The 144179-nt window shown below is 42.3% G+C and overlaps 2 protein-coding genes across 3 annotated transcripts; both read right to left on the reverse strand.

The window, feature by feature from the left end:
• Positions 1-4964: 4964 nt before the first annotated feature.
• Positions 4965-16593, reverse strand: LOC139366156 (dual specificity protein kinase CLK4-like). Of its 2 annotated transcripts, XM_071103319.1 has the most exons (12): positions 16423-16593; positions 15663-15820; positions 10724-10982; positions 9942-10041; positions 9467-9533; positions 9129-9245; positions 7909-8075; positions 6759-6853; positions 6454-6583; positions 5990-6072; positions 5666-5836; positions 4965-5526 (listed from the first exon to the last, which is right to left on the reverse strand). In XM_071103319.1, the coding sequence occupies exons 2-12, from the start codon at positions 15818-15820 to the stop codon at positions 5377-5379; spliced, it is 1497 nt and encodes a 498-aa protein (XP_070959420.1). In that variant the 5' UTR covers positions 16423-16593; the 3' UTR covers positions 4965-5376. The 2 variants fall into 2 exon arrangements, with proteins under 2 accessions (XP_070959420.1, XP_070959421.1); XM_071103320.1 differs by lacking the exon at positions 9942-10041 and having other exon boundaries at positions 16423-16542.
• Positions 16594-59814: 43221 nt separating this feature from the next.
• Positions 59815-112480, reverse strand: LOC139366155 (ras-GEF domain-containing family member 1C-like). Its single transcript, XM_071103317.1, has 14 exons — positions 111903-112480; positions 80474-80712; positions 80219-80341; positions 79893-80030; positions 78917-79141; positions 74087-74161; positions 72197-72295; positions 70772-70874; positions 70602-70681; positions 69427-69522; positions 69175-69270; positions 68948-69071; positions 66758-66830; positions 59815-62423 (listed from the first exon to the last, which is right to left on the reverse strand). Exons 2-14 carry the CDS (start codon positions 80699-80701, stop codon positions 62363-62365), a joined length of 1521 nt encoding a protein of 506 aa, XP_070959418.1. The 5' UTR covers positions 80702-80712; positions 111903-112480; the 3' UTR covers positions 59815-62362.
• Between the last annotated feature and the right edge of the window lie 31699 nt (positions 112481-144179).

Raw genomic sequence — 144179 nt, forward strand, 5'->3', positions numbered from 1 at the left:
AAAATCTCACACTTTTGCTATACTAAATTCTGAAATGGACACCGTGTCAGCGCCCTTATCATTTTTAAAATCAAAAGTATGGTTTCATTTCAGAATTTGAACAAAAATGTTCATGATTGGTTTAAACATTTCAGACTGAGCTGAACAAACATTAAATTCATATTTCGTAACCTTTGTATAACAACATTGAAACAGGGTCTTGAAACAGGATTGAGACTAGGGTAACAGGGTTGAAGATGCGGTCTGGACAACGCATTAACGGGGGGAAACTTACCACCCTCCAGGACACCTACAGCACCCGATGTCACAAGAAGGCCGAAAGATCATCAAGGATACCAATCACACGAGCCACTGCCTATTCACACCGTTATACACCAGAAGGCGAGGTTAGTACAGGTGCATCAAAGCTGGGACCCGAGAGACTGAAAAACAGCTTCTATCTTAAGGCCATCAGACTGTTAAACAGCCATCACTAGCACATTAGAGGCTGCTGCCAAAAGGCATAGACTAGAAATCACTGGCCACTTTAAGGAATGGAACACTAGTCACATGAATAATGTTTACATATCTGGCATTACTCATCTCATATGTATATACTGTATTCTGTACTATTCTACTGTATCTTAGTCCGTTCTGCTCTGACATCGCTCCTCCATATGTATATAGTCTTAATTCATTCCTACTTAGATTTGTGTGTATTGAGTATATGTTGTGTAATATGCTAGGTATTACTTGTTAGATATTACTGCACTGTCGCAGCTAGAAGCACAAGCATTTCACTACACTCGCAATAACATCTGCTAATCAAGTGTATGTGACCAATAACATCTGCTAATCAAGTGTATGTGACCAATAACATCTGCTAATCAAGTGTATGTGACCAATAACATCTGCTAATCAAGTGTATGTGACCAATAACATCTGCTAATCAAGTGTATGTGACCAATAACATCTGCTAATCAAGTGTATGTGACCAATAAAAATGGATTTGATTTTGATGGTAACGTCTTCCATTTAAATTGGTTTTTGTTTACTCTCAAAATTCACTTCAAGATTTTCTATAAACATTGTATTTCATAGCTATGACCATGTAGTGGGGACATTAGATATCAATTTGAATCAAACTGAGTTTTATTAACCAAACTTCATAAAATAATAAAAATAAAAATAACAGACATGAATAATATTGAAGAGACCTGGGCCTGCCTGTTAAAACACCACAGGCTGGGTTCCCACTGGGTACACATCGTATTGGATGGCTGAGGCTTTGGGGTATATATTGTGTGTGTGTGTGTGTGTGTGTGTGTGTGTGTGTGTGTGTGTGTGTGTGTGTGTGTGTGTGTGTGTGTTGACATGAAGAAAGTATTATACTGTGCCACCAGTAAATACAGGTAGTAGTGTTAAGCACAGTCTCCGCAGCCAGACAATGTTCTCATGGCTTCTGGAAAGAAATGCTAAACCGGTGTTGCTCATTCCGTCTCAGTCTCCAATATCTCTGCTGCAATAGTCTATGTGCAGAGGGGCTATGGTCAGTCTGTCTTATCTGGTGTCTCTTGCTCTTTCTCCCTTCCTGGTGGACCTAAGTCCTAGGACCATGCCTCAGGACTACCTGGCCTGACGATTCCTGGCTGTCCCGTCCCCAGTCCACCTGGTTGCGCTGCTGCTCCAGTTTCTGCTGTTCTGTCTGTGGCAAAGGAACCCTGACCTGTTCACCGGACGTGCCTCCTTGTCATGCTGCTGCTCCAGTTTCAATTGTTCTGTCTGCGGCTATGGAACCCTGACCTATTCACCTGATGTGCTACCTTGTCGCGTTGCTCCTCCAGTTTCCGCTGTTCTGCCTGCGGCTATGGAACCCTGACCTGTCTCCCAGACCTGCTGTTTAGACCCTTTCTCCCCCTCCCCCTCCCCCTCCCCCTCCCTCTCTACCGCACCTGCTGTCTCAAACTCTAAATGCTCAGCTTTGAAAAGCCATCTGACGTTTACTCATGAGGTGCTCACCCGTTGCACCCTCTACAACCACTGGGTGGCCAGCTCTAGAAAGAGTCACGGTGGTTCCAAACTTCTTCCATTTAAGAACGACGGAGGCCACTGTGTTCTTGGGGACCTTTAATGCTGCAGAAATGTTTTGGTACCCTAGACACAATCCTGTCTCTGAGTTTTACAGACAATTCATTTGTCCTCATGGCTTGGTTTTTGCTCTGACATGCATTGTCAACTGTGGGACCTGATATAGACAGGTGTGTGCCTTTCCAAACCATGTCCAATCCATTTCATTTACCACAGGTGGACTCCAATGAAGTTGTAGAAACATCTCAAGGATGATTAATGGAAAAATGATGCACCTGAGCTCAATTTCAAGTCTCATAGCAAAGGTTGTGAATACTTATAGAAATTAAGGTATTTCTGTTTTTGAAAAAATGTCTAAAAACCTGTTTTTGCTTTGCATTACGGGGTATTGTGTGTAGATTGATGAAGATATTTTGGGGGGTTTAATCCATTTTAGAAAAAAGCTCTAACTTAACAAAATGGGGAAAAGGTCAAGGGTCTGAATAATTTCCAAAGGCACTGTTTATACAGATTTTCAGGGCAATTTACTAGATGTGATGATCTAAGCAGAAATGTATATTGACAAGATCAGAATGCTTTTCCCAGTGACGTCACTCTAATAATCAGGGCCGGTCCTTGCCTTTCTGCCGCCCCTGCAAGAATAGAATAGTCCCAGTAAGCAAAATTACATTCCAGACGTTGAAGTTAGGTTCTGAATGAAAGATGAAAAGGTATATTCCATATGTTTAAAATAGATATGGACGTTGAAAAGGCCTCTTTTTCAGACTTTGAAAATATGTGTTTTCTGGATGTTGAAATCAGGCTCATTTTTAGTTCTGAATTAAAGTTGAAAAGAAGGTAATCTATGCTTGGGCCAAATCCAGGCTGTTCCAGACTGGATAAAATCTAAAAGAAACATAGACTGCACCAAAAAAAGATCCAAAAGGCGTCGGTTCGTGCTTACTGAGGTGTAGCCTACAGTGTTGCCTGACATTTTATGATAAGCCTACCGTTTGTAAAACACCAAAAGTAGACGTCCGTTCTGGACAGGACCAAAAAAAAGACATTGGCTCACGCTTAATGTGGTGTAGCCTACTATGTTGGCCTGCAATATTTTATTTTTTCGCTCTGATCAGCTTGTCAAAAATGTACAGATACAAACTTGAAACCACTGATCATGACAATAGGGTTCAACTCCTGGACAGTGTGATTGTCCATTCCATTTTGTCCATTTCACTTTGAGCTGTCCTGTTTTTAGGATATGTTGCTTGTTAACATGACATTTTTATTTTATTTGATTGAGCACCATTTAAGCTAGGCTATTTGATCGGAGAAACAGTTTAGCTCAGAAAGTACTGCCCTCGTCAATCTGCCTTCATCGACGGCCGCCTAATCCTGCTAATAAACCTATTCATGACGACTACTGTATATATTCTTAACATGGACAACATTGCAGTCAATATATGCATGTGGTTATGAGAATGAAGATAAACAATAATAATGAACTTGAATAATTGGATAACTTCACAAAGTGACAAACTCAACCATGTCAGTCTCACAACCTGGTTTTGTCTCAAAATGCCCACTGATGTCACTTCCAGTTGATGACATCGCATAAAGATAAAGGATAAATCCACAATTTTTATGGGGGGGCGGGGGGGAGATTGGTTGGCGTAACTGGGTTGAGGGTAGACTGAGTTATGCAACTAAATATTGTGTTTTTAATCAATAATCCCACATTTATTTGGAAACATTTATGGGATTATATGCACATTTTATTAGTAATATCCGAAATACAAATTCAGTGAAGGCCATGGAGGTCAAGACACAATGATTGGTGTCAGTGGAAAACAAGATAGTTTCTGATATTAAAGATGACATTTATGTAACGTTTCTTAAACTTCATTGCAGGGGACATTTTAAAACCAGAACCTGGAACTGGAGCAGCGGTTCCCAACCTAAGGATCCTGAGTTTCCTGGGGGGTCCCAATGCCTTATTGATTTGAGGGATTAGGGGTCATTTTGGGGAAAGATTGAGAACCCCTGAACTAAACACAATGCTGTGCACAGGGTTATCTTTGTTGTTGCACATAATCAGTGGGGTCCGGAATTATTGAATCCCTTGATAAAGATGAGCAAAAAATACTGTATCAAATAATATTGTATGCAATTTTTTTTTTTGGGGGGGGGGTTATATTATTTTATACTAATACAATTGCTCAGAGAGAGATCATGTTTAAGATGTAATAAAAAAAATCTTTAAAAGTCAAAATGATTGGATCATGTTTTCAATACTCCTGCACACTCCCCTTGCGAGGATAAAACACATTGGGAGGGATTTTAGAACATTCCTCCATACAGAATTTTTACAGATCCTTGATATGTCGTCTGCGCTTTATGGATTGCCTTCAATTCAACTCACAGGTTTTCCAGCCCGGAGGCTGAGATGGCCACTGCAAAATGTTGATTTTGTGGTCAATTAACCATTTCTTTGTGGATGGTGTGTTGTTGAGATTGTTGCCTTGCTGGAAGATTCACTTGTGGCCAAGGTTCAGCCTCCTCACAGAGGCAACCAGAATTTTAGCAAAAATGTATTGGTTCTTCATAAAGCATAACAGCCCAATAAAGATCCACCACCATATTTTACAACAGGGATGAGATTTTCTGAAAAGGCATTGTTCTTTCAGAGGCAGAACCCACCATTGGTGTGCCTGACCAAAGAGCTCTATTTTCATGTCATCTGACCATAGAGCTCTTTGGCTACGCACACCAATGGTGGGTTTGGCCTTCAAAATTACAAATATGCAGAAAATAACTCATATGCATAAGATTTTAGCAAAAAGCTGAGTTTGGTTTCCTGAAAAAATGGGATGCAATTATTTTGACAGCCATCTTTGAAAATTCTGGATCCCACTAGATACTTTCATATTTCAGTTTTTATTGAGAAATGTACACAGTGATATTCCAAAAGTTACAAATCCAGTCAAATTGAAAAAAGGGACTTGAACAAAAATTGTACAACTCAATAATGCATCAGATTAATAAGTACAAACAGTTGCTACTACAATACTACAAAATAATAAATTAACACTAACTAGCATGACAGCGATGGACTTTGTGACATCGGCTGATGTAAAAAGGGCTTTATAAATACATTTGATTGAAATTTGATTGACTACGGAGCCATGTGGGTAGACTGATACAGTCATTGCTAAACAATCTCTCTCGGAGAGTCAGAAAGTATTGCCACGGCGATCATCAATCATCATGGTTGTTATGGCGATGGCCATTGCCCCAACGGTTGTCACAGTGACAGGTAGGGTTGGAAGGTCAGTTTTTGGTGGCCTTGAGTAGGCAGGTGAAGAAGGGGTGTCTGAGAGCCTGGTCCAGGGAGAGGCGTTTAGTCGGGTCATACTCCAGCATCTTCTGGACCAAGTCAAACAGCTGTTTGTGGTCAGCACTCTGGGCCGTCATGTATTGCTGAGAGAAGAAGACAGAGGAGATGGTTAGATTCATCGATATCAGCCAACACAGGACACACCAACACTGTGATTCAGAAGGCTTTATATAATTTGCAATACAAAATAGGTTCGCCCATATTGCAAGAGGCCCTCCTCACCTTGAGTGGTTTGCAGTGTTTCCTCACATATCTGCCAGAAGAGCTGTGTGCGTCCCAATCCAGCTTGTAACGATGGACGTACCGACGCTTCCTGGTTTTCTGCAGGAGGTGTACAGGTATGGGGCCAAGGACCCTCTCCATCATAGCCAGGTGTTCTTTACTGTCGTGGGTCTGGAGGAGAGAAGAGAGATGGAGATGAGGCTACATTCAGGACACACTGATCTACCCTTGCATAGAAATAAGCCTGAACACCTTAAGATGAATGCATGATTTAGAAGGCATTCTAGTATGACGCTGTTGATGTGATAGCAGATAGTCACCCACCTGGAAGAGAGTTGACCCCAGGTAGTACTCGATGAGGATACAGCCCAGACTCCACACGTCACAGGCATGGTCCCAGCCCAAACCTACACACCGAGAGAGAAAAGCATTACATCACTAACAGAGAAACGAAGGATGCAAGAGCCCCATGTGCCCTGGTTAACAGAAGTGCTATAGGGAATAGGGTGTCATTTGGGACACATCTCAAGTCTGTAAGCACCTGTATCACATACCATCAGTAAGTGCCTGGACTATTAATTGGTTGATAAGAGTAAATAATTATTGTACTTTCACTGTAAATATGTAACCCATTGCACTTTTCATATTCATTTATTGTGTATTATTCTGAGTTTTAACAAACAATGTACTTTGTCCTTCTAAGCAAATTACCAAATGACTTTCCCCCTGGTGGGATAATAAAGTTGATCTAATCATGACTTGGCGTTGTGGCAAAGTTGGTATCTTACCCAGAATGACCTCTGGAGCGCGGTAGTGGCGCGTGGACACTACGGAGGTGTGGTGGTCGTGTTCATACGTGGCGTTGCCAAAATCAACCACCTTCACATCCGGGTTCTTCAACGTTCTCTTGTCACGTCTCTGTAGGGCAGAGATGAGTCATGACAAATATTCATTTGAGTTAGTCAGACAGTACACAAAGTCAAGTCATGTAAGGCTTGACAACCAAATCAGTGAACCAAATCAGTGAACTTCAGTTCATTTAAGGTGAGTCCGTGTATTGTCAAATCGGAGAGCAGGTAGATAAGACTAGTACCATTTTGGCATTGTACTCGATGTCGTACTTCGAGTCCACAAACAGAATGTTCTCCGGCTTCAGGTCAGTGTGTGTCAGCTTGTTCTTATGCAGGACTAAAACAAACACAAACAAAACACAATCAACACAGGCAGGAAAGTAAACAACACTTGTTTCTATTACACCATATGCTTGGATACACTCGTATTAGGGATGTGCATCTTTTCCTTTCAAGACAATTCGATAAGCATCTAGATAAATGCAGCCTTTGTTTTTTGTCCTCTCCTCCTGGTTCTGAAATCACTATAACCCAATAATGAACTTGTCATTTTTGCAGATGAAGTGTTTGAGCTAGTTATCTTATCAATATTTATCATTTACAAATGAGCTATGACAAGCCAATGAATATACAGCACAACTTTGGATTTACACCCCCATCTCAAAATCCAATTTAAAAAAAATATTGTTGAAAAACAAGCAAAACTATTGCTGATGGTGAACCTGAACAATCAAAATAAAATATATTTTAAGTCCCATTCAGCAGGTATAGCCAGATCAGTTGTCTCCGGTAGTTCACTTCTATTCTGGTAAAATATTTTAACAGTTGTCACTTTATCATTTTAATGCTGAAGGTGCAAGACCAGGAATAGGAGCGAAGCTGGCTACAGTGCAGTTTGACTAGGCTACATTTATTGCCTGGGGTTGTTTGGCATGCAAAATGACTTGTAGATCAATGACTGTCAACATAGTCACATGCAGTTTGACACAGAAGGAGAGAACTTATCAGTTTTCACAAAATATTAGGTATTTTCAGAAGGTAGAAAAAATGTAATATGATTGGTTACAGGTGATGCATAACGTTTGAATTGATTTTCTGACTGATGCATGCTACATTTGGATCAGTTTAGGGTCTGCAGACTGACATCCCTAACTCGAATAACAATCTCTGTCGTCACCACTATTTACAATGTCTGCCTCTCAAATGACACCCATATTCCCCCAAAAATGCACTGCATAGAGAAAAATAGGGTGCAATTCGGGACACACAATAATTCAGCAGTGACATTTAGCAGTGGTCTTATCCAGAGTGGATGGTGGTTACTACCACAGAAATCCTATTCACTGACTACTCCAATACGTTCTAAAATGTAATTTTATGGTAACTACTCACATCGTACGGCTCTGATGATCTGGTAGGCCATGATTCTGATGTGTTCTACGGGGAAAGGCTGGAAGTTGTTCTGCTTAAGGAAGTCATAGGTACTGAGCCCCAGCAGCTCAAACGATATACACACGTGGCCATGGTGGTCGAACCAGTCCAGCATCCTCACACACGCACTGAGACAGAAAGAGGGAGGAGTGAGTGGGGAAGGACAGAGACAAAACAGGGACTTGCATTTACATTTTTGTCATTTAGCAGTTTCTATGCCTTCCACTAGATGTCAAGTCTTTAGAAATTGTTTCAGGCTTGTATTCTTATAAATGAGGGAGTAAGACCAGTCTGAATGAGTGGACCCTGACGTGTCACAGAGCTTTTTCATGCGCAATCCCGAGAGAGTGCATATTTCTTGTTTACCTTTTATATTGATGGCGTTATTGTCCGGTTTAAATATTATAGATCATTTAGGCTAAAAACAACCTGCATATAAACATCGTTTGACATGTTTCTATGAACTTTACGGATACAATTAGGATTTTTTGTCTGCCTGTTTTGACTGCGTTTGAGCCTGTGGATTACTGAAGAAAACGCGAACAAAACGGAGGTTTTTGGATATAAAGAGACTATCGAACAAAAGGAACATTTATTGAGTAAATGAATGTCTTCCGAGTGCCACCATATGAAGATCATCAAAGGTAAGGGATGAATTTTATCTCTATTTCTGAGTTTTGTAACGCTTCTGCTTGGCTGGTTACTGTTTGTAATAATTTGTCAACTGGGCTATGTTCTCAAATAATCGTAAGGTATGCTTACGCCGTAAAGCATTTTTAAAAATCTGACACCGTGGTTGGATTCACAAGAAGTTCATCTTTAAACCTATGTAAAATATGTTTTGTTTTCTGAATTTTTATAATGAGGTTTTCTGTATTTGAATTTGGCGCTCTGCAATCTCACTGGATGTTGGCCAGATGGGACGCTAGCGTCCCACATACCCTATAGAGGTTAAGGCAGCTAGATAGGTAAGATAATGTCTGATATTGATGACAAACACCGATATGTGATAATTAAAGTGAGATATTTTAGCGATAAGTAAAGTGTAAGACTGGCAGATAGCCTTTCTACTGCTGTGTAGCCAACTGCTGCATGTGTGACTGCTTCTCATCTTCGTAATGCAGGGCCAACCTGATTTCTGCTAATGTATGTGGCTTGTTCTAACTGTGTGTGAGACTTACTATCTCCGGTCACAGTCCAGAGAGTTCATCTGCTCCAGCACCTCCACCTCAGCCATGGCCGCCTCACGGTAGCGGTCAATGTTTTTAATGATCTTCAGTGCCATGCGAGCACCACTTCTGGAATCACAGACGACACAAACATCCAACAGTTAAGTCTAGAGAAGGGAGAGGCTTTCAAACGAGAAAGTGAATAAAAGATTGAGTTTGTGAGAGCATACTGTACACATTCGAGCGGGTCATTCATCTCGGCTCGAGGGAGGTGCTCAAAAGTTAACGGAGAGAGCAGAAAGAGTAGCACAGTCACCGTGACATCCAGACGTTTCCAGTGAGCGACTTACTTAGAGTGATCGATGCATTCCACGACTTTTCCAAAGGCTCCTTCTCCTAGAGTGGACACAATCTCATCTACAGGGATTAAAGAGTACTAGTTAGAACCAGAGGAGTGACGACTGGCATCCACTACCATGACACCTGATCTGCCACAAAATGGCTGCCGCTAGCACTGATTTGACCTAAGCTGCTTTGTTTGATATGGATTTAGCATTATACTGTCTGCAACTAGAACAGAACAGGGCTCCAAGCCAACAGCACATAAGACACAGTACACACATCACACTAATAATGATGTTATGTAGCAAGGTGTAATACTAATCAACATTTAACAATACAGTGATAAACCCTACCCGCCCAAATACAATACATGCCTACAATAGAATGGGTATTTTGCAACAGTACGCCATATCAAAACCAAACTGTAACAACAAAAGAGATATAGATAGTTGACAGAGAAAAAAAGGGGAATATATTCTATACATCTCGCTCTCAGCATGTCTCCCCTGTGATAGACCAGGTGACCCTCGTCATCATCCACAACACTCCTGGATCTTTTCCTGCTCCTGCGATGATGGCTCCTCTGTTGTCCCATCACGACCATCACCACCATCATCAACCATCAACCACCATCATCATCGACCCAGAGAACATCAGGCCAGGCCACCACAACCGGAGGGAACGTGCCATTCATTCATTCAGCGGGCGGAGAGGGGGGAATCGGACGTGGGGGAAGAGATTCGGATGGATCGGCCCATTCAGAGTGGGTGGGTAGTAGCGAACCAGGCAGCGCCAGCGGACCACAGCGGGAGCAGCACATTCAAATTCAGCCCCACCAGAGAAAGGCATAGGGGGCGTCACCACATAGTGGGTGTTACAGAAGAGAAACACGGCAACAAGAATGTTCATGTGAGAGACTTTCTCAAAGTAAATGGTACAAAAAAAATGATAAGCTATCACAGTGTTGAATATGCTAATATGAATTTGTCTCCTTCAAGTTACAGTTCCTGGTTATCTTCTGACTGTGAATGATAAATATAAAGCTTCCCTTGACTATTCTTATTGAATCCTCGTAAAGGTGTTTGCTCCTAGTCTGTTAAAGTTATGCCTAGATGATCGTCAGTGAATTTTGGTACTAACATAGGATCCATAAGTCTTTTTTTACTGTGGGTGTGGTACATACGGCGAGAGATACACACACAGAATGCTAACACCATTAATAACCATATTGGGAAGGAAAATGAGAGAGTAGGATGTTCTCATACCGAGTAAGAGGAGCGTAGGTGAGAAGGGCTGCGTCTCCGCCCTCGGCGGCTACTGCGTCTGCTGCGGCCGCTCTTGCCGCTCCGACCAGATGACTTGCTGTAGTGGTGCCACTCCTTGTCCCTTTCACGGTCTCCGTCTCTATCCCTGGAGGCGCCCCTGCTGTCCTCGTCGTAGCCCATCTCCAGGCTGGCTACTCTGGCCCCCTTGTCCTTAGACTCTAGCCTCTGCTGATTCAGGCTGTGGGTCTCCAGGTAATGCCTGAAAGGGAGAAACACAGCTTAGCGACCGAGTCCTCCTCCTGCCTACTTAGCCACTGCTTGGTTCCAATGGCTTCACCGACACCCTATCCCAAGGGGCTTTATATGTATTAGTAACAAGCGGATTTACGACTACAGGGTGCTACATCATTATTACAGTGTTCTTGGTGTGAAAGCCTAGAGTCTGGCGTTCAAGCACCTGGTAGATTCATAGTTCTAGGGGTAAACTGACGCAACAAACTAGACAGACAGAACAGATCATGTGACATGTAGGGCGGCAGGTAGCCTAGCGTTATTTACCGGAAGGTAGGTAGTTCGAATCCCCGAGCCGACATGGTGAAAAATGTGTGGTTCTGCCCTTGAGCAAGGCAGTTAACCATCCACAACAACAGCTCTCCGGTTTAGGATTGAGTTAAAAGCGGAAGTCAAGTTTTGGTTGAACCTTGTGTGCAATTGACAAAATAAATGTTATCCTTTCATATCAAACCTTTCACATTTATCTATCATAAATATGAGAAGCCAGCTGAATGTATATGTATATAATTATGCATAAGCAACCCCCCCCCCCCCCCACTCCAATGTGCACACTGGAAAGCACAGGTGTCCACTACGACAGTTGTTGATGTGGCTTAGTGACGAACCCGTGAAGCCCTTTCAGGAGAGGCTTTGAGGAATGTGGTCTGAAGCAGACCTTCAGAGCCATGATGGCACCCTGGTGGGTGTCAGGTCTCTTCCAGGAAAAGGTCTGCGTCGCTGGGGGACTTAATATTAGAGCTGCCTTGCCCTTTCCTCCTGCCCTGGAAACTTCCACCATGAACTTCGCTCACATAGCATACAACTCAGGGACGGACACAGAAACTGGAAAGGTTTAAGCTTCCAGCAATAAAAAAAGACATTGAAAATGTCCAATGACTTCCCATAAGAGTTAAAACTTTGAAAATATAAAGAACAGGGTTCATACACATTTTGACAAATGGAATTCCATGACTAAGGAATATTTCAGGATATTGGCAATGAGGCCCATTATCTACTTCCCCAGAGTCAGAAACCATTTTTTATATATACAGCTGAAGTCAGAAGTTCACATACACCTTAGCCAAATACATCTAAACTCTTTTTTTTCACAATTCCTGACATTTAATCCTATTAAAAATTCCCTGTTTTAGGGCAGTTAGGATCACCACTTTATTTTAAGAAGGTGAAATGTCAGAATTATAGTAGAGAGAATGATTTATTTCAGCTTATATTTCGTTCATCACATTCCCAGTGGGTCAGAAGTTTACATACACTCAATTAATATTTGGTAGCATTGCCTTTAAATTGTTTAACTTGGGTCAAACGTTACAGACAGCCTTCCCACAATAGGTTGGGTGAATTTTGGCCCATTCCTCCTGACAGAGCTGGTGTTACTGAGTCAGGTTTGTAGGCCCCCTTGCTCGCACACGCCTTTTCAGATCCACACACAAATGTTCTATAGGATTGAGGTCAGGACTTTGTGATGGCCACTCCAATACCTTGACTTTGTTGTCCTTAAGCCATTTTGCCACAACTTTGGAAGTATGCTTGGGGTCATAGTCCATTTGGAAGACCCATTTGCGACCAAGCTTAAACTGATGTCTTGAGATGTTGCTTCAATAGATCCACATCATTTTCGTGAAGTGCACCAGTCCCTCCTGCAGCAAAGTACCCCCACAACATGATGCTGCCACCCCCGTGCTTCACGGTTGGGATGGTGTTCTTCGGCTTGCAAGCTTCCCCCTTTTACCTACAAACATAACAATGGTGATCATGGCCAAACAGTTATATTATTGTTTCATCAGACCAGAGAACATTTCTCCAAAATGTACGATCTTTGTCCCCATGTGCAGTCGCAAACCATAGTCTGGCTTTTTTTGGCGGTTGTGGAGCAGTGGCTTCTTCCTTGCTGAGTGGCCTTTCAGGTTATGTCGATATAGGATTCGTTTTTACTGTGGATATAGATACTTTTATACCGGTTTCCTCCAGCATCTTCACAAGGTCCTTTGCTGTTCTTCTGAGATCGATTTTCACGTTTCGCACCAAAGTACGTTCATCTCTAGGAGACAGAACGCGTCTCCTTCCTGAGTGGTATGATTGCTGCGTGGTCCCATGGTGTTCATACTTGCGTACTATTGTTTTTACAGATAAACGTGGTACCTTCAGGTGTTTGGAAATTGAATTGCTCCCAAGGATGAACAAGGACTTGTGGAGGCCTGCAATTTTTTTTCTGAGGTCTTGGCTGATTTCATTTTCCCATGATGTCAAGCAAAGAGGCACTGAGCTTGAAGGCAGGCCTTGAAATACATCCACAGGTACACTTTCAATTGACTCAAATTATGTCAATCAGAAGCTTCTAAAGCCATGACATCATTTTCTGGAATTTTCCAAGCTGTTTAAAGGCACAGTCAACTTTGTGTATGTAAACTTCTGACCCAATGGAATACAGTGAATTATAAGTGAAATAATCTGTCTGTAAACAATTGTTTGAAAATGACTTGTGACATGCACAAAGTAGATGTCCTAACCGACTTGCCAAAACCATAGTTTCTTAACAAGAAATTAATGGAGTGGTTGAAAAATGAGTTTTAATGATTTCAACCTAAGTGTAAATAAACTTCTGACTTCAACTGTACATATACACAGCCGTTCAAAAGTTTGGAGTCACTTGGAAATGTCCTTGTTTTCCATGAAAACATACATGAAATTAGTTGCAAAATGAATAGGAAACATAGTCAAGACATTGACAAGGTTACAAATACTGATTTTTAATTCAAATAATAATTGTCCTTCAAACTTTGCTTTCGTCAAAGAATCCTCTATTTACAGCAATTAAAGTCATGCAGACTTTCGGCATTCTAGTTGTCAATTTGTTGAGGTAATCTGAAGATGAATTTCACCCCATGCTTCCTGAAGCACCTCCCACAAATTGGATTGGCTTGATGGGCACTTCTTATGATCAAGCTGCTCCCACAACAGCTCAATAGGATTGAGATTGGGTGACTGTGCTGAACACTCCATTATAGACAATACCAGCTGAATGCTTCTTCCCTAAATAGTTATCGCATAGTATGGTACTGTGCTTTTGGTCATTGTCCTATTGTAGGAGGAAATTGGCTCCAATTAAGCGCCGTCCACAGGGTATGGCATGGTGTTGCAAAATGGAGTGATGATCTTAAAGAAGGCTATTTTACCCTGTACAAATCTCCCACACTACCACCACCACCAAAGCACCCCCCAGACCATCACGTTGCCTCCACCATGCCTGACAGATGGCGTCAAGCACTCCTCCAGCATTTTTCATTTTTGTGTCTCACGAATGTTCTTCTTTGTGATCCGAACACCTCAAAGATAGATTCAACGGTCTATAACACTTTCTTCCAATGTTCCTCTGTCCGGTGTCTGTGTTCTTTTGTCTATCTTAATCTTTTATTTTTATTGGCCAGTCTGAGATATCACTTTTTCTTTGCAGCTCTGCCTAGAAAGCCAGCATCCCAGAGTCACCTCTTCACTGTTGACATGGATACTGGAGTTTTACGGGTACTATTTAACGAAGCTGCCAGTTGAGGACTTGTTTGAGAAACGGATGCCGCACTAGACACTAATGTATTTGTCCTCTTGCTCAGTTGTGCTCTGGGGCCTCCCACTCCTATTTCTATTCTGGTTAGAACCAGTTTGCGCTGTTCTGTGAAGGGAATAGTACACAGCGTTGTACGAGATCTTCAGTTTCTTGGCAATATCTGGCATGGAACAGCCTTCATTTCTCGGAACAAGAATAGACTGACGCGTTTCAGAAGAAAGGTCTTTAATTCTGGCCATTTAGAGCCTGTAATCGAACCCACAAATGCTGATGCTCCAGATACTAAACTAGTTTAAATAATCTAAAGAACAGCTACTTTGAAGCAAGGCATGCCTCATAATATAAAATAAAACATTAAGGGTTCAAACAATTAAGTATGTTTTCAAAATGCATTACTCCATCCAGCTCACATTGTAAAGTGGTGGGTGACGCGCTGATAGCCTGTTGCCTGCACTTGAATGAATGGGAGGTGCGGGTCAATACATTTTTTGAGAGAATAGATATATTTTTTAAAATTGTACACCAAAACAATTAATACACAATGGCATTTAGAATTGTTGTGCAATGAATGGGCTTATAAAATCATCTATTACTCCAGCATCAAACAGCTGAGGAGCTGCAGGAGAATCCTGCTCAAAATCGGCTCTGTATGCAGTGCCCATGTTATAGTTGTGTTGGATGAACCTATAGACGATAAGTATGATAGTCAAATGTATCAAGGTTACACCGAGAACATTAAAACGACTGATGATAAACAAGCAGTTGTCAATTTTTTAGGTGTAACAGTTGGGATAATGGGTCAATTCCATTAACAACATTTCTCATTCCTGGATTGAGGTACATTTCCTGAGCCATATCACTTGTCTCAATGTAACCTTGATTGCCTTCTGACCCCTGTGCAGGTCAGTTTAAACAAGCGTGATGGGATTTTTTACAATTATTTAACCAGGCAAGTCGGTATGGTTGGTATTTCTAGTAAGTAAAAAGGAGAGATCTAGTTAAGGGTTGCTTGAGGATAGGTGGAGCATCTGATAGTTCTGTTGGCGACTACAGTGAAGTGATGACAGATGGGGTCACAATATTTACCCTTCATTTGATTCGAGGTTAAGTCTTCGAGATTTGTTCTCCCTTTCACTGCTGTGCGAATCATCTTGCCTCTGTCGCTTTCGGCTCTCCACTCTCTCCTCCCAGCTGAACTCATTTAGCCAAACACCAGGGGCACGCATTCGCTTTGACTGCCGCATCTGCCACACAAGTGATGAATTTTCACATTAGATGCATAGCTAGCTAACGTTAAAGCTAACAACATGGCTAGCTGCCAACAAACGTCGAAAATAATTCAAATCTAAATATAGCTAACGTGAAATTAGCTAGCAAGCTAGATATTCGTATACATGTAATATAGTGAATTCAACCATACAATAGGAGACCTATGAAATTACTATTTTGCAAGCATTATCTAGGTAAGTTAGCTAGATAAACATGGTCAATCTATTCTCTTTGTTGCCACTGACTGGCAACGTCTTTGTTCTATATTGCTAATTAGCTAACGTCGTTAGCTTTCTAGCTAACGGTAACTAAAGTTAACTAATAACAAAAATAAGTTAAACGTAAAGTCAGCTGGCTAGACGTCTATAGATAACGTTAGCAACATCTGAGAGACACGCTGTAGCGTCAACACACAACAAAAAAAACGATTGTCAATATTTATTTTCGGGTAATAACGCTTTAGCTAGCTAGCTTCCTGGTTCGTCGACGAAACGTGGAGGCTAGCAAACGGCTTAACATTGAACTGATTATATATGGTTTCCGTTCTTCTATGACACATGAAATAACCTGTCCTCACCTTATCTAACGATTGATGTATCCCAAAATACGAATTAATAGGTAAAAAATGTATTTTTCAGTAGCTACTTCTGTACACTGCACAAACTAACCTCCCTACAAAATGGCGAACTCTGCTGCTGGAACTTTCCATACGTAAGTAAATAATTGACGTCAAATGCTGTACTACGCCCAATGCTGGGAATTTTGGAGATTGTAGTTTTTTAAGAAAACGTTTCCTGTGGGTATTGAGGAAGAGAATGTAGGTTTCCCTTTTTATCTGTGCAGCAGGCCTGAAATCCAAACCATTCCTCACCCTCAGTTGGCCCATTCTGATGAAGGTGTCCCACGCAGAAACGTAAACCTATTTGTTTGTCCCGTAAATAAACTCAGACACCAACATCCATGCAGACACCCAGTGTTCGTATTTCTTTATTTTCCCTTCCTGGATAGTCACCTGTTGAACTGTCCTGGACTAAGTACTGAATGTTTTTGGATTATCAAGTCAGAGAGCATTCTGACGGGCTGTACGGAAACTGCACCGCCCTCAACCGCAAGGCTCTCCACAGGGTGGTGTGGTCTGCACAACGCATCACCGGGGGCAAACTACCTGCCCTCCATGACACCTACAGCACCCAATGTCACAGGAAGGCCAAAAAGATCAACTACAACAACCACTGCCTGTTCACACCGCTATCATCCAGAAGGTGAGGTCAGTACAGGTGCATTAAAGCTGGGACCGAGAGATTGAGAAACAGATTCTATCTCAATGCCATCAGACTGCTAAACAGCTATAACTAACTTAGAGAGGCTGCTGCCTACATTGAGACCCAATCACTGGACACTTTAATAAATGGATCACTAGTCACTTTAAACAATGCCACTTTAAATAATGCCACTTATAATAATGTTTACATATCTTACATTACTCAGATCACATGTACATACTGTATTTCATACCATCTATTGCACCTTGCCTATGCCGCTCGGCCATCGCTCGTCCATATTCTTATATGTACATATTCTCATTCACCCCTTTAGATTTGTGTGTATTTGGTAGTTGTTGGGGAATTTGCTAGATTACTTGTTAGATATTACTGCACTGTCGGAACTAGAAGCACAAGCATTTCACTACACTCGCATCAACATCTGCTAACCATGTGAATGTGACCATTACAATTTGATTTGATTTAATTATTTCCTGTATGCATATCAGAAAACATTTTTATCTAGTCTAGTAGCTACTAAAATGGTCCCATCAAAACATGCCTCCCCTAGCCCTTGATCATGACTCTCAGTTCCATTACATTACAAAATAATCATTGGACGAGGGCCTGCTGAGGGGCACAGAGGTCTAAGGCTCTGCATCGCAGGGCTTGAGGCGTCACTACAGACCCAGGTTTGATCCCAGGCTGTGTCACAGTACCATAGGGCGGCGCACAATTAGCCAAGCGTCTTCCAGGCCGTCATTGAAAATAAGAATTTGTTCTTAACTGACTTGCCTAGTTAAATAAAGGTAAAAAATATAAAAAAAATTGATCTTGCAACCTTTCAGTTACTACTCCAACACTCTAACCACTAGACTTCCTGCCGTTGTGATGTAGAGTATCAGTCAAACGTTTGGACACACCTATTCATTCAAGGGTTTTTCTTAATTTTTTACTATTTTCTACATTGTAAAATGAAATTACACATGGAATCATGTGGCAACCAAAAAAGTGTTTTAGATTCTTCAAAGTAGTCACCCTTTGCCTTGATGACCGCTTTGCACACACTTGGCATTCTCTCAACCAGCTTCACCTGGAATGCTTTTCCAACCGTCTTGAAGTAGTTTCCACATATGCTGAGGACTTGTTAGCTCCTTTTCCTTCACTCTGCGGTACAACTCATCCCAAACCATCTCAATTGGGTTGAGGTCGGGTGATTGTGTAGGCCAGGCCCTGTTTCAGAAAGCAGGTTTAACACACTCTGAGTTTAAACCTGAACTCTGGGTTGACTAACTCTGAGCTGTCAAACTCAGAGTTTTCAGTTTCAGAACATGTGATGACAATTAATTCAAACAACCCTGAGTTAAGTTAACCCAGAGTAAAGCACGCAAGGAGATAAAAAGCCCTCAATGGAACGCAGATAACATGATTCATCATGGCAACAGGAGAAAAAAATGGCTTGAACCTCCTACTTCTCTCCAGTGTAGTTAGAAATATTAATGAATGCGTATGCAGAATATGAGTATATATTTAAGAAAAAAAGCAATAGCAGTGGCAAAAGAACGTGAGCTGGCGTGGCAGAAAATTGCTGACCGAGTCAATGCGTGAGTATTATCTGAAAAGAAAAATCTTGTGTGTTCCACTGTTCCATTTATATAATATGTGTCTGTTTAATATTTATGCAGGTGCAACCCAACAAGCACAAAATGTACTTGGCAGCAACTGAAGACGAAATATGGAAATATACTTCAAACAGGTAAGCTAGAATTTCATTACAAGCAATTGTGATGTTGTTTAGCCTACCCTACCTAATTAAACAGCATTCAGTGGCTACATTCAACATGTCACATGTTTAAGTAGTTAGTGAAATTTTCTAAGCAACGTTTATTTTTTATTTTTCAGCCAGCCAAACACTGCCAGTATTTTAATATTGCCTATTTGAAAGTAACACCTAAATGCCTTTATAAATACAAGTTTATCCAAATTTGTGCTTGCTGGACATGTTCAAATTTGACCTCCATTATAGATAATAGAAAAAAGGCTGAGGGCCGAAAAACAAGTGGGGATGGCCCTCAGTCAAAACAGTGGGTGACCTATCTCTGGAGGAAGCGCATCTGACCCAACCACCCCCCAGGACACAAGGGCCTACATAAGAGGTTAGTTATTCAAATGAATGATATATGTACATTCAACCTTTTGCCAGTGTTACCTCAGTGACGCCCACCCATCCATCTTAGACACAACTTGGCACACTGATTGTCTTGTAGCGGTACAATTCTTTGTAATTGACTGCTGTTACTTTTTCAGATTCTTAGTTGTCCTTCAGACATCATCTATTTTAAAGGTGACTCAGAGTTATGTATATATTTGAAACATTTTGATGTGGCCTGCACACCTTTGTAAAAACAAAATTCAAATTAGGTGGGGGCACTTTTCTGGGTAAAGGTATAATTTAACTGTCTAATCTTAATCTTCTACCAGTTACTGATGGTGTAATCTGTCTGGTGGAGCCTTCTGCTATAACAGACCTCCATGCAGGTGTAAGTACTCTAAATCTTTTTTTTTACAGGAGGATGATGAAGACAGCTTGTCAGCGTTACAGAGAGGGATGATACAGAGAGGAACGATACAGAGAGGGACGATACAGAGAGGGACGATACAGAGAGACCTATTGAGGTTCACACCTTAAAAAATAACATAACATCTAGCATAAATAACATCTAGCAGTTGATGATAGTGTTGTACCATAATAAAACTTTCACCTTTGCTCTAACACAGCAATTCTGGAAATTACAACGAGGAAGAGGGTCCATCCACCTCCACAGCACAACTTACCTCACTCAGTAAGATGTTGTTCAGCATTGGCCCATGAAACTAAGTAGACCTTACACTATGAAATTAAATGTCATTTTTTTTGTTCCTATAGCTCCCTGTGAAACAGCTGTACAAGGTGTACTTAGAGAAACACATTGAAGAATGTCATTTAGACATTGACCACATAAGGCTGCAGATGCAAAAGATAAAAATAGAAATACAAGTGCTAGAACATCAGTTAAAGGTGGGTGAGGTGCCCACAGGTAGAACATCACTTAAAGGTGGGTGAGGTGCCCACAGGTAGAACATCACTTAAAGGTGGGTGAGGTGCCCACAGGTAGAACATCACTTAAAGGTGGGTGAGGTGCCCACAGGTGGATGATTTCACTTGTTTGAACAACATAAACAATATGAACGACTGTACTGATTTGTACTTGCAGGAAATAAAGACTTCATAAAAAGAAAGGCATATTGTCTTTATTTGACACTGGGGAGGTGATAGGTCAATCAGAAATGATGGTAGCATATTGTGTCTGACTGTTCTTCCATCTCGTGCGTCAGCGGGGTGGTCAGGATTGTTATCAGGGTCGTTTACTGGTTGAGTAGGATATTGTTCTCCTCTAATTGTGGCATTGTTGTAGAGAATCACACATGCCACAATAATGCCACATGCCCTTTCTGGGGTGACCCTGAGCCTTCGAATGCACTGGAACCGGGCCTTGAGCATCCCAATGGTCATCTCTACCCTGGCTCGTGTCCTGCAGTGAGCCAAGTTATAACATTGCTGCGGGCCGGGCACAGGATCAGGGTAAGGGGTCAGCAAATAGGGTTGCCAGGGGTACCCTCTGTCACCGAGCAGGTAACCATCAAACTCTATGATAATGAGGATTCAGTTTGCATTTTCAGTTGCAATAGGAGGAAACAAAATATTGATTATAATAGGACATGTTTTCATTTCAATGTACTGTAGAAGGAAAGTGTCTCTGCTCTTGCTGGGTATAATGGGTGTGGGTGAGGGCTATACTGTAGCTGTGGGTTAGAAATAGGGTGAAATCAACCATTATAAACAGAGAAAGACATACGTTGTGGTTATTAACTTAAACTAAAAACTTGTTTAAAAATATTTTTGAGAAGAATTGAAGATGCGAAAAAGTATCTGGAAGATACTTCTGTGATGGAAAACCAGGATTCGGTTATATATATATACAGTGCCTTGCAAAAGTATTCGGCCCCCTTGAACTTTGCAACCTTTTGCCACATTTCAGGCTTCAAACATAAAGATATAAAACTGTATTTTTTGGTGAAGAATCAACAACAAGTGGGACACAATCATGAAGTGGAACGACATTTATTGGATATTTCAAACTTTTTTAACAAATCAAAAACTGAAAAATTGGGCGTGCAAAATTATTCAGCCCCTTTACTTTCAGTGCAGCAAACTCTCTCCAGAAGTTCAGTGAGGATCTCTGAATGATCCAATGTTGACCTAAATGACTAATGATGATAAATACAATCCACCTGTGTGTAATCAAGTCTCCGTATAAATGCACCTGCACTGTGATAGTCTCAGAGGTCCGTTAAAAGCGCAGAGAGCATCATGAAGAACAAGGAACACACCAGGCAGGTCCGAGATACTGTTGTGAAGAAGTTTAAAGCCGGATTTGGATACAAAAAGATTTCCCAAGCTTTAAACATCCCAAGGAGCACTGTGCAAGCGATAATATTGAAATGGAAGGAGTATCAGACCACTGCAAATCTACCAAGACCTGGCCGTCCCTCTAAACTTTCAGCTCATACAAGGAGAAGACTGATCAGAGATGCAGCCAAGAGGCCCATGATCACTCTGGATGAACTGCAGAGATCTACAGCTGAGGTGGGAGACTCTGTCCATAGGACAACAATCAGTCGTATTTTGCACAAATCTGGCCTTTATGGAAGAGTGGCAAGAAGAAAGCCATTTCTTAAAGATATCCATAAAAAGTGTTGTTTAAAGTTTGCCACAAGCCACCTGGGAGACACACCAAACATGTGGAAGAAGGTGCTCTGGTCAGATGAAACCAAAATTGAACTTTTTGGCAACAATGCAAAACGTTATGTTTGGCGTAAAAGCAACACAGCTGAACACACCATCCCCACTGTCAAACATGGTGGTGGCAGCATCATGGTTTGGGCCTGCTTTTCTTCAGCAGGGACAGGGAAGATGGTTAAAATTGATGGGAAGATGGATGGAGCCAAATACAGGACCATTCTGGAAGAAAACCTGATGGAGTCTGCAAAAGACCTGAGACTGGGACGGAGATTTGTCTTCCAACAAGACAATGATCCAAAACATAAAGCAAAATCTACAATGGAATGGTTCAAAAATAAACATATCCAGGTGTTAGAATGGCCAAGTCAAAGTCCAGACCTGAATCCAATCGAGAATCTGTGGAAAGAACTGAAAACTGCTGTTCACAAATGCTCTCCATCCAACCTCACTGAGCTCGAGCTGTTTTGCAAGGAGGAATGGGAAAAAATTTCAGTCTCTCGATGTGCAAAACTGATAGACATACCCCAAGCGACTTACAGCTGTAATCGCAGCAAAAGGTGGCGCTACAAAGTATTAATTTAAGGGGGCTGAATAATTTTGCACGCCCAATTTTTCAGTTTTTGATTTGTTAAAAAAGTTTGAAATATCCAATAAATGTCGTTCCACTTCATGATTGTGTCCCACTTGTTGTTGATTCTTCACAAAAAAATACAGTTTTATATCTTTGTTTGAAGCCTGAAATGTGGCAAAAGGTCGCAAAGTTCAAGGGGGCCGAATACTTTCGCAAGGCACTGTATATATATATATATATATATAAACTCACCAGGGGCAAATCTAGTGCTCAGTGTACACTCACGAAAAATGCGCGAATCATGCACAGATCCAGGCCACTTTGCTTCCACGTTGCTGATGATGTGGGCTGCATCACATATGACCTTCACAGTGCGGAACAGTAATTAGCTGGAGTAGCTGTATTGTGAAGTATTTTCTTTTGGAACGATAAAGGCTACTATTTAGGCCTACCTGCACATTAATGCTGTGGAAAGACCTTTTCACATAATCTCCTTCATTTTCTTTCAGCCAATCACACCTGGAAACATTTTCTTTCAGCCAATCACACCTGGGAACTCAAAAATACTTCAAATTATCTGATTAGTGTGTCAAGTCTCAAAGCTTCATACTAAATCAATGATTGCTTAGACTGATACCTGCCATTCTGTGGAAGTCTTCCTTGATGCGTCTTGTGGGTCTGTGACTTGGGAACACCACACAAAAGTGTTCAGTAAACGTTTCAGTACAAGAGTCACATTTCTGACAGCCTGACAGACATTTGCCTTGGAAATATGCTCATTGTCACCGATGTTATATAGAAAACTCCGAACTGAGAGCATGTCCACAATGTGCCATATGAACGATATGATGGCTGAGAATATTGTTCAGATGAACGATTGTGCAGAAAAACAGAAACGCTCAATCTGATAAAACATCCGAGCGGGGTCTGATCAACCTCTTCCCGACTGAGATTTCTGCTGAGTATTTGTGCTTCAATTTCAACTGGCTCTTCAAGTAAAGGACACGCCATGTCTGACACCCTCCATCAGTCTGCAGGCTTCAGCTAAAGAGGAGAAACTCCGGGTTAGTTGAAGAAAACCTGCCACTGGCCCGTGAATGAAAAACAGAGACAGAATGTTATAGTGTAACAGATGAGGGTTGAAGAGAGATGAAAATATAATGAGTAGCAGAGTGGGGTTGGGCATGAATATACAGTATATTTGCATAAAGAATTAGAAAGTATTATGTTTAAGTGCAAGCTGTTATGATAGTACTCCTGGAACCCAATTTAGAATGCTTTAAGGGGAAGTTCACCCAAAAACACTTCTGGGCTCATTATAACACTTACCTGGTCTTCCATCAGTACACCAGACTGTTTTTTTTATGTCCATTGCCTGAGTATTCAGATGTATGTAGGTAATAAGCTGATTCTTTCCCTGCCTTCTCCATTGAAACCCCATGCAACGTCAAAGGCCATCATAAATACCTCCCAAACAGGTATCCCATGATCGCAATAGTCCTTGTAATGACTTTCTCTGCACAATTTTTCAGCTAACTTATTTCAGTAGGCAAGTTTTTACAAATTGTTTCATATTGAAATTCAGAAAGAATATTAATGCCCGCCGTGAGTCAGTATCTGGGACTTCCGAGGTGGGCATGGTTGAAGGATATAATCAATTTTCTGTTCTCACTCCCTCACAGTATTTGCTGAAAAGGAAATTGGAGACCTGCCTTATTTTCAGAATGGTACTGTTGTGCCATGTCGTTTTGAGCGGAGAGAAAAGAAAAACACGAGCAAGCAGATGTCGAGGAAACGCATGCTCTTCCCAGAACGCAGTGACTGATGTGGCAGTTGCGGAATATGCCTACTGTACCTCTATCAATAGACAGTGAATGTCCTGGCTGTCGAGAATGGGACCAGGAGGTAGAACATCAGTATGACAATGCAGGTAGAACATCAGACTGATGATGCAGTAGAAGATGGCATGTGTGTAACTAAACACTCCAATTTCTTGTCTCTCATCAATCCTGGTGTGCTGGAGACTGCCCAGGGTCAAGTAGAAACGACGTGCCAAACCTGACGGTCCAAATGGGAAGCTCTCTGAAGAGTAAATGTTTTGGCTAATATCACTCACAGGATATTTATATTACTCTAAGATGAAAATAAATAGCCTACCTAATGACATCATTCCAACTGTATTTGAGTATCCTGCCTACACCCCATAATGTAACTGGCTACTGTAGCCCCCTTCAAGTTTGTCTGACAATGATGTCATGCTGGCTACGTAAACAGTGTCTAGAACAAGTTGATGCGCTATAGAAATATAATTTAATGGGATCTGCACTTCACAATCTGGATCTGAGAACGTGTCCTCAGTCAATTGACCTGGTAAAATAACAGATACATTTTAAAAATCTTCAAAAACAATAATTTATATTAACAAACAGTGTAAGAAGTATAAACTCCATAGTGGTAGTAAAGAAAAACATGTTGCTTGCTGCTACAAGTCTAGCTTTTATACCAATAATATCCTAATTAGCCTGTATACCCACACAAGAGGAAGAAAAAGCTACATTGGATTCCAGGAAGTTGAGGAAGCTCATTATGTCTTATATGAATAACTTGTATCTCTTACCCCTTTTTCGTGGTATCCAAGTGGTAGTTACAGTCTTGTCTCATTGCTGCAACTGCTATACGGACTCAGGAGAGGCGAAGGTCCTCCATGCGTCCTCCGAAACACAACCCAACCAAGCCGCACTGCTTCTTGACACAATTCCCAAGTAACCCGGAAGACAGCCTCACCAATGTGTCGGAGGAAACACTGTGCACCTGGCGACCATGCAAGCATGCACTGCGCCTGGCCCGCCACAGGAGTCGCTAGTGAGTGATGGGACAAGGACATCCCTGCCGGCCAAACCCTACCCTAACCCGGAAGATGCTGGGCCGATTGCACACTGCCCCATGGGCCTCCCGGGTGGCAGCCGGCTGTGACAGAGCCTGGACTCGAACCCAGAAACTCTAGTGGCACAGCTAGCACTAAGACCACTGCGCCACTCGGGAGGCCCATTTACGTTCGGACACCCGGACCCGACATCACCTCCAACACTCCCAAAATAACTCACTAATTGTTCCCTTTGTTGAGTCGTCATTCTGTAACGATGTACGCTGAGAGTCGGGAAGCAAGTTCAGGGTGGAATACATTTCATTAATAAATGAACAAAACAAGAACCATGAATAGCGCACCGACATGAAACAGCAACAATGATGACTGGGGAAGAAACCAAAGGGAGTGACATATAAAGGGCAGGTAATCAAGGAGGTGATGGATACTATTTAATGAAGCTGCCAGTTGAGGACTTGTGAGGCGTCCGTTTCTCAAACTAGACACACTAATGTACTTGTACTCTTGCTCAGTTGTGCATTGGGGCCTCCCGCTCCTCTTTCTATTCTGGTTAGAGACAGTTTGCGCTGTTCTGTGAAGGGACAGCGCAGAACAGCGCTGTCCTGTTGTACGAGATCTTCAGTTTCTTGGCAATTTCTTGCATGGAACAGCCTTCATTTCTCAGAACAAGAATAGACTGACGTGTTTCAGAAGAAAGGCCATTTTGAGCCTGTAATCGAACCCACAAATGCTGATGCTCCAGATACTCAACTAGTCTAAAGAAGGCCAGTTTTATTGCTTCTTTAATCAGAACAACAGTTTTCAGCTGTGCTAACACAATTGCAAAATGGTTTTCGAATGATCAAGTAGCCTTTTAAAATTATAAACTTGAAACAGCTAACACAACGTGCCGTTGGAACACAGGAGTGATGGTTGCTGATAATGGGCCACTGTACGCCTAAGATATTCCATAAGAAAAATCTGCAGTTTCCAGCTACAATAGTAATTTATAACATTAACAATGTCTACACTATATTTCTGATCAATTTGATGTTATTTTAATGGACAAAACACTTTTGAACGGTAGTGTATATATACATATTTTTGGGCGAGGGGGGCTTGCCTGTTTTGCATGTTATTTTGGCACATATCAGCTGGCAAACAATGTAAAAATATATATATATAATTTAGTAAAATAATCCGCATACACACATGGTCTCTTTTTTGTTTTCTTGAGTAAGGCAGCTCCAAAATGCAGGTGTTTCAGCCTAGCTCAGTGCTTTCTGTGATGGTGGAGCGAGCCAGCAAAAAAATAGGAGCATTGCGCCGTGATTGGCTCAGTGTTCTGTCACTCGTGGGGACACTACGTCATCGCCAAGTTTACGTCCTTAGTAAGGGTAGACATCCATAATTTCAGCCCTTTGGGTCCTGCCATAGAGTTATATTACAAGTGCTATTCCAAGAAGGCTCAAGGTCATTGGTCACAGATAAAATGAAATCAATTATTTGTGCAGTAGCTTTGATTGGACTGATCATGTCAACATCTTACTTTCAAAGTCTTAGCTAGCAGTCGTCATCATGAATCAAGTCAACAATCTACTGGCAAATCCTTTTTAATCCATATGAAGAGAAATTATGAAGATAAATTATAGATAAAACGTATCGGTGGTCATCGGCCATTAGACAAAGATTACACAAGTTGGAAATTGCAAATTCAACAATGAGTCATTTGGAAGGAATCAGTGGCTAACTGCAAGCATTGCAAAGCAACTAGTATCCTGCTATTCAATGGAGTGGCTGTGTTTTTTGTTGTTGTTGAGTTCCCACCATAAATCCAGAGAATACCAGACTTTGATAACAAAATTTGCCCACAAAGGACTGCTGTGTCACCTTCATGTTACAAGCCAAGGTGAGTCCAAAAATGTATTGTATGCTGCTGCAAAAATAATGTAGTATGCTAGAAATATATGTATACTGTAGCTAAGAAAGTAATACTAAGTGTATGTTGTGTAGTAAGCTGTTAGTAGCCCATGTGCATCACCCTAATTGGTATATTTTCACCTCTTAATTTCACCTAACATTACTGTTCTGATTCGGTGGTGCTGCACATGTAGCCTATAACCTGTTTTGGAGAAATGTCATCATCTAATATTGTAAGAGGTTTCATTGTCTGCTTATATGCCCTCTTTATTCATCCTACGGTTCTGACTTGGTGTACAGGGAAAATACTGTAAGAGCAGCCATGTTCTGCATTCTGTCTCTGTACATTTCAAAAGTGCGTAATATATAAACTCAGCAAAAGAAGAAACGTCGCTTTTTCAGGACCCTGTCTATCAAAGATAATAATCGTAAAAATCCAAATGACTTCACAGATCTTCATTGTAAAGGGTTTAAACACTTTTTCCCATGCTTGTTCAATGAACCATAAACAATTAATGAACATGCACCTGTGAAACGGTCGTTAAGACACTAACAGCTTACAGACGGTAAGGTTACAGTTATGAAAACTTAGGACACTAAAGAGGCCTTTCTACTGACTCTGGAAAACACCAAAAGAAATATGCCTAGGGTCCCTGCTCATCTGCGTGAACGTGCCTTAGGCATGCTGCAAGGAGGCATGAGGACTGCAGATGTGGCTAGGGCAATAAATTGCAATGTCCGTTCTGTGAGATGCCTAAGACAGAGCTACAGGGAGACAGGATGGACAGCTGATTGTCCTCGCAGTGGCAGACCACGTGTAACAACACCTGCACAGGATCGGTACATCTGAACATCACACCTGAGGGACAGGAGAGAAGAAGCAAGACACTATGCTGATGATACGTCTGTATTCATTCCCACTATGTCTATATTGTCACTCCTGCTCCCGCTTCCCCTCCCTGGCGCTCAAAGGTGCCAAGCTCCCCAGCATTATGCACTCCTGCCACCATCATCACACACCTGCCTTCCCCCAATACGTGCATCAGCGGTTATTGGACTCACCTGGACTCAATCACCTCTGTCATTACCTCCCCTATATCTGTCTGGTTCCCTTCTCTGTTCCCTGCTTCAGCATTATTTGTCGTTGTTTAACCATGTGCTGACGCTTGTCCTGTTTTGTTACCCGTCTGTTCCTGAATAAATGTGGACTCCCCGTACCTGCGTCTCATCTCCGGCGTCGGTCCTTACACATACAGTGCCTTGCGAAAGTATTTGGCCCCCTTGAACTTTGCGACCTTTTTCCACATTTCAGGCTTCAAACATAAAGATATAAAACTGTATTTTTTTGTGAAGAATCAACAACAAGTGGGACACAATCATGAAGTGGAACGACATTTATTGGATATTTCAAACTTTTTTAACAAATCAAAAACTGAAAAATTGGGCGTGCAAAATTATTCAGCCCCCTTAAGTTAATACTTTGTAGCGCCACCTTTTGCTGCGATTACAGCTGTAAGTCGCTTAGGGTATGTCTCTATCAGTTTTGCACATCGAGAGACTGAAATTTTTTCCCATTCCTCCTTGCAAAACAGCTCGAGCTCAGTGAGGTTGGATGGAGAACATTTGTGAACAGCAGTTTTCAGTTCTTTCCACAGATTCTCGATTGGATTCAGGTCTGGACTTTGACTTGGCCATTCTAACACCTGGATATGTTTATTTTTGAACCATTCCATTGTAGATTTTGCTTTATGTTTTGGATCATTGTCTTGTTGGAAGACAAATCTCCGTCCTAGTCTCAGGTCTTTTGCAGACTCCATCAGGTTTTCTTCCAGAATGGTCCTGTATTTGGCTCCATCCATCTTCCCATGAATTTTAACCATCTTCCCTGTCCCTGCTGAAGAAAAGCAGGCCCAAACCATGATGTTTTGCATTGTTGCCAAAAAGTTCAATTTTGGTTTCATCTGACCAGAGCACCTTTTTCCACGTTTGGTGTGTCTCCCAGGTGGCTTGTGGCAAACTTTAACCGACACTTTTTATGGATATCTTTAAGAAATGGCTTTCTTCTTGCCACTCTTCCATAAAGGCCAGATTTGTGCAATATACGACTGATTGTTGTCCTATGGACAGAGTCTCCCACCTCAGCTGTAGATCTCTGCAGTTCATCCAGAGTGATCATGGGCCTCTTGGCTGCATCTCTGATCAGTCTTCTCCTTGTATGAGCTGAAAGTTTAGAGGGACGGCCAGGTCTTGGAAGATTTGCAGTGGTCTGATACTCCTTCCATTTCATTATTATCGCTTGCACAGTGCTCCTTGGGATGTTTAAAGCTTGGGAAATCTTTTTGTATCCAAATCCGGCTTTAAACTTCTTCACAACAGTATCTCGGACCTGATTGGTGTGTTCCTTGTTCTTCATGATGCTCTCTGCACTTTTAACGGACCTCTGAGACTATCACAGTGCAGGTGCATTTATACGGAGACTTGATTACACACAGGTGGATTGTATTTATCATCATTAGTCATTTAGGTCAACATTGGATCATTCAGAGATCCTCACTGAACTTCTGGAGAGAGTTTGCTGCACTGAAAGTAAAGGGGCTGAATAATTTTGCACGCCCAATTTTTCAGTTTTTTATTTGTTAAAAAAGTTTGAAATATCCAATAAATGTCGTTCCACTTCATGATTGTGTCCCACTTGTTGTTGATTCCTCACAAAAAAATACAGTTTTATATCTTTATGTTTGAAGCCTGAAATGTGGCAAAAGGTCGCAAAGTTCAAGGGGGCCGAATACTTTCGCAAGGCACTGTATAATAGAAAACAAAGTGAATTATGTTCCGCTTACTTGATTAAGTTAATCGAGCATTCAGACCAGCCTTCCTGTTTGAACTTTAGTAAACTACATTTGAACTTTCTCACAAGACTTCAATGTCAGCTAAGAGCCTATGGGCCTACCATGAAATCAACACATTGAACAAGGATCCATTTTATTAAAAGCCATTTATTTAAGTCAGTTTCTTTTCAATTTGCAATTGATGGGGCCAGAATCCTGTAAACTGGCCAGTAAACAAATACGTACCATTGATCTGCCTGCTTTAGGGTGACACACATTTATACACACTTTACTGAAAACACTGCACTGAAAACAACTACCATGGATGCCTCCTGACCCTACAGGGCTGCACAGTGTGGCATGGAATGGGTAGGTAGGTGTAGGTACCCCATTCATAGATGCTAACTGCTTTAGAGCTTACTGATGATAGTATCTTCTGACTGGAAGAGTTTTGTTAAGAGCACTGACGCTTGCTTCTAAATATGAAAACGCATAGCTGGAGGTACGATTTTGGAAACGTAAGGAAAAGTATGTGTGTATTTTGCATTTGTGAAGTTTTGTTTGTTTAACGTGATATTAAAGTAGAGGGATTTATGTTTCTCGAACCATACCGCAATTGAGAAGGAATTCACATTCAGATGTAGTATTTGGCTGTTTTGGCTTTCAGAGACAATTTGCCTTTAAACGGAACATGTAAGGTCCTTGGATAAGGAGTAACGTTAGGCTCCTTTCATCTATTAGTGGGGCTAGGGTGCAGGTAATTGGGTTGGGAAAGAATAAAAAAATTTTTTTTTAAAAGATTGGTTCTGCAATGAAAATCCAATAAGTTCAATAATGTTGAAAATCTGGATGTGTGAAGACAAACTATTTTATATATTTTTAGAATAGGGAATTATTTAAGAAAAGTGAAAGGGTGCATATACATTTGTCCTGATACTGTAGAACGCTAGCTAATGAGTCTGAGAAAAAGTAAATTGTAGTGACAGAGAGCAACCTTTGGTTAAATCTAGTCCATATATAGTAAAGGTTGCTATCTGCCAATGAGGGGCCATGTACACACAAACAGAAGCAGGAAGAGAGTGTAAGACAGTAATGTGTGAATATTAGGAAGTAGTAATTTTGTTTGGTTTCTTGTTCCTTGACACACACACATATATTTGTGCATAGATACACAGTCACATACCCAGACTCAAACCATCACATGGCTCCTCATCTCTCCGTTTTCATCCTCCTCATCATCATTTTTTCCAGACTATCAGGTAATGGAAACATGTTTCTATGAAGTCTCATGGTTCCTTTCAGTTTGCTTACTTGAAGTCAGAGACATGTAGTTCAGACATTATTTGCATAGGGCTTTAGCATGTATTTCACATGTATTTCACTGAGCAGCTCTATGTTTTAGAATGATGTATAGTCTGTAACATGTTCAGTTGATGTTCATGGTTAATTGTCACTGTCGAAAAAAGTTTATGTACTGAGAAAAACACATTTCTTTATTGAGATAAAATTGAAATAACTTTTGTTTCGTCTCTCAAAGAAAAACATTCTTATTGAATAAATATATTATACATACATATTTATATATACATACATATATATTACATGTTATGGTGTCCTTTTTGTGAGGGACATATATTTAGGCTGTTGTCTACAGATGCTGGTAATTTGTGGTCTGTGTCTGTGCAGACAGGAGGCTCCATCACCATCCCAAGTCTCTATCATCAACATTTCAAAAGTTTGGGACTGTATGTAACAAAAAGATGATTCTGAGATAATTGCCTTTAAAGTTCTGAACACTCAATGGTTTGAATGGTGGCAGCAATTTTTTGCTTCTATTCTTTTGAATTTAACATGATTTGGGTTATTTGGAGTACTGAACATTAAACAGAACAAGGCTATGTCAATAACTCAATTTGGACAAAATTGCAGATAGAACCATATAGTCCCAAATTCTCCATTTCTTAAACTCTGAGAAATTCTGGTTTAAAGTACATGATTTGTATTATTTATTTTCTATAGTAACTGCCCATCCTAGATGTGAAAGAATATTGTTCCATCTTCCCACTCCTGAAAAACAGTTTGATATCTGAAGTTTCTTCAAATCTAACTGAAGCCATTTTTCTAAGTGTCACCCTGAAAATAATAGACCAATATTTCATGCTTTACTTCACCACATAGACACCAGTCTGTGAAAAACAATAATTGATTTCCTCTACAGTAATGTCAATGCCATCCACCGAAGACACCGAAGACTCATACTTAACATCAGCGTACAGCGTGTATAGATCTGAAGACGTCATTAGGTGAGTGTGCATAAACAGTCAGACATTGTGTCCATGTCTTAATATGGGATTAATAATAGGGTCGTTTCATTTCAACATGCCATGACACCCACCATCTCAGATTGTTCTGCAATTGTTTCTGTAGTCAGAAACAGATAACATTAGCATTCCTACAACATTATTTTGATTCAATATTATTTGATCTCTGAGAAATTAAGCTCATTTGATTGCACCCAAATCGACCATTTGAAATTTACAGGATGTATATAATATTCAATAAATATAGTACCTAACATCTGATTTGGACCAAAACAATGAGTAAAGGCATGAGGAATTGAAAGAAATGGTCAAAAACCACCCACCCACATGCCGTGCAAATCCCAACCCAACACCGGGTATACAGTATCAGCTCTCTATGTTTGACACCACAGGTGGTTGGTGGCATCTTAATTGGGGAGGACAGGCTCGTGGTAATGGCTGAAGCGGAATAAGTAGAACAGTATCAAACACATGGTTTCTATGTGTTTGATGCCATTGCATTAGCGTCGTTCTGGACATTATTATGAGCTGTCCTCCCCTCAGCAGCCTCCTGTGTTTGGAGCAGTATGGAATTGTGATTTCTTCATCCTATGTAATGTATTTTCAGTGAATTTGGTTATGCTTTGTTTAACCATGTTCAGAGAAATTAGTAGTTGAAGTTGTTAGGTTTATGTCCCATCCTACGTCCTGATATTACCCGGTTCTGACCACTAGATGGTGCTGTCCCTGCTGTTATTGTAATATATTTTTTAAGAATACCCCCTCTCGATGTTAAAGGGATAGTTCACCCAAATTACATTTGGTTTTCTTACCCTGTAAGGAGTCTATGGACAAGGTATGACAGCAACCCATGCTTTGTTTCTGTTTTTTTTTTTACCTGGCCACGGTTTGAAATGCTATCTATATGGTACCTATATTATTATTTGTACCTATATTAGCATTTCTGCGCTTCATATCCAAATCTTCTATAAGTAACATCATTGAATGAATTACTCAATCCATTTTGTTAAATAATTTAAGATGATTTGAAAGTGTGTCCCCTATCCGCTTCAAACATTTCGCTGAAGTGGTGTTTGCTCAAGTGTCCTCAAAAAGAAATGTTATTCTTCTACAGATTACTCTACAGATTGGAGCGAACAGTCTTCTACCTGGTGAAAATTGTTAATGCAATGTTCTTCCTCCTGTGCACCATCATTGCTGTGTTGAATTTCAAGGTTAAAAAAATTCGAGGTAAAATTCAGGATTGTTAGAAACCAGACAGGTCTCTTTGGTGAGAACAGATGTGTGACCATACAATTGTGTTTTAAGTTCCATTATTCACCAGCGAGATGTTTTTTGTTTGTTGTTACAGCCAAACATTGATTTCAATCGGAATGTTTTATTCATTTGTTTTACTGGTGATTAAAGCTAAAACTACACTGTGTGCACAAGTATTAGGCAAGTGAGTATTCTGATCTTATCATTATTGCTATTCACATTTTCCAACTCCAAACCATATAAATGTGAATGCTCATTGGATTGAATCATTTTCAGGTGATATGTATTTGTGTGATGAGGGAGGGTGTGGTGAAAGTGAATAACATGTGTATAATTATTAGGCAGCTTCATTACCTCAGGTAAAATGGGCCACAAAATGTATTTCATTAACTGACACTGAAAAGACAAAAATTGTAAAATGCCTTTCAGACCGATGAACACTCTTGAAATAGCTAAACTATTGAGGCGTGACCACCGGACAATCAAACGTTTTGTTGCGAATAGTCAACTGGAGCGCCAAAAAACCCACGGAGAAGAAAAGGCGCAAATTAACTGCAAAGACTTGAAGATAATTAAACGTCAAGCTACCAGGAACCCATTATCCTTCAGTGCCACCATATTCCAGAACTGCAACCTACCTGGAAAGTCCAGAAGTACAAGGTGTCAAGTGTTAAGAGACATGGCCAAGGTCAAGAAGGCTGAAACACGACCACCACTGAATAAGATTCACAAGTTGAAGCGTCAAGATTGGGCAAAGAAATACCTGAAGACAGATTTTTCAAAGGTTTTATGGACAGATTAAATGAGTGACTCTTGATGGACCAGATGGATGGGCCCGTGGCTGGATCAATAACAGACACAGGGCACCACTTCGAGTCAGGAGCCAGCAAGGTGGAGGAGGGGTACTGGTATGGGCTGCGATCATTAAGGATGAGGTAGTTGGACCTTTTTGGGTTGAAGATGGTCTGAAACTCAACTCCCAAACCTACTTCCAGTTTCTGGAAGATACTTTCTTCAAGTAGTGGTACAGGAAGAAGTCCTCAGCATTCAAGAAGGCCATGATCTTCATGCAGGACAATGCTCCATCACATGCATCCAAGTACTCCACCGCTTGGCTAGCCAGCAAGGGCCTCAAAGACGCCCGAATAATGACCTGGCTCTCTTCCTCACCTGACTTAAATCCTATTGAGAACTTGTGGGCCCTTCTCAAACGTGAGATTTACAGCGAGGGAAGACAATCCACCTCTTTGAACAGCATTTGAGAGGCTGTGGTTGAAAAGAAGGGTTTCTATATTGATAACTGAATATTTACTGAATTAAGTCCAAAATGTTTATTTAATTGTCATTTTGCGTTACTTATTTGTTACACTTACTCTAAAAATTGAGAATAAACAAGTGATAATAATTGTGCACACATATATTCCCCTGAGAAAGACAAAACCCACTGTTCCTTTGTTAAACATTCAGATTTGAGGTTCAGTAACATTTTGGATTGACTGAGAGCATTGTGTTTGTTCAGCAATCCTAAGGAATACAATTTGCCTAATAATTGTGCACGCAGTGTATTTACCACAACCCCACAAACATCTCCTTCCCCTCCCCAATCTCCATAGGCTACCAAATATCTCTAGGTTCATACATGATTAGCCTTTCGAATATTTTATGAATTGTATTGATGCAGTATACAAAAATTTAAACAAATATAAGTCTCTTTTTTCCCCTCCAAAGTATAAAGTTGCCACATGGTTTTATTTCTTGGTCTCCATCATATTACTGGTCCGCAGAAATATATGAACAAACTGATTTTCTGTTTTGTTTTGCTCTTTTGTCACTGATTTAACTCAATAACCAGTGTTGACTTGTTTTGAATGACTAACTACCACTGTTAACCTACATAAATGGAACACATGCATATTTTGCTAATAAAACGTTTTAAAGACATTTTAGGCTACTTATTGTTGGCTATGAACATTTTGCAAATGTCTTGTTCTTGCTGACCACCAGCATGATGTCATTGTGCAGTCCTATATATGACATGTGGAATTCACAAACAGATCATGTTACATATAGTACATTGTATTCAAATTGTGCTTTAGTACTGTATATTCCTCATACATATCTTATGGTACATTGTGATTGTCAGACTTGCATTTACCTTTACAATAGTTGCTGTATTGTTGTGAATTAAATGCTGTAACAAAAGTAAAGAACGAGTACATATTTGTCTGTTTTCCCTATGGAATGTTTGCACAGTTGATGACACTGTGGACCTGTTTACATTAGGCTGTACTCTTTGACCAGCCACTGGTTTATGACAAGGTCCACAATTGTGGCTCTGATTTCATCAGGGACTCTTATTCTTTGCCTTCTACCTCTATTATGTCTTCACCTGACACCACCAACACACATTCTTACACATCTTCTTATTTCTCTTCCACGAGCATGTAGCTGCTCTTCAGGGTTGTGATGTTCCTCCATGTTCACAAATGGTAGTGATTGTGCTGTGGGCAAGCTCCGTATATATATGCTTCCAAACTTGATTGGTTGATTGGTAAGATTGTGATTCCTATTTCATTACGTCGTCAGCTGGCAGGTAATTTGCCAGTTTAGCAGACATCACTAACATTCCATGTCATAGATATTTATAGAATATACATGTACGCATGTCTGACAGATTTTGATAATTGAATGGGTCATTTTGCATGCGATGGCTCACACGATGAAAGAATGTTTAGAAGTTGTGAAGAGTATGACAATTTCACTGAGAATCAACTCAGCAGTTTTGATCAGCAAGCCATGTGCGTGCAGTTATTGTGCAAATTGTAGACAATTGTATTTACTCTTTTGCACATGTGCCAAAACATGTGCAATTTGCTTAAATGAATAAGAAATTAAAATCTGGTATGAACAAGAAACTAAATTGCTCAGAGATTCGAACTTATTGTTTTGACAAAAAAAAATATAATCTTTCGAAAATTGAGCCGAAGCGATTGAGAAAAACTGTAATATGGCTGCTACAGCAACAACATCTGTGAGTATGCATGTGTGTCCATTTTAAAGTGAGAAATGAGAGGCTGAAACTGTGTGTGGTGTTACATTCGCCTGCAAGGCTGTCCAGTGCTGCCTTCTGTGGTTGTCACTCTCACTGCCGTTTACAGGCCCTGTCTAACTGGGGAGGACAGGAGAGAGATGAGACCAGAGTTCACAGGATGTTACATTAAAAACTCTTGTGTGTGTATGTGTGTGTGTTTGTGTTTGCGCGGCTCCGTTTTAACTAGTTAGGAAAGGGATAGAAATGATGGGGACAGAGGACGCAGTATATAACAGCTGAAACTGTGTTGTGTTACCTTTCGCCTGCAGTGTTGCTGCCTGTGTCAGTCAGTCTCACTATTGTTCATCGGCTCGGTCTTATCTGGGGAGGAGAGGAAAGAGATGAGAGACCAAAGTTCACAGGATGTAACAGCAGAAACTGTGTGTGTGTGTGTTGTATGAGGAACAGTGACAAAGAAAATAACAAGAAACAGTTAGGTCATACTTAACAGAATAGTACTTCCTATCATAAATCCAACTCAATGAAAGGGGTCGTACTTGGAACAGAAACCAACTTAATCGTTGTTAAACATCGTTATTAAGCCCATATATGCGGTATTACTAATAGGCTGACAACTCAGTCACATGGGTAATGAATAGCCTACTATTAAAATTTTTACAAAAAAACACTGAAGACATAACTTCCTTTTATTAAATATCTTTACTCTCTATGCTGAAATAAATTTAAAAAAGCGCATCTCATTGGTCTGAACCATGCAAATGGCCTCATTGAAGTGACAAAAATCAGAGGATAATAATGGCGCCGGAGGGGATGGCTGCCGTTTTACAGGCTCTTATCAAACTGTGCTATTTTGTGTGATTTTCGCATTGTTTGTAACTTATTTTGTACATAATGTTGCTGCACCGTCTCTTATGACCAAAAACAGCTTCTGGACATCAGAACAGCAATTACTCACCTCGAACCGGACAAAGATTTGTTCTTTAAGGATATAGGATATACTGCTTCTCTGAGACCAGGCCCAAATCGCTGTCATTCACGCAAAGAAAAGATGGAAAAACACGGGCGGAGATCGGGAAGCCTTGTGAGAATTCGTCGGCGAGTGGTTAACCCGCCCCTACCATCCGTTCTATTGGCCAACGTGCAATCACTGGAGAATAAACTGGATGATCTCCGTTTGAGACTATCCTACCAATGGGACATTAAAAACTGTGATATCATATGTTTCACCGAGTCGTGGCTGAACGACGACACGGATAATATACAGTATTGCTCGCCTGAGGCAGAGTACCTCATGATAAGCTGTAGACCACACTATCTACCAAGAGAGTTTTCATCTATAGCCATCTATTTACCACCACAAACGGATGCCTGCACTAAGACCGCACTCAACAAGCAGTATTATGCCATAAGCAAACAAGAAAAGGCTCATCCAGTAGCGGTTCTCCTAGTGCCCAGGGACTTTAATGCAGGCAAACTCAAATCCGTTTAACCTAATTTCTACCAACATGTCACATGTGCAACTAGAGGAAAAAAATAGAGACCACCTTTACTCCACACACAGAGACGCATACAAAGCTCTCCCTCGCCTTCCATTTGGCAAATCTGGCCATAATTCTATCCTCCTGATTCCTGCTTACAAGCAATAACTAAAGCAGAAAGCACCAGTTACTCGCCCAATAGGGAAATAATCAGATGACACAGATGCTACGCTACAGGACTGTTTTAATGGGATTCAACCAATGGCATTGAGGAGTATATATATATATATATATATATATATACATATACATACATACATACACACATACATACATACATACATACATACACCACTTCAGTCACCAGCTTCATCAATAAGTGCATCAACGACGTCGTCCCCACAGTGACCATACATACATATCCCAAACAGAAACCATGGATTACATCTGTACTGAACTAAAGGCTAGAGATGCTGCTTTCAAAGACGCTTATCCAGACGCTTATAAGAAATCCTGCTACGCCCTCAGACAAACCATAAAACAGGCACAGCGTCAATACAGGACTAGGATTGAATCCTACTACACCGGCTCTGATGCTCGTCAGATGTGGCAGGGCTTGCAAACTATTACGGACTACAAAGGGAAACCCAGCCGTGAGCTTCTCAGTGACTCGAGCCTACCAGACAAGCTAAATGCCTTTTATGCTTGCTTTGAGGCAGGCAACACTGAAGCCTGCATGAGAGCACCAGCTGTTCAGGAAGATTGTGTGATCACGCTCTCCATAGCCGATGTGAGCAAATCAAATCAAACTTTATTTGTCACATGCACCGAATACAACAGGTGTAGACCTTAACGTGAAATGCTTACTTACAAGCCCTTAACTCTTTCTTGAACTGCATTGTTGGTTAAGAAAACATTTACCAAATAAACTAAAGTAAAACATTTAATGAGTCAATGTGCGAGTGTACAGTGTCACGGCTTTCTGTATGTGAAAGAGGAGCGGACCAAAATGCGGCGTGTAGATTGCGATCCATGTTTAATAAACAAACGTAAAACACGAATCGATACAAACACTACAAAACAAAGAACGTAATGAACGTAACGAAAACCGAAACAGCCCTATCTGGTGAGAACACAGAGACAGGAACAATCACCCACAAACACACAGTGAAACCCATGCTACCTAAATATGGTTCCCAATCAGAGACAATGACTAACACCTGCCTCTGATTGAGAACCATATCAGGCCAGACATAGAAATAGACAAACTAGACAATCAACATAGAATGCCCACCCAGCTCACGTCCTGACCAACACTAAAACAAGGAAAACACACACAAACGATGGTCAGAACGTGACATACAGGTTAGTCAAGGTAATTTGTGCATGTAGGTAGGTGTAAAGTGACTATGCATAGATAATAAACAGTGAGTAGCAACAGTGTAAAAACAAATGGGGGGAGGGGGTCAATGTAAATAGTCTGGGTGGCCATTTTATTATTTGTTCAGTAGTCTTATGGCTTGTGGGTAGAAGCTCTTATAAGGAGCCTTTTGGTCTTAGACTTGGTGCTCCGGTACCACTTGCCGTGCGGTAGAAAAGAGAACAGTCTATGACTTGGGTGACTGGAGTCTTTGAGAATTTCTGGGCTTTCCTCACCGCCTAGTATATAGGTCCAGGATGGCAGGAAGCTTGCCCCCAAGTGATGTACTGGGCCTTGTGCTTTACGGCCAAATGCCGAGCAGTTGCCATACCAGGCGGTGATGCAACCAGTCTAGATGCTCTCGATGGTGCAGCTGTAGAACTTTGAGGATCTGGGGACCAATGTCAAATATTTTCAGTCTCCTGAGGGGGAAACGGTGTTCTCGTGCCCTCTTCACGACAATCTCGATGTGTTTGGACCATGATAGTTTGTTGGTGATGTGGACACCAAGGAACTAGAAACTCTCGACCCGCTCCACTACAGCCCTGTCAATGTTAATGAGGGCCTGTTCGGCCCACCTTTTCCTGTAGTCCACGATCAGCTCCTTTGTCTTACTGATAATGAAGGAGAGGTTGTTGTCCTGGCACCACACTGCCAGGTCTCTGACCTCCTCTCTATAGACTGTCTCACTGTTGTCGGTAATCAGGCCTACCACTGTTGTGTCGTCAGAAAACTTAATGATGGTGTTGGAGTCGTGTTTGGCCAGGCAGTCATGGGTGAACAGGGAGTACAGTAGCGGACAAAGCACACACTCCTGAGAGGCCCCAGTGTTGAGGATCAGCGTGGCAGACGTGTTGTTGCCTACCTTTATCACCTAGGGGCGGCCCGTCACTAAGTCCAGGATCCAGTTGCAGATGGAGGTGTTTAGTCCCAGGGTCCTTAGATTAGTGATGAGCTTTGTGAGCACTATGGTGTGGAACGTTGAGCTGTAGTCAATGAACAGCATTCTCACATAGGTGTTCCTTTTGCAAAAAGGAAAGGGCAGTGTGGAGTGCGATTGAGTCATCTGTGGATGTTTTGGGGCGGTATGCGAATTGGAGTGGGTCTAGGGTTTCCGAGATGATGGTGTTGATATGAGCCATGACCAATCTTTCAAAGCCCCTCATGGCTACAGACGTGAGTGGTACGGGGCGGCAGTCATTTAAGCAGGTTACCTTCGCTTCCTTGGGCACAGGGACTATGGTGGTCTGCTTGAAACATGTAGGTATTACAAACTCGGTCAGGGAGAGGTTGAAAATGTCAGTGAAGACACTTGCCAGTTGGTCCACGCATGCTTTGAGTACACATTCTGGTAATCCGTCTGGCACTGCGACTTTGTGAATGTTGACCTGTTTAAAGTTATTGCTCACATCGGCTAACGAGAGCGTTATCAGTCGTCCGGAACAGCTGGTCCTCTCATTCATGCATGCTTCAATGTTGCTTGCCTCGAAGCGAGCATAAAACGCATTAACCTGCCTTGGACACACGTTCCGCTAGCGGAACCCCCCCACAACATTCCACTGAAAAGGCAGTTCAATCGCATGCAATATCACACCAGCTCTTTATCACTTGACTGTCATTCAGAAAATTATTTTCCTGAATCAGCGATAATTTCCCTATACATCAAATGCGTATCGAACAATTATTATGCATAATTATTGAAGAACTCGGTTAATGACAATATCAATTTTTGTTTGATTCATCTTGATACTATTTTCTGTTAGAAGCATTCGATTTTGCAATCCATACATTATTTTGGATATGTGTGCCAATTAAAACTGTTTTGACAGCGTAACATAGGGGGATAAATGTTACAAGGTTACAGTACACTTCCGAGATACAAAAAAAGAGTCTGACTGCAATATCCAGGAATTTTACAGGATCAAGTTCAATGTGTACTTCAATGGTTAAACACTTAGTATTTGACTACCGTTCAAACGTTTGGGGTCACTTTGAAATGTCCTTGTTTTTGAAAGAAAATAATATTTTTTGTCCATTAAAATGTCATAAAATTGATCAGAAATACAGTGTAGTCATTGTTGATGTTGTAAATTACTATTGTAGCTTGAAACGGCAGATTTGTAATGGAATATCTACATAAGCGTACAGAGGCCCATTATCAGCAACCATCACTCCTGTGTTCCAGTGGCACATTATGTTAGCTAATCCTAGTTTATCATTTTAAAAGGCTAATTGATCATTAGAAAACCCTTTTCCAATTATGTTAGCACAGCTGAAAACTGTTGTTCTGATTAAAGAAGCAATGAAATGGGCGTTCTAGTTGAGTAGACTAGTATGTAGATATTCCATTTAAAAAATCTGCCATTTCTAGCTACAATAGCCATTTACAACATTAACAATGTCTACACAATGTCTACACTGTATTTCTGATCAATTTTATGTTATTTTAAATGGAAAAAAATGTTTGCTTTTCTTTCAAAATCAAGGACATTTCTAAGTGACCCCAAACTTTTGAACGGCAGTGTAGGTTTTGATTTGGCTCATGAACTATATTGAATGTATCAATGCTCACCCTTTATATGTTAATGTATTCACGTGAAAAAAGGGACATTATTATAAGTGACTTTGTAACAGCTCCAAACAGTTGTCCACCACATGAAATGCTCACTGGTACGCTAGTTTATAGAAACACCCATGTGCAGAATAAGGAACTTGACCATACCAAGAGACGATGAGTATGAAGAATACAGTACAAAAGTGCTGACAAGTCACAGGAGAGCCACACACATGTTGTACTTAGAGAGAAGTGATAAAAGTCTTAAACTGTAACAGTTAGAGAATATAATTTTCAGTGTTTTTGTGTATTCTTGCATGTTTGAAAATGAAAATATAGTTGGTTCTTTTTGGCTAACAAATCATATTGAATAGTGGTAATCTATGCTCTTCTCGCTTATCTTTTTCAAATATACTGTAATGTAAAGGGGCAAAAGTATCCTAAATGTATTTACAACATACATTAGCAAAGCAGGGCACAGATGTCAGTTCAATGTCTAGTTTTGATTGACATTTGGTCGAGATGTCAACTATTGTGTATTCAACGTGAAATGTAAAAAAAATTCACCATGTCATTGGATTTAGGTTAAAAGTTAAGAGAAAAAAATAGGAAATGCCCTGATGTTGATTAAATCCAATGAGTTTTCCACGTTGATTCAACATTGAAATGACGTGGAAACAACTTTGATTCAACCAGTTTTTGCCAAGTCAGCAGGTTATTCTCATCGCCATGTATTAATCTACTGTACCTGTACATTTTAGGTTTGGGGAGTTTGGGATATCAGTGTTGTTTACTCCTATGTGAAAATGAAACTTGCTATGAAAACATGAAAATGACAGCAAAACAATCAGTGATGTCCTTTTCCCATGTAGACTCACATCTTTTTTCTCTCCAGGAAGTAGTCTCTCTCTCACTGATGTTCAGTTGTCTGATATTTATGGAGATTTCTGCAATGTATGGTTTTGTCTGGTTATTTTATTTTATTCCTCGATTGAAAACAAAGTCTTCTAAATGGCATGCTAAAGACAGTGTTTTAAAGGGGCATTATATGTAGGGTTCCAACAATGAAATACTGGAGGTGTTTCAGACCACTTTGGAATATGAGCTACATGATTCCATGTTTTTAAGATTGATTTTATTGACGTTCAAGTGATACATTTATTTCCCTAACCTCTCTCTCTCTCTCTCTTTCTCTCTCTCTCTTTCATTGATGATGGTGGCTAATCCTTTCACGTATACTGTTTTCAAAAGACCCATCGATAGGCCATAAAATCATGTCAAACTAAAATTGCAGGAACTATAATATTAATAGTGTCACACCCTGATCTGTTTCACCTGTCTTTGTACTTGTCTCCACCCCTGTCCAGGTGTCGCCCATCCCAGTGTATTTAATATTTAAATGATAATGCATTTGATTTATCCACTGCCTTAGCGATGGAGGGTCATTTGACTTCCAGTTTTTCAGCAAACCTTTTTTTTTATGATTGCAGAAAAAAGTATGGTCCAACCAATTGGGTATCTCACCGCCGCCTCCTATACAATGTCTTGAAATATGCAGATAGACGGATTATAAATAAACTTACATTGTAAAACTTCTGACAGCCAACTTTCTAACTAGTTGTTCCTTGAGGGCCGTTGTGGTATCAGCTTGAGGGGGAATATAACCGAAGAGAATTCTCTTGGGAGGTAATACGGTCGGAATTTGATTGTGAGGTATTCTAGGTTGGGTGATCAAAAGGACTTGAGTTCCTATACGTTATCACAATCACACAATGAGTAGTTAATCATGAAACGTACACCACGCCTTTCTTCTTCCCAGAGAGTTCTTAATTTCAGTCTGCGCAATGTACTGAGAACCCAACTGGCTGTATGGACAGAGACAGTACATAAGGAGAGAGCCATGATTCCATGAAGCAGAGTATGTTACAGTCCATGATGTCTCTCTGGAAAGAGATCCTTTCCCTAAGCTTGTATACTTTATTGTCCAGGGACCGAACATTAGCAAGTAATACACTCGGAAGCGGTGGACTAGAAGTCCACTCCGAATACCTATTCTCTGTCGGCAGCGTCTTGGGGCAGCCTCTGGGATAATTTCAATTGCCCTGGGGGGTACAAACAAAGGATCCAATTCTGGAAAGTCGTATTTCTGGTCATAATGCTGGTGAGTTACCGCAGCTTTGATATCCAAAAGTTATTTCCGGCTGTATGCAATAACACAAAAAAACGTTCTGGGCTAATAACGTAAGAAATAACACAGAAAAAATGAAACACTGCAAAGTTGCTTAGGAGCAAAAAGCAGAGCTGCCAATGTCTGTCGAAGACATCGTGTGCCACTATCAGTCCTTTAGTTCCATAGTTTATATATAGTTTATATATTTTTCTAAGAGATTGTCAGTTGGATACTTCTGCAAAGTTTTGTATATCTTACCTGTTATACAGTGCCTTCGGAAAGTATTCAGACACCTTGACTTTTTATGTTACAGCCTTATTCCAGAATGTATTAAATTGTTTTTTTTCCATCAATCTACAAACAATGACAAAGAAAAAACATGTTTTTTGGAAATGTTTGCTCATTTATAAAAAATAAAACTTAAATATCACAATATCACAAGTATTCAGACCCTTTACTCAGTACTTTGTTAAAGCACCTTTGGCAGTGGTTACAGCCTCAAGTCTTCTTGGGTATGATGCTACAAGCTTGGTACACCTGTATTTGGGGGGTTTCTCCCATTCTTCTATGCAGATCCTCTGAAGCTCTGTCAGGTTGGATTGGGAGCGTTGCTGCACAGCTATATTCAGGTCTCTCCAGAGATGTTTGATCGGGTTTAATTCCGGGCTCTGGCTGGGTCATTCAAGGACATTCAGAGACTTGTCCCTAAACCACTCCTGCATTATCTTGACTGTGTGCTTAGGGTCATTGTCCTGTTAGAAGGTACTTTCGCCCCAGTCTGAGGTCCTGAGTACTCTGGAGCAGGTTTTCATTAAGGATCTTTCTGTACTTTGCGCCGTTCATCTTTGCCTTGATCCTGACTAGTCTCCCAATCCCTGCCACTGAAAAACATCCCCACAGCATAATGCTGCCACCACCGTGCTTCACAGTAGGGATGGTGCTAAGTTTCATCCAGCCGTGACGCTTAGCATTCAGGCCAAAGAGTTTCATCTTGGTTGCATCATACCAGAGAATCTTGTTTCAGATGGTCTAAGAGTCTTTAGGTGCTTTTTGGCTAACTCATAGCGGGCTGTCATGTGCCTTTTACTGAGGGGTGGCTCTACCATAAAGGCCTGATTGGCGGAGTGCTGCTGTGATGATTGTCCTTCTGGAAGGAAGGTTCTTTCATCTCCACAGATGTACTCTAGAGCTCTTTCAGAGTAACTATCCGGATCTTGGTCACATCTAATTTTTGTTACCCTTCCCCAGATCTTTTCCTTGACACAATCCTGTCTCGGAGCTCTACACACAATTCCTTCGACCAGATGGCTTGGTTTTTGCTCTGACATGCACTTTCAGCTGTAGGACCTTATAAAGACAGGTGTGTGCCTTTCCAAATCATGTCCAATCAATTAAATGTACCACAGGTGGACAATGAAGTTGTAGAAACATCTCAAGGATGATCAATGGAAACAGGATGCACCTGAGCTCAATTTCGAGTCTCATAGCAAAGGGTCTGAATACTCATGTATCCGCCATTATTGACGAATCTTCTTTAGCACAAATTATACTGAAATATTATTTTATTTGTTGATTAGTGTCTATTTTTAATAAACCATGTTTGATTAATATACTGTATATCAAGTATATTAAGACTTTTACCATTCTGTTGCTTATGAGTTTTAGTATTATTTTATTGTCGTAATTGATTAAGTATATGGGTCTGTAATCTGCAGGGGACTCTTCAGGTTTTCCTGGTTTAATATAACTGAAGTAACTGTTTGATACATGGAACTCAGAAGCACTGAACTGAGTGATGCGTTTTGTCATTTGAATAAATAGGGGCGCTACTTTATCCCATAATGTCAAATATAATTGTATGGGAAAGCTGTCCATAGCTGGTGCTATGTTTTAACAATGTCTAAAATTTATTTTGGTGTGCTTTCTATATTTAGTGATAATTTTTTGCCTGTTGATAGTAGCTTCAGGGTTATAAAGTCTAAGGCTGTAGGATCAGTGCAATGTAGTTTCATTTGGATTTATATCGATTTTCATAAAAGCTTTTAAAATTGTTATTAATAGAGCTGTTTCTAATTAAATATCTTAAATTATAACTGGTTTGGCATGTGTTCGTTTTGTGAGGCCTGAGAGGTGTTTCTGGTTTATTTGCCATTAAATAGTATACTTTATTTGAGTTTAACCTGTAGTTGTTGGATCTCTTCAAAAGTAAAATATCATATTCCTGCTTAAATTCATAAATGTTATATTTCTTCTTTATCTTGTAAAGATTTTTATGGGCTTGTTCGAAAAGCTACATTTTAATTGAAGAAAAATGTATCACTAACTCAGATTTCACTTTAGCCAAATATGAGATTACCATTCCCCTAAAGTATACCATAAAAGCATCCCAAATTATGTCAGGGGTTGGATTCTCTCTATGCTTTCTGTCTACATTTGTAATGGTAAACGTCTTTATTTTTGGTTCACTTATTTAATACATTTCAGGTGTTGAAGATGCACTCTCCATTTCCGTCGCGAAGTGTATTTTCTGTCAGTGTAATTAAGCATGATACATGAGAAAGTTCGAATTTCAATATGTCATGGACTTTTCAATCCAGTATATTGTTGAGTGCATTTTTTTATATATATTTTTGTAAATTTTTGAATAGCTTTTCTTACTTAGAGAAAAAAAAGTAGTATTTTGTAGTTGGGAATACTAACCTTGTAACTGAGAGTCGAGGACTAGGTGCAGGTGAAACGTTTAATAAAACAACAAACATGAACCGAGACAACATAGCAGTAGTGTCTACACAGGAAACAATATTGACTGAGGAAAGAACCAAAGGGAGTAATATAGGGGAGGTAATCAGGAAGGTGATGGCGTCCAGGTGAGTATCATGATGACATGCAGGTGCGTGTAATGATTGATGCCAGGTGTGCATAATGATGAATCACAGGACCGGTTGTTAGTATACCGGCGACGTCGAACGCCGGAGGGGAGGAGCGGGAGTAGACATGACAAACCTACAAGTGTCCTGTAAATTATTTGTAGAAATTAATATTTTCATAGTTATTATATACATTACATATATAGATCGTGTGAACGTGTAGGCTGAGCAAACATTTAACACACCGAAGGGTTAAAATTTATTTGGGTGTCTTCTAAAGACCCCACCATTGATTATGTCATTATTAATTTGCTTACGTGCCATTGTACTTATGCTGACTGCATAGCTGAATATCGAGGCCTCTCTGTGTCTAGCTCTCTGCCAAAACCCGCAGCCCCGCGTCCGTGAGAAAAGGTGAGAAAAGGGACTGAGGGTGATAGCGAGACACTTGTATCTCCGAAACAAGGGCAGATTTGCATACCGTTGAGACCGTTTCTGAGGACCTTTGTGTTATGAATAACTTGTTCTTTTAGCTGCACAAGCAGGTTTTGACGTAGGAGATGTGGGTGTGGGGGTGTGGGGTATATAAGATCCTGTCTTTCTTTTGTTCGGGGCAGAACTCAGGAGAGACATCAGTTGTATGTCTGATGTTTGATCTTTGGCTTCTGTCTACAGCTGCATTTTGATTCAAATTGTTCTGATTTATAAGTGCACATTTTGAGTGTTCCTTATTTGTTAAGTAAATATAACGGAGCCCAGAAAAGTGGAACCAACAACACAATAAACATAAAACAAGCATTTCTTTGTATTTAAGCTTTTAAGCTCCAAAGAAGACTATGGGTTATGTCATTGTAAATACATTGGAGAAACAATGACTCGATATCCTCAACTAATTTGGGCAGCCCTCGTATTTATTTAACAGCAGGTTTGCAAGTCACAAAAAAATACATTGTTGTATAGATAAACCCTTCCTTCCCTCTCTCCCAAGCCAAGCGTGTCCATCTCCCGCTGCCAGTTTCCCTCCCCCTTTACCCCCCCCCCCCCCCCAAGCTAAGCTTGTCCCAACCTCCCGTTCTTGCCCACCGTTTTCCACCCAAGCCAAGCTTGCCTCAACCTCCCATATTTTCCTACCCTCCCTTCCTCTCCACTCTCATTCATTCACATATGCAATATGGTTTCAGAGCTGATCATGGGTGCATCTCAGCCACACTCAAGGTCCTAAACGATATCATAACCGCCATCGATAAGAGACATTACTGTGCAGCCGTATTCATAGACCTGGCCAAGGCTTTCGACTCTGTCAATCACCACATTCTTATCGGCAGACTCAACAGCCTTGGTTTCTCAAATGACTGCCTCGTCTGGTTCACCAACTACTTCTCTGATAGAGTTCAGTGCGTCAAATCGGAGGGCCTGTTGTCCGGACCTCTGGCAGTCTCTATGGGGGTGCCACAGGGTTAAATTCTTGGGCCGACTCTTCTCTGTATAAATGCTGTCGCTCTTCTGATTCTCTGATCCACCTCTACGCAGACGATACCATTCTGTATACTTCTGGTCCTTCTTTGGACAATGTGTTAACTAACCTCCAGACGAGCTTCAATGCCATACAACTCTCTTTTTGTGGCCTCCAACTGCTCTTAAATGCAAGTAAAACTAAATGCATGCTCTTCAACCGATCGCTGCCCATACCTGCCCGCCCATCCAGCATCACTACTCTGGACGGTTCTGACTTAGAATATGTGGGCAACTACAAATACCTAGGTGTCTGGTTAGACTGTAAACTCTCCTTCCAGACTCACATTAAGCATCTCCAATCCAAAATTTAATCTAGAATCGTCTTCCTATTTCACAAAAAAGCATCCTTCACTCATGCTGCCAAACATACCCTCGTAAAACTGACCATCCTACCGATCCTAGACTTCAGCGATGTCATTTACAAAAGCCTCCAACACTCTACTCAAGAAATTGGATGCAGTCTATCACAGTGCCATCCGTTAAGTCACCAAAGCCCCATATACTACCCACAACTGCAACGTGTATGCTCTCGTTGGCTGGCCCTCGCTTCATACTCGTCCCCAAACCCACTGGCTCCAGATCATCTACAAGTCTTTGCTAGGTAAAGCCCCGCCTTATCCCAGCTCACTGGTCACCATAGCAGCACCCACCCGTAGCATGCGCTCCAGCAGGTATATCTCACTGGTCACCCCCAAAGCCAATTCCTCATTTGGTCGCCTTTCCTTCCAGTTCTCTGCTGCCATTGACTGGAACGAATTGCAAAAATCACTGAAGCTGGAGACTCATATCTCCCTCACTAGCTTTAAGCATCAGCTGTCAGTGCAGCTCACAGATCACTGCACCTGTACATAGCCCATCTGTAAATAGCCCAAACAACTACCTCATCCCCATACTGTATTTATTTATTTATCTTGCTCCTTTGCACCCCAGTATCTCTACTTGCACATTCATCTTCTGCACATCAATCACTCCAGTGTTTAATTGGTGTATTGTAATTACTTCGCCACCATGGCCTATTTATTGCTTTATCTTACCTCATTTGCACACACTGTATATAGACTTTTTCTACTGTATTATTGACTGTATGTTTGTTTATTCCATGTGTAACTCTGTGTTGTTGTATGTGTCGAACTGCTTTGCTTTATCTTGACCAGGTCGCAGTTGTAAATGAGAACTTGTTCTCAACTAGCCTACCTGGTTAAATAAAGGTGAAATACAAAAATACCAAATACAACATATACCACACACACACACACACACACACACACACACACACACACACACACACACACACACACACACACACACACACACACACACACCCCCCGTCATTATGGCCAAACAGATATATTTTTGTTTCATCAGACCAGAGGACATTTCTGTTCTGGAGCAGTGGCTTCTTCCTTGCTGAGTGGCCTTTCAAGTTATGTCGATATAGGACTCGTTTTACTGTGGATATAGATACTTTTGTACCTGTTTCCTTCACAAGCTCATTTGCTGTTGTTCTGGGATTGATTTGCACTTTTCGCACCAAAGTACGTTCATCTCTAGGAGACAGAACGCATCTCCTTCCTGAGTGGTATGACGGCTGCGTGGTCCCATGGTGTTTATACTTGCGTACTATTGTTTGTACAGATGAACGTGGTACCTTCAGCCGTTTGGAAATTGCTCCCAAGGATGGTCTTGGCTGATTTCTTTTGATTTTCCCATGATGTCAAAGAGGCACTGAGTTTGAAGGTAAGCCTTGAAATACATCCACAGGTACAACTCCAATTGACTCAAATGATGTCAATTAGCCTATCAGAAGTTTCTAAAGCGATGACAGAATTTTCGGACATTTTCGAAGCTGTTTCAAGGCACAGTCAACTTAGTGTATGTAAACTTCTGACCCACTGGAATTGTGATACAATTAATTATTGAAAGTGAAAGTTAAAGTGAAATAATCTGTCTCTAAACAATTGTTGGAAAAAAATACTTGTGTCATGCACAAAGTAGATGTCCTAACCAACTTGCCAAAAACTATAGTTTGTTAACAAGAAATTTGTGTAGTGGTTGAAAAATGATTTTGTATGTAAACTTCCGACTTCAACGGTATATATTTATATATAAACATGCATATATATATACACACATACACACAAATACACATATACATATACATTGGGGCAAAAAAGTATTTAGTCAGTCACCAATTGTGCAAGTTCTCCCACTTAAAAATATGAGAGAGGCCTGTAATTTTCATCATAGGTACACTTCAACTATGACAGACAAAATTAGAAAAAAAAATCCAGAAAATCACATTGTAGGATTTTTAATGAATTTATTTGCAAATTATGGTGGAAAATAAGTATTTGGTCAATAACAAAAGTTTCTCAATACTTTGTTATATACCCTTTGTTGGCAATGACAGAGGTCAAACGTTTTCTGTAAGTCTCCACAAGGTTTTCACACACTGTTGCTGGTATTTTGGCCCATTCCTCCATGCAGATCTCCTCTAGAGCAGTGATGTTTTGGGGCTGTTGCTGGGCAACATGGACTTTCAACTCCCTCCAAAGATTTTCTATGGGGTTGAGATCTGGAGACTGGCGAGGCCACTCCAGGACCTTGAAATGCTTCTTACGAAGCCACTCCTTCGTTGCCCGGGCGGTGTGTTTGGGATCAAGCTCCTCATAATGCCGCCTCTCTGCTTTTGCTGCCTCCAGCTCGGCTTTGGGGCGGCAATATTCCCCTGGCTCTGCCCAGGGTCCTTTCCCGTCTAAAATCTCCTCCCAAGTCCATCTCGCCAAATAGTGCAGCCTCTCCCACTGCTGCTGCTGCTGCTTTTGCCGTTGCCCGTTACCACGCCGCTTGGTCCTGTTGTGGTGGGTGATTCTGTAAGGGTTTTCCTGTGGTGAAGTAGAGGCGGACCAAAACGCAGCGTGGTTATATTGATTCATGTTTAATAAAAAACAATAAAAACGATTACTACAAAACAAAACGTGGAAAACCAAAAACAGCCCTATCTGGTGCAAAACACAGTGACAGGAACAATCACCCACAAACACAGTGAAACCCAGGCTACCTAAGTATGATTCTCAATCAGAGACAACTAATGACACCTGCCTCTGATTGAGAACCATACTAGGCCGAAACATAGAAATACCCAAAAACCTAGAAAAACAAACAGACTGCCCACCCAACTCACGCCCTGACCATACTAAATAAATACAAAACAAAGGAAACAAAGGTCAGAACGTGACAGCAGCATTAGCTCTAGGTAAATGTTGCAATTATTCAGCTGTTCCTGGACCTGTGACCAAAAACGAGCTACATATGGACAGTACCAAAATAAATGATCTAATGATTCTGCCTCCTCGCATCAAAATCTGCAGAGCTGGGAAGGTTGTATCCCCCATGTAACATTCTATTGGTTGCAAGAAGTTTGTATAATAATTTAAATAGAAAAATTCTACATCTTGAATCTGGCATCATTTTGCGTGTTAATTCATTAACCATGTGCCACGGACTCGGTACATCGAAAATCTCTTCAACTATTTTGCAATTTATATGGCTTGGGGAGGTTGATTTGTCAAGTTTAGAGACTGTTTCTACATATAACCACAATTGTATTGGTATAAAACGTAGCTACTCACACACCATGTGTCCTACAGGTACACACATCCGCCTCGAAATACAGTTAACTTCATTGCTGATGACACTGTGTAATGATATGCGCTGAGAGTCGGGAAGTAAGTTCAGGGAGTGAGTGTTTTAATTATATAAATGGAACATAATACAAAACAAGAAACACTAACTGCACACAGACATGAAACAGAAACAATGACGCCTGGGGAAGGAACCAAAGGGAGTGACATACTGTATATAGGGAAGGTAATCAGGGAGGTGATGGAGTCCAGGTGAGTCTGAAAAAGCGCAGGGGCGCATAACGATGGTGACAGGTGTGCCATAACGAGCAGCCTGGTGGCCTAGAGGCCAGAGAGGGAACACACGTGACAGTACCCCCTCCCAGACGTGTGGCCTCTTCCGCAGGACGCAGACCAAAATGATGATCCCGGGTGATCAGGAGCGGACCAGTCACCTCTGCTGAGCTGCGGGAAACCTGTCAGTCCGGCTGAGACGTGGGAGCGTGGCGACATAGAGCGCCGGAGAGAGCATACATAATGGTAGGCCCTCCCCAGCGTATTCGGCTCCAGCCGCAGGACGCCAACCAAAGGGACGATCCCGGGGATCAGGAGCGGACCGGTCACCCCTGCTGATGCGCGGCAACCTGTCGCCGCCTGGGGCGTGGGAACCTGACAGACCGACTGAGGCAGGGGAGCTTGGCAATCCGGCTGAGGCATGAGAGCCTGACGAGCTGGTGGAAGCAGGGGAGTCTAGAGATCCGGCTGAGTCATTAGAGCCTGACGAACTGGACAAGGCAGGGGAGCCTGGCGATCTGTCTGAGGCATGACAGCCTGTAGCGGCTCCCGGACCCGATGTTATTCCCACGAAAGAAAAAAAGAAAAGAAAAACACTCTCTGATACTTCCTTAGGTGAGGCTGTAACGATTCTGTAACGATATGGGCCGAGAGTTGGGAAGCAAGTTCAGGGAGTGAGTGTTTTAATTAAATAAATGGAACATAATACAAAACAAGAAACACTAACAGCACACAGACATGAAACAGAAACAATGACGCTTCGGGAAGGAACCAAAGGGAGTGACATTCTGTATATAGGGAAGGTAATCAGGGAAGTGAGGGAGTTATGGTGAGTCTGAACACGCACAGGTGCGCGTAACGATGGTGACAGGTGTGTGCCATAACGAGCAGTCTCATGACCTAGAGGCCAAAGAGGGAACACACGTGACATTATGACTTGTAACAAATCCCCTCTATGTTGAATCATAGCCTATCTACATACTAGTCTACTCAACTAGAAGGCCCATTTTATTGCTTCTTTAATCAGAACAACAGTTTTCAGCTGTGCTAACTTAATTGGAAAAGGGTTTTCTAATGACCAATTAGCCTTTTAAAATGATAAACTTGGATTAGCTAACACAATGTGTCATTGGAAAACAGGAGTGATGGTTGCTGATAATGAGCCTCTGTACGCCTATTTAGATATTCCATTAAAAATCTGCTGTTTCCAGCTACAATAGTAATTTACAACATCAACAATGACTACACTGTATTTCCGATCAATTTTATGACATTTTAATGGACAAAAAGTATTATTTTCTTTCAAAAACGAGGACATTTCAAAGTGACCCCAAACGTTTGAACGGTAGTGTTTTTAAAACCCGTTCTCATGCTTTGAGTCGACAGATTTGTCAAAAATCATGTGACATAAACCATGACTTTTCTTTCCTTACATTTTTGATTCTGCTCTTTGACTTTATATCAAATACTAAGTGTTTAAACCATTGAAGTACACAGTGAACTTGATCCTGTAAAATTCCTGGATTTTGCAGTCAGACTCTTTTTTTTTGTATCTCGGAAGTGTACTGTAACCTTATAACATTTATCCCCCTATGTTACGCTGTCAAAACAGTTTTAATTGGCGCACATATCCAAAATAATGTATGGATTGCGAAATCGAATGCTTCTAACAGAAAACAGTATCGTTAACAAGATGAATCAAACAAAAATCGATATTGTCATTAACCGAGTTCTTCAATAATTATGCATAATAGTTATTCGATACGCATTTGATGTATAGCTGTTTAGTTACATGGGGAAATTATCGCTGATTCAGGAAATAATTTTCTGATTGATAGTCAAGTGATAAAGAGCTGGTGTGATACTGCATGGGTTGAACAACAGACAAAGTGCAGGAATAAATGGAAAATATACAGAACATTTTGGTGTCTATGTTGTTATGCCGGTCAAGACAATTAGCCTATTGTCATGAGCAACGTTATGCCAAGATTCCCAAGGAAAGATTACTGTCCATGTACGTTTTGATCATTTGTTTTCTGAGTTAAAATGGAGCAATCGGGACGTGAAAATGGGCGATATTTCATTTTTGCATATAAAACCAAAAAACAACAACTTGATATTTATATTTTTACATGTGGGTGGGGTTAAATGTGGAATGGCAGTGTAAAATATGATCTGCTGTAGCTTGGAAAATGTGACTGGATGACAACATAATGATGTTTGTTTCCAACATTAGGGCTGTTTTCCTAAAGAAGTTAAATCAGCTAAGTGTTTTGTTTCCTTACCATGATACTAATGAGTATCGCAATACTTGTAATCATCCCGGCCCTACTATGAGGTCAAAAGAACACTCTAAAATTGTGAAAATTATTATAAAGCCGTTTTTGTATCAGAGCTGTTTGAATAAAATGCCTGGAATTTCAGCATGTTCAGTTGGAATGGAACTTTTGGCACACATCATGACTTCACAATGTGATCTGATTCTAATAGACCGTTGACTGTCATTTTCATTAAATAAGCACACAGAGTGATTTATTAGACATACAGTGATGATTTAAAAATACAATTACAATGACTGTTTGGGGGCTATAATAGCTGTCCCTAGGGAGAATCTTTATTGCATTTCCTTGATTCATCGCATCCTCTCTCCTCGTCTCCTTCTCAAAACCCATTGGATGAGAAGGTCAGAGGTCCTTCCCCTTTCAGGAACCTTCACTCCTCTCCCCCAATGTGCTTTGAGAAGGAGGCGAGGAGAGAGGACGTGAGGAATCAAGGAAATGCAATTGGGATTCTCCCCTTAATTCCCCCACTCCTCACCTCCCTCTCAAAGCACATTGAGGGAGAGGAGTGAAGGTTCCTCCCCTCATGCTACAATGCACTTTCAAGGAGAGGCAAAGAGTCGAGGAAACAAGGACAGAGGAAGCAAGAATTAGAAGGCTAGTTTTCAGATACAAACTCGCACACCCACATACAATAATTGAAGAATTTACTGATTATAATGATTTTATTGTTGGTTATTATTACACACACACACACACACACACACACACACACACACACACACACACACACACACACACACACACACCAATTGATTAATGGACTGCTGAATGTATATTTTTTTCTCTTGCTTTATTTGCTATTTTCAGTATTATGTCTGTCTCTGATGAGTTACCCCGGAAGGGGCTGAAAATAGCCCATATTAATATATGTAGCCTTAGAAATAAGGTTCTTAAAATCAATAATTTTCTAACATCAGATAACATTCTTATATTAGCCATTTCTGAGACTCACTTAGACAATTCCTTTGATGATACGTCAGTAGCAATACAAGGATATAACATCTATAGAAGAGACAGAAATACTTATGGGGGAGTTGTTGCTGTATATATTCAGAGCCATATCCCTGTAATGCTTCGAGAAGATCTTATGTCAAATGTTATTGAAGTTTTGTGGTTGCAGGTTCACTTGGCACATCTAAAGCCTTTTCTTTTGGGGTGTTGCTATAGGCCACCAAGTGCTAACAGTCAGTATCTAAATAATATGTGTGAAATGATAGTGTACAGTATGTGATGTAAACACAGAGGTCTACTTCCTTGCGGACCTGAATATTGACTGGTTTTCATCAAGCTGTCCGCTCAAGAGGAAGCTTCTTACTGTAAACAGTGCCTGTAATTTGGTTCAGGTTATTAATCAACCTACCGATGATGTTTACAAACAATACAGGAACAAGATCATCCACATGTATCGATCACATTTTTACTAATGCTGTAGAACTTGTTCTAAAGCTGTATCCGTACCCATTGGATGCAGTGATCACAATATAGAGGCTATATCCGGGAAAGCCAAAGTTCCAACAGCTGGGCCTAAAATAGTGTTTCAGAGACCATACAAAAGATTTTGCTGTGACTCTTATGTGGATGATGTTAAAAATAGTTGTTGGTCTGATGTGATTAATGAGTAGCATCCAGACACTGCACTTGATTAATATATGAAATTGCTTCTTCCAATTATTGATAAAAATGCACCTGTTAAGAAACTGACTGTTATAACTTTTTAAGGCTCCATGGATTGATGAGGAATTTAAAAACTGTATGGTTGAAAGAGATGGGGCAATAATAAGTGGCTAATAAATCTGGCTTGACATCTGACTGACTTACATATTGCAAATTGAGAAATTATGTGACTAAACTCAACTTTTGAGTACTTTAAATGAAATTATGGGCAGAAAGACAAATTCAACTCCATCTTTCATCGAATCAGGTGGCTTTTTCATCACAAAACCATTTGATGTTGGCAATTATTTTAATGATTATTTCACTGGCAAAGTGGGAAAACTTAGGCAGGAAATGCCAAATAACGAACAGTGAGCAATTGGTATTCATGCACAAAAAAAATAATAATGAAAGGAAACCATTGCAAGTTTGAATTTTGTAAAGTTACTGTGGGAGAGGTGGAAAATGTATTGTTATCGATCAATTATGACAAACCTCCTGGCATTGACAACTTAGATGGAAAGCTACTGAGGATGGTAGCTAACTCTATAGCCACTCCTATCTGTCATATTTTTAATCTGAGCCTAGAGGAAAGTCTTTGTCCTCAGGTCTGGAGGGACGCCAAAGTAATTCCGTTACCCAAGAGGGGTAAAGAGGCCTTTAATGGTCCTAACAGCAGACCTATAAGCTTTCTGCCAGCTCTTAGCAAACCCAAATGACTGATGAATTGTTGAAAGAAATCAATAATAAGAAGATTGTGGGAGCTGTACTGTTAGATTTTAGTGCAGCCTTTGATATTATTGGCCATAACCTGTGCTATGGCTTTTCAACCTCTGCCATAATGTAGATTCAGAGCTATCTATCTAATATAACTCAAAGAGTTTTCTTCAATGGAAGCTTCTCTAATGTCAAACATGTAACGTGTGTTGTACCGCAGGGCAGCTCTCTAGGCCCTCTACTCTTTTCTATTTTTACCAATGACCTGCCATTGGCATTAAACAAGGCATGTGTGTCCATGTATGCTGATGATTCAATCCTATACGCATCAGCAGCCACAGCTGATGAAGTCACTGAAACCCTTAACAAAGAGTTGCAGTCTGTTTTGGAATGGGTGGCCAGTAATAAACTGGTCCTGAACATCTCTAAAACTAAGAGCATTGTATTTGGTACAAATCATTCCTTAAGTGCTAGACCTCAGCTGAATCTGGTAATGAATGGTGTGGCTGTTGAACAAGTTGAGGAGACTAAATTACTTAGCGTTACCTTAGATTGTAAACTGTCATGGTCAAAACATATAGATTCAATGGTTGTAAAAATGGGGAGAGGTCTAGCCGTAATAAAGAGATGCTCTGTTTTTTTGACACCACACTCCAAAAAGCAAGTTCTGCAGGCTCTAGTTTTGTCTAATCTTGATTACTGTCCAGTCATGTGGTCCAGTGCTGCAAGGAAAGACCTAGTTAAGCTGCAGCTGGCCCAGAACAGAGCGGCACGTTTTGCTCTTAATTGTAATCAGAGGGCTGATATAAATACTATGCATGCCAGTCTCTCTTGGCAAAGAGTTGAGGAGAGACTGACTGCATCACTTCTTCTTTTTATAAGAAACATTCATGTGTTGAAAATCCCAAATGGTTTGCATAGTCAACTTACACACAGCTCTGACACACACACTTATCCCATCAAACATGCCCCCAGGGGTCTTTTCACAGTCCCCAAATCCATAACAAATTCAAGAAAGCGTACAGTATTATAGAAAGCCCTTATTGCATGGAACTTCCTTCCATCTCATATTGCTCAACTAATCAGCAAACCTGGTTTCAAAAAACAGATAAAGCAACACCTCACGGCACAACGCCTCTCCCCTATTTGACCTAGATAGTTTGTGTGTATGCATTGATATGTAAACTGCGTGTGCCTTTAAAAAAAAAATGTATGCAGTTTTGTCCTTGAGCTGTTCTTGTCTATTGATGTTCTGTATTATGTTTCATGTTTTGTGTGGACCCCAGGAAGAGTAGCTGCTGCTTTTGCAAAAGCTACTGGGGATCCTCATAAAATACCAAATACCAAATGACATGTCCATGTTTCTAGTGATATTTTGAATTACATTGAGAGGGTTTTGTTATTGCTAGATGGAGTTATGGTCTCATTGTGCCGACCTTTGTAACTACAGATGTGAAGCTGCAAGAACATTATATTTAAATGTATATTAAACCATTTTGAAATTTTCACCCTGAAGTTACACATTGGCCCCTTTATAAAGAGCCACATGCAGTACAGTAGAAGGTGTAAAGAGCTGAAAACTATTACCACTCCATAACAACAGTGCAAACAACCAATGGTGGTGGAGAGGAAGACGTGAGAAGAGCAAAGGTAAACACTGCTAGATGCTATTTGTCATTCAGCCAAAAGGTGATAATATACATTCCTTTTTCACACAGTCAAGAGTACATGCACATACAGAGTCCCTAAAATGAACACAAGAGCTTTACTACTTCCTCCTTGCTATGTGTCACGTTCTGACCATCGTTCGTGTGTGTTTTCCTTGTTTTAGTGTTGGTCAGGACGTGAACTGGGTGGGCATTCTATGTTGGATGTCTTGTTTGTTCTAGTTCTATGTTCGGCCTGATATGGTTCTCAATCAGAGGCAGGTGTTCGTCATTGTCTCTGATTGGGAACCATATTTAGGTAGCCTGGGTTTCACTGTGTGTTTGTGGGTGATTGTTCCTGTCCTTAGTGTTAGTTTGCACCAGTTTAGGCTGTTTCGGTTTTCATTACGTTTATTATTTTGCACTGTTTGTATTTAGATTCGTGTTGCTATAGTCACAATAAACATGGATCGCAATCTACACGCCGCATTTTGGTCCGACTCTCCTTCTCATACAGAAAACCGTTACACTATGGTTTACCGAATTCTTACCCTCGACGTCTCTGGCATGGTCAACTCAAGTTCCTTATATGGAACACATGTGTGAAGTGATTAACATTATTTCACTCCGTGGGCAATAGTAGCTACTAAAATGGTCTCATCACAACATGCCCTCCTGTAGATCTGGGTGCATAACACGTTGAACATTTAGATTTTTATAAGACGTCAATGTAGGCGAGGCCTATGGACCTACAGTACTATGAAATCAACACATTGAGCAGGGTTACATTTTATTAAAAGCCATTTATTTAAGTCAGAATCTTGTAATCTGACTAGTAAATAAAATGGTATCAGTGATCTGCCTGCTTCAGGGTGTCACACGCGCACACACACTTCACTGAAAACACTGCACTGAAAACAACTACCTTGGATAACTCCTGATCCTACAGGACAGCACACAGTGTGGCATGACATGGGTGTAGGCAACTGGGTAGGGGAAGAGTTAAATGACTATTTCAAAACAATATCAAAACTGCTTTGAGAGAGAGAGAGAGAGAGAGAGAGGAGTGAGCGAGCGAGAGATTGTTGTTTAAAGAAGGAAAGGGCTATAAATGCATCACTTGAACATCGATCATATGAAAATGAATCAGAACTGTCTCTTAACAACATGGTATCACATAGCTCATATTCCAAAGTGGTCTATAATCCCTCCAGTATTTCATTGGTGGAACCCTACATATAATGCCCCTTTAAAACACTGTCTTTAGCATGCCATTTAGAAGACTTTGTTTTCAATAGAGGAATACAATAAAATAATAACAAAACAAAACCAAATACATCTGTCATTACAGAAATCTCCATAAATATCAGACAACTGAACATCAGTCAGAGAGAGACTACTTCCTGGAGAGCAGAAAGATGTCAGGGGCTACATGGGAAAAGTAGTCATATATACACAATCTATACACAGGCCTGGCTCTGGACATGATTGATTGTTTTGCTGTCGTTTTCATGGCACAATTCATTTTCACATAGGAGTAAACAACACTGATATCCCAAGCCCCCAATCCTAAAATGTACAGGTACAGTAGATTAATACATGGCGATGAGAATACCCTGCCCACTGTGCAAAAACTGGTTGATTCAACGTTGTTTCCATAGCATTTCAATCAAAAGAAATCTTTGTGATGATGTTGAATCAACGTGGAAAACTCATTGGAAGTAATTAACGTTAGGGCATTTCGTATTTTTTTATCCTGACCTTTAACCTAAATCCAATGACATGGTGACATTTTTTGTTGATTTCACAATAGTTGACAACTCATCCAAATGTAATGAGATGAGGGAATTATACACACGCACACACACACACGACTGAATCTAGCCTTTTGGGGGCCCTAAGAGAGAGGCAAAACATTTTAGTGGCTCCCCTCTTGATGGCAGAGAGAAAATGTCTGCTTTGAATTTCATTTCCTGCAATTATACACATTTTACCATGGGGCGGAGAGAAAATTGTGCAATTTTACAACACATTTAATGCAATTATACTCATTTTGAGTATGGCGCAGTGAAAACATTTACAGTTTTACACCTAATTTCATGCAATTCTACCCATTTTCCAATGGGGTGAAGAGAAAGGTTAGCAGTTTTGAAACAAATTTCCTGCAATTCTACAAATTTTGCCATGACCTATGACATGTTAATATGATATCTGAGTGATAATGACTAACAAAATCAGTGGAGGTCCCCTGGAGATCAGGGCCTCTGGGCACATGCCCGGTCATTATTCAGCCATGATTATTACACGTTTAGATAGCTGACTAGACTTACTACCAATCAAAACATTGGGATGGCTAATTGTCAGGTAATTGAGTGACTGACATAACAAGAGAAAGACTGTTGATGCACAACCACATTTCTAAATTGCACCTGGTGTATTATACTAGTTTAACTCTCAATAGAAAGTTGAGACCCCGATGGAGTTCCACATTTTTTTTACAAATGTTTTGGCCAGGGGCCCCCTAGTGACCGCGTGCCCTAAGCGTCCGCTTATGCCTGGAGCCAGCCCTGCAGACACACACTATATAGTCTATGTATTTATGTACTGTATGTGGAATGATATAATGCTGTAGGCTTCTCCAGTCAATGCAAGTACTCAATAGTAGTCATCATTAGTAGTCTTTCGAGGACCAAACACAAGTGGGTAAGCCAGTAAGTGGGCAAGCCAGTAAGTGGGCAAGCCAGTAAGTGGGCAAGCCAGTGCCCTTCCCATCATAGTAACTCTTACTTTTACCAGATTCTTACAGTACAATAGAAAACATTCACAACAAAAATAAGGTGTAGGTGTGAGAGAGAAGGGGAGTGAGGAAGTGGGGGAGTGAAAGAAAGGATAGAGAAATACGATAATATAACAACAATTTCAGTAGGAATTTCATTTAAAAAAGCAGTAGATTTCCCTGTCCCTGTAACTGAACACTCTGGTAGCAAACATGAGCCCAAAGAGTAAATCTGCAACAAGATGGAGGGATACATCTATCCCTCACTAACATACAGTACCCAATGTAGCCAATGTACAATAGTCAAACCATGGCCTTATACTCCAGTCAGTGTCCATGATAGCTTCACTTTTCACCGCTTGTTGACGTTTGTTCTTCTTTTCTTGTTTTTACTGGTCACGTTGGTGATGAATCCCGTTCATCATGATTGTTTCCTCATTTCTATTCTTCATGTGTAGAAAAACACCTAAGTACCAGCTAGGCTCCTTCACAGTTTGTTGTAGTGCAGTACACCGACTCCCTCCCTCGCTGGGCTGGCCTGAGGGTTAGCTGCCATGGTGCTCTCTTAGCTCTTTTAACTCTTTTGTCTTCCCCAGAATATTAGATCTGGAGAAAGACAGGAGGAAAGACACAGGTGGTTTAAATAAGGTACGACAAAATAAGATTTTACAACTGCAGCTTTTCATTTCACATTTGATTGAGCTGACTATGTCACTCATTAGGCTATATAATAATAATAATAATAATAATAATAGATGTATTTTATATACAGTGCCTGGCAAAAGTATTCATCCCCCTTGGCTTTTTCCTATTTTGTTGCATTACAACCTGTAATTGAAATAGATTTTTATTTGGATTTCATGTAATGGACATCCACAAAATAATCCAAATTGGTGAAGTGAAATGAAAAAAATGTGTATTCACCCCTTTTGCTATGAAGCCCCGAAATAAGATCTGGTGCAACCAATTACCTTCAGAAGTCACATAATTAGTTAAATAAAGTCCACCTGTGTGTAATCTATGTGCCACATGATCTGTCACATGATCTCAGTATATACACCTGTTCTGAAAGGCCCCAGAATCTGCAACACCACTAAGCAAGGGGCACCACCAAGCAAGCGGCACCATGAAGACCAAGGAACTCTCCAAACAGGTCAGAGACAAAGTTGTGGAGAAGTACAGATCAGGGCTGGGTTATAAAAAAAATATCAGGTACTTTGAACATCCCACGGAGCATCATTAAATCCATTATAAAAAAATGGAAAGAATATGGCACCACAACAAACCTGCCAAGAGAGGGCCGCCCACCAAAACTCATGGACCAGGCAAGGAGGGAATTAACCAGAGAGGCAACAAAGAGACCAAAGATAACCCTGAAGGAGCTGCAGAGCTCCACAGCGGAGACTGGAGTATCTGTTCATAGGACCCCTTTAAGCCGTACACTCCACAGAGCTGGGCTTTATGGAAGGGTGTCCAGAAAAAAGCCATTGCTTAAAGAAAAAAATAAGCAAACACATTTGGTGTTAACCAAAATGCATGTGGGAGACTCCACAAACATATGGAAGAAGGTACTCTGGTCAGATGAGACTAAAATTGAGCTTTTTGGCCATCAAGGAAAACGTTGCCTGGTGCAAACCCAACACCTCCCATCACCCATCACCCCGAGAACACCATCCAGCATTGTGGTGGAAGCATCACGCTTTTCTATCGGCAGGGACTGGGAAACTGGTCAGAATTGAAGGAATGATGGATGGCGCTAAATGCAGGGAAATTGTTGAGGGAAACCTGTTCAGTCTTCCAGAGATTTGAGACTGGGATGGAGGTTCACCTTCCAGCAGGACAATGACCCTAAGAATACTGCTAAAGCAACACTTGAGTGGTTTAGGGGAAACATTTAAATGTCTTGAAATGGCCTAGTCAAAGGTCAGACCTCAATCCAACTGAGAATCTGTGGTATGACTTAAAGATTGCGGTACACCAGCGGAACCCATCCAACTTGAAGGAGCTGGAGCAGTTTTGCCAAGAAGAATGGGCAAAAATCCCAGTGGCTAGATGTGCCAAACTTAGAGAGACATACCCCAAGAGACGTGCAGCTATAATTGCTGCAAAAAGTTGCTCTACAAAGTATTGTCTTTTGGGGGGGGGGGGTGAATAGTTATGCACGCTAAAGTTCTGTTTTATTTTTGTTGTTATTTCTTGTTTGTTTCACAATTTTAAAAAAGCATCTTAGAAGTGGTCCACCTGCTCTTTCCATGACATCGACTGACCAGCGCCTTTGTATGGGGCGATTATTATGCCAGGCGATTATCCCTGTGGAACGCTTTTGACACCTTGTAGATTCCATGCCTCAAAAAGGGGGAGGGAAGGGTGCCACTTTTGCCCTCAGAACAGCCTCAATTCGTTGGGGCATGGACTACACGGTGTTGAAAGCATTCCACAGGAACGCTGGCCCGTGTAGTGCTGTGGCGGTCATGAAATTTCGTCAGTCGATGATTGTCAAGCAAATAACGGTCGGTCTCATGGTAAACGACCGGTAATTAACATAAACATATTTAGCATCTCCTGACTTCAGGAGATAGCTTGAAGTCTAATAAACCCATGTAATATAGCCTACACATTCACAATAAATCCATGATGTATTTTAGACACGTCTAAAGAAACATGACATGAAGAAAATGTAGTCTATTTCAGAAGAACAGAATAGCATACTCTTGAGTTGTCCTTATGTTAGGACCTGATCTGGCTATGCCATATGGCTGTGGGCTACACTAGTTAATTTAGCAGACAAATTTGCTTGTCAATCCGTGGCATTATTTTATATTATTTTATAGTATGAAGAATACAATTGAACAAAGCTGAATAAACTAGAAATATTGTCTCCAAACGATTTGAGGGAGTGCACACATGCCTGTGAGCGGTTAACAAATAAATAGGTTCTCCTATATGCTTAATTTAGAGTTGCTAATGTAACTTTACAAACGTTGGGCTATATGTTTAGATTTTTTTTATACATTGTATGGCTGCATGATGAGATTGTAATGATGATTTGAAAAAAGGTCTCTTGAAAGGCATGAGTTCTGCTTTGTGTTTTGCGCAGGCTGTACACACTCCAATAATCTCTCATTCACAATTTGACAAGCACTTGATAATGCCTCGAATTTCACGGCGGCGGCATCCCCTTTGTGGCTGTAATGCACCCTTAAAAAATCCATTCCTTTTGTTTCCCGGAGTGCGCTGCGCAATCGGAAACCCTCTCACTCGCATGGCTCTCAGTCACGTGAGCTGGTCTTTCTCACAGGCTTCAAATGAAGCCAGACACATCGGGGACACAACTGCTTGCGTCCTTATCCAATTCCGAGGTGCAAATTGGAAGAACAGTCCACATTTATGAGTAGGCCTAACGAACAGCAAAAGCAGTAGCCTATAATACAAAAAGTCGACCTATTCTATACTGTGCGAGAAATAAATATTCCAAACATAGTCTGGGACAGTTGTGGGATCCGATAGATCCCAAATTAATACAACTACTAGCATCAAAACACCTTTTTTTATGGGCTAGGCTACATGAGGTGTGTAACTGTGATTAGAAAAAGTTGGGAAAAAAAGGCATTGTTCCTTATGCATCATTCACAAGTGATAATATATAATTCACAAGTGATAGGCTAATATTGTCACACATCAGACTTTTCTTGATTAATCTTGTCTTTACATATACTAAATAATATATGTGTGACATTTGTTTTGATTTAGAATGGACGATTTTAATGCACTTGTATCGAAATGCACTTAAATAGCGAATGGAGGACGCTTTCCCCATGGTTAATGTTCATGCCAGGTAGGTTAAACTCCTGCTGAATATTATTATTTTTATTTCACCTTTATTTAGCCAGGTAGGCTAGTTGAGAACAAGTTCTCATTTGCAACTGCAACCTGGCCAAGATAAAGCAAAGCAGTTCGACACATACAACAACAACACAGTTACACATGGAATAAACAAACATACAGTAAATAATACAGTAGAAAAAGTCTATATACAGTGTGTGCAAATGAGGTAGGATACGGGAGGTAAGGTAAATATAAGCAATGTGTGGAATTTGACTGCCGGTATGGCGGTAATACAGTCACCGCAACAGACCTAGGCCCATATTAACTCCAATGCTTCCTACAGTTGTGTCAAGTTGGCTGGATGTCCTTTGGGTGGTGGACCATTCTTGATACACATGGAACATTTCAGTTCTTGACACACTGAAACGGGTGCGCCTGGGACCTACATCCATACCCCGTTTTTTCTTGTTTGTTCACCCCCTGAATGGCACACATACACGGCCATGTCTCAATTGTCTCAAGGCTTAAAAATATGTCTTTAACCTGTCTCCTCACCTTTATCTACAATGACTGAAGTGGATGTAACAGGTGACATCAATAAGGGTTCATACCTTTCACCTCGATTCACCTGGTCTATGCCATGGAAAGAGCAGGTATTCCTAGTTTTATACACTCAGTGTATGTATGTATGTATGTATAAATACTTATTTTCCACCATAATTTGCAAATAAATTCATAAAAAATCCTACAATGTGATTTTCTGGATTATTTTCTCTCATTTTGTCTGTCATAGTTGAAGTGTACCTATGATGAAAATTACAGGCCTCTCTCATCTTTTTAAGTGGGAGAACTTGCACAATTGGTGGCTGACTAAATACTTTTTTGCCCCACTGTATGTATATATATATATATATACAGTGTGTGTGTGTGTGTGTGTGTGTGTGTGTGTGTGTGTGTGTGTGTGTATATATATATACATACATATATATTTATATATACATACATACACACATATATGTATGTGTATATATATATAATATACACATACAGTATATAAATATACATAATATATATACATAATACATGCAGTATATAAATAGAGATATCTGTCTTACCTGAGTGCTTTCCATCTGTCCTTCTCCACCTGGTTCTCTGGACTCTCACTCTCATAGGATGCCAGATAGAGTCCTAGGGATGACAGAAAAAGAAAGCATCAATTACATATTCAAATCTGATACTTTGTATCAGTTTCAGCCGTGTGTTCACTGTGATGTGTGACTATAATTTTGAACTGTAAAAATGATGATACTAGAATTTCTGGGGGGGAAATATTGCAGAGCAATTTTGTAGACATTGGAGCATTGATGAGCTATGTGTAACATAGACATGAAAAATATATTTCATATAAAGCTTACAGTGCCTTCGGAATGTATTCAGACCCCTTGACTTTTTCCAAATGTTGTTACATTACAGCCTTATTCTAAAATGGATTAAATAACATGTTTTTCTCAGCAATCTGCACACAATACCCCAGAATGACAAAATAAAAACATTTTTGCAAATACCTTATTTACATAAGTATTCAGACCCTTTGCTATGAGACTCAAAAATTGAGCTCAGGTGCCTCCTGTTTCAATTGATCATCCTTGAGATGTTTCTACAACTTCATTGGAGTCTACCTGTGGTAAATTCAATTGATTGGACATGATTTGAAAAGGCACACACCTGTCTATATAAGGTCCCACAGTTGACAGTTAATGTCAGAGCAAAAACCAATCCATGAGGTCGAAGGAATTGTCCGTAGAGCTCCGAGACAGGACTGTGTTGAGGCACAGATCTTGGGAAGGGTACCAAAGTCACTGTAGATCAATTCCAATCTTTATCTCCCCATTTATTTGCTTATCTCCTATAGTTTGTTATTGCCTGTTGACTGCCACAGCTGTACTAAAAATAATCAGCTAACAATCAAGCAACAAAGAGATGTTGTCTCTGCCCTGTTCATCCACTCAACCTGCTGCCAGTCAAGTAAATGGCAATGCAGACATGAAGATAAAGACTAGATTTAGCAGTCTTAACTTCATAATCATAAGCTAGAAAGATGTGAATGGTATTAAGCTAGTGTAACAGTTGTTAAAGTACTCTGTGAATTTCACCAGGTTCATATATTAATATGTCGTGTTGATTTGTTATTATGCATGCCTGCATCCTGGGAGAAGGGGAGTGTGTACTTACGTTTTGCCCTGCGTGCTCGTGTTCAAATCATTTTGATGCACTATGAGAGGTAGGCACGCCTTTTCTGTTTTCTTCAGAAAAGTTTGATTCTTTTAAGTACAAAGTCATACACACAGTGTTTTGTTCATGAATAATGTTGTATATTTAGAGGTTACTCATAAGTGGATGGTATTGTTAAGATGCACTTGTAATTGTACTTTTTAGGATGATATCAAAATTCTGAATTCAACATGTGGTTAATAGCTAGCTAAGGTATTAGCAGGCTATTGTATATGGCTAGCTCCTCGAATGATCCCAGTCCCTCCTATTGTGCATCTGTTGTAGAAAGAGGCAACGATTCTCAGAACATATGTGCTCTACAAATGTTTTATTTCCTTTTCGATGCAGATGCAGGATGCAGAGAGTGAGTTCTGCTTAATTAAAACTTAAAACTGATCTCCAAAGTCCACGTCTATAGTCTCAATCAACCACACACAACGCAGAGTTACAGCGGTGCAGTACAGCACCGGTTAAACTAGCTAGCCAGCTAGTTAAACATACAAAAAACTCAAATGAAAAACAAAATGTAAATGGGTATAGCTAGGTAACAATGTATGTGGCTAGCTAATTTAGACAGTTTGTCACATTGAATATACATGGGCTATGATTAGCATGCTAATCGATTAGCATGCACCCCAGCGTGGATATTCTTGTCAGATAAACATGAAACTGAACACTGTATGTATGTATTAATGTATCATGATCAAATATTATAGTGAAGAAACATTTTAGACGTTTTAGACGTGCATGGCCAACATTTAATTTCATAACGGGAGATGAGATGATTTTCTCTCACTACATCTCAAAACAGCCACCATGTTTTCCCCAAAAAATTTGAACGGCAGACTGATCACATTACCAATATCTGTGCTCTGAGTGGAGGATTACAAAAAAAATCCCACTAGGTGGTGCTGCCAATCAAAATTCCCCAGATTAGAAAAAGTATCTCATTTTCAATAGAGAAATGTTGAAGCAATGATTGCTCGTGCTGCAAAAACATGTTTTTTTTGTTAGGTGCGACTGTGTGTCTTTACCATCCTCACTGAAGATGGGAGCAGTGTGGAGGTAGTGTAGGATGCTCCTGTCTGTCTCAAATGGACACTCCATCTGTTTCCACGTCATAAACTCGCCCACCTGACGAGCCAACTCCACAAATTTCTGAAAACAAAATTAACAAAGGACACGCCCCATTAGAGAGAGCGAGAGAGAATAAAAGAAAATCCTACATTTTTAAGTATCAGTATAATATTTGTAGCCTTACCGCAAAATGAACATGGCCATTGGGCAAGCGGTTGGCACATCCCTCATTCAGGAAGTAGATATCTTTGATCAGTAGGCTGAAGAAGGGAATCACAATCTAAAAAAAAGAGAGATAGAAAGAGAGATATATAGAAAAATATTCATTTAAAGTTTAGTGCACTGGGTTTTGATACAAGAAACTGGGTCAGGTGAGTCCAATAGTTTAGGTCAGAGTTAGATGAAATAGAGAATACTGGGTTGAACTGTAGGCTACCTTCTCCCTGTTGCTATTAGCAGTCTGGGACCTGTGGGCAGCTCCCCTCAGTGCTGTTCTGTAGTTGTAGAAGTTTCCAGTAGGGTCCATCTGATGCTGTATGGGAGAACAACATAGCATTACAAAGATGTCCATGATAAGCATTGGCCCCACCTTATTGTGGCACTAAAACCATGTTTTTAAAGACTGACTGCCCTTAAAAATAAACTTCTCATTTTAAAACGGCCTATGTGGCATCTATATGAGTCAGAAACGTTTATTCTAGTGTCCAAATTGACTACACAGTGTAAATCGGATGATTTTGGTTGTAAAGACAGTCTCGTCCAAAACAGAGATTTGTAAGATTATTTAAAAAAAAAGGTATGTCACGGAATGAAGGGTACCGTAACAGTTTTCCTTGGCATGGCCACATGCCCACATGCTTACGACTGGCAGCATCCAAGTAATCATCCATTTGTAACACAGTGTGTGACCTGAACGTAATGCCCATGGTCAATTTGGTATGACATTCGATATCCCTATGGGGTTAGTTAGGGACTATCATTAAATTACACAATGCACATGGGACAATATGTTAAAAGGTCAATAGGTCCACATTTCAATGACTTAAAAACCTCAAACCAACTATGAATTGTAAAAATTCATATACAAATATTGAAAACATTTAATATGACAACTAAAACATGAGAAACATGAAAATATTGTCCCATTTAAATTGTGTAATTTATTGATAGTCCATAACTAGCCCCAGGGATAGACTTTCCAATGTCAAACTCCCTTTGCCCTGGTCGCACACCAGCTGGCTGAAGCTAATTGGCGAAAGAGGCTGGCTGGTACTAACTAGCCTAGGCAACTTCAAGACAAGACCTGGTTAGACTATTTCAAGTTATTTAGAGGGGTGAGTGACCTTAATTGTGTACTGTTTTGTTAGAGTGAGTGTACAAACGCTTACCACGTGCAAACAAACACACAAGAGACAAGCATATTAAACCACCCAACCCCAAGACAACTCTCGTTTAGCTTCAGTCATAGCTGCTGCATTTCTTAATGACCAAGCCTAAAAACGAGGCCAAATCAGGAAGTTCAGCCCGCATTCAATTCTAATTTAATAAGCAGGTAAAGTGTTTTCTCCATATTCTACCAAGGACATACTGTTCTATATTAGTGAGTTGTACCTCCAGAATGAAGAACTTGGCAGTCTTGGCTTTCCCCCAGGTCTTCTTCAGCCGAGACACAGGACTCATATTCATACCAGCTAGAGTAGCAGACACATGTCAAATGTCAGTATATTGCCAAATATCAGTGTATGATCTTGTATCGTGTGGGATACAGCCGAGACACTCACAGATGATGGCCATGAGGGAGTTGAAGTTGCCGATGTTGAAGCACTCTCTGGCCACATCGATGAAGAACTCAATCACCTGGGCCCTCTGCTTCTTCTTAGCAGGCTGAGAGGATACATAAACAAGCTGGTAGTGAGATATACTGGATGTAAATTAGATGCAAAACTAAATATACTTGGCCCAGTTCTGGGAAGAAAGTATACTGCCTCAGTCAAAATGTGGATCGGAGGGTAGTAATGCTACTCACAATGGGGATCTGAGAGTGGTAATGCTACTCACAATGGGGATCTGAGGGTAGTAATGTTACTCACAATGGGGATCTGAGGGTAGTAATGTTACTCACAATGGGGATCTGAGGGTAGTAATGTTACTCACAATGGGGATCTGAGGGTAGTAATGTTACTCACAATGGGGATCTGAGAGTGGTAATGCTACTCACAATGGGGATCTGAGGGTAGTAATGTTACTCACAATGGGGATCTGAGGGTAGTAATGCTACTCACAATCTCCTTCTCCAGTTTCAACTGTTCTGCCTGCGGCTATGGAACCCTGACCTGTTCACCGGATGTGCTACCTGTCCCAGACCTGCTGTTTTCAACTCTCTAGAGACAGCAGGAGTGGTAGAGATACTCTCAATGATCGGTTATGAAAAGCCAACTTGACATTTATTCCTGAGGTGCTGACTTGTTGCACCCTTGACAACTACTGTGATTATTATTATTATTATTTGACCCTGCTGGTCATTTATGAACATTTGAACATCTTGGCCATGTTCTGTTATAATCTCCACCCGGCACAGCCAGAAGAGGACTGGCCACCCCACATAGCCTGGTTCCTCTCTAGGTTTCTTCCTAGGTTTTGGCCTTGCTAGGGAGTTTTTCCTAGCCACCGTGCTTCTACACCTGCATTGCTTGCTGTTTGGGGTTTTAGGCTGGGTGTCTGTACAGCACTTTGAGATATCAGCTGATGTAAGAAGGGCTTCATAAATACATTTGATTTGAATGGGGATCTGAGGGTAGTAATGTTACTCACAATTGGGATCTGAGAGTGGTAATGTTACTCACAATGGGGATCTGAGGATAGTACTGTTACTCACAATTGGGATCTGAGAGTGGTAATGTTACTCACAATGGGGATCTGAGGGTAGTACTGTTACTCACAATGGGGATCTGAGGGTAGTAATGTTACTCACAATGGGGATCTGAGAGTAGTACTGTTACTCACAATGGGGATCTGAGGGTAGTAATGCTACTCACAATGGGGATCTGAGGGTAGTAATGCTACTCACAATGGGGATCTGAGGGTAGTAATGCTACTCACAATGGGGATGATCTGAGGGTAGTAATGCTACTCACAATGGGGATGATCTGAGGGTAGTAATGCCACATTGCACAACAAAGATGAGAATAACATGTGAAATCATTTACCATGCAGATCTCAGTGGCCACCAGGTAGCACAGCCTGTTGAACCACCTGACATAAGCCTCCAAGTTAGTGGTCTTCTTCTTCTGCTCACTGAAACACGGCTGCAAGAGACACAAGCACACAATCAGGACCACAGAGGGCCACCTTACTAGGCCACCTATCCAGACTTGAGATAAGTAGACTTAACATGGACTTAAGTCCGTGTTTTATTGACTCACACTAAGTCCATGTTAAGTCCACTTCATGACCTTTACCAGAGCTCCCTCTCAGCCAGAGAAGGTTAGCATTTTGATGTCTGGGGCACACCCATTGAAAAGGTGTCATCATACAAATACCTTGGTCTTTGGTTGGACGATAAGCTGTCTTACAAAGTTCATGTAGATAATCTTGTGAGGAAGCTTAAACTGGAATAGTTTTTTTTATTTTCGGAACAGTTTTGTGGCTAGAAGGAAGCTTGTTCAAGCTTGATTATGGTGACTTATTGTATATGCATGCAGCCTCTTCTGTGTTAAAGAGACTGAACTGAGCATCTTTGCGTTTTGTTTCAAATGCCAAGTTGCAAACCCACCATTGCATCTTGTATCAAATGGTGGGCTGGACCTCGCTTTACGTGCGCAGCTACATTTGTATGTGTTTATCTACAAGGCCCCCTCTCTACCTTGGTAGCCTGCTCTCCTTCACCACTAGCAGTTACCAGACTTCGTCTACTAGGTGGTAGCTACTTAAAGTCCCCAGGGTCCTTACCGAGTTAGGCAAGACTGCCTTTTCCCAATGTGCACCGGAGACATGGAACAGTCTGTAAAAAAATGCTTCACCTAGATGTACTAGTGCCCCTTAGTGAGTTTAAAACTGTGTCGCACAACTGTTGACGAGAGGTGTAAATGTTTTCTGTGGGCTGATCATCTCTCAATGATGTGTTTTTTGTTGTTGTTTGTTGCTGTTTTCATTGTATGTTTAAAGGTAGACTCTGCGAAATGGTGTTGCCATGAGCAGCGCCGCAGATATTGAGATGAGCGTCATGCTAGACTGCTCTCACACAGTCACACACAGTATCTGCCCAAGTGCACGGGCTCGGTTTACGCTGTGTCTCAATGGGTTTCTTCCTTTTTCAATTCCACTATTGAGTCTGAATCAGACCCTCAATGATCATTAAAGGAGTACATTGTTGTCATTTTATGTGGATTGAAAGTGTAAATGATTTCACCATGATAATATAAGTTATAGCTGGACACAGATCTCAATTCAACATCTATTCCATGTTGGTCCAATGTCATTTCATTGAAATGGCGTGGAAAAGTTGATTCAACCAGTGTGTTTGCCCAGTGGGCTGACTGGGTTGAAGCTATAGGTGCTATAGGGGTTTTGTCTGATGTTATGGAGGCATCTATCTAACTACAGACAGACAGACAGACAGACCCACCGACCCACCCCCTCCCTGTGTTAATGTCATCAGCAGCTGGCAGAGACAATGGAAATAGGGCAATTACTGCAGCGAGAGAGAGAGGGAGAGAAAAAGAGAGAAGCACACAGAGAGCAAGAAAGCATCAAAAGACAGGCAAATAAAGAGAGAGAAGTTGCAAAGGAGCGTGTGCAAGAGAGATGGAGAGATAAAAATAACTTAGTGTGTGTGTGTGCGTGCGTGCAACTGTGTGTATGTGACTGTGTGTTGTGTCCAGTCATCATCATTAAAGTGAGCCCCAGGCAGAGCGGGGCCTTAGTGACCTGCTGGCCCCTGAGTGGCCCTATAGAACTGCCTTCTAATTAGTGATGCTGAAACACTCTCTCTCTCTCTCTCTCTCTCTCTCACACACTCTTTTCAAAAGGCAAAAAAATGATTCACACAGCAGTATATTGTAATGTTATTTCCACTGACAAAGTGCCGTATACTATACCTGAGTGCTATCCAGTTTGTCTTTCTGAACAAAGGCTTGTACAAACTCTTCAGGGCCGATGTGACTCAGGTGTTCCTGAAACACACAGAGCAGAGCATAGCGACATGGCCATGGATATTAAATTAATATCAGTAATGGTAGCCAATCAATACAGGAAGTCATGAATCATCGACAAGATATCACATGTCCTTGAATTAACAGATGACCCCTGGTATGCAGCTACATTAGCTCACCCGTTTACTTTGGCTGCATTTTCACAGGCAGCCCATTTTTGAAATGTTTCCTAATTTTTGACAAAATATCTGATCTGATTGGTCAAAAGACCAGTTAGTGGCAAAAAGATCCAAATTGGGCTTCCTGTGTAAATGCAGCCATAGGGGCATAGACACAGGGAAACATTAATAAAGAATCCAAGCATGGCGTGGTAGTTCACAGCACAGATAGCTGTGCACATGTGCGTGTAGAGTCGTCTTTATTATCCCCGGGGGGGTTATTCATTTCGCAGCACGTGGTTAAAAACACATTGAACACATGACAATAAATATACACAAAAACAATATACAGCAATACACAACTACCAGTACTACTACAGCTTATTGAGAAAGCTGATAGCAGCTGGCAGGAAGGAGAGTTTAGACCTAAACTTAGGGAGCCTGCATCGGTGCCCTGAGAAGCAACATAAATGCAACAAACAAGGGATGCTGGGAGTCCCTCAGAATGGATTGCGCCTTACATACGACTTATGTCTGACACAGGTGAAAAAAGGTGGGTTAAGTTCATACCAACGATCCTACTACTTTGTTTCACAATGTTACCCAGCCTGTTCTTACTCTTTAAGTTTAGATTACCGAAACAGCAGATCATATTGAATGTAAAAATGGATGCAATGAACGATCTGTAAAATAGTTCCCCCGGGAAGATAGCATACATATTGGGCTCAAAACTCAAGTTTGCTGTCAAGGAAAGCGCCAAGATATATTTGTATTGACCATCGGTCTCCACTAGCTCACCATCTATAAGAGTCTGCATTTGGTGGCAGTGAGAGCTTCTGGATCTCATTTAACCATACCCTTGGTTATTGTGACATGAAGTTATTATAAGCAAGAACTCCTCCACCACTGGGCCGTGGCTCACCTCCCCATCCTGTAAAAGACTCACCATAACCAAGTTGTCTGCAAACCTAATGATGTGTCCAGAGTCGTGATTACTCTGACAATCATTAGTGTACAGTACAAACAGAGGGGAAAGGACGCACCCTTGTGGTGAACCAGTGGAGGATCGGGAACTGTTGACTCTCATCCTTTGAGTTCTATTGGTTTAAAAAGTCCATCAACCAGCTGACTATGCTAAACTGTACAAAAGCCTCTCTGCTAACACGTTCGGTTACCAAAGGTTTGTTATTAGTAAATATTTAGCCTGATTTCAGGGGTATTTCCTCATTTTCACAGGTCAGTGCAGGAGCTAGGAAACATGTACTATCAAAGCAGTCCTGAAGACGCTCAGTAGCCGTCCACACCTGAACATTTCTTCGTTCAACTTTGCCTCTCTTCAGGACCGGTTTTTAAGGTGGGAACGAGTTAAACAGTGCTATGGTCAGACGAGCCCGGTGGCGCTTTGGCAATGGATTTATATGCCCCCTTTACTGTCCCATAACACAAATCCAACGCGTTGCCATGTCTTCTAAGGCAGGCAACGTATTGGTAGCGATTGAGATACTTGTCCCCGTTAGCTCTAGAATGGATGGAGACCGGCGTGACAACTATCTGTGGGAACTCCCATGGTAAGAAAACGGTCCGAAGTGAGACCGATCAAAGTAAAATCTGGGTCACACGTATGACCACCGTGTTGAGCCATCGTTTATTAATGTAGCAGCAGACCTTTCCACCGTGTTGAGCCATCGTTTATTAATGCAGCAGCAGACATTTCCACCGTGTTGAGCCATCGTTTATTAATGTAGCGGCAGACCTTTCCACCGTGTTGAGCCATCGTTTATTAATGTAGCGGCAGACCTTTCCACCGTGTTGAGCCATCGTTTATTAATGTAGCGGCAGACCTTTCCACCGTGTTGAGCCATCGCTTATTAATGTAGCAGCAGACCTTTCCACCGTGTTGAGCCATCGCTTATTAATGTAGCAGCAGACCTTTCCACCGTGTTGAGCCATCGTTTATTAATGTAGCAGCAGACCTTTCCACCGTGTTGAGCCATCGCTTATTAATGTAGCAGCAGACCTTTCCACCGTGTTGAGCCATCGCTTATTAATGTAGCAGCAGACCTTTCCACCGTGTTGAGCCATCGCTTATTAATGTAGCAGCAGACCTTTCCACCGTGTTGAGCCATCGCTTATTAATGTAGCAGCAGACCTTTCCACCGTGTTGAGCCATCATTTATTAATGTAGCGGCAGACCTTTCCACCGTGTTGAGCCATCATTTATTAATGTAGCGGAGACCTTTCCACCGTGTTGAGCAATCGTTTATTAATGTTGCGGAGACCTTTCCACCGTGTTGAGCCATCGTTTATTAATGTAGCGGCAGACCTTTCCACCGTGTTGAGCCATCGTTTATTAATGTAGCGGCAGACCTTTCCACCGTGTTGAGCCATCGCTTATTAATGTAGCAGCAGACCTTTCCACCGTGTTGAGCCATTGTTTATTAATGTAGCAGCAGACCTTTCCACCGTGTTGAGCCATCGCTTATTAATGTAGCAGCAGACCTTTCCACCGTGTTGAGCCATCGCTTATTAATGTAGCAGCAGACCTTTCCACCGTGTTGAGCCATCGTTTATTAATGTAGCAGCAGACCTTTCCACCGTGTTGAGCCATCGCTTATTAATGTAGCGGAGACCTTTCCACCGTGTTGAGCCATCATTTATTAATGTAGCGGCAGACCTTTCCACCGTGTTGAGCCATCGCTTATTAATGTAGCAGCAGACCTTTCCACCGTGTTGAGCCATCGCTTATTAATGTAGTAGCAGACCTTTCCACCGTGTTGAGCCATCGTTTATTAATGTAGCAGCAGACCTTTCCACCGTGTTGAGCCATCGCTTATTAATGTAGCGGAGACCTTTCCACCGTGTTGAGCCATCATTTATTAATGTAGCGGCAGACCTTTCCACCGTGTTGAGCCATCATTTATTAATGTAGCGGAGACCTTTCCACCGTGTTGAGCCATCGCTTATTAATGTAGCGGAGACCTTTCCACCTTGTTGAGCCATCGCTTATTAATGTAGCGGAGACCTTTCCACCGTGTTGAGCCATCGCTTATTAATGTAGCGGAGACCTTTCCACCTTGTTGAGCCATCGTTTATTAATGTAGCGGCAGACCTTTCCACCGTGTTGAGCCATCGTTTATTAATTGTAGCGGCAGACCTTTCCACCTTGTGCTTCGCCCATCGCTTATTAATTGTAGCGGCAGACCTTTCCACCTTGTGCTTCGCCCATCGTTTATTAATTGTAGTGGCAGACCTTTCCACCTTGTGCTTCGCCCATCGTTTATTAATTGTAGCGGCAGACCTTTCCACCTTGTGCTTCGCCCATCGTTTATTAATTGTAGCGGCAGACCTTTCCACCTTGTGCTTCGCCCATCGTTTATTAATTGTAGCGGCAGACCTTTCCACCTTGTGCTTCACCCATCGTTTATTAATTGTAGCGGCAGACCTTTCCACCTTGTGCTTCGCCCATCGTTTATTAATTGTAGCGGCAGACCTTTCCACCTTGTGCTTCGCCCATCGTTTATTAATGTAGTGGCAGACCTTTCCACCTTGTGCTTCGCACATTGTTTAGGCATCACGGTCCTGGAGCACAGGAACCCCAAAGTCGTCGATTTCTAAATCAGCGTCTCGATCCTGCTCTGTCAGCCAGGACTCAGTGAATGCCAGAATGCAGGCATTTCGGTACTGTGATAAGCACTTTACAGTTTGTCAGTTTTACAGTACGTCTGAGAGATTGCACATTAGACAGGATGTGTGTGTGTGTGTGTGTGTGTGTGCGCGTGTGTGTTTGTGTGTGTGTGTGTGCTGTGGATTGTAACGCTGTCAGGTCGCATATATCCACTGCGGTTTTATTCCCTTTGTGAAATGCCTCGGGCAATCCACTGACTTCTGAGATGATGTCATACTTATCAGATGAGAGCACATGCTTACTCAGGCCTGCGGAAGACGGCCCTTACAATCACACACACCCCGCCCCCACACACACACACACACCGACCCACATGGGATGGACGGACAAACAGACACACAACCCCCGCCCCCCTTCCCCCCACACAGACACAGAATCACATAAACGCATAAAAACACCCCAATACACATGAACACACGTCACTCAATCAGTGAGAGTGGGTCGTCCTCCTCCGATCATTTGTTGCTCAGCCCTGTCTGTTGTGTCTTTAGAGCACCTTTTCCTATGCCTATTAGTCAGTTGTAGGCTAGAGCTAACAGGGGAGCATTTAAAACTAATACTGGAATAGTTAGCTGGTAATCAAGCCAATGGGAGAACTAGCTGTCCTCTGGGCTGTTTGGAAGATTTCAGTGCTCTCTCTCTCTCTCTCTTTCTCCTCTCCCTCTTTCTCTCTTTTGATTCTACAGCTATCTTAATCTAGGCTTTATTGCTGTGTCTGTTCTTTTCTCCCCTCTGCTCTCTCTCTCTCTCTCTCTCTCTTAGTGTCATCTCTCTCTACCCTTCTTATCATCTCTCTCTCTTACATCACACCCTTCTCTCATTCTCTTTCATCTCTGCTTCTCTCTCTCCTTCTTTTCCCCTTCCACTTCCCTTCATCTCTTTCTCTCTCGCTCTCTCTCTCCCTCCATGACCTCTATTACCACCTCTCCTTACCAGTTCTATATAGGTGAGTTGCTGTGCAAGTGTGTAAGGGTCGTTGCAGATAGACAGCATTTCCTTCTGGATGGGTGGAGACTTGGTCTTGAAGGCCACCAGCTTGTCAGAGATTGAGGATACCGAGGAGGCATTCACTTTGACGATGCACTCCTCTCCCTGGGCGATGGCTGCAAGCTTCTGGTTCAGGGTCTGCAGGACCTGACTCAGTGTCTTCCAGTACACCTGGGGAGGACATTATAATGATTAGACAACTAATAATGATCATAAACATATTAAGGATGTTCAACATTAGTATCATCATCAGGAGATAACAAAAATCATCATCATCATCATCATCATCATCTTCCCAGACCTCTTTCACACCATTGTTTCTTCTGTGTGCATGGACATGTGTGTGTTCCCCCCAGTGTGTGTATGTGTGTCCAGCCCCCACTGAGCTGTGTGGCTGCAGGCTGTTGGTTGGGGCCAACAGGTCGGGTCTCAGTAAATCACCCACAGTGTGCCATAAATGACCCAGAGTGAGAACACTGCCTGGGCCCAGCTCTGCGCTGCAGCCACAAATAACTGCACATTCATCACCATTAGCCTCCTCACGCTCTCTCTCTCTACATCCCTGTTCCTCCCTCGCATCCAACCTCCCTTCACACCCCCCCCTTCCTGCTCTCCATCCTCCATCCCTTTCTCTACCTCCATCATCATCATCCATCTCTTCTCTCTCTTTCCCTGAGGCTGCAGAGCCAATGCCAAAACCCCTCCCCCTGTTCTCTCTTCTCCTCTCTCTTTCTCTCTGTCCCTCCTCTCTTTCACTTCACTCTCACCCTATCCCACTCTCTCACCTGTAATGCAGTGGAACAGGATTGTATAACATTGCACTGTTTTGTACATTCAGAGCACCACACCCCTTCACCCTGCTCTCAGTCTCGTCTTTGAGACTATGGAGGGTAGCCTCCCTCCCTCCCTCTCTCCTCCTCACCTCATCACAGGGTGCTATCCTGTGGATAATGTCTTTGAACAGGCCCACCATCTTCTCCTCTCTGAAGTCTGTGGGGAACGTCTCTGTCCACTCTGTTAGCAGCTGCAGGATCTTGGGACCAAACTTCCTCACTTTAGCCTGGGGGGGAGAGACGCAGGAGAAGAAGACACAGTCAGAGACACTGGGAAGGACAGCTTTCAGTAGGCGTGTAGAAGTGATCAGCAGTGGCTGTGTGTGTTGAGAGACTGTGCATGTGTGTGTAAGCAGTACTGAACGTGTTGAGAGGACTCTGTGTATAAGTGGTCAGTAGGTGTGTGTGTACTGACCATGTCCAGTGGACTCTGGTCCAGCTGCTGTTGTTTAATGCAGGTCTCACAGAGTCTGGCCAGTAGCTCAGGAGGAGAGATGAACAGACGAGCACTCAGCAGGAACGTAAACACATAGGCTTTCTGTGGAAGGCAACACATAAAGTATTTACATTATCATTAACATTACTATGGCTGTTACTATTCCTATTTCTACTACTGATGCTGTGGCCAGTACAACCAGGATAGATTACTGGCCCTCTAATAGTTGTTTACCTCTGGGTAGTAGTCTGTGGTGGGCACAAGGTGCTGGATGAGGGTGTCCAGGGAGGCGGAGGTGATGGGGGGTCCTTCGGCCAGGCAAGCCCCAGGCTCCCGGGCCTCCTGAGGGCCCCCTTCATCCTCGATCACCGGGTCAGCCTCAGAGCAGGTGGAGGCCAGGTGGGGGCTGAAGCCACTGGGGGTGAACATGGTGCCTGCTGCTGGGCACACAGTCTGGGGCATTCCTCTCCTGGCTTGAGAGTGAAAGTGTAATGGATGAGGGCTATTTAAAAACACACATGCATGGCAGATATATACATATAGACAGATACCGCACAAACCCACTCAACTACACACAACCACAAACACAGGCATGCATACACACACCATGCACACGCCGACTTTCTTTCTCTCTCCTTTTGCCATATCACATTGAGCAGGCAAGATGTTTACCCTCTCGGTCAGAGCATTATCTCTACTTCAGTCTCCACTACACACTCCTTCCGTTACAACCCGCCCCGCCACAGCCGCAGTCTTCGTCTCTCCCCGCCCCAAAACAGCTGCCCCGTCTCCGAGGACAACGAGAGAGAAGGGATATGTGGGTCACACCGTCGCTGTGGAGACCGTTGCCGTGAGAAAGCGTTCCGTGTCCTCTTTCTACCCCTCATCTCTCTCTCTCTCTCTCAACCCTCATCTCTCTCTCTCTGTCTGCTCTTAGACCGTGCTCCGTTACACGTTTTAAAAAATTCAACACATCCCTCTCAATGGGCCAACAAGGTAGTTGTAGTGTGAATAAGCACTTACACTGGAGCAGATATATTAAAGTGAGGTGTTATAGAGATCAGGAAGGGTAGGCCCACATCAAGACTGCATTATGGCACCATGGGACTTAGCCCACAATAGACACTAATGAATAATATTATATTGAGATAATAGATGGTGGTATGACACTGATTTAGTCAGTGTTAGCTATAAACTAAGCAGCCTCCAAAGAAGGAAGAACAATAGCATGCCAATTCCAGGTATTTATTGTGAATCACTGGCATCAGGTAACAAAAAGGTGCGGCCGAGCAAGCCTATTTGCAGTCTCTCCCTGACCCATGACCATGGGCTTTCTTATGAAAAATAATGTCTTTAGACTGTTTGAAAAACAAACCCACAGCCAGTGTCTTGTTCCTCAGCAGCGGTGAGAGAGAAAGTCAGTAAACACGCAGTGCAGAGCAAAGAAGAGGACTCTCTTTCAGATGTAAACATTGCTTGGTCTTCCTGCTTTGCCTACCCAATTTCAAAATGTATACAAGCAGCCTAAACAAACAGAGGCAGAGCTACAGTGCCAGTGCCACAACAGCAGCAATCTCCATAGGAGAGTGAGTGAGTGAGTGAGTGAGTGAGTGAGTGAGTGAGAGACGAGGCTGGACTGGGTGTGACAAGGATTTTCACAGTGTTCAGGAGAAGACAAAGCAGATCTCTTGTCCTATTGACATTCATAGGAGAAGGGAGAGATCAATACTTACAGTATAAATGAAGCATAGCATAGCTAGCCTACACACTCAAAATGGCCCTTCAGGGCAGGGACTGTTCAATAGCATCCAAATCCATTCACTTTCCCATGTAGATCATTGACTAGAAAAGTACACATCTGAGCGTATTCTGAGCGTTGAGTGGCAATATGAACGACTGTGCAAAATAATTTGGGAGCAATGGAGTGGTAGGATTCCTATCACAATATACTGAAAACTAAGGTCATGTTTAACTGGCTGCCCTCTCTCCCACCGGATCTTCTTGACTGACTGGTGTCACTACTGCCTCGGAGGTGAGAGGTCAAGCAGACACCGCCGTGCGAGATCGTGACGGGTGTCTGAAGTTTCCACTCCAAGGCTTCAGCTTCCCTTTGTTCCTCTACCGACACACACACACACAGACACACACACACACACACCTCGCAAGGGGCCCCCCCAACTCCCTACGGGTAAAGCATGGTGAGGGCAGCTGTGGGGATCATTTTAATGGCAGGGACTGGGAGAAAGGGAAAGATGAATGGAGCAAAGTACAGAGAGATCCTTGATAAAAACCTGCTCCAGAGCACTCAGGACCTGACTCACCTTCCAACAGGACAACAACCCTAAGCACACAGCTAAGAAAACCCAGGAGTGGCTTCGGGACAAGTCTCTGAATGTCCTTGAGTGGCCCAGCCAGAGCCCGGACTTGAACCCGAACAAACATCTCTGGAAAGACCTGAAAATAGCTGTGCAGCGATGTTCCTCATCCAACATGACAGCGCATGAGAGGATCTGCATAGAAGAATGAGAGAAACTCCCCAAATACAGGTGTGCCAAGAGTGTAGCGTCATACACAAGAAGACTGTAATTGCTGCCAAAGGTGCTTCAACAAAGTACTGAGTAAAGGGTCTGAATACATACGTAAATGTGATTAAATTATATATATTTTTAAACAGGTTTTCTTTGTCACAATGGGGTATTGTGTGTAGATTGAAGAGCGGAAAAAAATGTATCCATAAGGCTGTAATGTAATAAAATGTGGAAAAAGTCAAGGGATCTGAATACTTTCCAAATGTGCTGTATATATTGTACCAGTCAAACGTTTGGACACACGTACTCATTCAAGGGTTTTTCTGTATTTTTACTATTTTCTACATTGTTGAATACGAGTGAAGACATCACAACTATGAACTATTACATATGGAATAATGTAGTAAAAAAACATTTAAAAATATGTTTAACATTTAAACATATATTTTATATTTGAGATTCTTCAAAGTAGCCATCCTTTGCATTGATGACAGCATGGCACACTCTTGGCATTCTCTTAACCAGTTTCACCTGGGATGCTTTTCCAACAGTCTTGAAGGAGTTCCCACATATGCTGAGCACTTGTTGGATGCTTTTTCTTCACTCAGCGTAGCCTAGTGGATAGAGCGTTGGACTAGTATCTGAAAGGTTGCAAGATCGAATCCCCGAGCTGACAAGGTACAAATCTGTCATTCTGCCCCTGAACAAGGCAGTTAACCCACTGTTCCTAGGCCGTCATTGAAAATAAGAATTTGTTCTTAACTGATTTGCATAGTTAAATAACGGTAAAATAAAACAATTAAAAACTCTGCGGTCCAACTCATCCCAAACCATATCAATTGAGTTGAGGTCGGGTGATTGTGGAGGCCTGGTCATCTGATGCAATACTCCATCACTCTCCTGCTTGGTAACGTTGCCCTTACACAGTCTGAAGGTGTGTTGGGTCATTGTCCTGTTGAAGAACAAATGATAATCCCACTAAACCCAAATCAGATGGGATGGCGTATCACTGCAAAATGCTGTGGTAGCCATGCTGGTTAAGTGTGCCTTGAATTCTAAATAAATCACTGACAGTGTCACCAGCAAAGTACACACACCATCACACCTCCTCCATGCTTCACAGTGGGAACCACAAATACGGAGATCAAACGTTCACCAATCATAAAATTCATCATCCGTCTCTATGAGTAAAATAAAGACAAACCATGGAATGAGTAGGTGTGTCCAAACTTGTGTATTAAAGTAGACAAAAGTTTAGTATTTGGTACCGTGTTTAGAGCATGCAATGATTACATCAAGCTTGGTGACTATACAGATTTTTTTGTGCCCAATAGAAATGAATGGTAAACAATGTATTGTGTCATTTTGGAGTCAAAAGTATCTATATCCACAGTACAACAAGTCCTACAGTGCCTTGCGAAAGTATTCGGCCCCCTTGAACTTTGCGACCTTTTGCCACATTTCAGGCTTCAAACATAAAGATATAAAACTGTATTTTTTTGTGAAGAATCAACAACAAGTGGGACACAATCATGAAGTGGAACGACATTTATTGGATATTTCAAACTTTTTTAACAAATCAAAAACTGAAAAATTGGGCGTGCAAAATTATTCAGCCCCTTTGCTTTCAGTGCAGTAAACTCTCTCCAGAAGTTCAGTGAGGATCTCTGAATGATCCAATGTTGACCTAAATGACTAATGATGATAAATACAATCCACCTGTGTGTAATCAAGTCTCCGTATAAATGCACCTGCACTGTGATAGTCTCAGAGGTCCGTTGAAAGCGCAGAGAGCATCATGAAGAACAAGGAACACTCCAGGCAGGTCCGTGATACTGTTGTGAAGAAGTTTAAAGCCGGATTTGGATACAAAAAGATTTCCCAAGCTTTAAATATCCCAAGGAGCACTGTGCAAGCGATAATATTGAAATGGAACGAGTATCAGACCACTGCAAATCTACCAAGACCTGGCCGTCCCTCTAAACTTTCAGCTCATACAAGGAGAAGACTGATCAGAGATGCAGCCAAGAGGCCCATGATCACTCTGGATGAACTGCAGAGATCTACAGCTGAGGTGGGAGACTCTGTCCATAGGACAACAATCAGTTGTATATTGCACAAATCTGGCCTTTATGGAAGAGTGGCAAGAAGAAAGCCATTTCTTAAAGATATCCATAAAAAGTGTTGTTTACAGTTTGCCACAAGCCACCTGGGAGACACACCAAACATGTGGAAGAAGGTGCTCTGGTCAGATGAAACCAAAATTGAACTTTTTGGCAACAATGCAAAATGTTATGTTTGGCGTAAAAGCAACACAGCTCATCACCCTGAACACACCATCCCCACTGTCAAACATGGTGGTGGCAGCATCATGGTTTGGGCCTGCTTTTCTTCAGCAGGGACAGGGAAGATGGTTAAAATTGATGGGAATATGGATGGAGCCAAATACAGGACCATTCTGGAAGAAAACCTGATGGAGTCTGCAAAAGACCTGAGACTGGGACGGAGATTTGTCTTCCAACAAGACAATGATCCAAAACATAAAGCAACATCTACAATGGAATGGTTCAAAAATAAACATATCCAGGTGTTAGAATGGCCAAGTCAAAGTCCAGACCTGAATCCAATCGAGAATCTGTGGAAAGAACTGAAAACTGCTGTTCACAAATGCTCTCCATCCAACCTCACTGAGCTCGAGCTGTTTTGCAAGGAGGAATGGGAAAAAATTTCAGTTTCTCGATGTGCAAAACTGATAGAGACATACCCCAAGCGACTTACAGCTGTAATCACAGCAAAAGGTGGCGCTACAAAGTATTAACTTATGGGGGCTGAATAATTTTGCACGCCCAATTTTTCAGTTTTTGATTTGTTAAAAAAGTTTGAAATATCCAATAAATGTCGTTCCACTTCATGATTGTTGTTGATTCTTCACAAAAAAATACAGTTTTATATCTTTATGTTTGAAGCCTGAAATGTGGCAAAAGGTCGCAAAGTTCAAGGGGGCCGAATACTTTCGCAAGGCACTGTATATCGACATAACCTGAAAGGCCGCTCAGTAAGGAAGAAGCCACTGCTCCAAAACCGCCATAAAAAGCCAGACAACGGTTTGCAACTGCACATAGGGATAAAGATCGTCCCTATGTGCACCTCTGGTCTGATGGCCATAATGACCATTGTTATGTTTGGAGGAAAAAGGGGGAGGCTTGCAAGACGAAGAACACCATCCCTACCATGAAGCAGTGTGGGTGCTTTGCTGCAGGAGGAACTGGTGCACTTCACAAAATAGATGGCATCAAGAGGTAGGAAAATTATGTGGATATATTGAAGCAACATCTCAAGACATCAGTCAGGAAGTTAAAGCTTGGTCGCAAATGGCTCTTCCAAATGGACAATGACCCCAAGCATACTTCCAAAGTTGTGGCAAAATGGCTTAAGGACAACAAAGTCAAGGTTTTGGAGTGGCCATCACAAAGCCCTGATCTCAATCCCATAGAAAAATTGTGGGCAGAACTGAAAAAGCGTGTGCGAGCAAGGAGGCCTACAAACCGGACTCAGTTACATCAGCTCTGTCAGGAGGAATGGGCCAAAATTCACCCAACTTATTGTGGGAAGTTTGTGGAAGGCTACCTGAAACATTTGACCCAAGTTAAACAATTTAAAGGCAATGCTACCAAATACTAATTGAGTGCATGTAAACTTCTGACTCACTGGGAATGTGATGAAAGACATAAAAGCTGAAATAAATCATTCTCTCTATTATTATTCTGACATTTCACATTCTAAAAATAAAGTGGTGATCCTAACTGACCTAAGACATGGGATTTTTACTAGGATTAAATGTCAGGAATTGTAAAAAACTGAGTTTAAATGTATTTGGCTAAGGTGTATGTAAACTTCCGACTTCAACTGTATCTGCCTCTAAAAATAAAAGTTCAATACAAACTAAATTCAAATATAGAACATTTTTCACTTTAAAATCCCCAATAAAATTATTACAATTCTATCAGATCTTTTACCCCTCTGACGGAGTTGACGTTAGACAAAAATCTGACAGAGTAGATTTTTTACGGAGTTGACAAAAATGGCGTTTTTCTTCATTTAAGTGGTGTACAGAATAGCAATTTAGTTTAGACTCGGAAACCTAAATAAATGTTACATATTTGAAACACAATTCATATTCTATTTGAATCTATCAGGCAGATGGAGTTGACTTCCTGGTTGTGATGGTGATGACAACATAGATTTAAACAAACAATCAAAAGTAGATAACTTTACAGACCATGAGTGGTCTTGTTACACTACATGTAATGAGGACATGAACAAGGAGTCCTTGTGGTACAGCTAACCCTGCTCATTCCTACCTTATTTAAGATTTTAGACAAATCTGATGGAGTAAACCAAATCTCTAGACATATCCTTTAGGAATCCATTTTTTTTATACTCCTTTTTCTCCACAATTTCGTGGTATCCAATTGGTAGTTTCAGTCTTGTCCCATCGCTGCAACTCCCGTACGGACTCGGGAGAGGCAAAGGTCGAGAGCCGTGTGTCCTCCATAACACAACCCTGCCAAGCCGCACTGCTTCTTGACGCAATGCTCGCTTAAACTGGAAGCCAGCCGCACCAATGTGTCGGACGAAACAATGTACACCTGGTGACCGTGTCAGCGTGCATGTGCCCAGCCCACCACAGGAGTCGCCAGAGCGCAATTGGGAATCCCGGCCGAACCCTACCCTAACCCGGACGACGCTGGGCCAATTGTGTGCCGCCTCATGCGTCTCCCGGTCGCAGGAATCAACGTTTTGAAATAAATATTCTTTAAAGTTACAAAGGGTTATTGAAAGGGATATTAATATCCATTTTTGCCAGTTTTCTTTATTTTAAACACCTTTTTCGGGAATTTGAAATTGGGTTCCTTTGCTGCAGACAATGGCATTTCCAGACATAGAGCCCTACCCTAACCCGGACGACGCTGGGCCAATTGTGTGCCGCCTCATGCGTCTCCCAGTCGCAGGAATCAACGTTTTGAAATAAATATTCTTTAAAGTTACAAAGGGTTATTGAAAGGGATATTAATATCCATTTTTGCCAGTTTTCTTTATTTTAAACACCTTTTTCGGGAATTTGAAATGGGGTTCCTTTGCTGCAGACAATGGCATTTCCAGACATAGAGCCCTACCCTAACCCGGACGACGCTGGGCCAATTGTGTGCCGCCTCATGCGTCTCCCAGTCGCAGGAATCAACGTTTTGAAATAAATATTCTTTAAAGTTACAAAGGGTTATTGAAAGGGATATTAATATCAATTTTTGCCAGTTTTCTTTATTTTAAACACCTTTTTCGGGAATTTGAAATTGGGTTCCTTTGCTGCAGACAATGGCATTTCCAGACATAGAGCCGACATGGAAATTAATAATATTGAAAGTATTTTGGAAATTCCCACCCAAAAAAGTTCCCTTATAAAATACCCCTAAATGTACATTTCCTGATATAAATGTCCTGCTATTCTTTACATTTTTCAGTTTTAAAGCAAATTTCCTGTCATTCTACATTCTAAAATATTTTTTGCATGGCTTAAGATGTGTTCATATGTGACTCGTTTTAGGAAACCAGGCGTATGTCACGCGTCACTACATCACAGGAGAGCAAAAAAATTTTTTTTTGCCATGAATGCCTTTTGGAACATGTGAACTTTCATGTGCCTCAATAACAAACTTGTATGCCATCTGTAAATACTGATACGATTGCCAAATTACGAGCCTAGTTGGTTTATCCACGGGGAAAAAAAACTTCCCGTTCGCCATGATTGGGTGAGATATTGGTTGGGCTAGACATCCCATGAGATGAGTTTGGATTGGTCTGCCATGTAGCACATTTCTGTCTATAACATGAGCTGGTCAGTATTTGTAGGTAATCCTTTCTAACACATATTTTTTTTTAAAGATATCACATAGTAGAACTGCAAAAAATATTGCTCACCGCTTTCTGGAGGATCGAGTTCTGAAATCAGTGGAATGCCCTGTGGAATTAGAGTATGATAGCTAAGGAGATGGAGAAAATTCTGACATTTGATTGCCAATATGCAGAGGGAGTCGAAAAGAGAACACACAGAAGGCTATTGTGTAAAGGGCAACCATGGCATCCATGACAGAGAGGGAGAAGCGTCCATCCATGTATACGGGTAAAATAGTCTAGCTAGCTAAATTTTCAGATATTACACGTTTCTAATTTTATCAAAAAGTCATTTTAATTTCAAGTTAAAGCGTACTGTTAGCTAGCTAGCTAATGTTATGTTGCTGGCTCGCTAGCTAACGTTATGTGTGTGATCTGTATAGTAATATTATGTGTAACTCATTTGCATTGCTAGTTATATCCTAATGTTAGCTAGCTATCTAACAGTGAACCTGGTTGGTTAGCTACCTGCAGATTCATGCAGGGCAATAACGTTTTGAATTGGGAATATGGTTCTAGCTAGCTACATGTCTAAACAAAAGACTCCACTATGAAATTAACCATTTCAATGGAATGTTCATGATGCAACTGTGACAACTGTCGATAGACATAGCTGGTAAATTCGCTCTGGCTATCTACTCCAATTTCAGAGCACTCTTGTCATCAGTGTGCCAGAGCACAGAATAACTGACGAATTCATGAACGCTCAACACCCGTTGAATATGGCCGGTGTCAGTACACATTGTCAAAAAAACTAAATTAAATTGTAGCCATCAGCACAGTTACAGTCACCAATGCTCTGGATAACATGAAAACAGCCTAACCAGCTCTGCTAGGGTGAGTAAAATGGTCAGAGTGAGCGGTTCTCAAATTTTTTCCTGGCAGTAGCTAGCAAGTTAGCCAGTTAGCTTGGGTGCTTGATTGCTGTTGTTAGGGTCAGAACACTCAGATCGATCCTACTTCTCGGCCAGAGCATCCGGTGTGAGCTCTGAATGCTCAGAGAGTGAAACGCTCTGAATTTACGAACTGACAATCTGACTACTCTCTGAGTTTACAAACGCCCAGAGCACACTCTGGCACTCCAGATTGAATTTACAAATACACCCTTGGTACAAACAAGCCTTTGGTCTTGAAATATTTGGTTGTTGAGCACATGGACTCACATGTGAATCCTTAAAGAGAATGGAGGGGCTAAGGCTTAAGAGGGTGTGAACTAGAGGTCGACCAATTAATCGGAATGGCCGATTAATTAGGGCCGATTTGCCGTTTTCATAACAATCGGAAATCTGTATTTTTGGGCGCCGATTTGCCGTTTTTTTTTTATACCTTTATTTAACTAGGCAAATCAGTTAAGAACACATTCTTATTTTCAATTACGCCTAGGAACGGTGGATTAACTGCCTTGTTCAGGGGCAGAACGACAGATTTCACCTTGTCAGCTCGGGGGATCCAATCTTGCAACCTTACAGTTAACTAGTCCAGTGCAATAAGACCTGCCTCTCTCTCGTTGCACTCCACAAGGAGACTGCCTGTTACTCGAATGCAGTAAGCCAAGGTAAGTTGTTAGCTAGCATTAAACTTATCTTATAAAAAACAATCAATCATAATCACTAGTTAACTACACATGGTTGATGATATTACTAGATATTATCTAGCGTGTCCTGCGTTGCATATATTCTGACTGAGCATACAAGCATACAAGTATCTAAGTATCTGACTGAGCGGTGGTAGGCAGAAGCAGGCACGTAAACATTCATTCAAACAGCACTTTCGTGCGTTTTGCCAGCAGCTCTTCTTTGTGCGTCAAGCATTGCGCTGTTTATGACTTCAAGCCTATCAACTCCCGAGATGAGGCTCGTGTAACCGAAGTGAAATGGCTAGCTAGTTAGCGCGCGTTAATTGTCATTGTGTTGCTGGTTCAAGCCCAGGGAGGAGCGAGGAGAGGGATGGAAGCTATACTGTTACACTGGCAATACTAAAGTGCCTATAAGAACATCCAATAGTCAAAGGTTAATGAAATACAAATGGTATACAGGGAAATAGTCCTATAATTCCTATAATAACTACAACCTAAAACTTCTTACCTGGGAATATTGAAAAGGTTATGTTAAAAGGAACCACCAGCTTTCTAATGTTCTCATGTTCTAAGCAAGGAACTGAAACGTTAGCTTTCTTACATAGCACATATTGCACTTTTACTTTCTTCTCCAACACTTTGTTTTTGCATTATTTAAACCAAATTGAACATGTTTCATTATTTACTTGAGGATAAATTGATTTTATTGATGTATTATATCAAGTTAAAATAAGTGTTCATTCAGTATTGTTGGTAATTGTCATTTTTACAAATAAATAAATAAAAATCGGCCGATTAATCGGTATCGGCTTTTTTTGGTCCTCCAATAATCGGTATCGGCATTGAAAAATCACAATTGGTCGACCTCTAATGTGAACAATGCTGAGTGAGTGTAGATAAAGAAGATGTCTCCAGTAGGTTTAACAAAACATCAACTTTCGAAGCGGAATTACTTTGCAACTGTTCCTCAACTCTAGTGTATGATATACCATTTTCCAGCTCTGTCTCTACTTTTATCCAATGTAAAAAAAACAAAAAAACATTTCAAATGTTGCTCCATAATACAGAATAGAGCCAGTCGCTCACATGCTATTTGGGGTGCCCTGTATGACTTCAAAACCGCTAGGGGCAACAGTGAGCACTATTACCATCAAGTAGTCTTGATCCGAAGGTCGCCTGTTCAATCTCAGTGGTAGACGCTAGTTTTTAGTTTTAACCATATCCCAAACCTTAACCATTAACTTAACCATTCGGTAACTTGTAAATGTGATGTTTGGAGAAACAGTACGATGAAGAGCAGGAGGAGCAACCCATGGTGTCAAAAACACTTTCACACTTGGAGAAACGTGGATAACCATCAGAATCTGAAGTCAAATTCGTTAAACTGTGAGATCTTGTTGGGGAATAGTGGAGGCGGAAGAGGGTGGCTGTCACTCTACCCTGTATCCCTCAGCAGCTGTCGAGCTACGTCTGTGATAAAAAAAAACAGCTGGAAAGCAGATGACATTTCCTTGTCTTTGGTTGTCATAGCAGGCCAGTGTGATCCAACTGTGACACAGTCACATAAATAACAGTATCCATTGAGAGGAGATATTAAGCATTTAGCACAGTAGTTAACACCCCGGTCCTTTCATTACGCTGTCACAGTCCACTTATACTGTCTAAGACCTGACCAGACAGAAAACATTTTAGTCCTCTAATGCCATAACTCACCTCCTCTGACAGGCCTTTTTGATTGTTTGGCGACTAATTCGATGAAAAAGCAGCTGGACTGAACAAACAAAGTGAATCAAATTGAATTAAACAAAACATGTATTGTGAGGTTTGATTCTATTATAATGAGAATGTACATAATAAGAAGCCATTTTTTCACTCAGTTTCTTATGTATATAATGGTCTAGATGTGACAATGCTAGGGAAAGCCCAGTGTATCCTTGTAATACTCCTGCTGTGGTGTAGATTACTCTGGCACTGCCACATCTATGATGCTGTCCTAGAGATACAGCACACAGGGATTCCTAAAGGAAGCATTTCCTCTGTAAGGCAGGGCTGACTGATTGGTTGGTTGACTGGCTGGCTGACTGGCTGGCTGGCTGACTGGCTGACTGATTAGTTGGTTGACTGTCTGGCTGACTTACTGGCTGGCTGACTGGTTGGTTGACTGGATGACTGGCTGACTGTCTTGCTGACTTACTGGCTGATTGGCTGGCTACTGGCTGACTGGCTGTGTAGTTAAGGCTGTACAGCTCTAGGGCCATGGTGAGTCTGGGAGAACATCTGAGTTCAACCATGAGTCACCACTCTGTGTGTACACACACTCTAAGCCCCTGCACTACTCCAGAGACGGATGAGCGTGTGTGTACCCAGTGGGTACCTCGCTCATTCACACACACACGTGTGATTTGCTTCCGCTTTCACTCTAGTTGTATCCCCCCTTCACTCACACACACACACACACACACACACACACACACACACACACACACACACACACACACACACACACACACACACACACACACACACACACACACACACACACACACACACACACACACCACACACACCATCATCATCATCATCATCATCGTCAGTTAATGCATCATGGTCAAGAAGAATAGAGCGGTCAGGAAACAATAATATAGACATCCTGTCTCAGCCTGTGTATTACGGTAGTGCTTACGTCAACCAACAGTATCAGACACGTTTAGCTGAGGTTGCACAAAAATGATGGTGAATTATGCTGCAATGCAGGATTATGGGCAGGATTTCGTGCGACATAGGTGTGAGATCTAGTTGCAATGCAGACACACCCATAAGCCGTAACCTTCTGTACGATCAGGTTTTCTTCACCCACATTCCCTTTCCTAGTATAGAGCCTTGATCATCACATCAACTAAAACATAGTAGGTGATGTTTATCAAACTACTTGCCCGAGACCAACAATAGCAGCTGAAACCCCTAGCTGTGTGTCTTGACAGATGTGTGACTCGTGTCATTGTGTAAGAGAGCACGCAGACAGCCACCTACAGTTTGACAGTGTGTGTGCTTAATTTACAAATGTGTGTGTGCTTAATTTACAAATCTTGATTTACAAATTAAGCACACACACACTGTCAAACTGTAGGTGGCTGTCTGCATGCTCTCTTACACAATGACACTAGTCACACATCTGTCAAGACACACAGCTAGGGGTTTCAGCTGCTATTGTTGGTAAATCAGGTGCTGAAACGAAAAATGAGCGTGAGAGGGGGGTAACCTGGGGAACTCAGAGGTACCAAAAAAATAATCACCTTTATAATAAAGCATTGCATGCATATCATCGCATTTGGTAGTTTCATAGAGCAGTAGAGTAGAGGCACTAACAGAGGTTGCACACATGGAGAACATTTTTAGTAGCCTAGGGTCTGGGTGAAATGTGGCCTTTTATAAACGAATTTCATGCAATTCTATGTAATTTTACAAGACTGGAGACTTTGGCAGAATCTTTTTTAATACCGCACAAATTATCGAAATGGGGCCTCCCGAGTGGCGCAGCGGTCTAAGGCACTGCATCGAAGTTCTAGCTGCGTTACTACAGATCCTTGTTCGATACCTGGCTGTGTCGCAGTTGGCCGCGACCCGGGAGAGGCGACGCACAATTGGCCCAGCGTCGTCCGGGATAGGGAGGGTTTGGCCAGCTGTGTCCCATCTCGCTCTAGCGACTCCTGTGGCGGGCCGGGCACATGCACGCTGACAAGGTGTACCGGTGTTCCTCCGACACGTTAGTACGGCTGGCTTCTGGGTTAAGCGAGCATTGTGTCAAGAAGAAGTGCGGATTGGCGGGGTTGTGTTTCGGAGGACGCACGGCTCTCGACCTTCGCCTCTCCACAGAGTCTAGATGGTAGTTGCAGCAATGGGACAAGACTGTAACTACCAATTGGATTGGACGGAATTGGGGATAAATGGGGGTAAAAATAAATAAATAAACAAATGATTGAAATGGCACTGAGAATCTGAGGTCAATAAAAACAACATTGTCTTGAATCCATCAATAGCCTAGGCCTAGGTGTGTTGTAGGCTACAATTTGAGGAAATTATAGTCTTAAAAAGGCTTTCCAGTTTCACTTACTCACCCAATGACTCGCTCGCCGGCGATGTTCGATGCATTAGTGCCGAAAGCCTATCAATCAAATGTATTTATAAAAGCCTTTTTTTTTTTTACATCACCAGATGTCACAAAGTGCTACTTCTTTGCAAAACAATATTTGGAAGTGGATCAAATATTTTGGTAGCCTAAAGAAGACAGATTAGGCTTCTCTTTTCAGCAGGAGCTATTTGCTTTCCAACCTGTGTCTTCAAATACAATCTTTGGAGGAGAAAAAAAAGATTTGGGGCAGGAGAACACGAATGTACGTTCATGGCTTTTATTATTATGAAAATGATTTTTTAATTCCATGAGAGGTACCGGATCCAGCCAAAATGGAGAGGTGCAGGATCCTGTTCAGGCAGGATCCAGCTGAAATTAAACACTGGTTGTGCACACTGCCTTTTGTTCCTGTGGGGCTGCTATGGTATCGTTACCATCAAGCGGATCTGCTTGCTTTGTTCTGCCAGGATTAACACACAGTGTGTGTGTGTGTGTGTGTGTGTGTGTGTGTGTGTGTGTGTGTGTGTGTGTGTGTGTGTGTGTGTGAAGGGAGAGCTTGGAGAGCATTGTCACCGTGGCGATGAAACAAAGGCATTGTTAGCATGACTGGGGTGCTGAAGCTGTCAGACTACATCTCGTTCTCTCCTTTACCTGTTCTTTATCCGTCTTTCTTGCTTTGTCTCGTTTACACAGGGATAAACCTGGATTACTCACACTTGCTTGGCTGTCAGTGAGGCAGAAAGGAAGGGATGGAGAGACACAGCTACTAGTCTGCTCTCTCAGAGACAGGGGTTAGAGGTCAGGGGCATTGGAGACAACACTAAAATCAGACTGTAGTGTAGTGGGGAGAGGAGTGGGAGCAGCTGGCTGAATCAGTGAAGTAGCAAATCTCTGTCTGACTTCCCAGACATACAGGATTAATGAGTCTATTAGGGTTAAAGGGTTAAGGGGGCAGGATTCAGGGCCATTGAGGATCCACAATGAGGCTGAAGAGGAGAGGGGGAGAGTCAGACGGATCGGTGAGGTAGAAAATCTCTGTCTGAACTCTCAGACACAGGGGTCAGGGGTTAGAGTTCAGGGGGTTAGATCCAGTGCTTCCTGAGTACAGCCAGGGCTTTGTTTACACCAGGGTCAATCTAAGTATCAGAGCCCCTCTTCCACCTCTTTTATTCAGCCTGGGCCAGGATGTTTTAGTGGGTCTTATTCAGAGACTGTGGAGGCTTTAGAAAAGCCTAGAGTGGCTGAACATAACAATAGACTGAGGCAGTACAAAAACACCTGGACTGTTTTACAGTGATTAATTCACTAGCCTATGTTCTCCTTGTCAATTTATCCCTCCCAAAGTCAGTAACACGAGGACAAGACCAGTTGTGTGTCTGTACAGCAGGCAGAGATCCTAGCTGTTATCCTCTGGCTGGAACACAGTATCTACCAGGGAGGGGACAGAGAATTTATTATATTGCCTGCCATATCAGCATCCTAAGAACAGCCGAGTTTGATTGAGGGAAGTTATAGAGACTGTATGTATTACTGACAGCCAATTGGATGGACAAGATCCTTATATGCAAGTGGGTTGTGAGAGTCTCCTCTCAGATGCCAACGGTGACACTAAAAATCCCGTTGACACTTAACGCCTGGTTTTTAAACATAGTTCACGGGTATGTCAGTAGGCGTTGTTTTTGGTGTTGTTTTCATTTCCTGGTTCAAAGGTCATTCAGGGTCACTCTCCCAGGACAAGGAGAGGTCAAATGTGACCCTTACCCTCCCTTTGGTGGGTGAAAGGAAGGGTGAGAAAGGGTGAGGAGGAGATATTCCAACCAAGGGCAGAGGGCAGACAAACTCTTCTCTGTCTCGGACTGAACTAGAAACTCCTCCTCTCTCCTCCACTCCCCTCCTCTCCTCCAGCTCTGCTTTTGAACTCTATTAGGACTCTATCTTTATCTTTATTTTAGTGCCTTTTCCATTTTTAGGAACTGCTCTAAAAAAACATTGATGTATTTTTAGTGCTGACACTGTTTTTGGGTGTAATGAGACTGAGACTGAGACTTCACAGAGTTGTAGCACTGCTGGCCTATATTGGAGATATACTTTGAAAGCTGTTTGCTTTGTAATGATTCTGTGGGCTTTATCTCAATTTGAGCCCAGGATAAAAGTGTCTTTGAAATCAGATGTCACCTGAGCACAGTAGTTATTGATCCTCACAATAAAACAAAAATGTATCCATTACCTCTCCTCTTTCCCCTCCACTAGTCCATCCATTCCTCTCCACGAGCCCACGCCCTACTTCCCAACCCACTATGTCAGGATGCCTATACAGATGGCCCTGCAACAGCCTGTCATCCCAGTGGGGACTGCTGGCATAGGAGCCCTTTTGGCTTTCCACCCTCCCCAGTCACAACAGGACCCCAAAAGTCTACTGGCGTCCAGCACTATGCCCGAGGAAAAAGAGCAAGGCTAGGGTCGCTTCTGCCAAGCTGAGTGGAGTCAATTCCAACAGAGAATGTGAAAAATAGCAATCATATGTCTCAGCATGCTTTCTAACAAACCGTAAACCGCCTTTCTTTGTTTGTGGTGCGTGTGTGTGTGTGTGTGTGTGTGTGTGTGGGGGGGGGGGGGGGGGGGTTCAGTTGCAAACAAATTAGTGCATTGTGTTACACACATTCACACGTGCAGGCACACACACACACAAGCTCATGCACGCGCACACACACACACACACACCGACTATCGAGTTACCATTGCGGTTTTCCATTTCTCCATCCATACTCCACCCTCTTTCTGTGGTATGGCATGACAGTGAGAGAGGAGAGGCAGAGACTTTCAAGCTAAACATGAACATGTACCCTAAATCCCTCTGTTGAACAGCCACCACCATGGCATATGGACAGTGTTTGAATCATATCCCGGCACCTGTTCCCATGCCGGATCAGCTTCATCAATCCCCAACGTAAACCTCTTTGGGAATTATCTGCCGATAAACACACCCTATCCTGGGAGTGTGTGTGTGAGCGGCAGCCAGCCGGCCTCATTCCTGAGCGAGTTTGGACATTGTGTGTGTGAGCGTACGTGTGTGTGTGTGTGTGTGTGTGTGTGTGAGTGAGTGAGTGAGGGGACTGAGGCTATTGACTGCCTCGACACAGCGGAGCCCAATGAAGTCATCCCAGAGAGGAGAAAACAAAGTAGTTCTCTCATCAGCAAGAGGTGTGGTTGTATTCCCATAGGCCCTGTCTATCAGCCAGAGAGAGTGAGAGACAGAGAGGGGAGAAGGGGAGAGAGGAACGAAGGACAGAGAGACGGATGAAGGAGGGACGAAGGAGAGGGAAAGACAGAGAGGAACGAGGGAGAGAGGGAGACAAAGGAGAGAGAGGGACAGAGAGAGAGCAGGACGAAGGAGAGAGAGAGAAAGGCTCTTGGGAGGACAAAAGCAGCACACTCTCTCAATCTGTAAAGAAACGCTCTACGGCCCACACTACCACTTTACTATAATTTACATTTAGATTAATTCAAGATGAATGTTTCAAGAAATGATCAACTTGCAAAACATAAGGTCACACAGTGAAACCTTAGTGTCTATCAAACACACTCTGTGTAGAGTATTAATTTTCCAGTTTATTCTCTCGTTCACTCCCATTATGTAACGGCTGTTGGAAGAAGAGGACCAAGGTGCAGCGTGGTATGTGTCCATATTTATTTCATGAACACTGAAATCACAAAAATAACAACGCAAACGACCAAAACAGTTCTGGCTGGTGCAGACACACAAAACAGAAAACAACTACCCACCCCCATAGTGGGAAAACAGGCTGCCTAAGTATGGTCCTCAATCAGAGACAACGATTGCCAGCTGCCTCTGATTGGGAACCATACCTGGCCAAACACATAGAAATACAAAACCTAGACTACAAAACATAGAATGCCCACCCCAACTCACGCCCTGACCAAACTAAAACAGAGACATAAAAAAGGAACTAAGGTCAGGACGTGACACATTACACCTACAGCTTCTTATCAGATGTAGCTTTAGTTAAAAAGGATTACTTAAAAAGGATTACGTTGAAAATCGTATACTCTCAACACCACCTGTGATCGTAGGGTGGTTAACATCGTCTCCTGCAACACACCACATTTCACACCAATTCTACAACGTTTACATAATTGAAAAGGAAAAGGCACAATGCTTGCTCACCATTAAAAACATATTCTTTTACTTAAGCAACTAGTAAAAGCTGACAACGTTTACATTATAAATATATACCAAAATACATGTCTAGGTTGAAAGAGGAAGAAACATTAGCTTGCACTTGAGTTCCACCACGACACAAATCAAATCAAATGTTATTTGTCACATGTGCCGAAAACAACAGGTAGGTAGACCTTACAGTGAAATGCTTACTTACAAGCCCTTAACATACAATGCTCGAAGAAGTTAAGACAAATAATAATAAGTGTTAAGTAAAAAATAGACATGTAGAAAATAGAAAATAAAAGTAACAAATAATTAAACAGCAGCAGTAAAATAACAAGCGAGGCTATACACAGGGGATACCGGTACAGAGTCAATGTGCGGGGTCACCGGTTAGTCGATGTAATTGAGGTAACATGTACATGTAGGTTGAGTTAAAGTGACTATGCATAGATTATAAACAGAGAGTAGCAGCAGTGTAAAAGGGGGCTCTGGGTAGCCATTTGATTAGCCGATGAGGAGTCTTATGGCTTGGGAGTAGAAGCTGTTAAGCCTTTTGGACCTAGACTTGGAGCTCCGGTACCGCTTGCTGTGCGGTAGCAGAGAGAACAGCCTATGACTAGGGTGGTTGGAGTCTTTGACAAGTTTTAGGGCCTTCCTCTGACACTGCCTGATATAGAGGTCATGGATGGCAGGAAGCTTGGCCCCAGTGATGTACTGGGTTGTACGCACTACCCTCTGTCGTGCCTTGCGGTTGGAGGCCGAGCAGTTGCCATACCAGGCAGTGATGCAACCGGTCAGGATGCTCTCGATGGTGCAGCTGTAGAACTTTTTGAGGATCTGAGGACCCATGCAAAATCTTTTCAGTCTCCTGAGGGGGAATAGGCTTTGTCGTACCCTCTTCACGACTGTCTTAAATGTGTTTGGACCATGAGAGTTTGTTGGTGATGTGGACACCAAGGAACTTGAAGCTCTCAACCTGTCCCACAACAGCCCAGTCGATGAGAATGGGGGCGTGCTCGGTCCTCCTTTTCCTATAGTCCATAATCATCTCCTTTGCCTTGATCACGTTGAGGGATAGGTTGTTGTCCTGGCACCACACGACCAGGTCTCTGACCTCCTCCCTATAGGCTGTCTCATTGTTGACGGTGATCAGGCCTACCACTGTTGTGTCAAAAGCAAACTTGATGATGGTGTTGGAGTCATGCCTGGCCATGCAGTCATGAAATAATAGGGAGTACAGGAGGTGACTGAGCACGCACCCCTGATGGGCCCCCGTGTTGAGTATCAGCGTGGCGTATGTGTTGTTCCCTAACTTTACCACCTGAGGCGGCCCGTCAGGAAATCCAGGATCCATTTGCAGAGGGAGGTGTTTAGTCCCAGGGTCCTTCGCTTACTGATGAGCTTTGGGGGCACAATGGTGTTGAACGCTGAGCTGTAGTCAATGAATAGCATTCTCACGTACAGTTGAAGTCAGAAGTTTAGATACACCTTAGCCAAATAGTTTTAAACTCAGTTTTTCACAAATCCTGACATTTAATCCTAGTAAAAATTCCCTGTTTTAGGTCAGTTAGGATCACCACTTTATTTTAAGAATGTGAAATGTCAGAATAATGGTAGAGAGAATGATTTATTTCATATTTTATTTCTTTCATCACATTCCCAGTGGGTCAGATGTTTACATACTCTCAATTAGTATTTGGTAGCATTGCCTTTAAATTGTTTAACTTGGATCAAATGTTTCGGGTAGCCTTCCACAAGCTTCCCACAATAACTTGGGTGAATTTTGGCCCATTCCTCCTGATTAGGGCTGGTTTGTAGGCCTCCTTGCTCGCACACATTTTTTAAGTTCTGCCCACAATTTTTTCTATGGGATTGAGGCCAGGGCTTTGTGATGGCCACTCAAAAACCTTGACCTTGTTGTCCTTAAGCCATTTTGCCACAACTTTGGAAGTATGCTTGGGGTCATTGTCCATTTGGAAGAGCCATTTGCGACCAAGCTTTAACTTCAGGACTAATGTCTTGAGATGTTGCTTCAATACATCCACATAATGTTCCATCCTCATGATGCCATCTATTTTGTGAAGTGCACCAGTCCCTCCTGCAGAAAAGCACCCCCACAACATGATGCTGCCACCCTCGTGCTTCACGGTTGGTATGGTGTTCTTCGGCTTGCAAGCATCCCCCTTTTCCTCCAAACATAACGATGGTCATTATGGCCAAACAGTTCTATTTTTGTTTCATCAGACCAGAGGACATTTCTCCAAAAAGTACGATCATTGTCCTCATGTGCAGTTGCAAACCGTAGTCTGGCTTTTTTTATGGCCGTTTTGATAGGACTCATTTTACTGTGGATATAGATACTTTTGTACCTGTTTTCTCCAACATCTTCACAAGGTTCTTTGCTGTTGTTCTGTGATTGATTTGCACTTTTCGCACCAAAGTAAGTTAATCTATAGGAGACAGAACGCGTCTCCTTCCTGAGCGGAATGATGGCTGCATGGTCCCATGGTGTTTGTACTTGCATACTATTGTTTGTACAGATACCTTTTCAGCAGTCTTGGCTGATTTATTTTGATTTTCCCATGCTGTCAAGCCAAGATGAACTGAGTTTGAAGGTAGGCCTTGAAATACATCCACAGGTACACCTCCAATTGACTCAAATGATATCAATTAGCCTATCAGAAGCTTCTAAAGCCATGACATAATTAACAGGAATTTTCCAAGCTGTTTAAAGACACAGTCAACTTCGTGTATGTAAACTCCTGACCCACTGGAAGTGGGATACAGTGAATTATAAGTGAAATAATCTGTCTGTAAACAACTGCTGGAAAAATTACTTGTGTCATGCACAAAGTAGATGTCCTAACCGAATTGCCAAAACTAGTTTGTTAACAAGAAATCTGTGGAGTGGTTGAAAAACTAGTTTGAATGACTCCAACCTAAGTGTATGTAAACTTCCGACTTCAACTATAAGTGTTCATGTTGTCCAGGTGGGAAAGGGCAGTGTTGAGTGAGACTCAGTCAGGAACAGGTTGAAAATGTCAGTGAAGACACCTGCCAGTTCAGCGCATGCTTGGAGTACACGTCCTGGTAATCCACCATTGAGATGAATAGGTACTCTCTGGTGTTACTTAGAGGTAATTGGAGGGGAGTATACAAAATGGCTCTCCGAATGAACGGCACCGGCACATGCCTGAGCTACACATGCCCTCAATCTGTCATTCAGAAGGGTCATGTTACTTTAAAAAAGTGTTGAATTATTCATACATTCAGATTCATCACGGCCACATGATGCAATGGTGCACTGAAGAGAAGGGAGGGGGAGAGGTTTTCTCCGAACAGACATCATTCTAAGGAGGCACTTACAGGGGAATTATCATCTTTTAAAAAGGTGGTTGGAAGACGATACTCAGAAATGTATAAAATGGAGGGAGGGAAGGGATAATAGAACGGATGAATCAAATGTCACTGAAATGATTTGAATAAACCTACTGGGCACAGATGTCAGTTCAACGTCTAGTTTTGATTCACATTTGGTTGAGCTGTGAATTAAACGTGAAATCAATTAAACAAATAACCATGTCATTGATTTAGGTTAAAAGTTATGTGAAAAATAAACTAAATTCCCTTACGTTGATGATTTTATTTCAAATTCAATCAGTTTTACACATAGATTATTTTTTGGGGAAATGACATGGGAACAACGTTGATTCAACCAGATTCTGCCCAATGGCAATAGGTGACCTTTCTAGTTAATACGAGCTCTTTAGGCGCGATTCAAACAGGCTTGTCAAATGTCCTTTACGTTGCATTGATTTTGCACGACCATGCGACATAATTGACATACAACCCAATCAGTTACGAGTGATTGGTAACCGATGCAAATGTAATATCACTGCATTACTAATTTCATAATAGCTGTTACGATTTTGAATATATATTACAGCATCCCTTATTACCCCTACTGTACGGAGAGACAGATACATGATCTGTCATTGTTACTGAAGAAGGAAGGGTGAGATAATAACTTTTCTTTGTCTACTGTGATATCATGCCTCGTGTTGTGACAGGATCAGAGACAGGCAGACAGATAGCAGCTCTGCATATACAGCTATGGCCTTTCGGGAAGGCTTGCTTTTTGTTTTATGGTAACCATAGGGGAGGTATGTATGTGATTAGGTATGAATTGAATTGGGCCAATACACAGAACTTTATGAAAATGTAGGATGTAAATACCTACATCTAACCAGGCATAGCCTTGTGTAGTACTTCTTGAATGTAACCTACAGGCAACTATCACGTTTTACAAGCTCTGCTTGAATGACACCACGGCACCCGTGTGGAATCCGAGAGAGCTAAATTGAAGAGTGTGGAGTGCCGAGCGTTGCCATGGTGTCCTGTCTAACTTGTTGTGAGGTAATTCGAAGTCTGTTGATTCCCGACAGTGACACACTCTCCCTCCGTCATTACCTTACTATCATTACTCCATCCCTTTCTTTCCTCTCTTCACTCTTTCTCTGGACGCAGAACATTCACAGCCATTACGTTCGTATTCCACTGCAGGACCATGTCCGTATCGCCAAATCACAAATACTCCCCATGTAGTGCACGAATGTAGAATAGGGTGTCCTTTAAGATTCACTCATGACATATATTTGGACGGTCGCTACTAAAATGACAATCATCAGAGTATAGGATTCTGGTGGACTTGTCCCGAGGCCCCCCGAGGTAAGAGGGCCCCTGAGGGGATGGGTAGATCTGTCATGTATGAAAACCTTCAACACCATCACATTGTCTTTTTCAATTTCAATCCATGATTGTTTATCTGAAAACATGTTTGTCAGATATAAAAAAACCTGTCTAGAAGTTGTTCTCTGAAGGCTGAACCATCCAAATCGCCATGACATCAACACAGGGCAACACAGACCCATAAACATTCAGATGTGCTAAACCTGTCATAGCAGCCAGACTAACAACCCCTCTCTGTGTTACCCCTCAGACACACACTCAGACCCTGAGTGTACACTACTACCCACCGTGACCTCATGTTCTAGGCTGTGAGATGCCCCTTTCCATTTCACTCCATGTCAACATAAATGATGCCCTTGTTAAAACGCACACCTGTTTCTCTCTCTAGGCTGGGCCTGGATTGGGGCACATGTGCAGGAGTCCACCTGGGAGAGGTTGAATGACTGCCCTTGCATTGGTGACTCACAGCAACTCTTATCTAAGAGGAACTTGAGCCCTCAGAGCCCTTATCCACACTACAAAGCTCTCAGTCTTACTGGAGAATTAGACATTTCTCCGCGTTTCTCTAAACATCAAATTCCGAAGTTATTCCAAACGTCAAGTGTTTTGACACCCTAGAATGACTCTTCCTGCTCAGTATTGTTCCGTTTCTTCAAACATAAAATGTAGAAGTACCTCCAAACGTCAAATTTTGAAATTTAAGGGTTAAGGTTTGGGATAGGATTAAAACAATTATTTTTTTAAACTAGTGTCCACCACACAACCTTCTGATCCAGAGTCATGGGATTAGCGCCATCCACAATGCCCTAGCGAAACCCAAGCCACAATGCCCTAGTGAAACCCAAGCCACAATGCCCTAGCGAAACCCAAGCCACAATGCCCTAGCGAAACCCAAGCCACAATGCCCTAGCGAAACCCAAGCCACAATGCCCTAGCGAAACCCAAGCCACAATGCCCTAGCGAAACCCAAGCCACAATGCCCTAGTGAAACCCAAGCCACAATGCCTTAGCGAAACCCAAGCCACAATGCCCTAGCGAAACCTGCTCCTAGTGGCAGGTTTGGAAGGCATCTCCCGATGTCCTCAGGACATTTTTATTTTTATTTAACTAGTTAAGAACAAATTCTTATTTTCAATGACGGCCGAGGAACAGTGGGTTAACTGCCTGTTCAGGGGCAGAACGACAGATTTTTTACCTTGTCAGCTCGGGGATTCGATCTTGCAGCCTTTCGGTTACTAGCCCAACGCTCTAACCACTAGGCTACCTGCCGCCCCAAAATGGATAGACTTCCAATTTCGAAGTCACTCTTGAGCGAGCGTCCTGATCCACAAAGCTTCTCAGAGTAGGAAGGCAGATCTAGAATCTGTCCATATAATCTTATTCATTATATTCTTACTCTGAGACTCTTTGTGGATATGCCCAGGTTTCACTTGACAACTGTATCACCAGTGTGCCCATGGGAACTAGGCTTGTTGCACCAGTAGATCTGTAGAGAGTGCATTCCCACTGGGCACACACTGGTTGAATCAATGTTGTTTCCACGTCATTTCAATGAAATTAAGCTCAAGTTCTAGAGAATGAAAGGAGACGAGCCTCAGAAGACATACAGTATTTTCCCATTCCCCATGTCACCCTTAACCGTGGAGTAGAATAAAGTTTGTTTTTCACCCCGCTAGGTACACAGCAGCACGTTCTTCAGTAAACGTGAACCAGTGTGAAAGGGGACACAGATGTTGGGCTTCAGTCCTTTTCCCAAGGTGTCATTAGAGAGAAAGAGAGAGATTGAGTGAGTGAGCACAGAAGAAGCTTAGGGCTGCATGCAGGCATGCAGGTGTCTGGTGGTTAGTGAAGGCTGCATAGGATTAGGCCCACTGGGAAGGATCTCTGAGGCTGGAGCAGTGGGTAGGTGGGGTGGGAAATCTGAGCCCCTCCTCAGATCATGGGGAGTTTGAAGGATAAGTGAGTGAGGAGGGGACTGGAGCTGAGGAGAAAGTGGGAAAGTTGCAGCAGCCACAATGTCTTGAGTGTCTCTCTGCCCACCTAAGAGGTTTCCCAAGAGCCTACTATCATCAGACCTCATGGCGGACCTCATGGCGGAACCATCATGCACTGCAAACTCTTGTAACAAGGAATCCATCATTTATAGATTGTGACAGATAATGTGCTGGGGTACTGTTTGTTTACAGAGTCAAAGGTTGGGATACTGTTTGCATTCACACTGAAATCAAATTGTTAAGGAACACATTCGCTGCAAAATGGTGCCACACCACCTCCACTATGTTTCTCGCTTTACGACTCTCAGTTTTTGTCTGAATATTAAATAAGGTTGATTTATGACCAACAAGATAATGAGATACGAGAATAGAATAGCCTAGCTGGGATACACACGTCCCTAGGAAGCTCGCTACGGAATCTTCAGGATGAAGATGATAGGATGATCCACAGACTACTGATGCGCGTTTGTTCAGCTGTTTGTTCACCCGCTTGCTAATAACCCGTCCGCAACCGTCCGACGATATGTGATAAAGTGGAAATCTGAGAACCCGGACCTGATCCTAATCCGCAAATATAGAAAATATGCTGTACGGTTTTAAAAAATGTATCGAACATGTTAATTTTTCGTCAACATTTATTCATTAAATATTTAAGACAATTGAATAGAAGCCTGATGTTTTGCTTGAACAGAAATTGTAAAACAATAGCCTAAATTGACCCCATGTGTCACGTTCTGACCTTAGTTATTTTGTTATGTCTTTGTTTTAGTATGGTCAGGGCGTGAGTTGGGTGGGTTGTCTATGTTAGTTTTTCTATGATTTTCTATTTCTGTGTTTGGCCTGGTATGGTTCTCAATCAGAGGCAGCTGTCAATCGTTGTCCCTGATTGAGAACCATATTTAGGTAGAACCATATTTAGGTGTTTTCTATTGTGTTTTGTGGGTGGTTGTTTTCTGTCTTTGTGTGTCTGCACCAGACAGAACTGTTTCGGGTGTTTCTTTCTTGTTTTGTTATTCAGTGTTCAGTTTACTTTATTAAAAAGATGAACACGTACCATGCTGTGCATTGGTCCTCACCTTCTTCCCACGACGACCGTTACACCATGCACATGCTTTTGTGAAATTGCGCTCTACAATTAGGCTACTTTGCCCTTGAACAATTAATTGAACAACTATGTTTTTCTTGAGCATTTAGGCCTATTCATTTGGAAAGGCTCATTGACTTTGCTGAAATGAAACAAAATGACAAACAATAAATGGACATATTGTAGGACAACGGCCTGTGTGGGCTAATAGCCTATGCTTTCAGATGAATAACAAAGAATTGAATTAAATAAAAAATAGACATAGAAAACAATAATAATAGACAATAAGACAACATTTGGAAAATCAAAGTACCCACTGTCCAGTTATGAAGCTATAATTGCCTACTTTGTCTTCCTTTCTTTTGCAGCACTGTGTTAAGAAACAGAATAGCATCTGATGTGCCAGGTTTCAGTCAGCGCGTGCAGGGCGCAGGATAACACAGGGGATTACCGGGGCTGACGCCACTGGGCCCAGAGCCTGGGGGGGTCCAAGAGGCAGCAAAAACAAATATGTATAGAAAAAATATATAATAATTACAAACAATATGAAGAAAATATACTGTATACTGTATATACAGTGCATTTGGAAAGTATTCAAACCCCTTGAATTTTCCAAATGTTATTACATTACAGCCTTATTCTAAAATAGATTCAATAGTTTTTTTTCTTCATCAATCTATATGCAATGCCCTATAATGACAAAGCAAAAACAAGTTTTGGTAAATTTACTCAGTACTTTGTTGAAGCACCTTTGGCAGCGATTACAGCCTCGAGTCTTCTTGGGTAAGATGCTACAAGCTTGGCACAACTGTATTTGGGAAGTTTCTCCTATTCTTTTCTGCAGATCCTCTGTCAGGTTGGATGCCGAGTATCTCTGCACAGCTATTTTCAGGTCTCTCCAGAGACGTTAGAGTGGGTTCAAGTATGGGCTCTGGCTGGGCCACGCAAGGACATTCAGAGACTTTTCTTATTTGCTTATTGCGGATTTCAAAATACAATTGCGGGAAAAACGTAGTTTGGAAAGCAAATGCCTACTACTACTGAAAAGAGAAGAGTAATCGGTCTGTAGAACCAATACAATTTTTTTTCTCAACAACTCCCAATTTGTAGCTAACAGCATCACTGTTTTTCCAAGTAGCTCATCTTGATATAGATTGCCACGACGAGTGCAACGGCCATCACCGTGAGTAAAAAAAAAATAAAAAATGAATCCGGCCATGGGCGCATGTACAGTAAGGCCCTAAAGTTTAGGCTTATGCACAAATGCCAAATAAAAACAAGGCAACAGTAAACATGTCGTCCAGCACAAATTATGCAGCCCCCCCACCCCCCCCGGGCCAATTGAGATATTGCATGTGACTAACACATTTCAATTATTGTGTGTGACCACATATTATACATTATATTGACCAGATACTGAAGTGAAAATAAATGTCTCTAAAAATGGAAGGCAGTTAGCCTAGGTACCAGTCTGTTTAGCTAATTCTCTCCCTGTACTCCATAATGACAAGGAGAGTCAAGGAGTGGAATGTTAGCTAAAGAGACTGGTACTCAGACTAGAAGGAAGTCGGGAGGAGGCAAGATTAGGTGGAGTCTAGGGCTGTGGCGGTCATGAAATTTTGTCAGCAGATGATTGTCTAGCAAATAACTGCCGGTAGCATCTCCTGGCTTCCACGTATAGCCTACAAGGCACTGATGCAGACCTACGGAACATCTAGATTTGAAAAGGCCTAATAAATCCATGTAATATAGCCTACACCATAACAATAAACCCATTATTTATTTTAGACACGTCTAAAGAAACATGATATGAAGAAAATGTAGTTTTTTTTAGAAGAACAGACTAGCATACTCTGAGTTGTCCTTATGTTAGGACCTGATCTGGCTATGCCATACGGCTGTGGGCTGCACTAGTTCATTTAGCAGAAAATATTTTTCTTAGAATTACATGGCATTATTTTATATTATTTTCTAGTATGAAGAATGCAATTGAACATAGCTGAATAAAATAGAAAGGGTATTTTCTCCAAACAATTTGAGGGAGTGCGCACATGCGGCTATTCTGTGTTGAGCGGTTAACAAAGAAATAGGTTCTCCTATATGCTTAATTTTAAGTTATTTAATGTAACTTTAGTTGTGATACAAATGTTAGGCTCTATGTTTTCGGTTTGTAATACTTTCTAAGGTTACATGATATGACTAATGATGATTTGAAAAAAGTTGCATGAAAGGCATAAACTCTGCTTTGTTTTTTTGCGCAATGCTGTACACACTTCATCAGTCTCTCTCTGTGTGAAGGTAATGCCCCCTAAAATAATCCATGACTTTTGTGGCCGTTGTGCCCTTGGACTGAATATAATAATTAGGAATTCCCTTCTCCCGGCTGCATGCCGAACCACCTCTCAGTCACCTGATCTGGTCTTTCTCACAGCCTACAAGTGAAGACCGATACATCTGGGACGCAACTGCACGAGTCTTTCTCCAATTCCGAGGCGCATATTGAAGATATTGGAAGAACTGTCCACATTTACATTTAATTTGCCAACAAGATGAGTAGACCTAAAGAACAGCAAAAGCACTAGCCTATGTAACTCTACTATCCCTCATAGTATAGATACCAAACATATTCTGAGATAGATGTGGGATACGATAGATCCCAAATTAATATAACCACTAGCAACCAAAAACCTGTTAAAGCAATGAGCCTGGTCCAACAGATGAGAACGTTTAGCTTAAAATGTTGATAAAATATTAGGCGATTTCTTCACATTATAAGCGCAGCAATGTGCACAAGGCAGTAGGCTATAAGCACGTATGTTCCATTAGCAGGAAAACATCATTCCCAAAACAAAAGGGACCACAAATGTGATTATGCATGTAATGCTTTTATTATAAAGGTGCATTTCTATGGTGAAAATTATTTCCCCCAAACTTGAAACTCCTGCGCTGCGTTTGTGCTGTATACCAGTTAGGCTCTACACCCATTGTAAAGAGGATTAATGTGCTTAATTTTAAGAAGTTATTTGTCCACTTTAGTTGTAATACAAACCTTATCAAAACATGTAGGCCTATGGGCTAGGCTACATGAGGTGTGAAAAAAAAGCATGCGCTGTTTGCCCTTAAGCTGAGCATCATTCGGTTTTAATATACAATTCACAAATGATAGGCTAATACTATCACACTATTCTTAATTTAATCTTGTCTTTACATATACTAAATAATATATGTGTGAAATTTGTTTTTATTTTAGAATGGACCTGTTTCGAAACAGGGGCAGCGGAAAAAAATACATGTCATCTTTGCACTTATATAGCGAATGGAGGACGCTTTTCCGTGGTTCATTTTCATGGCAACCAGGTAGGCTACAGTCCTGTTTTAAAGAGAAGCAATGTGCTTAATATTAGGAAAGTTGAGAACTAAATATAGTAGGCCTAGCCTATAGAAAGCTGATGGGATCCTCCTCTTTTTAATAGAAGCCATCACTCTGTTTTCTCACGCAATTGCATTGCCTATAGAAATGTTGCGCAACATCAGCTCATCGGCTCTCATTAAGTGTTTGATTAGATTTTCGATTATGTTTGCATTGATGTCAGTTTGATTAGAGGGACAATATAGGGTGAGGTACCAGGCAGTTAGCAAGTTTGATAGTCTACTGATGACCATGAATGGCCTCAGAGCTTGGAGAAACCTAGTTACCGTGGCTAAATGGTCACGTGGAATTTGACTGCCGTCATGACTCGTGACCACCAGTGTGGCAGTAATACAGACACTATAACAGCTCTAGGTGGGACCAGTCTAGCCAATGAGGGCAGATACGCATGTGAACAACAGGCCCAACTCCGATATACATTTTTTGTTTTGTTTTGTTGCCGGGAGGTCACGTGTCCAACATATCAGGACACTTGTAATAATCTAAGTATTACAAAACTTCTATTCAAACAAATAAGCCACACGTAGGAAATAAGACATTTGTTGTTAACCAAATTCGACATTCTGATTGACCTCCATACAAAAACAACAACAAATAACAGCACCTGCTGGAGAAGATCCCTCTCGCTTCGCCTTTTCCTCTCTAGTGTGACTCACAAATGTTTGATAATTACTCAAGCTCCTGCCTTGGGCCAGTCAGTGTAATTTTGTAAATGCCGGATCGCTATGGCAAGACGCATCATTCACCTAAATTTCCTCAAAATCGGCCAGTGCTTTCTGAGATATCGCATGTGACGGTATGAACTAATGGACATCCACAGTCCCCCCCCCCCCCCCCCCCATTTTCATTGTGGGGGCCAATAATGAAAGAAAAACCTCAATGTAGCCTATAGATATGAATTGCACAAAAATTATACATTTATAGATTTTTTTTATGCACTTTTCTTTTTATTCAACCCACCATATCATCCACACAATATTTCATGACTCTCAACCCGCACATAACTAGAACAGACCTCAAACCCATTGCACTACACTGAAAGACTATAATTCAAACTAAATAATCATGTCAGTCCAGGAACTGGCACTTAGCATTTAGCCTACTACTAGTGCATATCCAGGCTGTGAAACAAGAGAGAGAAAAACAGCAACACCCTGTTTGGGGAAGTAGTCCTGTCCTGAGTCTACATTCCCCATGTGGGTTAATGATTACACAAAGGCTAGATAAGAAAGTTAAATTTAGCCTACAAGCCATGTCATTTAAATGGAATTAATTTCTATTATTTGGGATAGCTGTGTATTCCTGACTGCGACACAGAATCCTGGTTGGTTTCATGCCTGTGTCGCCTGCCTAACTCTCTCTGAATTAGTATGGTGCGCACGTTGGAGTTGGGTTAGATTAGCATATGACAGCTGACTAAATTTGGCGCAATAAAGCCCCTAAAATCCCCCTTGTAGGCTGGTTTTGTAAGCATATAAGCCTGTACCAAGGTTTTTCCTGAGTTCTGGCCTTATAGCCCCACTGGTTCTGGCTAAAACACACCGCTGACTCATGCTGTCAGGGTTTTTTTAAGCCCATATCGTAGTAGAGGCAACGTGACCAGTGAAACCTACCTCCAATGGGATGCTGCTTAGAACGATATCCCCTTTGATAAACTTTTTACAGCACTCTACAGAAAATATAGTTCTGTAGGTTATAGAATAACTTGTAATTTACATAATACTACAAATACAATTATATGACCATGGGTTTGTGTGTGGAGATGAACAATATAGATTAGCCTACAACCAACAATGACAAGTGGATTTAAGCTTCAGTCAATAAAATTTTAAAACAATCGGACAGCATGTAGACGTTTTTAATGATAATTCGATGATTGGATAAACATAAAGATTGAAATATGTCAAAAGCTATTTTTACTCAGGTGAAGTCATTATCAAACACACGCACGCGCGCAATGAGGCACAGACGCACGTGGGCGTGAGTGAAATTTCAATCGATTATTCTGCTTATGGTGTAGTAACCTCGTTTCACTTACCGATACTAGACACTCTTCCCCATCTTTCTTCTTGGTGAGTATTACGTGTATTAGCCTGTATCAATTCAACAGTTCTGCTAATCCAAAGATCCGTGGGAAAAAAAATATATTATCCCACAATCTACTCACAAAAAGTAAGGTCCAAGAAAGCCACAATCGAATGATGTTAGGGTCTCCTCTGGGCTATGACTTGGTTTACAGTACCACTGATATTGGTATAGCCATTCACTTGTCTTGATCTTCTAAAACAGACTTATTCTGGAGCAAAATGCCGAACATAAAAATACGAACGAAAATACTCGTAAAAAACAGTCCCAACTGAACCATTCAGGAATAATTCGGTTCGCGGGTAGTCCCTTCGCTATTCAGACAGTGGCTTCAACGCACAATAAAGGTGTGGTAATGTACCGGCCCCGTTTCGAACAGATCACGGCTGTCCAGTCGGTGTCCACGGCCAGACAAAACGAGAGTGAGAGGCTACAACGGGGATTGACAGCACATCAGACGTCCTCTGAGAGCTGGAAGAGAGGAGAAAGAACTAACGACGATGAATAGAGAAATCTAATATCCTCAGCAAACAAGTCGCCTGCAAGTCTCTCTCTCTCTCGCTCTGTCTTTCTCTTTCAATACACACACCCACATGCTCCAGTCCTCATCTCCGCCTCTCTTTACAGTAGCCTATGCAGCCTAAAGCAAATTCTTTCATCCTCTTGATATTGTGCATTATGCTATTGGATAGGTCAAATTCAATATATTTTTGTAGTTCAAATGTACCATAACACATTAATAAAAAAGCATTCACTTTAATATTAGTTTGTCATTGTATTTGTGAACAGTTATTTTAATAAATTACTGACAATTCATTTTCACGTGAATCATTTACAGATGCGACAATTATTAACTGTTGTCAAATTGAGTTCATGAGTGTGTTGATATTGCCACTGAGTCAGTAGAAAAAAACCACCCAATAATAAAGAGGAAAAGATTCAACAGAGGGCATTGTTTCTCTCCAATAAGTCACGTAAAATAAGCCTCCACATCTAGCCTATTGAAGAGAGAGAGAGAGCAAGTGCGAGAAAAGCAGTACTACTATTTCAATATCTTCTATTTCATGCTTATCTTTGAGTTCAGACTACAAGTCAACAAGGTTATCCCAGACTAATGTTCTAATATATAAAAAGATGGCCTCTCCTAATCATCATCGACTCCCATGTAAATGGCAGAGCAGAGCAGGGCTCAGTGCAATTAATTAATACATAGCTCTCTACCCATGACCCCTCAGAGAAGCCCACTATGCTAGCTCCTTAATATGTTAATATGCCTTTGACATTTAAAGATGCTGCTGAGAAAGGAAAAGTTAATTAATAACATTAACCCAATTATGGATGACAACGGTATGTATGATGGTTAAAACCCCTCTCCTGTGCCAGGGCTTGGGTTGGTTGTAATGGTATTGTTGGATGTTGTCATAGAGAGCAATAGTAATGGTATCTTTTTGTAGGCACTACAGTGCCATCAAAACGTGTTCAGACCCCTTGAATGTTTCTACATGTTATGTTACAGCCTTATTCTAAAATAAAAATAAAATAATCCCCCGTCATTAATCGACACTCAATACCCCATAATGACAAAGCAAAAACAGGTTTTCAAAATTTTGTGCAAAATTATTAAAATAAAAAACAGAAATATCACATTTACGTCAATATTCAGACTGTTTACTCAGTACTTCGTTGAAGCACCTTTGGCAGCGGTTACAGCATTGAGTCTGCTTGGCACACCTGTATTGTCACACCTGTATTTGGGGAGTTTCTCCCATTCTTCTCTGCAGATTCTCTCAAGCTCTGTCAGGTTGGATGAGCAGGCTTTGCTGCACAGCTACAGTTGAAGTCGGAAGTTTACATACACTTAGGTTGGAGAAATTAAAACTTGTTTTTCAACCACTCCACAAACTTCTTGTGAACAAACTATCGTTTTGGCAAGTCGGTTAGGACATCTACTTTGTGCATGACTGTCACGACTTATGCCGAAGTCGATGCCTCTCCTTGTTCGGGCGGTGCTCGGCGGTCGACGTCACCGGCCTTCTAGCCATCATTGATCCATTTTTCATGTTCCATTGATTTTTTCTTGTCTTCCTACACACCTGGTTTCAATCCCATTCATTACCTGTTGTGTATTTAACCCTCTGTTTCCCCTCATGTCCTTGTAAGAGATTGTTTGTTCAGTATTCGTGTTGTTTGTATTGGTGCGCGACGGGTCCTCGTCCCACGTTGTTTTATTGTATTCATGGTTTTGGAGTTATGTTTGTTTTCAAGTAATTAAACATCTCCATTCCACTAAGTTTGATTCTCCTGTGCCTGACTTCCCTGCCACTTATACACACGACTCTGACAATGGCACAAGTAATTTTTCCAAAAATAGTTTGCAGGCAGATTATTTCAGTTATAATTCACTCTATCACAATTCCAGTGGGTCAGAAGTTTACATACACTAAGTTGACTGTGCCTTTAAACAGCTTGGAAAATTCCAGAAAATCGATGTCATGGCTTTAGAAGCTTCTGATAGGATAATTGACATCATTAGAGTGAATTGGAGAAGGACCTGTGGATGTATTTGAAGGCCTACCTTCAAACTCCGTGCCTCTTTGCTTGACATCATGGGAAAATCAAAAGAAATCCGGCAAGACCTCAGGGAAAAAATTGTTGACCTCCACAAGTCTGATTCATCCTTGGGAGCATTTTCCAAACGCCTGAAGGTCCCACGTTCATCCCACGTTCATCTGTACAAACAATAATACGCAAGTATAAACACCATGGGACCACGCAGCCATCATACCACTCTGGAAGGAGACGCGAAATGAACATACTTTGGTGCGAAAAGTGCAAATCAATCCCAGAACAACAGCAAAGGACCTTGTGAAGATGCTGGAGGAAACCGGTACAAAAATGTCTACATCCACAGTAAAACAAGTCCTATATCGACATAACCTGAAAGGCCGATCAGCAAGGTAGATGCCAATGCTCCAAAACCAGACTAAGGTTTGCAACTGCGCATGAGGACAATGATCATACTTTTTGGAGAAATGTCCTATGGTCTGATGAAACAAAAATATAACTGCTTGGCCATAATGACCAATGTTATGTTTGGAGGAAAAAGGGGAGGCTTGCAAGCCGAAGAACACCATCCCATCCGTGAAGCATGGGGTTGGCAGCATCATGTTGTGGGGGTGTTTTGTTGCAGGAGGGACTGGTGCACTTCACAAAATAGATGGCATCATGAGGTAGGAACATTTTGGGGATATATTGAAGCAACATCTCAAGACAACAGACAGGAAGTTAAAGCTTGGTCGCTAATGGGTCTTCCAAATGGACAATGACCCCAAGCATACTTCCAGAGTTGTGGCAAAATGGCTTAAGGACAACAAAGTCAAGGTATTGGAGTGGCCACAACAAAGCCCTGACGTCAATCCTATAGAACATTTGTGGGCAGAACTGAAAAAGCGTGTGCGAGCAAGGGGGCCTACAACCCAGACTCATTTACACCAGCCCTGTCAGGAGGAGTGGGCCAAATTTCACCCAACTTATTATGGGAAGCTTGTGGAAGGCTACGCGTAACATTTGACCCAAGTTAAGCAATTTAAAGGCAATGCTACCAAATACTAATTAGTCATCAAACCACTGCTAGCGGTCATCAGCTAACCTTTAGCTTGGAAAGCTCTCGCCAGTTTGTACAACGCTATTCAAAACAGAGCATACCAGACCTATCTTCTCTCCATATCCCTGGATTCCTACCGCAAGCTCGGAACCTTTTCACCTGGATTACCACAGCTAGCTAGCTGCAACCTGAGTGACTATTCCTGGTTTAACATCACGTCCCTGTCCCAAAGCTAGCATCAATTAGCCTGGAGCTATGCCCATATCCCGGCTAGCAGAAGAAGCCCAACAGCCACTCCTAGGCTATGACACCCTTTTTGCCAACTGGCCTTGACCCCCTTCTACTGCCGGTACGGGGCACGGAACCCCGTTGATCCTTCACAACTGGACTACTGACGAAATCTGCTCGAGGGGGTACTCAAACTGGCTCCGCGGCACCGCTAGCTGCGGCCCGCTAACGTTAGCTGTCTAGAGCACACCGGACTGTTAGCTTAAGAGGCCCTTCGGACAAATACTTCGGCCACTATACCTATTTGCCAATTGGCCTGGTTTACCACCCGGAGCCCTGCTGATCCGTCTGCCGACATACTCAGTACGAGGGGGCCACAATGAACTTTCTTCCGTTGCGATGTCGTTCTAAGGCTTTGCTGCTAGCCCTGGCCCTTTAGCTGCCCGAAGCCACTCACTGGACTCCGATGATTACTCGGCTACGCATGCCTCTCCCTAACGTCAATATGTCTTGTCCATTGCTGTTTTGGTTAGTATTTATTGCCTTATTTCACTTTAGAGCCTCTAGTGAACACTTTAAGTCCACCTCCAACACATTCGGTGACATCACCTGGTTTAAATGATATACCTAGAGACAATAACTCTATCATCGGCACTCTATGCACAGGTTTACCCCCAATGTATTCACATCCTACCATACCTTTGTCTGTACATTATGCCTTGAATCTTTTCTACTGTGCCCAGAAATCTGTTCCTTTTACTCTCTGTTCTGAACGTACTAGGCGTCCAGTTCTTTTAGCCTTTAGCCCCTTATCCTACTCCTCTGTTCCTCTGGTGATGTGGAGGTTAACCCAGGCCCTGCAGTGCCTAGCTCCACTCCCATTCCCCAGGCGCTATCATTTGTTGACTTCTGTAACCGTAAAAGCCTTGGTTTCATGCATGTTAACATTAGAAGCCTCCTCCCTAAGTTTGTTTTATTCACTGCCCTAGCACACTCTGCCAACCCGGATGTGCTAGCAGTGTCTGAATCCTGGCTCAGGAAGACTACCAAAACTCCTGACATTTCTATTCCTAACTATAACGTTTTCCGACAAGATAGAACTGCCAAAGGGGGTGGAGTTGCAATCTACTGCAGATATAGCCTGCAGAGTTCTGTCTTACTATCCAGGTCTGTTCCCAAACAATTAAAGTGTCTACTTTTAAAAATCCACCTTTCCAGAAACAAGTCTCTCACCGTTGCCACTTGCTATAGGCCACCCTCTGCCCCCAGCTGTGCCCTGGACACCATATGTGAACTGATTGCCCCTCATCTATCTTCAGAGCTCGTGCTGCTAGATGACCTAAACTGGGACATGCTTAACACCCCGGCCATCCTACAATCTAAGCTTGATGTCCTCAATCTCACACACATTATCAATGAACCTACCAGGTACAACCTCAAATATATTAAGATGGGCACCCTCATAGACCAACAATAACCAACAATGAAGTTTTAAGAAAAATAGTTTAAGAAAAATATTTACTAAACAAAAAAATGAAAGAGCATCAATAAAATAACAATAACGAGGCTATATACAAGGGTACCGGTACCGAGTCAATGTGCGGGGCTACAGGTTAGTCAAGGTAATATGTACATGTAGGTAGGGGTAAAGGGACTATGCATAGATAATAGATAATAAACTGCAAGTAGCAGCAGCGTAAAAAAAAAAGGGGGGGGGGGGGTCAATGCAAATAGTCCAGGTAGCCATTTGATTAGCTGTTCAGCAGTCTTATGGCTTGGGGGAGAAGAGGACAGAGACTGTAATTAAAACAATAGCTATCCATGAAAAGGTCCTTGCTGTTGTAACGGAGGACACAGGCAGGGTGAGAACACAGTCATTGGGTTGAGATGCTCTCTCAGGAGTTTAAAGCTCTGGACTTCTGGGGCTATTGGTTGGGCCAGAGGAGTGCATGTCTGACATTGAAAGATTTGAGCACAAAAACAGAGCCACACTCCCTCGATTGCTTGTGCACATGCAATGTGTCTGTCTATCTGTCTAATGTATCTCTCTGTCAGCATTTAAGTAATGGTTGGTGGGGCTTGTTGAAATATATTGTTTTGACGGTTAGCATGTCTATCACAGTTACAATCCTGTTATTCCTCCCTGCATCAGCATTCTGAACCCAGCTCACTGCCACTTCCCTATCTCAGTGTGTGTGTGTGTGTGTGTGTGTGTGTGTGTGTGTGTGTGTGTCTGTCAGTCTCCCTGTAAAAAAAGAGAGGCAAAAATGCTGATTACACAACACGACTCTCTCTCTCTAAGGGACTTCATTGCCAAAGCAAGTGAAGTAGATAATATACAAAAGTGAAATAAACAATACAAATGAACAGTAAACATCACACTCATAGAAGTTACAAAATAATAAAGACATTACAAATGCCATATTATGTATATAAAGTGTTTGTAACGATGTACAAATGGTTAAAGTACAACATTTCTCTCTCTCTTTCACATTCTTTCTTTTTTTCTTTCTTTCTCTATCCTTCCCTCTCTCTCTCTCTCTTTCACTTTCTCTCTCACTCTCTCTTTCACTCTCATTCTTTCTTTCTTACTCTCCTCTCTCACTCTTCCCATCTCAACATGACAGGGCTCTCCTCGCTCTTTCCATATAGCGTGTTGAAAATAGCAGAAGAAGGCAGATTCACTGCTGTGCCATTGCTGCCGACAGCTCTATTTGGCCACATCATCACCTGACAGTGTCACTAGGTTTTAGGAACAGTGTTGATATGAATGTCATAAAGAAATGAATCGACCTGGGTGGCGCACATTATCTGATCCATATTCATAGATTTCCGTTTTCAGTAATTTCAAGCTTGACATACAATGTTTTGTACTACAATGTCACATTGGCATTTAGCACATTCATCTAGATCTATACTTGTAAATACTGTGCCATGTACAGTCTTACAGATTGCTCTATGTGTTGTGAATAAGCTTGACATTGTCATAGGAAGTAACCAATTTAATCAGAATGAGTGCTACTTTCACAAACACAACCACCACCACAATCATTTCATTTTACGACCATACAAATATCACTGCTTTTCTGACAGACAGAACTGCACAACCATTTTACAACCATACAAATACACATGGATTCCTGTGCAGGGTGCCATTTTGGGACACAGTCCTAGAGGTGACCTCAGAGAGAGATTTTCCCCATCACTAAGTCTTCTCCAGGCAGCACAATTCCCGGCCTAGTGCTTTCTAAATGGACTTTGACTTTCTCACTTGAATTCCCCTCATCCAAGGGCAGCCATTTTCTCCTCCTTATTGATGCCCTTGGCCTTGGTTTGACTGCAGTAGACTCACTCCTTCCTTTTGTGTATCTGTGACTGAGTCTATGACATCATGTTGATAATGGGTTGAATTTATAGTCTCAAAGCACTTCTAGGTATTTTACTCCATCCTTTACTAATGTGTAGCACCCACTCGTGTGATGCACAGCAACTACTACAGAAAGCTATACAACACCACACAATGCCTACCCTGTCAGACAAGAGAATGGGCAGAGTCCAAGACAGCTTAAGATAACAGATTCTTAGGGGGTCCTCATTTGTGAAGACTAGCTGTCACACAGCATTGGTCAACGTAATGGCCGGGAGGTGTTGATGGCAGGGGTACAGGGGTAGAGGCATGGGGCTCAGCTATGAGGGGTTTGTGCCCCTGCCAGGCTCTCGTCATCCTCCTGACCCGACCAGTGTTCCAATGTTTCCCCCAGGCGCCTCTCTGTCTTCTCCCCTCTGCGGAATCGATGAGTCTGCACCCCTCAACCCTCATAGAGAAGAGGGGGAACAACCAGAGAGAGCAGAGGAAAACAAGAGTTCTCTTTGTGGAGAAAAGTGTCTGAAGGGTACAGACAGACCTCTGGCAGAGCGCTGTAGGCATCAGGCCTTGACCAATGTTCTGTTCACTGGACAGAGAGTAAAGAGTAATGGCTTGTCTGGGAGAGACTCCAAGCTGATCAGAGCACAGAGACAAAAGTCTTGATGGATTTGAGGATTGTCAGGGAGTAGTGTTTTCAGCACTGGGATTTGGGGGAAGATGAGAGAGAGAGATGAACCTGGAGAAGAGTCACTTAAGCAAGCTGGTCCTGGGACTTTGTTTACAAACACCAAAAGACCCCACAGAACTCCAGGACAGCGACACAATTAGACCCAACCAAATCATGAGAAAACAAAAAGATAATTACTTGACACATGATTCTGGGAGGGTCCACATTCGTGAGGACTAGCTGTCACACCGTATTGGTCAACGTAATGGCTGGGAGCTGGTGATGGCAGGGGTACAGGGGTAGAGGCATGGGGGTCAGCTATGAGGGATTTGTGCCCCTGCCAGGCTCTCGTCATCCTCCTGACCCGACCAGTGTTCCAATGTTTCCCCCAGGCGCCTCTCTGTCTTCTCCCCTCTGCGGAATCGATGAGTCTGCACCCCTCAGCCCTCATAGAGAAGAGGGGGAACAACCAGAGAGAGCAGAGGAAAACAAGAGTTCTCTTTGTGGAGAGGAGTGACTGCAGAGTACAGGCAGTACAGACAGACCTCTCTGGCAGAGCGCTGTAGGCGTCAGGCCTTGACCAATGTTCTGTTCACTGGACAGAGAGTAAAGAGTATTGGCTTGTCTGGGAGAGACTCCAAGCTGATCAGAGCCCAGAGACAAAAGTCTTGATGGATTTGAGGATTGCCAGAGAGTAGTGTTTTCAGCACTGGGAAACCGAGAAAGGGAGGGAGAGAGGGAGGGAGGGAGGGAGGGAGGGAGAGAGAGAGAGAGAGAGAGAGAGAGAGAGAGAGAGAGAGAGAGAGAGAGAGAGAGAGAGAGAGAGAGAGAGAGAGAGAGAGAGAGAGAGAGAGAGAGAGAGAGAGAGAGAGAGAGAGAGAGAGAGAGAGAGAGAGAGAGAGAGAGAGTCCCCTAAGCAAGCTGGTCCTGGGGTTTTGTTCACAGACCCCACAGAACTCCAAGACAGCAACACAATTAGACCCAACCAAATCATTAGAAAACAAAAAGATAATTACATGACACATTAGATAGAATTAACAAAAAAAAACTGAGCAAACTAGAATGCTATTTGGCCCTAAACAGAGATGGAAGAACAGTCAGAGACATAATATGCTACCATCATTTCTGATTGACCTATCACCTCCCCAGTGTCAAATAGAGACAATATGCCTTTCTTTTTATGAAGTCTTCTTTATTTCCTGCAAGTACAAATGCAGTACAGCAGTTCATATTGTTTATGTTGTTCAAACAAGTAAAATCATCCACCTGAGGGCACCTCACCCACCTTTAAGTGATGTTCTACCTGTGGGCACCTCACCCACCTTTAACTGATGTTCTACCTGTGGGCACCTCACCCACCTTTAAGTGATGTTCTACCTGAGGGCACCTCACCCACCTTTAAGTGATGTTCTACCTGAGGGCACCTCACCCACCTTTAACTGATGTTCTACCTGTGGGCACCTCACCCACCTTTAACTGATGTTCTACCTGTGGGCACCTCACCCACCTTTAAGTGATGTTCTACCTGAGGGCACCTCACCCACCTTTAAGTGATGTTCTACCTGAGGGCACCTCACCCACCTTTAACTGATGTTCTACCTGTGGGCACCTCACCCACCTTTAAGTGATGTTCTACCTGAGGGCACCTCACCCACCTTTAAGTGATGTTCTACCTGAGGGCACCTCACCCACCTTTAAGTGATGTTCTAGCAGTTGTATTTCTATTTGATCTTTTGCATCTGCAGCCTTATGTGGTCAATGTCTAAATGACATTCTTCAATGTGTTTCTCTAAGTACACCTTGTACAGCTGTTTCACAGGGAGCTATAGGAATAACAAAGATTACATTTAATTTCATAGTGCAAGGTCTACTTAGTTTCATGGGCCAATGCTGAACAACATCTTACTGAGAGGTAAGTTGTGCTGTGGAGGTGGATGGACCCTCTTCCTCGTTGTAATTTCCAGCATTGATCTGCCAGAGAAAAATAAAGTGCAAGTTTTATTATGGTGCAACACTATCATCAACTGCTAGATGTTATTTTTAAGGTGTGAACCTCAATAGGTCTCTCTGTAACTTCCCTCTCTGTAACTTTCCTCTCTGTAACGTCCCTCTCTGTAACGTCCCTCTCTGTAACGTCCCTCTCTGTAACGTCCCTCTCTGTAACTTCCCTCTCTGTAACGTCCCTCTCTGTAACGTCCCTCTCTCTAACGTCCCTCTGTAACTTCCTTCTCTGTAACGTCCCTCTCTGTAACGTCCCTCTGTAACGTTCCTTTCTGTAACGTCCCTCTCTGTAACGTCCCTCTCTGTAACGTCCCTCTCTGTAACGTCCCTCTCTGTAACGTCCCTCTCTGTAACGTCCCTCTCTGTAACTTCCCTCTCTGTAACTTTCCTCTCTGTAACGTCCCTCTCTGTAACGTCCCTCTGTAACTTCCTTCTCTGTAACGTCCCTCTCTGTAACGTCCCTCTGTAACTTCCTTCTCTGTAACTTTCCTCTGTAACGTCCCTCTCTGTAACGTCCCTCTCTGTAACTTTCCTCTGTAACGTTCCTTTCTGTAACTTCCCTCTCTGTAACTTCCCTCTCTGTAACGTCCCTCTCTGTAACGTCCCTCTCTGTAACGTCCCTCTGTAACTTCCTTCTCTGTAACGTCCCTCTCTGTAACGTCCCTCTCTGTAACGTCCCTCTCTGTAACTTTCCTCTGTAACGTTCCTTTCTGTAACTTCCCTCTCTGTAACTTCCCTCTCTGTAACGTCCCTCTCTGTAACGTCCCTCTGTAACTTCCTTCTCTGTAACGTCCCTCTCTGTAACGCCCCTCTCTGTAACTTTCCTCTGTAACGTTCCTTTCTGTAACTTCCCTCTCTGTAACTTCCCTCTCTGTAACGTCCCTCTCTGTAACGTCCCTCTGTAACTTCCTTCTCTGTAACGTCCCTCTCTGTAACGTCCCTCTCTGTAACGTCCCTCTCTGTAACGTCCCTCTCTGTAACGTCCCTCTGTAACGTTCCTTTCTGTAACGTCCCTCTCTGTAACGTCCCTCTCTGTAACGTCCCTCTCTGTAACGTCCCTCTCTGTAACGTCCCTCTCTGTAACGTCCCTCTCTGTAACTTTCCTCTCTGTAACGTCCCTCTCTGTAACGTCCCTCTCTGTGGCAGCTGACAAGCTGTCTTCATCATCTTCCTGTGATGAAAATGTACAATTTTGTTGTTCTACTCTAACCCATTATGAAATATCTGGAGTATTAAGAGTACTTACACCTACCTGCATGGAGGTCTGTTATAGCAGAAGGCTCCACCAGACAGATTACACCATCAGTAACTGGTAGAAGATTAAGATTAGACAGTTAAATTATACCTTTACCCAGAAAAGTGCCCCACCTAATTTGAATTTTGTTTTTACAAAGGTGTGCAGGCCACATCAAATGTTTCAAATATATAACTCTGAGTCACCTTAAAATAGATGATGTCTGAAGGACAACTTAGAATCTGAAAAAGTAACAGCAGTCAATTACAAAGAATTGTACCGCTACAAGAAAATCAGTGTGCCAAGTTGAAAATAAGTTGAAAATATGTCCAGTAAGAATAGTATGTATAAACGAACTTAGGTAGTGTTGGGAAGGCTGAAAAATGTACTTTTTTTGCTTAAAAATGTTCAGTTACCACTTAAATATATCACGTGTTGAATGTAACCACTGAATGCTGTTTAATTAGGTAGGGTGGATAAACAACACCACAATAGCTTGTAATGAAATTATACCTTACCTGTTAGAAGTATATTTTTATATTTCATCTTTAGTTGCTGCCAAGTACATTTTCTGCCTGTTGGGTTGCACCTGCATAAATATTAAACACGTACACACACACACACACACACACACACACACACACACACACTACCGTTCAAAAGTTTGGGGTCACTTAAAAAATGTGTTTTTCTTTCAAAAACAAGGACATTTCTATCTATTAAAATAACATCAAATTGATCATAAATACATTGTAGACATTGTTAATGTTGTAAATGACTATTGTAGCTGGAAACGGTAAATTTTTTATGGGTTATCTACATAGGCGTACAGAGGCCCATTGTCAGCAACCATCACACCTGTGTTCCAATGGCACTTTGTGTTAGCTAATCCAAGTTTATAATTTTAAAAGGCTAATTGATCATTTGTAAACCCTTTTGCAATCGTGTTAGCACAGCTGAAAACTGTTGTTCTGATCAAAGAAGCAATAAAACTGTCCTTCAACAGACTAGTTGAGTATCTGGAGCTTCAGCATTTGTGGGAAACAAAGATCTTTCTTCTGAAACTCATCAGTCTATTCTTGTTCTGAGAAATGAAGGCTCTTCTTTGCGAGATATTGCCAAGAACCTGAAGATCTCGTACAACGCTGTGTACTACTCCCTTCACAGAACAGAAAGAGGAATAGAAAGAGGAGTGGGAGGCCCCGGTGCACAACTGAGCAAGAGAACAAGTATGTTAGAGTGTCTAGTTTGAGAAACAGACGCCTTACAAGTCCTCAACTGGCAGCTTCATTAAATATTACCCACAAAACACCAGTCTCAATGTCAACCGTGAAGAGGCGACTCTGGGATGCTGGCCTTCTGGGAATAGTTCCTAAGAAAAAGCCATATCTCAGACTGGCCAATAAAAATAAAATATTAAGATGGGCAAAAGAACCCAGACTGCACAGAGGAACTCTGCCTAGAAGGCCAGCATTCCAGACTCGCCTCTTCACTGTTGACGTTGAACTGGTGTTTTGCGGGTACTATTTAATAAAGCTGCCAGTTGAGAAATTTTGAGGCATCTGTTTCTCAAACTACCGTTGAATAACAATGTCTACACTGTATTTCTGATTAATTTGCTGTTATTTAAATGGAATTAATGTGCTTTTCTTTCAAAAACAAGGACATTTCTAAGTGACCGCAAACTTTTGAACAGTAGTGTGTGTGTGTGTGTATTTTTATGATTTATGAATGTAGCAACTACAGATTGTTCCTTTTAAGTCTATCAAAAGTATGCAAGTTTGAGCATGTGTCCATTAGACCTATGACTTTTTTTTATCAGAGTGAATTAGATTGAGCAATTAAAGCCCCACTTTTATTCCATTAGGCTTGGATTTACACTACGCAGCTGTTGCAAGAGGGCATTTTTAACTGGCTCAAAAACAATTATTGATAGGCAGCTTAAACTTCTCGAATTCAACCATTATTGGGTTCAAATACACATTTAGATTTCTGAACAGCCATCCACAGCAACCACAATCCATAAGGCGCAAATGGCTAAATGAGAGAACAGCAGCGTGTTTCACATCAATGTGCTATATACAGTTGAAGTCAGAAGTTTACAAACACCTCAGCCAAATACATTTAAACTCAGTTTTTCACAATTCCTGACAATTAATCCTAGTAAAAATTCCCTGTCTAAGGTCAGTTAGGATCACCACTTTATTTTAAGAATGTGAAATGCCAGAATAATGGTAGAGAGAATGATTTATTTCAGCTTTTATTTCTTTCATCACATTCCCAGTGGATCAGCAGTTTACATACACTCAATAAGTATTTGATAGCATTGCCTTTAAATTGTTTAACTTGGGTCAAACGTTTCAGGTAGCCTTCCACAAGCTTCCCACAATAAGTTGGGTGAATTTGGGCCCAGTCCTCCTGACAGAGCTGGTGTAACTGAATCAGGTTTGGAGCCTCCTTGCTCGCACACGCTTTTTCAGTTCTGCCCACAAATGTTCTATTGGAATGAGGTCAGGGCTTTGTGATGGCCACTCCAATACCTTGACTTTGTTGTCCTTAAGCCATTTTGCCACAACTTTGGAAGTATGCTTGGGGTCATTGTCCATTTGGAGGACACATTCACAACCAAGCTTTAACTTCCTGACTGATGTCTTGAGATGTTGCTTCAACATATCCACGTAATTTTCCTGCCTCATGATGCCATCTATTTTGTAAAGTGCACCAGTCCCTCCTGCAGAAAAGCACCCCCACAACATGATGCTGCCACGGTTGGGATGGTGTTCTTCGGCTTGCAAGCCTCCCCCTTTTTCCTCCAAACATAATGATAGTCATTATGGCCAAATAGTTATATTTTTGTTTCGTCAGACCAGAGAACATTTTTCCAAAAAGTATGATTATTGTCCCCATGTGCAGTTGCAAACCGTAGTCTGGATTTTTTATGGTGGTTTTGGAGCAGTGGCTTCTGCCTTGCTGAGCGGTCTTTCAGGTTATGTCGATATAGGACTTGTTTTACTGTGGATACAGATACTTTTGTAACTGTTTCCTCCAGCATCTTCACAAGGTCCTGTTCTGGGATTGATTTGCACTTTTCACACCAAAGAACGTTCATCTCTAGGAGACAGAACTCGTCTCCTTCCTCAGCGGTATGACAGATGCATGGTCCCATGGTGTTTATACTTGCATACTATTGTTTGCACAGATGAACGTGGTACCTTCAGGCATTTATAAATTGCTCACAAGGATGATCCAGACTTGTGAAGGTCTTCAACTTTTTTAATGAGGTCTTGGCTGATTTCTTTTGATTTTCCCATGATGTCAAGCAAAGAGGTACTGAGTTTGAAGGTAGGCCTTAAAATACATCCACAGGTACACCTCCAATTGACTCAAATGATGTCAATTAGCCTATCAGAAGCTTCTAAAGCCACAACATTGATTTTCTGGAATTTTCCAAGCTGTTTAAAGGCACAGTCAACTTTGTGTATGTTAACTTCTGACCCACTGGAATTGTGATACAGTGAATTATGAGTGAAATAATCTGTCTGTAAATATTTGTTGGAAAAATTACTTGTGTCATGCACAAAGTAGATGTCCTAATTGACTTGCTAAAACTATAGTTTCTTAACAAGAAATTTGAGTTTTAATGACTCCATCCTAAGTGTATGTAAACTTCCAACTTCAAATGTAGATATCAATAATAAGTGATATCCGTATCGCCGTAGACTACACCACTGCTGTCATCCTTACCTCCAAGTGTTTATTCAAATTGGATTATCTTTAGATGCCGACAGCAGTCGCACCATTGGAAGAAATAGCTTGGACTGTAGCCTACAAAAGCCTATTCCTTATTTTTTCCCGCGATCCATCAAACACATTTGGTGTGTCATCATAGTGGTCTCTGACTTGTGGTCAGACCCACTCAGGTGGAACAAACTTAAACTTGCAACTTTTTTGAATGCTGATTTGAATGTCATTGAGAAAACAGTGAAGTATCAAAGATGTTTTTTTGAAAACATCCTTTCTAGTTTTTCAAAAGTATCTGTAATCTGATTACAATATTTTATATTGCTGGTAACGTAACAGATTACAGTTACCGTTTTTTGTAATCCCTTACATGTATAAGATTACATTTAATCTGTTACTCCCCAAACCTGACTATGGGGGATAGTAGATTGACATTGGCTAGTGCGTTTGCTGTTCTTTAGGCCTACTCATCTTGTTGGCTGACAAAAAGTAAATGTGGACAGTTCTTCCAATATCTTCAATATGCGCCTCGGAATTGGATAAGGAAGCTCGCAGTTGCATCCCCGATATGTCTTCACTTGTAGCCTGTGAGAAAGACCCGATCAAGTGATGGAGAGCCATGTGAGTGAGAGGTGATTGGGAGCAATCTATGGCCACTGGCCTCAAAACGCATGCATTACGGCCACACAAAGGGAATGCCGACGTGAAATTCTAGACATTTATAAGTGCTTGTCAAATTGTGAATGAGTGACTGATGTAGTGTGTACAGGCTGAGCAAAAAACAAAGCCTTTCCAGCAACTTTTTTCAAATCATCATTAGAGTTGCATCATGCAGCCTTACAATTTATTAAAAATCAAAACATATAGCCCAATGTTTGTAGAACAACTAAAGTTACATTAATAACTCTAAATTAAGCTTATAGGAATACCTATTTCATTGTTAACCTCTCATCACCGAATAGCCATATGTGCGCACTCCCTCAAATTGTTTGGAGGAAATTTCCTTTCTATTTTATTCCGCTTTGTTCAATTGTATTCTTCATACTATAAAATAATGCCACGGAATGCTAAGCAAATCTTGTCTGCTAAATGAACTTGTGTAGCCCACAGCCATTTGGCGTAGCCCGATCAGGACCCAACATCAGGACAAGTCAGAGTATGCTCTTCTGTTCTTCTGAAATAGACCACATTTTCTTCATGTCATGCTTCTTTAGACCTGTCTAAAATACATCATGTATTTATTATTTTAAAATGTAGATGTTCCAAAGGTCTTTATCAGTGGATTGTATGTGTGGAAGCCAGGAGATGCTTAATGTGTTTATGCTAACTTGCGGTCAATTACTGTGAGACCGACAGTTATTTGCTTGACAATCACCGGCTGACTAAATTTCATGACCGCCACAGACCTAATCATGCCCAGCAGATTCAATTTTGTCACACGTAAAAATGAGCATACTGTTCCTCATCTTTAAACACTGTTGTGTACAATACCCTGCCTCTTTCTCTCTTTTCTCATAACAATTTGGATTTTACACCAAGATCAGAAGCCTGATAGAATTCCCACTCTCCCCACTGGCTCCACCCTCTTCTTGTCTGCCATGGGACACCCAGGGAGGTGGGGTCTGTCTGCGATTAGTCTGCCCAGGATTAGGCTCTTGTGCTGGGCAACAGGCCTCCGCTGCTCCCCCTGTTGAGCTCCACACAGCAGGATAGGGGATTACACAGTCACACAGACTGTTGCTGTGCTCCCCACTCAAGGACGCAGTCAGGATTGGGTTTTAGGATTTGTTCCCAAGGCCTTCGAAGAGGCTTGGAGAGGGCCGGAATTATGGAATTATAGAATTATAGAATTAGGAAATTAAATGGCCATTAGATTGGAATGCAGATTGGAATCTCAGATGGACTCGTCTGCAGACGGTATCCCTGTCCCATAAGATATGGCCTCTGTTAATGTCTACATGTGCTACATCTGTGTCTCAGAGTGCACACATACGTGCAAGCATGCACGCACTCAGGCACGCAAGTATGCATATTCATGATGTAATATTTATTATGTCTGATTTCTAATCCAACAACATAAATATATTACATTGGACAGAGATGGAAACAATGAGAGAGAGCAGAATTCCATGATCATCAGATGACATTGTTGGGTTTGACATCTCATGACATCCGTCAATGTCATGTCTTCAGTCATGAAACTGATAAGTAGAGATGGGCTACGTGATGGCAGGTTCATGCACAGTTTCTGTGACCTTCTAGGAATAAGCATTGGCAGCTTTGTTTTTTTCAATGCCGATCCCCTGTCAATCCACATGGGGCTCTGGTCAAAAGAAGTACACTAGACTATAGGCCAGGGTATGGGCTCTAGTCAAAATAAGTGCACTAGACCGTAGGCCAGGGTATGGGCTTTGGTCAAGTATTGCACTGGGCCCTAGGGGCTCAGGTCAAAAGCCATTCTATAGGGAATAGGGTATCATTTGAGAGACGGCGTAGTTATCTATTGTTCATTTTTTATTTGTATGATCCAGAGAGGTCTACCCAGGCTAAGTGCTGTCTCTATAGGCTGTCAGAGGAAGAGGTCTTCAGAAAGAGAGTTGCTTATTAAATGTGAGAGACTAGTGTTGATCTAAAAGCTATCATGTCTCTCATTTAATGTCTGCCTCTCAGTAGGGGTGTTATTCATTATTCACCCCTTCATGCCATGCTCCATCAATGTCTCACTCGTTCACTTGTTCACTCCTGCACTTCATCATCCCTCCATATATCTAGTTTTCTCCATCCTCCTCTTCTATCATACTGCATGATGGCGATTTCTTCTAGCTCTTCCAATCATTGGGCTGGACGGCGACTCCTTTGCCCAGACTCTCCTATCTATCCCTCTTCTCTATTTGTTTATTCATACTGTACTCTCCTCTCTGTCTCCCTCTACCCTCTTTGTTTCCTCTCTTTACCTCCTCTCAGTCCTCTGCCTCTCTAATTTCCATACTTCCCCTATTCATTAATCCTCTCACCTCAATCTCTATTTTCTCCATCTTTCCTCTTTCTCTCTCCTCTCTTTCTGGCTCCTTTGCCTCTCCTCCATTGATTCCTCCCACCTCAATCTCTCGGTTCTCCATCCTTCCCAGCTACCTCCTCTCTTCCGCTGTCCTCTCTGTCCTCTGTCTTCTCTGTTCTCTCTGCCCTGTGTGTACTCTTGCTCTCTTGCACCTCTCTCTCACCTCTCCATGAGAGACTGCAGGAGAGAGAGTTTGAGTGACAGTCTTGTTCTCTGTTCTTGCTGGATATGGTCCCCCCACCTACCGGTTGCCAGGGTGACGGATGGGTTCTCTCTGCTGAAATGTTCAGTCTCCATCTCTGTCACCTCTCAGTGGCAGAGAGAGAGCGAAAGCTATATATATACAGTGCATTGCGAAAGTATTCGGCCCCCTTGAACTTTGCGACCTTTTGCCACATTTCAGGCTTCAAACATAAAGATATAAAACTGTATTTTTTTGTGAAGAATCAACAACACAATCATGAAGTGGAACGACATTTATTGGATATTTCAAACTTTTTTAACAAATCAAAAACTGAAAAATTGGGCGTGCAAAATTATTCAGCCCCCTTAAGTTAATACTTTGTAGCGCCACCTTTTGCTGCGATTACAGATGTAAGTCGCATGGGGTATGTCTTGGGGTATGTCTCTATCAGTTTTGCACATCGAGAGACTGACATTTTTTCCCATTCCTTCTCGCAAAACAGCTCGAGAGCATTTGTGAACAGCAGTTTTCAGTTCTTTCCACAGATTCTCGATTGGATTCAGGTCTGGACTTTGACTTGGCCATTCTAACACCTGGATATGTTTATTTTTGAACCATTCCATTGTAGATTTTGCTTTATGTTTTGGATCATTGTCTTGTTGGAAGACAAATCTCCGTCCCAGTCTCAGGTCTTTTGCAGACTCCATCAGGTTTTCTTCCAGAATGGTCCTGTATTTGGCTCCATCCATCTTCCCATCAATTTTAACCATCTTCCCTGTCCCTGCTGAAGAAAGGCAGGCCCAAACCATGATGCTGCCACCACCATGTTTGACAGTGGGGATGGTGTGTTCAGGGTGATGAGCTGTGTTGCTTTTACGCCAAACATAACGTTTTGCATTGTTGCCAAAAAGTTCAATTTTGGTTTCATCTGACCAGAGCACCTTCTTCCACATGTTTGGTGTGTCTCCCAGGTGGCTTGTGGCAAACTTTAAACTACACTTTTTATGGATATCTTTAAGAAATGGCTTTCTTCTTGCCACTCTTCCATAAAGGGCAGATTTGTGCAATATACGACTGATTGTTGTCCTATGGACAGAGTCTTCCACCTCAGCTGTAGATCTCTGCAGTTCATCCAGAGTGATCATGGGCCTCTTGGCTGCATCACTGATCAGTCTTCTCCTTGTATGAGCTGAAAGTTTAGAGGGACGGCCAGGTCTTGGTAGATTTGCAGTGGTCTGATACTCCTTCCATTTCAATATTATCGCTTGCACAGTGCTCCTTGGGATGTTTAAAGCTTGGGAAATCTTTTTGTATCCAAATCCGGCTTTAAACTTCTTCACAACAGTATCTCGGACCTGCCTGGTGTGTTCCTTGTTCTTCATGATGCTCTCTGCGCTTTTAACGGACCTCTGAGACTATCACAGTGCAGGTGCATTTATACGGAGACTTGATTACACACAGGTGGATTGTATTTATCATCATTAGTCATTTAGGTCAACATTGGATCATTCAGAGATCCTCACTGAACTTCTGGAGAGAGTTTGCTGCACTGAAAGTAAAGGGGCTGAATAATTTTGCACGCCCAATTTTTTGTTAAAATTTGTTAAAAAAGTTTGAAATATCCAATAAATGTCGTTCCACTTCATGATCGTGTCCCACTTGTTGTTGATTCTTCACAAAAAAATACAGTTTTATATCTTTATGTTTGAAGCCTGAAATGTGGCAAAAGGTCGCAAAGTTCAAGGGGGCCGAATACTTTCGCAATGCACTGTATATATATATATATATATATATATATATATATGAGAGAGAGAGAACGCCAGGTTAGGGCCTGTAAGGACTCGTCACTGACAACACAAACATCCACCTCCTCCCTCCGGCTCTGACAATGTTTAGACTGGAGACACCTACCTCTAGTAACATCCAGGAAGCTTTCATAGAACTATATCAGAACTATAGCGACTGTATCAAAAGAGACCCATCCCACTGAGCAAAAACTGGTTGAATCAATTACAACCCCCCCCAAAATCTATGTGGTGATGTTGAATCGATGTGGAAAACTGATTGGATCTTGCAAAAAGTCATCAACATAAGTGTATTTCGTATTTTTTTTCCACCTAACGTTTTACCTAAATCCAAATTCACATCGGTTGACAACTCAAATGTAAATCAAAACTAGATGTTGAACTGACGTCTGTGCCCAGTGGGATATCTTTCTTCTGCTAAGTAGCAGAGAAGGAGTGGAGCGGAGGTGGGTGTCACGTTCTGACCTCTATTTCTGTTGTTTTGTATTTATTTAGTATGGTCAGGGCGTGAGTTGGGTGGGCAGTCTATGTTTGTTTTTCTATGTTTTGGGGCATTTCTATGTTTTCGGCCTAGTATGGTTCTCAATCAGAGGCAGGTGTCATTAGTTGTCTCTGATTGAGAATCATACTTAGGTAGCCTGGGTTTCACTGTGTGTTTGTGGGTGATTGTTCCTGTCACTGTGTTTGGTGTCACGGGATAGGACTGTTTTGCGTTTTCACATTTCTTGTTTTTGTTAGTTTGTTCATGTGTAGCGATATATTAAAACATGAATAACCACCACGCTGCGCTTTGGTCCGCTTCTCTTCCTCCTACAGACGAACGCCCTTACAGAATCACCCACCGCAACAGGACCAAGCGGCGTGGTAACGGGCAACAGCGGCACAAGGAGGAATGGACTTGGGATGATGTGTTGGACGGCAAGGGTTGCTACACATGGGAGGAGATCCTGGCGGGAAAGGATCGCCTTCCATGGGAACAGGTGGAGGCAGCGAGGAGAGCAGAGGCAGCCGGAGAGAGGAGCCGGCGATATGAGGGAACACGGTTGGCAAGGAAGCCCGGGAGTCAGCCCCAAAAATTTCTTGGGGGGGGGCTAACAGGGAGTATGGCTACGCCAGGTAGGAGACCTGAGCCAACTTCCTGTGGTTACCGGGGGGCTAGAGAGACCGGGCAGGCACCGTGTTATGCTGTGGAGCGCACGGTGTCCCCAGTGCGGGTGCACAGCCCGGTGCGGTACATTCCAGCTCCGCGTATCGGCCGGGCTAGAGTGGGCATCGAGCCAAGTGCCATGAAGCCGGCTCTACGCATCTGGTCTCCAGTGCGTCTCCTTGGGCCGGCTTACATGGCACCAGCCTTGCGCACGGTGTCCCCGGTTCGCCTGCATAGCCCAGTGCGGGCTATTCCACCTCGCCGCACTGGCAGGGCGACCGGGACCATTCAACCGGGTAAGGTTGGGCAGGCTCGGTGCTCAAGAGCTCCAGTGCGCCTGCACGGCCCGGTCTATCCATCACCACCTCCACGCACCAGCCCTCCGGTGGCAGCTCCCCGTACCAGGCTGTCTCTCCGGCCCATCCTTGCAGGGGCTCTCTCCTCTCCAGCGCTGCCGGAGTCTCCCGCCTCTCCGGCGCTACCAGAGCCTTCCTCCTCTCCAGCGCTGCCGGAGTCTCCCGCCTGTCCGGCGCCTCTGCCGGAGTCTCCCGCCTGTCCGGCGCCTCTGCCGGAGTCTCCCGCCTGTCCGGCGCCTCTGCCGGAGTCTCCCGCCTGTCCGGCGCCTCTGCCGGAGTCTCCCGCCTGTCCGGCGCCTCTGCCGGAGTCTCCCGCCTGTCCGGCGCCTCTGCCGGAGCCTCCCGCCTGTCCGGCGCCTCTGCCGGAGCCTCCCGCCTGTCCGGCGCCGCTGCCGGAGCCTCCCGCCTGTCCGGCGCCGCTGCCGGAGCCTCCCGCCTGTCCGGCGCCGCTGCCGGAGCCTCCCGCCTGTCCGGCGCCGCTGCCGGAGCCTCCCGCCTGTCCGGCGCAGCTGCCGGAGCCTCCCGCCTGTCCGGCGCTACCAGGGCCTTCCTCTTCTCCAGCGTTGCCGGAGCTTCCCGTCTGCCCAGCGCCAGCTGAGCTTCCCGTCTGCCCAGCGCCAGCTGAGCTTCCCGTCTGCCCAGCACCAGCTGAGCCTCCCGTCTGCCCGGCGCCGCCAACGCCGCCCGTCTGCCCAGCGCCGCCAACGCCGCCCGTCTGCCCAGCGCCGCCAGTGCCGCCCGTCTGCCAGGAGCCGCCAGTGCCGCCCGTCTGCCAGGAGCCGCCAGTGCCGCCCGTCTGCCAGGGGCCGCCAGTGCCGCCCGTCAGCCAGGGGCCGCCAGTGCCGCCCGTCAGCCAGGGGCCGCCAGTGCCGCCAGTCAGCCAGGGGCCGCCAGTGCCGCCCGTCAGCCAGGGGCCGCCAGTGCCGCCAGTCAGCCAGGGGCCGCCAGTGCCGCCAGTCAGCCAGGGGCCGCCAGTGCCGCCAGTAAGCCAGGGGCCGCCAGTGCAGCTGCCCCTCTGTCCAGAGCAGCTGCCGCCCCTCTGTCCCGAGCTGCTGCCGCCCCTCTGTCCCGAGCAGCTGCCCCTCTGTCCCGAGCAGCTGCCCCTCTGTCCCGAGCAGCTGCCCCTCTGTCCCGAGCAGCTGCCCCTCTGTCCCGAGCAGCTGCCATCGCCCCTCTGTCCCGAGCTGCTATCGCCCCTCTGTCCCGAGCTGCTATCGCCCCTCTGTCCCGAGCTGCTATCGCCCCTCTGTCCCGAGCAGCTGCTTCACCTCTGTCCCGAGCTGCCCCTCTGTCCCGAGCAGCCCCTCTGTCCAGTGGGGTCATTGAGAGGGGTGGTCATGGTGAGTAAGCCAGGGAGGCGGACAATAAGGCGGACTAAGACAATGGTGAAGTGGGGTCCGCGTCCCGCGCCAGAGCCGCCACCGCGGACAGACGCCCACCCAGACCCTCCCCTATAGGTCAAGGTTTTGCGGCCGGAGTCCGCACCTTTGGGGGGGGGGGTACTGTCACGTTCTGACCTCTATTTCTGTTGTTTTGTATTTATTTAGTATGGTCAGGGCGTGAGTTGGGTGGGCAGTCTATGTTTGTTTTTCTATGTTTTGGGGCATTTCTATGTTTTCGGCCTAGTATGGTTCTCAATCAGAGGCAGGTGTCATTAGTTGTCTCTGATTGAGAATCATACTTAGGTAGCCTGGGTTTCACTGTGTGTTTGTGGGTGATTGTTCCTGTCACTGTGTTTGGTGTCACGGGATAGGACTGTTTTGCGTTTTCACATTTCTTGTTTTTGTTAGTTTGTTCATGTGTAGCGATATATTAAAACATGAATAACCACCACGCTGCGCTTTGGTCCGCTTCTCTTCCTCCTACAGACGAACGCCCTTACAGTGGGGGATAATTAGGCACAATGGCCAAGGGCCATGTGCTTCAAGGGCCAAAAGATGGTTCTGGGAATGAGGTCATGGGTGTTAAAAAAACAACAACAATTGTCTGTGTCTCTTCTCTGTCTTTTTCTTTGCCATGCTTTCCTTCCCTCTCTCTACTCCCCCTCTCCTCTTTCTCTCACTCATCACATTTAGTGTGATGCTATTAGCAAAACTCATCACTCAGACACGCAGTACTTATGAAACATTAGGCTCATTAGCTCCCAATGACATGACATCACAGGAGATGACATCATACATGGTTGACGGTCCTTCAATCAGGATGATAACCATAGACAGACTATGATATCCCCAGAATTGACATAATTACATTCTAAGCTTCCAGTTGATGACATAATATGCTGTGCATCAACGACATCAGCTTTTGAGTCAACCTAACCAGAGGCACTGAAACAATGACATCATTGACATCATTAGTATGGATTCAATTACATCATGTCTGAGTCCGTAAGAGTAAGTATAGCAATCTTCATTGTCCTTACACATCTGTACATATCTAACACATGTACTCAGAACCAGGTGTGTAGAGAATGACTCAAACCCGAACACGTTTCATTCGCACACACACTCGCGAGCACACATGCACACATTTTTTGTATTTTATTTTTTACATTTGAGTACTTTAGCAGATGCTCTTAACCAGAGTGACTTACAATTAGTGCATTCATCTTAAGATAGCTGGGTGAGACAACAACATATCACAATCTTAGCAAGTAATTTTCCCTCAGGTATTAGCAAAGTCAGTGCTAGTAGGAAAATACACACACACACACACACACACACACACACACACACACACACACACACACACACACACACACACACACACACACAGCTAGGTTAATTAAGAGTAACCCACAGAGCGCTGTCTTCTAGCAAGTGTCTGTAGTCAGGTTTGGGTCTGGCTGTGAGATTGCATGGAGGGTCGCGTGTTCAATTCTAGTGATAGGCAGTGCGGTGTCAACAAACATGTTGAAATCTGATGGTTAGAGAGCAACTTCAAAATTTGACATTTGGAGAAACGTGGACCAAACGTCTAACTGAGACTGAGAGCTTGTTGCAGCGCACACACACAAACTCACACACGCACGCACACACACACACAGTAGTACAGTATTTATCATTCTCCTTCATGCTGAGATCACTGGTAAGTGAGAGGTTGCAGCCTGGTCTCATAGACTAGACGTACTAAAATCATAGACAATCACATTAGTATGTTATCAAATAAAATGTTATTTGTCACATGCACGAATACAACATGTGTAGACCTTACAGTGAAATGCTTACTTACAAGCCCTTATCCAACAATGCAGTTCAATAAAAGTAACACAATAAAATAACAATACTGAGGCTGTATACAGTTAAATACAGGTTAAATACATAAATACAAATAAATACAGGGTCAATGTGTGGGAGTACAGGTTCGTTGAGGTAATTTGTACATGTCGGTGGGGGTAAAGTGACTATGCATATATAATAAACATAACAAACACCAATTGGCAACAGTGTAAAATCAAGGGGGGGGGTTCACTGTAGATAGTCCTGGTGGCCTTTTGATTCATTGTTCAGCAGTCTTATGGCTTAGGAGTAGAAGCTGTTATTAAGGAGACTTTTGGACCTAGACGTGGTGTTCTGGTACCACTTGCCGTGCAGTTTCAAAGAGAACAGTCTATGACTTGGGTGACTGGAGTATTTTGGGCCTTCCTCTGACACCGCCTATTATATAGGTCCTGGATGGCAGGAAGCCTGGCCCCAGTGATGTACTGGGTCGTACGCACTACCCTCTGTAGCACCTTACGGTCGGATGCCGAGCAGTTGCCATACCAGACGTATAACTTTTGAGGATCTGGGGACCCATGACAAATATTTTCAGTCTCCTGAGGGGGACAGTGCCTTCTTCACCACTGTCTTGGTGTGTTTGGACCATGATCGTTTGTTGGTGATGTTGATACCAAGGAACTAGAAACTCTCAATCTGCTCCACTACAGCCCTGTCGATGTGAATGGGGCGTGCTCGGTCCTCCTTTTCCTGTAGTCCACGATCATCTCCTTTGTCTTGCTTACGTTGAGGGAGAGGTTGTTGCCCTGGCACGACAATGCCATGTCTCTGACCTCCTCCCTATAGGCTGTCTCATTGTTGTCGGTGATCAGTGTTGTGTCGTCAGCAAACTTAATGATGGTGTTGGAGTCGTGCTTGGCCACGCAGTCTTGGGTGAACAGGGAGTACATGAAGGGACTAAGTACGCATCCCTGAGGGGCCACAGTGTTGAGGATCAGCGTGGCAGAAGTGTTGTTGCCTACCCTTACCACCTGGGGGTGTCCCATCAGAAAGTCCAGGATCCAGTTGCAGAGGGAGGTGTTTAGTCCCAGGGACCTTAGCTTAGTCATGAGCTTTGAGGGCATTATGGTGTTGAACGCTGAGCTGTGAATAGCATTCTCACATAGGTGTTCCTTTTGTCCATATGGGAAAGGGCAGTGTGGAGTGCGATTGAGATTGCGTCATCTGTAGATGTTTTGGGGCAGTATGCGAATTGGAGTGGGTCTAGGGTTTCTGAGATGATGGTGCTGATGTTAGCCACCAAGCTAATATTAACCACAACAAATTATAATTGTAACAAATCATACATATTGTAAATTCCTAGCATATTGTACAAATTGCAATTCTTAAACATATCATCCAAATTGTAGTTCGTAACATATCATATGAATTGCATTTTGTAACATCTCATAAGAAATGGATGATGGCCATCCACAAATGAATACATACCATACCAAACGTAACATACTAATTTGAGCTTCACGTATTTTCGTTTACTATGTTACGTTTACCCTTGAGGCCAGGCTGGAGGCCAGTTTGGAGACCTCCTGAGACCTCCTGTGAGACTCAATCCTAACTGCAGCTGTTGATGACTGGTCCACAGGGGACAGGATAGAACTAGTCACACGTGTGTGTTTGTGTCTGTATCCTGGGATAGGATGCCAGGGCGAGGCAGTCACCAGTGCTAAACAGAGCGGGACCGTGCATGGAGAAGAGATTTTACTTTGTTGATATTACACAGATAGAGGGGACGTGTGGGCGTGTGTGTGTGCGTGGGTTTTACGCTAATAGCTCAGTGTGGATTAGTGTTTCCGATCTTATGTAGCCAATTACCAAATTTCCCCCTCAGCACGACATGTTTAGTACAGTAAAGGCAACATTGATTCTGCCTGCCTTTGAAAGGGGGAGTTGTTCCACTAAAAGAAAGATATAGAAAACGTTTAAAAGATTCATGGAAAGTGGAGAGAGTTCCCATGGAGTGTGTTGGAAATCTCCAAATAATGAAACAGACAAAACAAAGTAGAGTTATGCAAGGCACACACACAAATGAACAAAAGAATTCACGCATGCACACGAATGTACGCACACACGCGCACATGTGCACACGCACACGCACACACACACACACACCCACACACACACACACACACAGTACAGTATTTATCATTCCCCCTCCCTGCCGAGTTCACTGGTAAGTGAGAGGTTGTGACCTCCTGTGTGACTCAAACATAACTACAGCTGTTGATGATTGGACCACAGGGGACAGGATAGAACTAGTTGTGTGTGTGCGACAGCCCCCATTACCCCTGAACTCTGGCTGCAGGTGACGACCAGCACTGTGACATGCAACATGCACACAACACTAGCCAAAAGCTGTTTCTCTCTTCTTTGCTTTCTACCCTCCCCCTCTCTTTCCACCTCCATTTCCCTCAGTCACTCTTTCTCGTTCTCCCTTTCATTGTTCTCTCTGCCCTCGCTCTCTTTTATTCTGTCAGTCCCTCTTTCTCTCCCTCCTTATCTCTATCTCTTTCTTCCACTATATCACTTCCATCTTGTTCTCTCTTTTTTTCCCATTCTCTCTCTCCTCCTCTCCCCCTTCTCCTCTGATAGGTGGAGTGAAAGTGTATTAGTAACTCTGAGGTAAGTATTACCTTCCTTCCCTGTGGGAAGAGACAGGTGTGAGACAGAACAGAGATTAGTCACAGGAGGTCAGCCAGACACTCTCATATATATACTCACTCCCTTTCTTTTGTCCTTTCTTTCTTTTCTTTCTTCTTTTTTTCTTCTTTCTTTTCTTTTTTTCATCTTTCTTTTTCTTTTTTTTTCATCTTTCTTTTTCTTTTTTTCATCTTTCTTTTTCTTTTTTTTTCATCTTTCTTTTTCTTTTTTTCATCTTTCTTTTTCTTTTTTTCCATCTTTCTTTTTCTTTTTTTCCATCTTTCTTTTTCTTTTTTTCTTTCTTTCTTTTTCGCTCTCTCCGCACACACACACACACACACAGACGTGTGAATCATGGTTTATGTAAGGAATTTATCCTTGTTAATGTGGGAGTGTGGAAGATTATGCTCTCTGCATCGGCGTCTTCTTCATCCTCATAGACATTTGGCTGCAAGGCCTGGAAAAGATTCAGACAGGGACCAACCCCCGGCCATGTGAGGAGGAACACTGCATTATGGAGGAAGGAAGTTGTGGGAAGCATGGAGGTTGCTTTAGTACATCCAGAAGAACTACCAACCCACTCACCCACCGGATGAGCTTTCATGTTGCCCCTTGTCAAGATAACATATCACACCAGTAACACTGTGAACATCCTCTCATTCCGTAGGCTTGGCAGAAATGTGTGCTTTGCACAGAAAATGTGGATCGGTATTGTCACGATCCAATAGAAATGTTTGCAACCCACACACACGTACACTCAAAATGATACATGCACTTACACACAAAAACAAGGCAACAGTAAAAATGTCGTCCCCCACGAACGATGCAGCGCCCCTCCCTTGGACCAATTGAGATATCACGTGTGACTAACAAAATTCAGTTATCGTGTGTGACCACAGATTGTCCATTATATTGACCAAGTACTCAAGTGTCTGCTCTAACAATGAAACTAAATGTCTTCAACAATGGAAGGCGGTCGAGATGAGGCAAGATCAGGTGGGACCATTCTAGCCAATGAGAGGGCAAATACGCGTTTGAGCGATTGACCTCCATACAAAAAGTCCTTACTTGATGAGCAAAAAACAACAAAAAAACGCCACGTGATGGATTAGACAGATTTGGGTCCCAGTTATCCCTCTCGCTTTGCCTCTTCCTGTCTGGTGTGACTCGCACATTTTCAGTTAATTACTAAATCCCCTGCCTTCGGTCAATCAGTGTAATTTTGTAAATGCCGGATCTCTATGGCAAGACGTAGCATTCGCCCAAGTTTCGTCAGAATCGGACTGGTGCTGTCTGAGATTTCGCACGTGATTAACGTATGTAGGTACTAAAGAGACCGATCCACAGTCGTGTGCCCGATTTCATCATGGGGGACAATCAGGCAATTTATTCATTCATACGTGCAATAGAGCTATATTCTGACATGCTAAAACACACACGCACGCACACACACACACACCCTTACACACCACACACACTCCATTAAAGTCATTATATCTAATACATGTCATGAAGATGTAGAGGGCCATTAGCAGTTCTCCCAGGCCTTCGTGTCTTCTCTGACACAACTGTATCTTTACATCACTGCAGGGCTCTGGACTCTGGGCTCTGCTCTGCTCTGTACTGCACCATCACCAAGTCAATGCTCTAGCAGGGACATCTAATACAGCTGTGAAAGACATTCTCCAAAGGAGATTTCTTCAAGGTAGTGTGGATGTGCCTGTGTGCTCGTCTATACTGTATGTACGTGTGTGTGTGTGTGTGTGTGTGTGTGTCTATACTGTCACCTTGTCTGTGTCACAGCACATGTGGTGTGTCCAGCTGTTGTCATAGCTACCCCGCTGTAAGACACATCCGATATTTGAAAGACTCATATCCTCTGGGGAAATTGCTCTGTGCGAGACACAACAGCTAACACATGATCAACTCACCCTCCCCTCAAACCTAATCTAAACAATCATGGGGGAAACATTGTTGTCTAGGTGATGTCGTTATTGGCCCGTGTGGCTAGAGGAAGTTTGTGGGTTCTTTTACCACAGGGGACCAGTATGAAAAAAACTGAAAAATGTATGCAATCACTACTGTAAGTCGCTCTGGATAAGAGTGTCTGCTAAATGACAAACATGCATGCAAATGTATTGCAAATGAGAATTTGTTCTCAATTAACTTATCCAGTTTAAAGAACATTTGATCAACTGTAATCTACTCCCACTGTGTTGAACGATAAGACACAATCTCATTAGGCTGTACAAAATAGGCTACTCTCCTGATCTGATGGCCAGATGGTTTGACATGTACAGCAGGGTAGCCTAGTGGTTAGAGTGTTGGACAAGTAACTGAAAGGTTGCAAAATCGAATCCCCGAGCTGACAAGGTAAAAATCTATCGTCCTGAACAAGGAAGTTAACCCACTGTTCCCCGGTAGGCCGTCATTGAAAACAAGAATTTGTTCTTAACTGACTTGCCTCGTTAAATAAAGGTAAAAGAAATTCACATACTTTGGAGGAGATGTCAGATATTGAAATGTATTCCCTTTTAGTTTGCATCCAAATATCACAGAAGACTGAAAAATAACAAAACTGTTTAACATAGAAACACCAGATTTAAACACGTTTTTAAAGTTATGTTTATTAATATGAAATTATGAAAATTATGTAGAACATTCCACCCATGGGGCCACTAGGTCATTTGACTGCAAGAAAGGGCTACCATGACATGTATTGACAGTCGACACAGATTCTACACATTTCACCTTCTCAAATTACCCAGTCATTTATTGAATTATTGACTCTTTTTCATCTTGAATGTTCTCTCTCTCTCTCCATCTTTCTCTTCTTGCTCTCTCTCTGTCCCAGCTGTACAATCTAAATTCATACAAGGTGTGAGATGTCAGATGATGTGTAAGAACGTGTGAAACTCAGAGGTGATGCGTTGTTCTGAGACCTGTGAAGATACTGTATGCTAACATGCGCTATGTGGTGATGCAGCTGCTCTCGCTGAGAGAGAAACACAAAGAGCTACAGTGGTCTGCCACCCTCGGGATTCACACAGACAAGAGGATCAGCACTTAGCAAACCAAATGTATAATTAAACACAGAGACGGTGGAGAGAGAGGATGTGTACTGTGCTCCTCATTACAATAGCTGATTAACCCTTGCCTCATGGTGATACCACTGAGTGGTTTCCTTCCTTCCCGGCAACTGAATTAGTAAGGACACCTGTATCTTTGTAGTGACTGGATGTATTGATTTTTAAATTTTAAATGTTACCTTTATTTAACTAGGCAAATCAGTTAAGAACAAATTCTTATTTACAATGACAGCCTACCAGGGAACTGTTGCTTCCTTGTTCAGGGGAAGAACAACAGCTTGGGGATTCGATTCAGCAACCTTTCGGTTACTGGCCCAACACTAGGCTACCTGCCTCCCCACATTGACACATCATCCAAAGTGTAATGAATAACTTCACCATGATCAAAGGGCTATTCAATGCCTGCTTTATTTATGTTTTACCCATCTACCAATAGGTGCCCTTCTTTGCGAGGCATTGGAAAACCTCCTTGTGGTTGAATCTGGGTTCGAAATTCACCGCTCGACTGAGAGACCTTGCAGAAAATTGTATGTGTGGGGTACAGAGATGAGGTTGTCATTCAAAAATCATGTTAAACACTATTATTGCACACAGAGTGAATCCATGTAACTTTTTATGACTTGTTAAGCACATTTGTTGAATACTCGACATTTCAGCTTTTCATTTTTTTTGTAAACATTTCTAAAAACATAATTCCACTTTGACATCATGGGGTACTGTGTGTGGGCCAATGACACACAATCTCAATTTAATCCATTTGAAATTCAGGATGTAACAACAAAATGTGGGAAAAGTCAAGTGATCTGAATACTTTCTGAGGGCACTGTATGTGTTTCTTTTGGACACAATAATGAATATTTATTGGGCTGAGAGTGAGTCACTGTGTATAGGCCTGTAGGGTTAAGAGGGAGAGGGTCGACTATGTACAGTATATAGAGATGTCTGCATATCCATAGCTGAACATTCTGACAGTCTCTTCCCATGTTAGTACTTATGTAACTATAATATCATGTAGAGTATGTGGGTGGGTGGAATCCAGGGGCTTAGATTTCCACTCTGGTGACTTCCTCTTCACTCCCACTCAATCTCAATACAACAGCAAATCCTATGATTTGAGATATATGAACATGTCCACCTTATAGTCAGTCAATTCAACTCAAGGGCCTATGAAGGTGCAAGATCAAGATATGCAAGGGTTCAGGGGAAGTAGAAGACTTCCAAAACTGCAGTCGTCGAGGTGTGTTTGTGTGTGCGTGTGTGTACGCATGCGTGTGTTCATGTCCACGTGACTGCGTGTGTGTGCGTAGGTGCATGTCTACACGTGTGCATGTGTGTGTGACAGTGCTGCTGCAGTGAACAGGCTCTGAGGTGTCAGATTGTTCCAGAGCCAGTTATTTGATGATAGCTCACCACTTCCACAGCTAACTGGAAGCTAAATAGCTTTTGTGTTGTTCCCTGTCTGCTGCTCTATTTGATTTGAGGCTGTGAAAGAGGAGAACTGTGATGCAGGAAGGGAATGGGCAGGGGCACTGGATCAAAGCATACTCTCTGCTATCAGCCAATCTACTATGAGCGAAATATGAAAATGACATGAAATGTTGCTTGGGTCAACTCTAAGACAAATACCAAAAACCATTGCTTTTGGTCAGGTCATATTCACCTTTACTTCTCTTTGTACAGTCATGGTCAAAAGTTTTGAGAATGACACAACTATTAATTTTCACAAAGTCTGCTGCCTCAGTTTGTATGATGGCAATTTGCATATACTCCAGAATGTTAAGAAGAGTGATCAGATGAATTGCAATTAATTGCAAAGTCCCTCTTTGCCATGCAA

The sequence above is a fragment of the Oncorhynchus clarkii genome, chromosome 14 (assembly GCF_045791955.1).
Source record: "Oncorhynchus clarkii lewisi isolate Uvic-CL-2024 chromosome 14, UVic_Ocla_1.0, whole genome shotgun sequence".
Lineage (NCBI taxonomy): Eukaryota > Metazoa > Chordata > Actinopteri > Salmoniformes > Salmonidae > Oncorhynchus > Oncorhynchus clarkii.

What these genes read in the sequence shown, in the direction of transcription:
- LOC139366156 (XM_071103319.1), bottom strand. Translation starts at nt 15,820, where the DNA reads ATGCGGCAGTCAAAGCGAATGCGTGCCCCTGGTGTTTGGCTAAATGAG. An exon ending in ACCTACGCTCCTCTTACTCG is followed by an intron (nt 10,042 to 10,723) that starts GTATGAGAACAT and finishes ATGGGACAACAG; the next exon opens with AGGAGCCATCATCGCAGGAG. An exon ending in TCGAGTACAATGCCAAAATG is followed by an intron (nt 6,584 to 6,758) that starts GTACTAGTCTTA and finishes TCTGCCCTACAG; the next exon opens with AGACGTGACAAGAGAACGTT.
- LOC139366155 (XM_071103317.1), bottom strand. Translation starts at nt 80,701, where the DNA reads ATGCCCCAGACTGTGTGCCCAGCAGCAGGCACCATGTTCACCCCCAGT. An exon ending in AACTCACCTATATAGAACTG is followed by an intron (nt 74,162 to 78,916) that starts GTAAGGAGAGGT and finishes TGTGTGTTTCAG; the next exon opens with GAACACCTGAGTCACATCGG. An exon ending in ACAAACTGGATAGCACTCAG is followed by an intron (nt 72,296 to 74,086) that starts GTATAGTATACG and finishes TGTCTCTTGCAG; the next exon opens with CCGTGTTTCAGTGAGCAGAA.